The sequence below is a fragment of the Myotis nattereri genome (assembly GCF_964212035.1).
Source record: "Myotis nattereri genome assembly, chromosome: 6".
Lineage (NCBI taxonomy): Eukaryota > Metazoa > Chordata > Mammalia > Chiroptera > Vespertilionidae > Myotis > Myotis nattereri.
In genome coordinates, this window is record NC_138081.1 from 79,223,388 (window position 1) to 79,347,271 (window position 123,884).

Sequence of the window (123,884 nt, forward strand, 5' to 3'; positions counted from 1 at the left end):
CCCGCCACCCCCCTCCCCAACTCAACATTGCCAGAACTAGTTTTGCTATCCAGAGAGTAAGACACACTTGAATTAACAAGTTAAATTTTTTTCAAAGGGATTATAATAATATACATTTGAAATGTAATTCAGGTATAAACATTTTGAAAATAGGAAGAGAAATGGTAAATTAGGTAAAATATACATTTGAACATAGGATCAAATATATATTTTGAAAATAAGGAGAGTCACATTAAATACAAAGGAGATTCAGAAAGAAGGCAAGTCACAGAACAATGTTGAGGATGGAAATCGGTAAGATATTTTTATTTTTATTTAACTTGAGTTGTGAGACTCTGTAAGAAATAAATGGCAACTCAGCTGGCCTGGTTCAGTGGTTGAGCATTGACCTATGAACCAGGAGGTCACCACTAGATTCCTGGTCAGGGCACATGCCTGAGTTGTGGGCTCGATCCCCAATAGGGGGCATGCAGGAGGCAGCCTATCAATAATTCTCATCATTGACGTTTCTATCTCTCTCCTCTTCTCCCTTCCTCTCTGAAATCAATAAAAAAAAATTTTTTAAAAGAAACAAATGGCCTATAGTAGGTTATAATAGGAAATTGAATGCCTTGTGTTTTTTCTCCTCAATCATATAAAGTTAAACTTACAAAGACATTTCATACAAATAAATGCTTGATAAACAAACAAACAAAAAATGCAACAAAAAGATTCATTTTGGTTATTTTTACACTTTCTTCAGAATAGGCATGTTTGAACCTTATACATATTGAAGTGGTAAAATGTATCAAAATTTCATTTTAGTAAATTATCATGTGTCTTCCCAGGCAAGGGGATGTGGACGCTGTGGGCCACAATGTTTAGGCCTTTGTCTGACTGTCCACAAGAAAGCAATTGGCTTCCCAGCCTGGAGCAGCGGCTGCCACAACAACAGAATGGGCCACCCTGGTCTCTAGCAGCTGCTGTATTGTAAACACAAGTGAAGTCACCCCAAGTGGAGACAAAAAGGACTTTACGGATTCACTCAGGCATGCTCTCCTGCTCTGGGGAGTAAGCCATGACTGGGCCTGGCTGGGAAACAGCTGCTGCTGGCAGACCTATCAGGCGAGTCGCTGAGACATGGAGGTGCTCTTTCTGAGCAAAGGCTTAAAGCCAATGGTATCTCTAACAGGCTCTGACACAAGCAATTGTAGGTGCCTTGTTGCGATGTGACTCTATTACATGGAGAAATTAAATGATGGCAAATAGTAAAATGATACTAGGTATCACTTTAGGGGTGTTTACAAGATGCTCTGTGATCACTTCTCTTTACTGTTCACAAACCGGCAACAGCTAGAAAGCTGTGCCCCCACCACCCACAGGCAGAAGGCAGGTCTCATCAACTCTATTTACTGGTGAGGAGATGAAAAGTTTTCACTAGGTTCACAATGTTCAGTTGTACCAAGGAACCACATTTTTAAACCAATTCCTTGTGGATGGAGTGGGCTATTAGGTTGTTTCTAATCTCATTACTTCAATGATACAATGAATACCTCCGCATGTACCACATTTCTCACATGTGTGACTACATTTGTAGGAAATGCTGGATTGTCACTTATTTTAGTTTCTAAGGGTCCTGGCAAATGGCCCTCTACTTAGGATAAATGAGTTTACTCTCCCACAAGCAATGCAGGAGTGCTTCTGTCCCTATTCCCATTGGTAACATGTTTTCAGGAGGTGACTCTTGGTGGGCTCCTGGATGGGGGCTGGCCACCAGAAAGACCAAGCGCTGATTACAGGCTTGAAATGTTCAGCCTGTGAGATAATAGTTAATATAATTTGTGGTCTCTGCCCCTGGCTGCTGGCACGGGGCTCCTAAAACACTTGTAAATTCCTAAGTGATAAGAGCACTGGGAGCACCTCTTACTTTAATGAGGTGACTCTAGGTGGGCTCCTGCATGGCTCCTGGGTCGGGGCTGGTCACCAGAAAGACCAAACCATCATTTGAAGCTTGGAATTTCCAGCCCTGCCCTCCCCACTTCACCAAAGAAAGGAGAGGGGCTCCAAGTGGAGTTAAAAATGGATCCTGCCTACATGTGGATGCCTCCATACAAAATCCTACTAGGAAGGGGTTTGAAGAGCTTCCAGGTTGGTCAACACATCCATGTACTGGGAGGGTGACACACCCAACTCATGGAGACAGAAGCTCCTCCATTCAGGACCCTCCCAGACCTCCCCCCGTGTCTCTCTTCATCTGGCTGTGAAGACGTACAAGAAAGACCATCACGGATGCTGGTATTATGTTTCTGCAAGGCAAGTGATGCCAATGACGCTGGGAGTCACCGGCAGCTAGGAAGAGGCAAAGAAGGAGCCTCCTCTAGCCTTCAGAGAGAGCGTGGCTCTACTGACACCAACACCTGGGTTTTGAACTTCCAGCTTCCCAGAACTGTGAGAGAATAAATTCCTGTTGTTTTAAGCCTCCTGGTTTATGGTACTTTGTTAAAGCAGCCTTAATAAATGAATACAGTTGTTTAGATGCTGTATCTTTGCTTCTGAGCATGAAAACTCACATAATCAGCCCTAGACAGTTTGGCTTAGTGGATAGAGCATTGGCCTGCAGACCGAAGGGTCTGGGGTTCAATTCCAGTCAAGGGCACATACCTTGGTTGCAGGCTCCTCCCCAACCCAGGCTCTGGTCAGGGCTCATGAAGAAGGCAACCAGTCGATATGTTTCTCTCACATCAATATTTCTCTCTGTCTTTCCCTCTCTCTTTCACTCCCCCTAAAAATCAATGGAAAAATATCCTCGGATGAGGATTAAAAAAAACACACACAAAACTCACATAATCAGAAAATGTCTGGCACCATTCATTCATGCTCTTCAATTTTAGTTGGATCCTTAACATCATTCAGTTGTACTTGTTTTTAACTATAACTGTGCTAATCTTTGTCAACTTTCTTCAAACCATGTCCAAAGGCCACCATTGCTCAGTGCCATGTATAAACAGTAACTCTAATTGGCATTCTGACTTGTGTTTGCAGTGGTCCGTTTTTATCTGCTGTGGTCTCTCTGGTTTATGTAGGGACCATTCACTTACTTTGCCAGTAAATTAATTGGGGACACGAAAGGGACCACCACCCAGGAGTCCTTTAGGTCCTTTGCAGCAGCACAAATTTCTGCCATTTCTGCTGGGCTGTGAAATTGTTTTAATATTAGTATTTTATCTGGAGGAAGGCAGTTCTAGAGCTTCTACTTGGCCTTCCCATTATGGGATAGCTCTTCCCACACAGGCCAAGGAATCCAAATGAACATCTGACAACTACCACGTGTATCCACTTCAATTATACATTCAGGGATCTGAACACTCTTTTAATCCATGAGTCCCCATGAGCCAGACATGAGCCAAGACTCCATTCATTGCTTGGCCAAAATAGGACCTTACTCTACTAGAGAAACCCGAATGAGACTTCAGATCCTTGACTATCAAAGTCAAGTCAGACTTAGGTTCAGCAGTTCTCAGAATGTCTGGGTATAAATAGCTCCTTTCCCAGAGTATGCTCACCTAGTAGATGGCTCTAGATTCCTTTGGGAAAGAATCATCAATACATCCATTTACTGTGATGTTACAATGGTCCATCCTCACGGGGACCCAGCCTCTCCTTTAGTCAATATCTTCTGGGTCTGAAAACTGCTACAGTTCTGTAAAGTAGGCTAGGGATGGTGACATCTTATTGGGCTCTGTGCCCTCACCCTCCTATTTAATCATTCTTTGTTGTTTTTTGAAGTTTACATTGAACAATACCCTTGTTGCCTGCCCAGCTACCTTGCCCTAGGGACATCATGCTCCATTAACCATATTCATACTCTTGGTGTCCCATTGCCAATCCTACCACACTGTTCATTGTGATAATTGCACCCACTTGCTTCAAAGAATTAAATGCCATCATCTGGCTTCATTTTTCTGTGGCTTTCAGGGAGCCCAGTTCTATAAAGCCATTCCCATTCTTAGAAAAGAATGGCCTCCAGAAAAAAATTGCATTGAGTTCTACACAACACTGGTGCACCCTCAGCAGTGCATTCTTTATAGATTTAGTTAAATGCATTATTCTGGTCTCTCCCACAGCAGATGGGCTTTCTGGCTTTACAGAGTATATTCACTTTATCATGCCCACATCTATGAGCCTTTGATTCCTTGCTCAACCTTTTCTCACGGACTTCCAGAATTTCTACTTAAGTGAATGTGAGCCATCATTTCCCCAAAGTCTCCAGAGCCAGCCTAAGTCTAGTAATGTATTAGCACCCTCTTCAGTGGACCCTGCCAGTTTAAATCCTTTGTCAAGAGAGAGGGTTCCTGTATCAATAAACTCTTATTTTACTACATTCATATTATATATTTTATGCCACCTGATTTGGCTCACTCCCAAGAGTTCTCTTAGAAACCACCAATATATGTTAGCATATAGTGTAACTAAAGGCCCGGTGCACAAAATTTGTGCACTGGAGGGGGGATCCCTCAGCCCGGCCTGTGCCCTCTTGCAGTCTGGGAGCCCTTGGGGGATGTCCGACTGAGAGCTCGGGGAGCAGGCCTAAGCTGTCAGTCAGACATCCTTAGCACTGCCGTGGAGGTGGGAGAAGCTCACGCCACCACTGCTGCACTCACCAGCTGTGAGCCCGGCTCTGGCTGAGCGGCACTCCCCCTGTGGGAGCACACTGACCACCAGGGGGCAGCTCCTGCATTGAGCATCTGCCCCCTGGTTGTCAGTGCACATCATTGCGACTGGTCGTTCTGCCATTCAGTTGATTTGCATATTAGCTTTTTATTATATAGGATGTCCCTTTTCTCCTCTATGAAGCCCAGCAGTTCCCCAGCTAGATATCATTTCCCCTAGTTATTGGTCTGGCTGGCAGGTGTGGGATAGGAGGGGTGGTTATATCCTGAGGGAGGCATGTGTTTTTCTTTGCTAGGCCTCAGCATCATCTACAAGGTGAGAATACTAGTCTTTTAAAAGGAAGAATGAGTCCATTCTGCTTCTTTGGAGCCCTGCTTTCCATCTGAGAACAGGTAGTTTTTGAAGAATAGTAAGATAAATTCCTCTGAGAGAAGAGTCATGGACCCAAAGTAGAATACAGACACAGCATATTAAAAGTTGTTGCCTAATTCTTCTGGTCATCTCTGGGAAGAATGTGAAACTATATTTTTGACCCTTTCAAGAAACTACAAGGAAGTTATTTCTGAGTCAGGATGCTTAATTACTGCTTAGATACTTCACATAATTTTCTAGTTTTGTTTTCTTTATATCATTCCTAGGATGTTTTGAAGACATCCTAAGTATTTATGTGTCTATCTGTTTATATGGACTCTTAGGACGATCACAACACCTATTAAAAAATAGTTGTTTCACGCTAGCCGATTTGGCTCAGTGGATAGAGCATCTGCCTGCAGACTGAAGGGTCCCAGATTCATTTCCAGTCAACATGCTAACATGCTTAGGTTGTGGGCTCGATCCCCAGTAGGGGGTGTGCAGGAGGCAGCCGATCAATGATTCTCTCTCATCATTGATGTTTCTATCTCTCCCTCCCTCTCCCTTCCTCTCTGAAATCAATAAAAATATATTTTAAAAAAATAAAAATAAATGTTTCTCAAACTTCAGCATTTGGAAAATCTATTTCCTAAAATATAATTACTCACACTACTTCCTCCTTTCCTAGCAGATATTTTATTGGGACATTTTTAAAATATGTTTTTATTGATTTTAGAGAGAGAGAGGAAGGGCAAGGGAGAGAGACACAGAACAGTGATGAGAGAGAAACATCATCGATCAGCTGCCTCCTGCAGGCTTCCTACTGGGGATCAAGCCTGCAACCCAGGCATGTGCCCTGACCAGGCATTGAACCCATTCATGGGCCTATGCTGAGGCATACCAGCCAGGATATTGGGAGAGTTTTGTTTGAAAAGTGGGTGACTAGAAGAGGAGGGGGTGGCAGGAAGGAAGTACATGCTTAGGTTGTACCAATATCGGTGAGTGTCAACTGGACTGTACCCAATGTAATTTATTTAGAGATTGAGGGGGGAGATCTGTGGCTATTTGTAAATAAAGGTAGTTGAAGAAATATTTTGTGGTGAGAAAAGCTCTGGATTCAGTACACCTTTGCTAAAGTCCTAGTTTCTCTATTTAATAGTTGGATCACCTTAGCCAAGTCACTTAACTTCTTTCCCCTTTGGTTTCCACATTTTAAAAGTGAAGATAATAATGCTATGAGATGTGCCAATCTCAAAAAAAAAAAAAGCTGTTAAAATGTTAATTAATATTATGGACATGAATGCCTTTGTAAATTTTTCAAGTCCCATTTGGGTTGTGGCAATGTTCCTGTTGTAATTACTATGGAATAGTTGTAAACGGAAGGCAAACTGTTTATTCCTACAGTGTGAATTTGCCACTATGGGGTGGTGCTTTGTTTCCTTTAAAATTCCTAGGATTTTTATTTTTTAAGTGTTTCAAACTAAATATGTATTGGTAAAAATAACCTATAAACATTGTATGTTTAAATGAATGTTCATTTTCATTTCCTACCATGACTTTTGAAAAAGATATATATATATTTTTTTACCCTAGAAAAAATAATCTGCAGGTCTTACCACAGAAAAGGCAAACAGGCTTTTCTTAATTGCTCCAAAGGATATTATTTGTATAAATTTGTAGATATGTCTGAGGATCAAAAGTAAATTTCTAAGTATGAAAAGTTCTATACAAGATGACCCTTTATTTCAAAGTAAAATTTGAGTTTAAAAAGAAAAAAATCAGTGTCTTTTTTATATATGTTGAGGTAAACAGATCTAACCTTTCTTTCCTTCCCTCAGCCGTAATGATCTTCATTCCTAAAGAAATCACATAAGATTTGTTTGCTGATGAACATTTTTTCGACCCTATCCTGGCCTATTGCCACTTCTTTTGAGTCTGTTATTCCAAGGTGGCATCAGATAACAAGCAGCATTCATGTATCCTATATAATAAAAGGGTAATATGCAAATTGACCCTAACAGCAGAACCACTGGGAATGACTGGTCACTATGACACACACTGACCAGCATGGGGCAGACGCTCAATGCAGGAGCTGCCCCCTGGTGGTCAGTGCATTCCCACAGGGGGAGCTCTGCTCAGCCACAAGCCAGGCTGATGGCTGCCAGTACAGCGGTGGTGGTGGGAGCTCTCCCGCCTCCTCAGCAGTGTTAAGGATGTCTGACTACAACTTAGGCCTGCTCCCCGCTGGCAAGTGGGCATCCCCCAAGGGCTCCTGGGCTACCAGAGGGATGTCTGACTGCCAACATAAGCCCAATCCCTCGGGGAGTGGGCCTAAGCCGGCAGGTGGTCATTCCCCAAGGGGTCCCAGACTGTGAGAGGACACAGGCTCGGCTGAGGGACCCCCCTGAGTGCACAAATTTTTGTGCACCAGGCCTCTAGTCCTTTCATAAGAAAGGTTCTAGGAAAACCAAGATGGCGGCATAGGTAAACACTGGAGATTGCTGCCTCGCACAACCACTTCAAAAATACAACTAAAAGACAGAACTGACATCACCCAGAACCACAGGAAGGCTGACTGAGGGGAAATTCTACAACTAGAAGGAAAGAGAAAAGCATACCGAGACTCAGAGGAGGCGCAGTGCGGAAGTAAAATACTAAGGTGCGGAGGTGCGTGCGGAGCAGGCTGGCAGCTGAGGGCACGGTTGTCTGTTTCAATCAGAAGGGAGTCTCAGACTCTGACCTCCAGATCCGGGCGAGTCTCTAGGGACCCAGACTCAAACGAGAGAAGTGGGACTGTCTGGCATCAGTCAGAACTCGAGGTCAGCTTTCTCTCCGAGGTTTGCAGCAGTTGCTGGGACACAGAGGCAGAGCCTCTGGGGATGGGACTGAGAGCAGCCATAACTGCTCGCTCCGCCCACCCTGTTGATCCCCTGGGACCCGCCCTGCCCAAGCCCTTCGAAGAGGCATTTGCCAGATAGCCTCAGGCAAAGGCTAGATTAGCACCTCCCTAGAGGACAGAAGTTCTCCCACTGCAGACACAGCTGATTCTCACAGCCAGTTGGCCTGGAGGTCAAATCCCCCCCAGTGTTACCTACAACAATCAAGGCTTAACTACAACAAGACTACGCACAAAGACCACTAGGGGGTTCACCAAGAAAGCATAAAAAATGTGGAGACAAAGAAATAGGACACAAATGTCAGAAATGGAGGCTATAGAGTTCAAAACCACACTTTTAAAGTCTCTCAAGAACTGTCTAGAAGCCGCCGATAAATTTAGTAAGGCCCTCGAAAAGACTGGTGAGACTGCCGATAAATATAGTGAGATCCTCAAGAAATCCAATGAGACCCTCAATGGTGTGATAAAGAACCAACTAGAAATTAAACATACACGGACTGAAATAAAGAATATTATACAGACTCCCAACAGCAGACCAGAGGAGCACAAGAATCAAGTCAAAGATTTGAAATGCAAAGAAGCAAAAAACACCCAACCGGAAAAGAAAAAAGAAAAGAGATTCCAAAAATACGAAGATAGTGTAAGGAGCCTCTGGGACAGCTTCAAGTGTACCAACAACAGAATTATAGGGGTGCCAGAAGATGAGAGAAAGCAAGATATTGAAAACCTATTTGAAGAAATAGTGACAGAAAACTTCCCCTACCTGGTCAAAGAAATAGACTTACAAGTCCAGGAAGTGCAGAGAACCCCAAACAAAAGGAATCCAAAGAGGACCACACCAAGACACATCATAATTAAAATGCCAAGAGTAAAAGACAAAGAGAGACTCTTAAAAGCAGCAAGAGAAAGAAACTCAGTTACCTACAAGGGAATACCCATACAACTGTCAGCTGATTTCTCAACAGAAACTTTGCAGGCCAGAAAGGAGTGGTAAGAAATATTCAAAGTGATGAATAGCAAGAACCTACAACCAAGATTACTTTATCCAGCAAAGCTATCATTCAGAATTGAAGGTCAGATAAAGAGCTTCACAGATAAGAAAAAGCTAAAGGACTTCATCACCATCAAACCAGGATTATATGAAATGCTGAAAGGTATCCTTTAAGAAGAGGAAGAAGAAGAAAAAGGTAAAGATACAAATTATGAACAACAAATACGCATCTATCAACAAGTGAATCTAAGAATCAAGTGAATAAATAATCTGATGAACAGAATGAACTGGTGATTATAACAAAATCAGGGACATAGAAAGGTAATGGAATAACTATTCTTGGGGGGGAAAGGGGTGTGGGAGATGCGGGAAGAGACTGGACAAAAAATCGTGCACCTATGGATGAGGACAGTGGGTGGGGAGTGAGGGCAGAGGGTGGGGTGGGAACTGGGTGGAGAGGAGTTATGGGGGGAAAAAAGAGGAACAAATGTAATAATCTGAACAATAATTTTTAATTTAAAAAAAAGAGAAAGGTTCTAGATAGTCAGTCCTTGATCCTCTATCCCCACCCTTAATATCTCCTGTTTCTTTCCTTCCAGAGATATGTTATTGTTATATGATATACATAACATAATTAGATACAATAATAGAAAATTGTATCATTACAATTTCACGTGAAGTGAAGGTTTTGCGGATTTTAGATTACTCTTTGACTCAAAGTAGAAAGAAGTCCTTGAAAGATATCATCCTGTTAAAGAAACAGCACTTTAAAATGACTCTCCTGCATAATAACAAGCTTACAATGGGAAATAATTAAGTTCATAAAAAATAACTACATGGATTGAATAGTATCCCATGTTTTTAAATTGTTCGCCAGTATTACGACCAATCTGTCCACAAGTTTTAAATTTGGGAATCATCCAGTTTATTCCAAAAATATCAGGCAAACTGGAAGGGGAGAAAGAAAATAATGTTTATCATGTTGAATTATTTCAGTTGGCTGTTCCCTTAATCAAAGCACTGGGATAACTGCCAAATCCATTCCCTTGGGTGGCATGCCACACACTCCTCGTAGAACCAACATACCAGGAGTGTTTATAAAGGTGAGCCCTCTGCTCAGCAGGGAACTGGGAATTCCAGTGGTTCTATACACCTTACCCTCAAACCCCATGGGGACTAGGACCCCTGATGAAATCCCCCATATTTTCAGATCAAAGGGTATATTAGATTTTCAGGGAGGCATGTGTGTTTCAGAGGGGAAAAAAACAGCCCCCAAAAATCAATATTATGAAGCAATTTTATATTTGGAAAACCAAACAAAAATGCTTATTTTGAAATTTGTTCTTGTTCTTCATTTGGTTTCCTAGGGGGAAGATGGATTTTGAAACATTGAATGATGTTCATACTTTTTCATCCTTTCTGCTCCTATGAGAATTTGCCTGATTTTCATGCCAGAGCCAGGACCTGTACTGAGAGTCGATGTCAGCAAGACCACCAGCTTCCCAGGGTGCAAAGGAGAGAAATCCAGCCCCAGTCAGCTCCCTGGCCCAGGGCACAGAGGCCCTGTGTTTGTCCCACCCTTTTTTCCCTCGATCAGCTTTCCTGCAGAAACTGTAAACCCAAAGGCCTGGGGCCCCACGTGAAGCTGAAGCCATGTGCCTAGGCAGGGGTGGGCAAACTTTTTGACTCGAGGGCCACAATGGGTTCTTAAACTGGACCGGAGGGCCGGAACAAAAGCATGGATGGAGTGTTTGTGTGAACTAATATAAATTCAAAGTAAACATCATTACATAAAAGGGTACGGTCTTTTTTTTTTTTTTTAGTTTTATTCATTTCAAACGGGCCGGATCCTGCCCACGGGCCGTAGTTTGCCCACGGCTGGGCTAGGGTGTGAGCTGATGGAGCTCTAGATGGGAGTTTGGATACCAGGAGGTGGGCATTCCAGGCAGAGCAGTTCTCTTCCTTCCCAGTCTCCTGAGAGAAAAGTAGGAAGGAAGAGAGAGGGGGGAAGCCAATTCCCATTTATCAATACGAGCTTACTTAAGTGTTTTGCTAAGTAACCATAGTAAAATACATCGAAACCAGACTTCATTACTGCAACCGGAAAGAATTTGTCATGATTAATTGCTTCAGAGTCTTCAACTCCTAAAATATAGCTCTGCTACTGAGAATGTACTAAGAGTTCTCAGAAAACCTGGGGACAAAGATAAAATCACATATGCTGGAAATATCAGGAAATATTAATGCATATATATAATTGTGTAATCTTGATTATTTCTTATGGAGAAATAAAGATGGAAGTCAGTTTACCACACAGAGGAACCAACAGGAATTGACAAAAAGGATGATGAATTGGATAGATTTCTATACCTAAGATTTACTGAATATTCCCACTTCTTCTCAATCAATGTTGAGTCCAGAGGAGTAAAGTCTAAAGATTTTGTGGTCTCTATGTTCTCTAATAAAAAACAAACAAACAGCCGAAACCGGTTTGGATCAGTGGATGGAGCGTTGGTCTGTGGACTGAAGGGTCCCAGGTTCGGTTCCGGTCAAGGGCATGTGCCTGGGTTGCGGGCACATCCCCAGTGGGAGATGTGCAGGAGGCAGCTGATCGATGTTTCTCTGTCATCGATGTTTCTAACTCTCTGTCTCTCTCCCTTCCTCTCTGTGGAAAATCAATAAAATATATATTTTTTTAAAAAAGCACCTATTGCACATAGATTAATCTTTTGCGAGTCCTGAGGATCCCCAGCCTCCAGAAGCACAGATCTGGTATCAGATAAGAGTGGCCGAATCTCTTCTATGCGCTCACCAGCATAGACTCTGATGTCAGAAACCGAAGCCTCCAGATTCCAGCCAGCATCCCCCATCACCCAGCAGATGCTGAAAGGACATGATTACTACATTAGGAATGCCTTTGATCGGTGTAGTGCTTTATTTACCTCTATAGACAGTCCCTGACTTACGATAGTTCCGCTTACTTTTGACTACGGTGGTGCTAAAGCAATATACTTCGAATTTTGAATTTTGATCTTTCCTTGGGCTGGCTATATGAGGTACGATACTCTTTTGAGATGCTGGGCAGTAGCAGTGAGCCACAGTTCCCAGTCAGCCATGCCATCAAGAGGGTAAGCAGCTGATACTCTATAATGCATTGTGTGGCCCGCACTTTTGGGACATTGTGTTTCATGTGGTAAGTTCTATGGTGAAAAGTAAGCAGAGAAGAGGAGAAAGTGTATTAGGGAAAGGTGGTTGCAATTTTAATCATGGTGGCCAGGAAAGGCCTCACTGAGAAGGTGACATTGGACTAAAGACCTGAAGGAGGTGAGAGATATCTGGGGGAAGAATGTTACAGAAAGAGGGACTCAGCAAGTGCAGCTCTAAGGTGGGAGCTTGTTGGAGGGATGCCCAGGAGGCCCATCTGGCTGGAGCCCAGTTAGTGAAGGATGATCAGAGCAGATGAGGTCAAAGAGGTAAAGAGGTGGGGCCTGGAGGTGAGAGGCAACACCGACCACCCCCAAATCCCGTTTCTACAATACCTCATCTGTATATTGTATTGTGTGTTTACCACCCTAAAGGAAACATTTCTGGATCAGGCTTCTATCCCTTTAAGAACCATGCTTATCTTCGAATTCATCATAGTTTATAGAGGCCATCCTAAACAGCCATGTTCACAAAGAAAGGAATCCTTTCAGAAAGACCTCAGAGAATATATGAAAAGGTTCTTTGAAAGTCATCACATTTTGCAACTGACTTTAATGCACTGCTGCCAGCTGCAGTGATCTGTTTAAGTAGATTCATGGCTTTTTTAAAATTTTTATTTAATAGTTGATTTTTTCTTACTATTCTCAAGTAACCTGAACATTCTGAGCTTCCTGGTGTTCCTTTTACGAGGAAACTGACAGCATGAGAAGAAGCATTCTTTTTCCCTGGTAATGTTCCCAGCAGATGTCGGCCCATCTGAGGTTCTGTGGTTAAAGGGCATAAATTTAAGAACAACTCAAGAAAACAGACATCCAAAACATCACCTCATGAGTGGTAGTGCTGTGTTAAATACTATGGTTTGGGGTTTGGGAGTAGAAAGAAGTACTTTTACTAAAGTAACTGCCTAGCTGACTCTACTCGAGGGCGAGGGAGGGGTGGTCACATTCCCCAACTCAAAGAATTCTGGTCATAAACTCAGTCCAATCTGCCCTTCTGCTGCCTCTGAAACCAGAATCAAATCCTTAACTCCTCCCACGCTGTTCTTAGCTCACATTGACTTTTATCAAATACTTATTACATGCCAGCACTTACGGACACAGTGAGATTTAATCCTCACAGTAACCACTTGAAGTGGGTACTATTTTTATTCTCCTTTTACCAAGGCAGAGACGGGGGCTTAGAAATTCTGCTGAAACAATTGTCTGCTAAGTGGTAACTCAGGCCCAGAGCTGTGAATCTTTATTATTAGACTAAAATGTGTCTTCCAGACACACTCCTTCCATGCAGTGTAGGTCCATGGGCTCCTGAATTTAATCTAAAGTATTCTAATGGAAAGGAAAATCCTGGGTAGGAAATGAGTTAGTGGCACCTAGGAGCTCTAACCACTAACAACAAAAGGATCCCTCTGGCAGAACATGTTGGCAATTGCCAGGTGGCAGGTGGTTTGGGGGAATGGGTGAAAAAGGTGAAGGGATTAAGAAGTATAAATTGGTAATTACAGAATAGGCACAGGGATGTAAAGTACCGCACAAGGAATATAGTTAATCTTATATAATAAAGAGGTAATATGCAAATTGACCATCATGCCCTGGCACAAGATGGCCACCCCCATGTGGTCAAAGATGGCTGCCACAAGATGGCTGGCAGGGGAGGGCAGTTGTAGGCAACCAGGCCAGTAGGGGAGGTCGTTTAGGAGTGACCAGGATGGCAGGGGAGGGCAGTTGTGGGTGACCAAGTCAGCAGGGAAAGGCAGTTAGGGATGACCAGGCCGGCAGGGGAGGTCAGTTGGGGGTGATCGGACCAACGGGGGAGCAGTTAGGCGTCAATCAGGCTGGCAGGGGAGTGGTTAGGGGGTGATCAGGCTGGCAGGCAGAAGCAGTTAGGGGCAATCAGGCAGGCAGGCAGGCGAGCAGTTGAGAGCCAGCAGTCCTGGATTGTGAGAGGGATGTCCAACTGCTGGTTTAGGCCTGATCCCACAAGAATTGGGCCTAAACCAGCAGTCAGACAACCCCCGAGGGGTCCCAGATTGGAGAGGATACAGGCTGGGCTGAGGAACAACCCCTCCAGTGCACAAATTTCATGTACGGGGCCTCTCATAATTTTATAATAATTATGTATAGGTGAGATGGGTGCTAAACTTATTGAGGTGATCACTTTGTAAGTTGTATAAATGTCTAATGACTGGGTAGTACACCTGAAACCAATATAATATTGTAAATCAACTGTAACTGAAAAATAAAAATTTTTTTAGAAAGAACCTTCTGGCAGGAGAGACAGTATCAGGTGTGACATCAGCTATTCTGGCTGATTCGTGCACAGCCATGGCCTTGGCCTTAGCCGGGAAGAAGAGCTGGAGGGTAGCCGCACATGCACTGAGGAAAGAATCCAGTCTTTTTCTGTCCTTTTACATTTTTATCTTTATAGATTTCTGGGCTTGGAAATCTGCCAGCAAAGCCTGAGAACAGCCTTAGGAGACCTGTTGGCAACTCCCTGAGGAGTTGTTAGCCAAAAGCGTTAATCCTTGCCTCATCTTGAGACTTGTCTGCTGGGAGTAACTCAAAGGTATTCTTTCAACCAAGATCATTAGTTGAGCAAGGGAGTCATTGTGGCTTAAGCGTTGACCTTTGATTACTAGGTCGAGATAAGGACTGTTCTCTCCTTTTTCCCCCCTCTTGAGACCTTAGATAGTGAAGTACTTTTGACCTTGTGCATAGAGATCCTCTTTCCCACTGAGAATAACATGGGGAGAAAGAGGTGAGAGGCGGCAAGCAGCTAAATGTCCATTGCACCACTTCTCAGCATTCATGTTTACAGCATCAGCCTTCACTTAGCCCACAGGCAAGTGGTTCTCACCAGCAGTCAGGAAGAACCATGGCATTTCTAAGGCCAGCCTTGGCCCTGAAGGGGTTTGGCCATGCCAACCCAAAATATTGGTTATTTGAAGCTAAAGGCACTGGAGAAATAGGGGATGCAGGAAGGGCTCTCTGACCTCTCCCTTCATACCTAAAAACAGACCATAAAACCTCCCATGAGAAAGGTGCCCTCCATGCACCAGGGAGAGAACATTCTTATCACCAGAGACTTGTGTACAAACAAACCTATTAAAACAACCCCTAACTTCCACTAGTTTCCCCCAAGCATTGTCTCCTCACTGTCTCAGTTTGCTGCCCCCAGCCCAACCTCCTTTGTCTTAGTACCTCCTCCCAACCTACCATTCTTTGTTTAAAAAGATATATAAGCTGTGGGGCTTCTTCTGCTCATTGTTTTCCTTTTGAAGACTCCCATGTACGCATAAAAATATCAAACAAAATGTGGATGCTTTTCTCCTGTTAATCTGTCTTTTGTCAGTTTAATTCCTAGGCTCAGCCACAGAACCTAAGAGGTGAAAGGAAGTTGATCTTTCCCTCAAGCCCTCTTGGGATGCATAGAAACTGTTTTTTTCTTCCCAAATAACTGATGACATAAACTAGCCAAAGTGATGACAAGTCCCTTCAAAATATTTTCTCCCTTTTTGTCCTTATGCATTCTATTTATGATCATTGAAGAAAATTTAGACATACAGATAAACAAAAAGAAAATAGGTAAAATTAAAACCACTCAAAATACCACTACTCTCCCCCTGGCAATGGGCAAGGAGACACCTGATTGGTGGTATTGCTCTTATATCAGTCAGGGGTAAAGCAGATGTACAGTCCTTAGTTCATCCTAGCTTGATGCCTGTGTCGGTGGCCAGAGCTGTTTCATGCCTGAGGCACATAAAAAGAGAGAAAAAAAATACCACTACTCAGAGATAATTGCTATTAATAATTTCGTACAGATTCTTCCAAGGTTTTTCTATTCAAAGACAAACATATAAAACTTTCATCTTTTTTTTTTTTTAAAAAGGGGGAGGATCAAATTCTACACACAGTATTGTAACTTGCTTCTTGCTTAACAATAAGCCATGAATAATTTTTTATCTAAAAATTTCTCTTACCACCCTAGATATTGAAATGTATTAGCACCCCAACATTTATTAATCAGTTTGGTATTGTTGACCAGATAGGTAGTGCCTTTTCACCATCGCACTTAGCAACAACATTATGGAATCATACAAACATGTTTAAGCACTTGCCATTTTTACCTCAAAATAAATTGCCAAAGCTGAAGCCAGCAGTTTATTAAGGTTTCTGAGACACCACTGTCTTCCAGAAAGCTTATCTCACACTGACTTCATAAGCAATGTTTGCAAGTATCATAAAGCCTTCAGCATAGCAAACCAAGGAGCCCCAAAATAACCCCAGAGCTTTGTCGGGAGCCACCCCCTAGCTCTCACACATCACTAAAATAATGTAAACGATTGTCACTCAGTTGTCCCCATCCCAAACGTGTAAAATGAGACAGGAGCAGAGTTAGATTATTATCCCGGAACAACGCAGAGTCCCAGGGGCCTTGCAGTGAGAAAACAGAGCCAGCATTTGGTGTAAAACTCGTCTGCAGTAGCTGGCGAAAGCTCAGAGGTACAGAGTTTACTTACTAATCCAATACGTAGACAGCACTTATTGTGCACCAGTCACTCTAAGTGCTGTATAAATCTCAAAGTATTTAATTCTCACACTAACCCTACAAAAAGGCAGATACCACTTTCATACTTATTTTACATATGGAGAGTAAGTAACTTGGAATTAGTTCTAGAGCTTGTGCGTCTAACCCTGTTGCCTATCAGGGAATATCTCTGATCCAGCTTTGAACACCCCCAACTGCTCCCACATATGTAGGATAGTAAACACTCAATTTTCCAATCAAGCAGGAAGCACCATTCAACTGGTATTGTCACAGGAAAAAAGAACGAAAACTGAACTTTATGCACAAAAAGTCATACTTAAGATAATTTAAATGATTTTAGATAACAATATGTTCCCTGTACCTGATTTAGCCCAGGTTTCATTTGCCATTTATTAATTTTAACTATTTCTTTTCTTGGGCACATTCAACTTTTCCTTTAGTAAATTGGGTCATTTAAGGCCTTCTACTTTCTTCCTTTTTTTAATATACATATATTTTTTTAATTGATTTCAGAGAAGAAGGGAGAGGAAAGATAGATAGAAACATCAGTGATGAGACAGAATCATTGATTGGCTGCCTCCTGCACGCCCACACTGGGGATCAAGCCTGCAACCTGAGCATGTGCCCTGACCAGGAATTGAACCATGACCTTCTGGTTTGATGCTCAACCACTGAGCTACGCCGGCTGGGCAAGGCCTTCTACTTTACAAAGCTCTGTGACATATACCATTGAATTTCCCAAACAACAAATTTTGGAGGTAATGAAGTTTAGAAAAGCTAAATGGTTTGTTTATGGTTTATGGTCACTTGGGTGTATAGATTAGAGAGGCAGGACATGAACATGTATCTTCTACTTCTCCACTCTCATCATATCTCCTGGTCTCTATGAGCTAGCAACAGGCATCGAAACCAAGCAGAAATGTAAAGAAGTGCACTGATATATTAAAATACATAGTGGTTAGATTGATAGGTAAATGTCTACACATACCCATACACTATAATATTTCATAGATTTTGAATGCAACCATCTGGTGAACTCACCTTCCAGAACTCAAGACCACCTGACCAATTGATTGATTAGCTCACCTCCAGTCAGCTTCCTCTTCCATACAACACAGCACTGATCCTTAAATTTCACCACATCTCATGCTCTTTGGCTTCTTTTCTCTCTGCAGTTGACAGAGAAAGTTAAGGCCATCTTTTATTCGTTTATTCATGTGTTCACTCATATGGGTGAATTTACCCTAGCACCTTCTACCAACTTACATAAATACCCTTAGTCTCTCTCAACATATACACACACACAAGCATGTGTGCATGCATGTACACACCTACACCCTGCAATCTTGCATTCCCGCTGGCTTCTATAGTATACAGCTGATATCTCAAATTTTCTCTGATTTATTAAAATATTATGTTAAGATGTCTCCAGCATACACAGGGCCCCATATACTAACCACCTAGCTTTGATGAACCATAATAGTTTACCTCAATTTTTCCCTTTTATTAGAGTAATACAACATTATGAGTACCATAGAAGCTCTTGGATACCTCTCTTTAACCCTTTTTCTTTCTCTCCCTCACTGAAGGTAGCCATTGACATGACTATGTCATATATGGTTTACATTTTTTATTATTTATACATGTATGAACTATTTAATCCTTTGTACTTTTAAAAATTTTCTTTAAATGGAACACTGGAATATCATTCTCAGACTTTTCTTGTTATTTGAACATTGCTTCTCAGGTTTACTCCTGATGATATTGTGGCGGACAGTCAGATAGGCATGAGCAGAGCAAGGACGATGGGCCAGGTACAGAAGGTCACCAGGGCAAGAAAGCCCGGGTGCCTAGCCTTGTGCAAAACTGGAAAAACAAGCACCTTGTCCCCCGGGTAACCTTTTCTCCTGCAGCATACTGCTGGTCATATGGCTCTCAGACCCTCCCCTGACCACTCCTTCTCTGGCATGTCGCTAGTCATATGGATCAGACCCCCTCAGAGGGGGAACAAACAAGGAGTCTGGAGAATAGCCCTGAAGCATTAAGCCCCCAGGACAATGAGGTTCTGACCTGCATCAAATATATCTAGGCATCAGTTATGTTTCAGCTTCAGGCACAGAAAAGCAGAAAAACCAGACAAGGGACATCTTGGCTGATGTCAGGAGCAGCTGCATTGACAAATGGCCCTGGCCCTGTGCCAACCAATCAGTAGAGACCACAGCCCTGAAAGGACACACCTGGAAAGCTGATGAATAGTCTGTTGGATTCTCCCCTGAGACCTACAGGTAACACACTGAAGACAAGAACTCATTGTGGTTCTGTATGGAGCACCCCTGTGCCTTTCCCTACCCCATTCCCCCAGGCATGTTTTCTTTCTAGTAAGCTCCTAGGGCTCTTCTTCTGCCTCTGTAACTTGTTTCCTGAGCCCATTTCTTCTATGGCTTACCTCTACCTCTGTGACTTTCTAAATATATTTTATCTTATAGTTTGAATCTCATCTCTGAATTCTTTTTTTGCCAAAATTCAAGTACGGAGGTTGCTAAACCAAGGTCTCTGGACATCTAACACTGGTGCCATTTCACCACCAACAATACATGCAGTCATAATTGTAACTGCATTTGGTAGTATGCCATGGTATGTACATGCTATAATTTGTTTATACAGTTACCTTTTTATGTAGGCTATTTCTAATTTTTTTTTAATTCCAGGATTGTATGTCCTGCTCCTTCACAGAAACTAAGCCCCTCATCCCAGAATGCTAAACTCCCCGGGGCTATAACAGCACAAGCTCACACACTCAACACTCAGGTGTTGAGCTCCCTCTCAATGTGTAGACCATGAGACTATCTCTCACTTTTTGCAATTTAACTTTTTGCAATTCAACACATTTAAAGCATGTTTTATTATCTTTTATCCAGTACTAGAGACCTGGTGCATGAAATTCTTGCACTGGAGAGGCGGGCAGCCTCAGCCTGGCCTGCGACCTTTCACAGTCTGGGAACCCTCACAGGATGTCCAACTGACGGCCAGCAGTCGGACATCCTAAGTGCTGATGAGAGAGAATCATTGATCAGCTGCCTCCTGCACTTGCCAGCCATGAGCCCAGCTTCTGGCTGAGCAGTGCTCCCCCTGTGGGAGCGCACTGACCACCAGGGGGCAGCTCCTGTGTTGAGTGTCTGCCCCCTAGTGGTCAGTTTGTATCACAGTGACTGTTTGTTCTGCTGTTCGGTCAATTTGCATATTAGCCTTTTATTATATAGGATATTTAGGTGTTACTTAGCAAGGACGTTTTCAGGTTAGCTGGTCCTTCTTATCATCTGAAATGGGAAGTCACTACCTTTCTTTCTCAACTTCCCTTTTCTTTGGTGGCATCACATTCTATCGCTTCTCTTCCTCTTTGCTCCTCTTCCGTTCCTTGCCCTTTAAATATCAGAGTTATCATAGGTCTGTCTTGTCTCCTTTCTTACCCTAATGTGCACTTCCTGTGTGGTCATTATCAGACAACAATGTGCCAATGACTCAGAAATCAGCAACCCAGAATTCTGTACCCAGAATTTTGACTTTCAGATCTGTAATTCCAATGACATGCTGTATAAGTTCATCTGAATGGGCCACTGACATTTTAAATTCAGCATTTAAAAACCTAATTCTTTCCTTTCCTCAAATCTGCTTTTTCTTTTGTGCCTCTGAGAGGCAGGCAGTTGATCTACTCCACACAGAAACTTAAAGTCACTCTCGACGCCTCCCTTTCTATCAGCCTCCACATCCTGTTATCCCTCCAGAGCAATCAACTATTACATTGCTTCTCTTCTGCTCAGTCCTCCACTCTCCTTCCTTTTCAGGCCTGTGTCATCTGTTTTTAAGCAATAGCCCAGACAGAAAGAGAGATGACAAAACCCTGAAAAGTTAGTTCCCCCAAATGGGTGAAAATACCAAGGATATGCATTCAGGTAGGAAACACGAATATGTAAAATACACATTCTATTCTTTAATTCCTGCTCTTGCTCTTGATTTCTCTTCTTTGGCACCCACTTTCCAGGACATCCGCTTAAACATCCTGGAATAGTGAATCACCATGCGTAAGGAAACCCAAGAGTATTGGTTTCTTGGAAATCTAGCAGGTGACTCATATTTCATATACTTTGCCTTTAACAATTTCATTTGGGACAACATTTTCACTTACTCCAAATATATAATGTCTGTTAAGAAATTTAAACATGATAAACTAGTACATGGCTTGTTAAGTCTGGAAAGTGTTACATACTTTTTGTAGCCTATTTTCACTTCAGCATACACTCATCTACATTCATTTCTGAAACCATAATTATTATCAATAATTGTATTAATTATGGGAATGCTAAGTATTTTTAACAAATATACCAAAAATACATAATGACCAAACACAACAATTTTATTTGGGATGGCTCAGCATTTTTTCCAATGATCCTAATACTTTCATATTTGAAAACAGGCCAAGTGTGAGAATGTGTTCTACTGTATTCCAATCAATGAACACAGAACTCTTAGTACATTAGATATTCCTGAATTTTTTCCTCAGTAGACTAAGAGGTTTGGCTTTGGTCTGGGTTTCTTTATATTCCTGAAATATCCTTATGAAACTCTTCAACTGAGGCCAGTATCTGGTGAGTGCTGTAACATAAGTGACAATGGAGCTTACCTATGTAATTTGTCATTAGCTGTGGATAAATAAGAGGACTGCTCTCTGGAGAAGTCCCAAAGGCAATATAGCCAAATATTTCCACACGTGTAAAATATCACTTACCTCATAGTGTAAAAAGAGGTTTAATGAAATGGTATATGTAGAGCACCTAGCAAGTACTTGGATACAGGAGATAGATAAATCAACATGCTGACTATACACTTATATAGGCAGCACTAGAAGGCTATGTACCCAGATATTAGCAGTGATTTTTCTCTGCTTGGTAGTACTTTGAGTGTTATTTCTTTTGCCTATCTGCATTTTCTGTTTATAGTGAACATTTATAGCTTTATAACAAGAAAAATTAAGAAGTGGTTTATAATTTTAAAGATAGTATTTTATATTCAGTGCAAGTATGTATTAACTCATCTCTCTTTACACCCCAAATTTCCCTGTTAACTGAATAGTCCAAATTACCCATTTGAAAAATGGGTCCTATTTTTCCATTAGGAGTTTACCGTGTGTTTAAATTTTTGCTAGTGACATCCAGATATCACCCTAAAGCATAGATGAGAGAAAATGCTTTCCGCCTAAGTAAGTAATCATCTTTTTGCTTCAACATTGTAATTTGGAGGGAAAATACTAATGGCAAATAATACGATCATCGGAGCGGCATTTTCCTTAAGAGTTGGATCGCTACCCGAAAGTCTAGGTAACCCAGATGTGCCTGAAATTCCACCCTGGGTGGCTTCTGTTCCACCCTGTGCCTACTCTGAGCCAAACTCAGCTTTTGCCACATTCCCAAAGTCTAACACTACACTGTATTCTTGAGTAATAACCAATTTTACCAAAGACTTCTAGAAGAAATGAGGAAAAGAAATTATATCACATATAACCCAGAAAAACTTAATAAAAGCGAATCTTCCCAGTTTGCCCCACAGTTTCTTCTCTTGCCTGCCAATCAAAAAAATGTTTTCTTATATTCTTAACTTACAAATCCCGTCTTTGGCTTGAATTCTTCAGTTACCAAAAAGATACCCAGCCAGGTCGCCAACAATACTCCTCACAAACAACAGCCATCACCACCACAATAAAAAACAGATCAATAACTAGTGTCAGTCAAGTCTGGCCTGTGAGTGTTTTATGCTTCATCTCAAGCTGCTTATCAAAAGATTCACCATACAAACAGATATATGTATGGTGGTGGTGGTGGTGGTGGTGGTGGTGGTGGTGGTGGTGAAATTCTTCAGCTAAAAGAATATTATTCTCACCAGATAGATAAATATACAGTGTAGTCCTATATCCTTAAACACATTTGGATAAATATAAAGTATTGTGACATGGCCCCTTTCAATTCTGCTCTCAACCTGCCTTTGCCCTGAGCTTTGGCTTCTGATGAAAATGAGCTGGGCAGCTGTGGAGCCCCCCCGTGACAGGACTGGAGCTCTTTGACTTGGAGTGCAAGAGTCTCTCTGCTCTTTCTTCTCATAAAGCACATTGCCATGGCTTCTGAGAGCACATGGAGTCTTAAGTATTTTATTAAGGAAATTTTTTTGAAAACTTAAAAAGACAATGTTTATACTTTTGTATAACACATTTGACTGATCAAGATGAATTTTCATTGGAAATACATAGAAAACATTGCTTTCCTTTAATAGTGTGTTTCCTATTATATAGAAAACTATAACATGAGAGTAAGAAGACTTACCTTGAGAGCTGTCATAAATCCAAATTCAAGCCTTTTTCCAACTATTTACCCCATCACTCAGCAACCATTTAGTAATTGCCCAGTTACTCTTTCCAAGTATGTGGGCTCTGGCTTGTAAAGTCAGAGTGGGGAAAGAGGAAAAGCCAGCCTACAAAGTTTCCATCAAATAAGTCTACACTCCAGACATGGCTTGAGTCACTCACTCTGACTCTACTTGGTTATTAAAATTATATGGAAACTTTTTCTACCCATTGGCACTGCTGAAACCTCCACACAGCTGGTTTCCAGTCTAATGTGTTTTTCTCTTACTGCTTTTTGGAACATAAGAGAGTTTAATTCTTCCACTTTCATCCTTGCTGAGTAGGGATTTCAAAATTTGTGCTTGCATATTATCTAGGTTATTCCCATTTTAAAAGAAAGACACAATTTTAGATTTTATGTGACTTCTTCATTTGCCATGTCTTCTCAAAACCTAAGTCACCCACCCTGTCTGAGGTGGCCACTTCCACAGTTGTCCTAGACGTACCTAATGAATACATGTTCCCCGCAGCAGATCTATTGGTCCTGGACCGCCCCAGGTTCTCCTTCTCCTGATCCTTCCCCCGCTATCAGCATCCTATCCTCAAAGTTTTACCAACAGGTCTCAGGCAACTATCCTCTCATGAAATCCCAGAAAAAGAATTGAGTGAATCAGAAGAAAGATTAAAATTAAACAGGATTTGTTCTCACTCAGATTTAAATATATGGCAGGATAGATCGTGTTATTGCATCCTTACATCTGAAGTCTCTCTAAGCATAGTTCAGTAGAACTGAAACTCTTAGTGCTTTTATAATAAAGCTTAAATTGGAACAGATAAGTTTACTTAGTATTTGCTAAGCTCCTTCTCAATGAGGCACATTGATAGTTACTGGTATAAGGGAGAATAAGACAAGATTCCTTTCCTCAAATTGCTCACAGGCATCTACATGAATGTGGTACAATATATGCACCAAAATTACTTTTAAGAGCAATGATGTCGACAGAAGTTCTGAAGTTAAGGTACAAAACAAACAAACAAAAGAATCCATTAGCTATTTTTTTAACTAGGTCTCTTGCCAACAATGTAACTGAATCCATAATATGTCTTATAATAGTACACCCATAGTTGTTCAAAAAATTATATTTTAAAAATTGTGAATTATTTTATAGTTTCAATAAAATACATTCTTTCTCTGTAATCTAATTTTTAAGACTAGTCTAAATTCTTTTCACATTGAGGTATAAGCTCATGGTAATTTTCAGAGCAAGTAACATTATAAAAGGAGCACTTATCACTTTTTTAAAAATTCTTTATTAGTTAAGCTATTACAAATGTGTCCTCATCCCCCCCCATTAAACCCCCATCCTCCCCCCCCATTCATGCTCTCATTCCCCTGTACTTATCACTTTTCTAAATATGTTTTATGTGTTATATCACTTACTCCTTACAACAGCTATTAAACTATCTAATTTTACCCCTGAACATGAACCACACAAAGTTTATGCAATATGATACAAGAGCCCTGTCTTTAACCACTGTGCTGCACTTCCTCTTCCTTGTGTTTTTCCTAAAGCACTTGGCAGGCCCTTCTGGGTATTAGTTTGTACAAATTGGCTCCATTCCTCCGCATTTACAAAAGTGTATTCTTTAGAACACTAGAACTATATGCACAGGTTGCTGGTACCTTTTGTTTTTAATTAAATTCAAAGTATTTTTTTAAAACAAAAAAGTATTCTTGGAGCCTTTTCAAAGAACAAATGATGCTTAGAACTTTTCAAACATATAAACTTTTTGTAATTAAACATCCCAGGTCTATTAGTCAAGGTTCTCCAGAGAAACAAAACAAATATCTTATTGTATATGTATACATTATATACTTACTATATATGTATATGCTATATATAGGCTCCTTCCATAAGGGAGGAGCCAATATGTAGTTCAAGTCCAAAGACGTGATGTTGCAGATGAAATCTGAAGGAAGTCTGCTGGAAAATACCCCCTTGCTTGGGATGGTCAGCCTTCCATTCTATTTAGATCTCCAACTGATCAGATGAGGCCCACCTGCATTATAGAGGGCAATCTGTCTTTCTCAAAGTCCACCAATTTAAATCTAAATTTTATTCAAAACACCTTCACAGAAGCATCCAGAAGAGGTCCAGCCAAGTTAACACATAAAATTAATGATCACACCCGGAGATTAGGATCCCACAAACTCACTTTAGGAAATACTGCTTTAGCTGGATTATAGGCAATTGAAACTCTTGTCTCCCTAAATATCTTGATTAACTGATAGTAATAGACTGTAATTGTGGGACGATAGAATGAGTGAGCACTGGACATGGCGTAAAAGAAAAAGTATATTATCCTGGCTCAGCACTCTAGTAACTTTGTGGTTTAATAAATAATTCAAACTCCATTGTCAGGTTTGCTATATGTGAGCTGAGAATAATCAAACCTGTATCAAAAATTGTAGAGTTAAATAAGGAGACATGTGAAAGTGTTTGATACATAAATTGAAAAAAGTATTTCACAAAGCAATCATAACTCCAAAATACGACAATGCCAAAGTATATCTCTGGCAGTCAACACGCTTTGCATTATTTTAATATTACCAAAATGGGGTATAAGTTAAACCATATAAAACGGACAATGGTTAACAGTTTTTGAGTTATAAGAATGGCAATTTCATATGGCTTATCCTAATATTATAATTTGACTAGAAGGTAACTTGCAGAGTTATATTTGGGATTATTGCTAACAAACTTGTTATTGCCAGCTAGAACTTGATATGCCCCATTTATCATTTGTCTCTGACTACACAGAAAAATTATTTTGGGACAGGATGACCCAGAGTACCTGTGAAACACAACAATAACAGAAAAATATTGATCATTTATTTGAGCTGAAAATTTTTAAAAATCTCTTTTATCTAGTTTTTTTATTCTTAAGGTGGATTCCAGGAAATGGTTATGAGAGCTATGAAAAGAAAATAATTTTTTTTCTAACAACCATGCTGGTTTCCTACTGGTCTTTGAACACACCAGGCATGTGCCTTGATACCTTCCATGTACCTGCTTGGTTAACATCTCGTCTCTTCCAAGTCTGCTCAGATCTCATCTTCTCACGGAGGCCTAACTTCTCTTTAATAAATAGTCAAAATATGTTGCTGATTGACTAGGAAAAGATAGTTGGGTTCAGATTCAAAGGGACAGCAAGAAAGAAAGACATGTAGTATCAAAGCAATTAATTAAAGATTTCGTTTTAAATTTCTGTTCTTAATTTGTGGAAAACGCTGCTTAAATGCTATAAGAGGCTGAAGTCAGAATCTGAAGTGATAGTTGATGAAATCTCTGCAGAATGAACCCATTTTCTGAAATGAGATCCCGAGAGAAATGGAGGCTATGAATCTATTGCCAAGGCCAGTTCATCTGAGCCACTGTGGCCAATCTATTTCTCTGTGTGGTTTTTTTGTTTTTGTTTAATTCAGTATTCCAGAGTAACGGGATTAGACATGCCATGGTTCCGTTTTTTTTCACCTTAAATTGCTAATGTGGTCATAACTTATAAAAATATTCTTGGACCTAACCAATGAATAGAGAAGGCAATATCTCAGGCCAAATTTAAAGATCGGGGCAACCACAAACCATGATGGAGGATGCTACTAATGTGACTAACTCATCTGGCAGGAAATATAGGACTCAGTACTCCAAATCACAGGGCAAAGATCAACCAGACACAATCCACAAATTTAAGTCACGGAAATTGTCCGAAGCGAAGCAGAAACAATTGCCTGGTTAATTCAAAGAGGATGCTTTCAATGATATGATGAAGAGAGGGCAGTGGTACCATGTTACAGCCTCTGTGGTACATATTCTGTATCTGGTAACTTACTGAATCTCCACAACAACTCTGTGAGGTAGGTGCTAAATGAGTCCCCTTCCACAGATGAGGAAACTGAGTGGTGGAGGTAAGAAACTTGTTCCAGTTTTCACAGCTTAAAAGCCAGGATGTAAACCCTGGTGTCTGTAACTTAGGAACTCATGCTCTTATCAATTTACTCTCACCCTTATCACATTCAAATGAGAAAAAAATGATTCATTAGGATACTATTATATGCAAACTTTACAGATATCACATTAAATAGACAAGACACTGCTAATTATTAGGCAAAACTTCTTAATCTCAAGAAATATGAAAAAAAAAAAACGTTTAAGGTCTTTCTTTGTTCATCCTTGCAGGGGTGGGGAACCTTTTTTCTGTCCGGGGCCATTTGGATATTTATAACGTGATTTGAGGGCCATACAAAATTACCAACTTAAAAATTAGCCTGCTATATTCGGTCAAACATTTAATTAACTCACCCCTACTGCCTTGGCAGGGCCAGACCAAACTATTTTGTGGGTCTTATGGGCCCATGGGCTAGATGTTCTCCACCCTTGCCTTAAAGATATAGAGCCTTATCTATAATAATAAAAGCATAATATGCTAATTAGACCAGACATCCTTCCAGACATCCTTCCAGATAACCTTCTGGACAAAGCAGGGGCTGCGAGGGAAGCCCGGGTCCCGGGTGCCTGCCAGTGGCCAGAGGGATGCCAGTGCTGGCAGCCAGGGAAAGGAAGGCCTACTCTTGCATGAACTTCATGCATTGGGTCTCTAGTTCTTTAAAAAAGTGAACTTTAAGAGATGGATTAGCTGGCCTCTCCAGATTTCTTCTAGACCTGTGACTCTTTAACTTACACATTTAGAAACATAACATCTTAGGATAACTGAACCAGCCCAGCTCTAAGTCCAGTGTCACACCTTACTAGATGTCATCAGCTACGTTGACACTGCAGATCTGGAACAAGTCAGAACAGCACGAATTCTCTGTCACTGGAAGGCTGAGGTTTGTTCCTGTCTGGAAGTTTGTCCAAGCGTGAATCCACTGATTGAGGGAGTGATTGTGGTCTGCCAAGGGTGCTGTGTAAAAAGGAAGTCGTGTCTTCCAATAGCCTTGTTTGTGTTTTTGAAAACTGTTTCAGTTTATGTCCTGTTTCCATTCCCATGCCCAGCCCTCCCAAAGTAAACAGATGACAAGTCGTGGTGGTGGGGTAGCGGTGATGCAGGGGCGGGGATGGAGGTGGAGGAAGGAAGGAGATTTCCCCAGGGCAAGAGGATTTTCAAAGAACTCAAATGCAATTTGGAAATAAACTTTAGTGCCAAAACCAGATGAGACTTATAGCATCAAGATCAGTCCAATCTAAAAGGAGAAATAAAGACTTCATGGACATTCTTATATGAAAGTCCAGCTAGCTTAGTGGCTAAAGAGGAATCATTGGCACATTAATCAGTGCACCTCCTTATTCCGCTCATCCCCATCTATCTACTTCTACTCACTCAGAAAACTCATTTGTTTCTGATATTTTCTAAAGCAGACACTGAGCTGTCTTAATTCCAACTATGGTACTAAATACCCTGAACATTTACTTTTTTTAAAAAAAGAAACAAGTGAATTGAGAAAATAAATTTCCAGAATTTTAACTAAGTCTGCAAAATAAGCCAACATTTAGAATTTCCCTTCTTTCTAAGTCTGCTCCCAAGACCTTAGTTGACCTCACTTTGATTGGAAAGTTCTCTTTCTACAAACAAGAATTAATTGTAATCCTTGATTCAGTAACATTGGGACTCACAAAAATGTCCCTCTTTATATGCCTGTGTACCAAAATACACATAACTAAAAATTGGAATAATATGTGGTCTCTCTACTTAAAAGCAAGAAACACTGTTATAGTAAATTATCATGTATATAAAAAACACTTGTCAAAAATTTAATTGATCAATATTTCAATGTCAGCAGAATAAAAAGTAAAGATATTACATGAGATGGCATAGTTCTATTGTCCTTGAGGACTTGAATTAGAAAAATAGCACTGTTTCTTTACTATGTTTAAAGACAATGAATGAATAACTTTGAGCCCAAGGACTAACAAACTCAGACATTTTTTTAAATGTCTGTCTATGAAAAGTCCAAGGTCAAAGGGTTTATACAAAGGAAAAGAAACACCCGTGTAACGAGCACATTGGTCAAGATACAGAAAGACACACAGAGAAGTAGGGGAATGTTTCCTGGGGGTTCTAGCTTTCATTTGAACAGAATGCCACTCCCTGCTATGGGAAAGCAAGACTGAGGGGCCAGGCGTCCAATCGTGGGGGCTTTGTATGCCTTGCTGAGGACTGCTAATGGCTCTCCGTCTACAGGTTTTAAACAAATGTATTTGAATGTAATGGTAGCTGGACAGTATCGAGCATTTAATATGCATTCATCAAGACGACTCCGTGAGTTTGCTCCACTGAGTAAGCAGCATAAACCACAAAACTCAACAAGAGTTTTAAGTTATCTACTAACAGATATCCTCTCCATGAGCAGCTGAGGTAAAGACGTTATGAGGTCCCTAAATGGATGCACTGGTGTTTTACAGCGCAAAACTGGGCCCCAGAGTGGAGACCACAGGGGTGAAGAGACAACATTTTTTTTTTTTTTACTTTTAATATTGTCCTTCTTATCTCTTAACTACTCTTTCAATTTTTGTTTTCGTGTACATCTGGACTATTTTTCAGATATATTTTCCATTACAAAAATGTTCCATTTAGTTCTATCTACTTTGCTGCTAAAGTCTTCATCAACATAGTTACCCAGGCCTCATCTTACTACACTGACTACACTGCTTATGACACAACATTCATTAAATCTTTGTTAAATAAACCAGTGAATAGAAGTAAAACCTTGTGGGTGGTTCTTATAGGAACCACTATTAACTACTAATATCCTTTAGCAAAGAACTTTTTCTCTAACTGAACAAACAGCCTCACTAGGTAAACTAGAAACAAAAAACTCAAATATATTATTAGCAATTACATAAGATTTTTTAAGACAAATAACTAGTTAAAATTATTAGTCACAATAGTTTTTTAATTACCTGTGGCCTTCATGTATGAAATCATTCTCTCTCTAGTCTTCAATGTCATAAATATTTAGGCTTTTCCATCTGTCCCTCCCCACTCATTTGGCCTAATTCCTAAATCACAATGATCTCTCTCAGTGCAGCCGCCATGTTTTTTAGAGAGAAACCCCACTGTCAGGCCCGGTGCACAAAAATTTGTGCACTCGTGGGGGGGGGGGGGTCCCTCAGCCGGGCCTGTGCCCTCTTGCAGTTTGGGACCCCTCAGGAGATAATGACCTGCTGGCTTAGGCCTGCTCCCGGGTGGCAGAGGGCAGGCCCAATCCCTAGGTGCAGCCCCTGGTCGGGCTCAGAGCAGGGCCCATTGGGGAGTTGGGGCGCCGCCTCCTGTCATGCACAGAGCAGGGCGGATTGAGAGGTTGCGATGCCACCCTCAGGCAGGCTCAGGGTAGGGCCGATTGGGGGGTTGGGGCACCGTCCCCTGTCACACTCAAGGCAGGGTCGATGGGGAGGTTATAGCTCTACCCCATCACACACAGAGCAGGGCCCGTGTGTGTGTGTGTGTGTGTGGGGGGGGGGTGTTGGGGCATTGCACCCTGTCACACACAGAGCAGGGCCGATCAGGGGGTTGGGGTGCCGCACCCTGTCACACACAGAGCTGCAGGGTGATCAGGGGGTTGGGGAGCTCCCCCCATCAGGCACAGAGCAGGGCTGATCAGGGGGTTGGGGCACCTTTCCCTGTCACGAACAGAGCAGGGTGGATAGGAAGGTTGTGGCCCCACCCCCTGTCACACACAGAGCCGCAGAGCGATCAGGGGGTTTGGGCGCTGCCCCCTGTCACGCTGATCCTGGTGCCAGAAGGCCTCTCGGCTCCGCTGATCCCAGTGCTGGGAGGCCTCGCAGCTCCGCTGATCCCGGTGCTGAAAGTCATATTACCCTTTTACTATATAGGATAGAGGCCTGGTGCATGTGTGGGGGCCAGCTGGTTTGCCCTGAAGGGTGTCCTGGATCAGGGTGGGGGTTCCCACTGGGGTGCCTGGCCAGCCTGGGTGAGGGGCTGATGGCTGTTTGCAGCTGGTCACACACCCTTCAGGGTGGGGGTCCCCACTGGGGTGCCTGACCAGTCTGGGTGAGGGGCTGAGGGCTGTTTTCAGGCTGGCGGGTGACTGAAGCTCCCAACTGCTCCTTTTTTTTTTTTTTTTAATTCTGGGCCAGCTTTAGCTCTGGCTCCAGCTCTGAGGCCTCTGCTGCTGAAAGCAGGTATCTGGTTTGTTTGGGTTCTATAATCGAAACACTGTTTCAACTCTAGCTCTGGGATCCCGGCTGGCTGAAAGCAGGTTTCTGGGGTTTTGTTTAGCTTCTATATTTATAACAATTGTTTCAAACTGCAAGCTCAGAGGCCGGCAAGGCAGGCGGGGAATGTTGGAGTCCTCCATCACTGAAGCAAGCAAGCCTCATGTTAGCTTCAAGCTGCCTGGCTGCCGGCTGCCATCTTGGCTGGCAGTTAATTTGCATATCTTGCTGATTAGCCAATGGGAAGGGTAGCGGACGTATGCTAATTACCATGTTTCTCTTTTATTAGATAGGATATTTCATTGATTTCAGAGAGGAAGGGAGAGGGAGAGAGAGAGATAGAAACAGCAATGATAAGAGAGACTCATTGATTGGCTGCCTCCTGCATGCTCCTACTGGGGATGGAGCCTCTAACCCAGGCATGTGCCCTGACTGGGAATTGAAGCATGACTTCCTGGTTCATAGGTCAATGCTCAACCACTAAGCACACCAGCCAGGCTAAAGTAGCTATCTCTTTTTTTCTCCCCCCACAAAAATAAATGTAGGCAGCTCAGCCAGCATGGCTCAGTGGGCTTGGGTTCGATTCTGATCAAGGACAGGTATCTCCGTAGCAGGCTGGATTCCTGGCCCTAGTCGGGGTATGCAGGAGGCAACCAATTGACATCTCTCGGTCACATTGATGTTTCTCTCTTGGTCTCTTCCCCTCCCTTCCACTCTCTCTAAAAACATCAATGGAAAAATGCCCTTGGGTGAGGATTAAAAAAAATTAATGAACATCTAGTGCTTCCAGTTATGAAGCACTGAGGACACTTTATCACTGAGGTAGTGCTCCTGCCAAAAATACCACACAGAGATCAAATCATGAGGAAATGTCAAACAGACCCAGATCAAAGGGCAGTCTACAGATAAATCCCTTGCCCTCTTCAAAAATGTCAACGTATTTGTTAAAAGCTAAGAAATTGTAGTGCATTATAAAAGATCAAAGAGAAAAAATACTTAATGCTATGAATGATTCTGTTTTAGATCCCAGAATGAAAATTGTAAAGGACATTAATGAAAATATGAGACAATTTTGAATTAGAGCTATATATTAAATAATAGTATAGTATCAAGATTGAACTTCCTGACTGTGGTTTTGTGAATTATGTCCTTGATCTTAGGAAATACACACTGATGTACTGGGGAGGGGAAGGGGGGTAAATAGGCATTATGACTACAATGTATTCTAGGAAACTTTAGGGGAAGGATAAAGATACACATAAAGATACATACCGAGAGTGTTAATAATTAATGAAGCTGGGTGAATGTTATACAAGAGTTCTTTATCCTATTCTTGCAAACTTCCTGTATCTTTGAAATTGAAATTGTTTCTAAATAAATATTTTTAAATTCAACTAACTTTATTGTTAACACTTTCAAATTTAAAAAATAAAACAAGCTCATTATAAAAATAGGTTACATACTAAAAATTAAAAAAGTAGCAGTTACAAATCTGTAATTCCATGACCTGTTGGAATTGGTGTCCTTCTTTCAGAATAATTTCACACATAAATATTTCTTTTTAGGGGGTTAGTGAGTATACAAAAGGAAAATAGAATATCACAATATCTGTGAAAAATCTAATTTTAATTTTTCTGACTGAAATTTATATTTCTTGGTTGAGTAACAATCTAAAAGTGATTTAGAAAATGATTTAGTCACTTTTAGAGAAACTCAGAAGCAATGAGGACACCCAGTTAGACTCAGTTCAGGTTTATGAATGTCCTCCACTTGTCTCCCCACACTGGGGCCTACATTCTGGGTGATTTTATCTAGTGTCAGGCCTCAGTCGGGCAGCGGAACATTGTTTAGAGGGATTTTATCTATCTCCACATTTTACTATATAGCTAAAATAGTTTTCAGTTTGTGTCCTGTCTTTCAGACTGTCTGTATTGCATATTTTTCACTGCATATATTTTAAAACTAAATCTTACAAGTAAAGAAAACCTTTTTCTCTTTCTTTTTTTTTAAATACCAATGGTCCGGCCCATGTTGCTCAGTGGCTGAGTGTCATGTCGACCTATGAACAGGGAGGTCACAATTTGATTCCTGATCAGGGCACATGCCCAGTTGTGGGCTAGATCCCTAGTGGGGGGCATGTAGGAAGCAGCTAATCAATGGTTCTCTCTCATTGATGTCTCTCTCTCTCTCTCTCTCTCTCTCTCTCTCTCTCTCTCTCTCCTTTCCTCTCTGAAATCACTATATATATATATATATATATATATATATATATATATATATATATTATTGTTTAAAGTATTACATATGTCTCCTTTCCCCCTGATTGACACCCCCAATAAAAATATATTTTAAAAAATAAAGTAACACATTTTCCAAAAGAAGTATAAGGAAAAGAGAACAATGAAAATAATAAAATATGGCTTACAGAGGAATTAGGGAAAAATAGAAAACTTTATTTTATGATTCCTCAACAGAAAAAATCATTTACATATTGTCAACATTGTTTTATATATTAAGTTAAACAATGGTTTCAAATGTGGGTAAATACGTCTTTAGCTGCAAGATTTCAGAGACAGGCTGTGCTTTTCCTTGATAGAAATCTAGCCCAGTAAGAAGTTCCACATCTCGAACCCGGACAACATGAGCTTTCAACCTTTCTTCAATCCAAACAGCTTCTGGTTTATGTTCCTAAAAAGGAGAAACAAAAGACCATTTTTCATGGGGCATATTTTTTAATTAATAGAAAGATCTCTCATTACTTAGAAGTTGTGCTTTTTCCTGTGATTTTTGTTTTGGTTTTTAAACATTTTGGTGTAATTGACATACAATATTCTATTAGTTTCAGGTGTACAACATAATTTGATATTTGTTCCTGTGGTTGTGATTGCCTTAAATCTTAATTTGATACAGCTAAACTTTGTATATTAAAATAAAAAGATCTACAGTACAAAGTATATTACAGCAAATACAGACCACCACAAAGTCATCAAACTTAGCCATTTTATATCCACTTCGGATGTACACTTTAAAAAATGAAATATTACAGATAGTTAAGTCCCCAATGAAGTTAATATTACAGGTGAACTTAAGTCTACTCTGAACTTATTATTTTGTGAGTCATTGTGAAGCCAGTAGGTGCATATCAATATACATTATATACTACTGATTTATGGGTTTTCAAATTTATATAAGTAATATAAGTGGTATTTGATAATTACTTTTTCATTCAACATTGTTTGTAATCTATTCATAATGATATATCTATATCTAGTTAAATCATCTGTTTTCAGCTGTGTTTTGTAAAAGCACAGTTTATTTATTTCTTATTGCCATATTAATAGTATTTGGGGCATTATAAATGCCCAATAATAATGCTGTAATAAGTGACTTGGCACATGCCTCCTGAGTTCAAGAACATGAGTTTCTAGCATATACAAATAAAATTTCTGGGTCAGAGAGTCCATGAAACTTTAACTTTACCATATATAAGCCTAGCACAAAGTGTTTATAGCAATTTGCACTTCCATTGGCAGTAGGTGATACCTCTGTTTCCCATCATCCTCCCCAAACTATGGTGTGAAATAGTGTTTTATCCCTGCGCTATTGCAGGTTGGTATCTTTTCAGTTATTTACTGGCCATTTGACTTTTTTTTTTTTTAAATATATTTTATTGATTTTTTACAGAGAGGAAGGGAGAGAGATAGAGAGTTAGAAACATCGATGAGAGAGAAACATCGATCAGCTGCCTCCTGCACATCTCCCACTGGGGATGTGCCCGCAACCCAGGTACATGCCCTTGACCGGAATCGAACCTGGGACCTTTCAGTCCGCAGGCCGATGCTCTATCCACTGAGCCAAACCGGTTTCGGCCCATTTGACTTTTAATAGGTTTTTTACTATGCAAAAGTAAGTTCAGTAATTTAGAGTCATGGATTTCTATGAAATCCCAAATTCTTTATTTATTCATTTTCTAATATTCATATCATATTGGTAATTTTCAGTTAAAATTTTTCAAGTTAGAAAGCCTTAAATTTTGTGTAATTAGATGAGTGTGTCTTGATAACTCTCACTTGTCTTTAGCACAGTGGCATACTTGTTTTTTAAATATGCATGCTCAAAATAGGCAGCTATTATTTGAGCCAGAGGAAGTGTAAGAGGAAATTACTCTTTGTTTCTAACCAGTAAAGCATTTCTCTGTGTGAGATTCATAATATGTTAATTTTTTAAAATAAATATGCAGTATACCAATTAAAGTTCCTATTTCCAATGGGATTCTAATTCATTCTTTTTTTTCCTGCCTTTACTATTTTACATTTCAGTAGCATTTAATATTTTTTATTACTATTTTTTTTCTTTGCTTTTTTTTTGTTTTGTTTTTTGTTTGTTAATCCTCACCCAAGGATATTTGATTTTTAGAGAGAGTAACATGGAGAGAGAGAAACAGAGAGAAACGTCATTTTAGAGAGATACATCAATTGGTTGCCTTCTGCATGCACCCCACCAGGACTGGGGAACCTGCAACCAAGGTATGTGACCTTGGCCAGAATTGAACCGGGACTCTTCAATCTGCAGGCTGATGCTCTATCCCCTGAGCCTAACCAGCTAGGGTGATTGCTTTTTTCGTAAAGTTTTCTCCCACTGAGTTTACATTATCTCTCTCCTGGTTCATTTGGTACCCATCCAACTAAATGTTTAGTGAACATCTGACAGTTTGCCCTCTTTTAAAATTGCAATTAAATGGTCTTAAAATATAACACAAAGCTTTACCTTGCAGGGGTGATACTCAAGCTCTTTGATACCAGAGAGTTCAATAGCACCAACCAATTTGAAGAGACCCAGCTATAGGCACTGCTCTAGTTGCACCAATATGTCCCAACAGAAAGCAGCCTTGAATGTACACAAATTTTATAAGCTGTATTTAAATCATACTTTTGATTACATAAAAAATATCCTATATAATAAAAGGGTAATATGCAAATCAACCGAACAGCAGAACTAGTTGCTATGATGCACACTGACCAGCGGGGGGGCGGGGGGGTGGCCAGACACTCAACGCAGGAACTGTCCCCAGCCCACAGGCCCCAATAGCCCCACAGGGAATGGGGAACTAAGGGTGGGTGGTGGCGGATGTGGGCAGTGCCAGGTCAAGGCCCCCACCCTGCCAGTCACCCCACACACAGAGGGCAACTGGCGGCGGGGGATGGGGCCGGTGAGCGGGTGGGAATGGCCAACCTCTTTGTCCGACCCCCAAGCTGGCAGGTTCCGATTGCCCGATGGTGAACAGGGAACTGGAAGAATGGGGGGGAGGGGGGGGGGCGAGGACTGGCAGTGGGGGGCGGGGCCAGCTGCCAGCAGCTGGGGAAGATGGCCTTGATTGCACGCCAGGCCTAGGGATCATAACCATGCATGAATTTCGTGCACTGGGCCTCTAGTTTATATATATTTGATTATATGTGTGTTAGAACTGTTACATAAATAGAAGTATTTTATATCCCCAAATACAATTTGCTTGTTAGTTTTTTGAGGCAATATTAGTTTCAGTATTTTTCTCCCCTAACCACTCTCTTATACTCTCTCCTTAACCACTTATAGTCGGGTTATTACTTCTAACACACTAACAAAACTGCCTTGTCAAAGAAGATCTAATTGAGTATATATATATTTTTTAGATCTTTCAATTATAGATGATCACATCAAACTTCTGAAAATTCCTCCTTTTATTTCCATAACTCTAACTACTTGTTTGATGACTTACTTGTTTGTGTTTGTTTGTTTCTTTTATATTTGAGGTAGAGATTTCCTCAACCAATCTAGATCTTTTCCATTCTAGAAGTATAGATATTTCCCTCAATTTGATTTTATTTAACTCCCATTGTTTAATACCAAATCTATCTCTACAATGCTGATATTTCTTCCAAGGACTATACTTATATTGTTTAATATCTGCTGAATAACTTACAATAATCATAGTCACTTGGTCTTGTGGCAACATTTTCATTTATTTGAGAGGAATTTAATAATACATAATTGAAGGGAAAAGAAAAGGGATAAGGAGGGCAGAAAAGATGGTAGGGATAAGGGAAGAAAGAAAATAAAGCAATATGAATCTAGTTCCCTAGATCAAGTGTGAAGTGGGATTATAAGCTATCATTTCTACATCTGTCCATTCCCTTAAACCTCTGATAGTGGGAACACCTCCCCAGATTAAGTGGTTAGAATGTTTAAAAGTGCATACTTTTCATACAACATGCTCCTTAAAGCAAGCCAACTATTTCATTGTGTGCTTATAGCACAATCACCTATTCTAATGCCAGAGGAAGTATTGGCTGATTTGGACTTATTACTGGTACAGTTTGCATATGTGCTGTACTTTTGCGGCGATTTGATTATACAGGGTTTTTACCTATATACAATTTTACTTCATGCTGACTTTAGAATGTTAACTTCATAACTAGAAGTGATTTCTTGTTAATGGCACAATTAGCTTATTATTTATTAAGAAATCTTAGGATTTTATATGAAATATCTAATTTAATCCTCAACAGTTTCATAAGGGAGCTTATTTTTTTAATACAGTTGAGGAAAATGACATTCAGTTATTTACCCAAAGAGGCCAAGTCAATAACTGAACCCAGGATTTTCAATTCTAAAACTTGTTCACTTTATTCTATCCTACTCCTCATATATCCTCTTAGACTTCCAATCTGAAGACCATCAAGAACAAATTCATCCTTCCCAAAACAAATTCATCCTTCCCAAAACAACTGGTCTTATATATATCCTGGCCAGTCATGCCTCAATTTCAGGCAGTTTTGACTCTCATCTTGCCTTTCTCTTCCCTCATACCCAATTCACAGCCACATCTTATTAACTTCACAATTTCTCTTACAATAATAACTTAGTGTAAGTTCACTTGGTACTCATCATGCCTCATAAGTATCTTTATAGATTTTATATCCTTATTACTATAATGCAACTTCCTCAACATTTTGGAAAATGTCCAATTCATTAGTGATGATGTCCTACACAATAGAGAGGACGTCCTATTAATATGAGCTCACTTCTACTTTGGATGATCAGGGAAAGTTTTGATCATTTGTACTTTACCTTGGAGTATAAGTAAAAAATTTTAGAAGATGGGTAATAAAAGGGCATTCTAGAGGAGAGAAGAGCATGAGCAATGATGTTGAGGTAGGGAAACCCAAGATGCATTAAAGTTAAGGACTTTGTTTGGCCCAGAACTTGGGTCAGCAAGGGTCAACTGAAGGTAAATGTATACAGGTTGGGAGATTTGTGTTTGTTTATTCATTTATTTGAGGTAGATAGAGTTGGGTATAAGAAAGTATGGTACGTGATGATAAAAAACTAAATTTTAAGTAAGTTGGTAGTGGTGCACAGAGGTGAAGAAAAGGAGGGAGAACAAAAGACAATGAAGCCACTTCAGATTGATTTTCAGAAGGTGATAAGGGCCTAGACCAGGGATAGCAAAGAGTTCCTTTTTTGCACACCCATTCTAATCAGTCCATAATGGCTAACTAGAACCCCTGTGATAAACAACAATCTATTCCTCCTTCAGGGATAAAGGGGACCACCCTCTTTCTATCAGTCACCCATGTCTGCCACTGGGAGAGGAAGTGAAGACTGATGGCTTACTCTTCTATCAACTAAATAAAACTCTGACAAGAAAAAAGGAAGAGATTCTAGACTAGACTCTATCTAGTCTATATATAGACTATATCTCCCGGGAGCGTCATGTTTGGAAACTCTTTCTCACTCTAGGACTATGATTGACCCAATGTGTAGCCTCTAACCTTTGCCTTCTATCTTTAGTCAGGAAAAGGCCACTCAAAACACTCAAGTTCAAATTCTATCTTCAAGGTCTTGTCAAAATGTCACCTGCCCTATCAGGAAGTATTTTTCCTTTGAAATATTATAGCAATTTGGTCAGTAGCACTGTGTGCCACCGATCTCTTCTTCTATCTAACTAGGCTTCTAAGTGCTAGGCAATGAGCTCTTTTGATAGAATTCATGTCTGATGTATCTGTGTGTCTCCCGTAGTACATAGGCTAGTGAAGACAGTTATGTGGGGAACACCTGAAAGAACAGAGATGAATCCTAATCTGGCCTAGAACCTAAGCTTTAATTTCCAGTCTCTACCAACCTCTGAGATTGTCCATGTGAATGCCTGTTTCTACAAACTGGACATGCCTGAACTTAATTATTCTATCTTCCTGCCCAAATAGTTCTCATTCCTAATTCCCCTCTTTCTTTTTCATAATTATCTACATTTGCAATCTCTGATTCATCTTTAAGTCTCTCTTGCCTTCCCTTTGGCTCTTGCATCCAGTAAAATAGCAAATCCTCTCCATTCTCCACTCCCTTCTTGAAAGATTCTTCCTAATCCTTTCAGTCTGTTCAAGTTCTGCCCATCCTTCAGGGCCAATCCCTACTCTCGCCACATTTTATGTTACCCTTAATGATCACTCCAGCCAAATGTGTTTTGAATTTGAAACACTACATCCTTATTTGGCAATTAATTCTAACTTTGTGACATCTCTTATTTTTTAATTTGAAAAAGAATTCTATTATCAACTGGCCCATTTACATGTCTATATTTCATTTATATTTATTTATATTTCATTTATGTATCTCATTTACATATCTAAGTTATTTGTGAACTTCTTAAGGGAGGAAACATTGTATTCCTCCTTTGTGCATTCTAAAAAGTTTCTATTACAATACTGTGCACTTAATAGGTGCTCAGTATAATTGTTGAATAACTGCAGTAAAACAGAACTATCAGGATACATATTTTTTCTACAAAGAACAAATACGCAACTTAACAAAAGGAAGATAAACAATCCAATCAAAAATGGGCAAAGGACCTAATTAGACACTTTTCGAAAGTGGACATACTGAAGGCCAAGAGACATATGAAAACATGCTTGAAGTCACTAATCATCCAAGAGATACTAATCTAAACAACAATGAGGTACCATCTCACACCTGTCAGATGGCTATCATCAACAAATCAACAAACGACAAGTGCTGGTGGGGATGTGTAGAAAAAGGAACCCTTATGCACAGTGGATGGGAATGCAGACTGATGTGGCCACTGTGGAAAACAGTATGGAATTTCCTCAAAAAGTTAAAAATGGAACTCCCATTTGACCCAGTAATCCCACTTCTAGGAATACATGCCAAGAAATCAGAAACACCAATCAGAAAAGACATATGCACCCCTATGCTCATAGCAGCACAATTTACCATAGCTAAGATTTGGAAACAGCCTAAGTGCCCATCAGCAGATGAGTGGATTAGAAAACTGTAGTACATCTACACTTACCAGTTGTGGAACATAGGCAAGTTATTTAATTTTTCTGTGCTTCAGTTTCCTCATCTGTAAATGGGGGCTAATGGAATCTAACAAAGGATGTTTTGTGGACTAAATGAAATATATGTGAGTGCTTAGAAAACACCTAGCAGGTAGCAAAGTGCTATCCAACTGTCTGCAGAATTATGAAATAGTGTAATATACAATGGATAAACACTGAAATAAGGACAAGGCAAACAAAACACCAGTGGGTTTTGGCCCGATCCCTACAGACCACCCAGAGGGACCCCACCCGTGCACGAATTTGTGCACCGGGCCTCTAATTTATACATAATTTGCCTTGATCCAGAAAGATTTTTACGGTGGACTAATACATGATATTTGAAAAGGAATGTTACTTGAACTAAGTTATTTTGTATATTTATATTTTTATATATGTATATTTAATTTCAGATCTCATGTTTCAAGTTGATGAAGTTTTTATATTTACACATTCATTCAAGAAACATTAATCTAGTGCCAACTTTGGGACAGAACCTTCAAGTTTGTGTTCAGAATCAAAATATTAATAAGACACCCCCCCTTCCCTTATTAATGAGTGTGAATAAAGTGTAAGTACATAAAATATGCATATATAAACACATGTTCATGTAGGCACATACATGTTTAAGTTGTAATTAATTACATAAAGACCAATAGTCTAAGAAAAAGTTTTTAAGTTAGATATTTTTCATACACCTCCACCCAGAAACATCTAACAGAATATACTGTAGTCAGAGCCACTTTTATGAGAGTCCAGATGAGCTCTGGCTGATTGTTTCCTTAGGTCCCAGGGACTCTCCTGCTGCATACTCACCGGGCAGCTCTCCACGTTAGTAGGTCGGTGAGGGATGACAAAGGATAGTACGTCCAGCCACCCAGGGCAGGTGTCGGGGGTGTAGCTCTTATTTTTACAACTAGTCAGCACCACAAAGTAGTGTGTTGGGATGGGAACACTGCTGTTGACATATCTAAAAACATAATTGAAAAGATTTGATGTCATACATTTACTTCTAAAGATTATAAACGCCTTGATATATTTTTTAAAGAAATGCCAAAGTAAAAAGAAAGTAAATGACTAGAAAGTACAAAAGCATACCATGTACTTTTGGGTGGCAATGAGAAGAACAGAGATCTATTGAAGTCCAAGCTTGGTTATTTTGCCTTTATGGGGAAACATTAAACTACAAAGAAAAGTAGAGCATGATATCATGCCTCCTGTGTTTCCTAGTTTTGTTGACTTTGTACTTCATAGTGACATTGTCTAAAAGCAGAGGCTGAGAAAGAAGCCCGGAATAGACTCCAACTCTAGCTATGCACTCCCACTGGATGTCTGGATGTGTTCTAATCCTCTAGCATTCCATGCCTTACTGAGTTTCCTCAACTTCACAGTGTAGACATGGGGATAAATCCACACAACTGATATGACATTCCTTCATTTTCAGATAACAAACATGAAAGTGCTTTTGAAAGTTTTAAGTGCAAAATACAGTTAAGCTAGTATGAGTCCTCTAAAAGCAATATGAGCTGGTGTAAGTAGTAACATATGATTGTGACTGAGAATTTCTGCATGGACTCAGCACTACCCTGGCTTTGTATTCTGGCTTTACCACTCACCAGTTGTGGAACATAGGCAAGTTATTTAATTTTTCTGTGCTTCAGTTTCCTCATCTCTAAATTGGGGCTAATGGAATCTAACAAAGGATGTTTTGTGGACTAAATGAAATATATGTGTGCTTAGAAAACACCTAGCGGGTAGCAAAGTGCTATCCAACTGTCTGCAGAATTATGAAATAGTGTAATAAACAATGGATAAACACTGAAATAAGGACAAGGCAAACAAAACACCAACGGGCCACATACTGAGTAGTCATATATGTTACTTTATCAGAAGGTACAGGTAGAAATCATTGCTTTACTTACATGATCTAGGCTTAGACAATACAATTTTTTAGTTTGGCCTTTTATACATTTTGATAATAAAGAGAAATAATGGATGAAACTTTTAAATCTCTCTATTCCTCTGCGCTGCATTCAAAGGTAATTCTTAGCAACCTATTATGACCAGGTTTAGTACAAAAATGAGGTGAAGTAGGACTAGCTTTCAACATGAAGCCTCCACCCTCTCCTGGAAGATACTTTTATGAGTCATCTACTATTGGACAATATTATGAATTGTCACTACTTGTTTTTTTGTTTTGTTTGTTATTGCTGGACTGGTTCTATATTTATCAGCAGTACAGTGTCTTCCCCATCTCAACCTTTACAAAATTACACTTATTCCTTTACCCATTAGTTCAGAATTTTTCCAAATATAAATTTTGCTAAACTTTTCCTAGACTTCATTATTTCTTTGCTCATTAGTTTAAATTTTTGCCATAAAAAATTTTTGCTAAATATTTAGATAGACTAGTTAAAAACAGTCAACAATGACGTTTTTATGTAAATATACTATGTAATATTTAGAATACTGAGCTTTTATTTAAAATATTGAGACTTCCTTTCATGATGCTCAATTGCTAAATCAAAAAGTCCACTTGGTTTCAAATTACTTACTCTGTAATTTCACTTGGATCATCAAAATGACCATCATAATTATAATCAAATACTGGTCCACTAACAACATTTACTCCATTTCTTTCCTTGGCATGTTCTAGAAGAAGAACACTGTGGAAGTAATCCCATATTTCTAAAAATAAAAAAATAAGGTGTTAAAAATATCTACCTCTATTGAACATGCAAATATTTTCTATTATAGACATGTACTTTAAATAGCATCAAGTTCTGCTTCAATAATTATCAGTGCTAATTGGATAATTCTGCAAAATAATCCATGCAACAAAAATAAACAGCCACACCTGGCTGGTGCAGCTCAGTGGTTGTCACGGTTCATCTCTGGGTCAGAGCGTATGCCTGGGTTGCAGACTCGGTCTCCAGTAGGGGGCATGCAGGAGGCAGCAGCTGATCAATGATTCTCTCTCATCATTGATGTTTCTATATCTCTACCTCTCCCTTCCTCTCTGAAACCAATGAAAGTATATTAAAATGAATAAATACATAAATAGCCACATTGATAAAAAGCCTTTTGTTGTGAATGTAGTACAGTCTTGAATTACTATAAAATATGTCTCTAAATTTCTCCTCAGGGCTGAGTTGCTTTGGAGACAGTGAATATTAAAAAAAAAAAAAAGGTCAGAATACACATACTGCCTTATGACTCTAAGAATAAATATAAATACCTTTTATTTACTTATGGTGAGTGTCAGTAAAATGTTGTCTTGTGAATAGTTCTTCACAGTTAAGTTAGGATAAAAAAAATTATCAAAATTCTGCCCCAGCTGGTTTGGGTCAGTGGATAGAGCATCGGACTGTGGACTGAAGGGTCCCAGGTTCGATTCTAATCAAGGGCACATGCCGGGGTGTCAGACTGGATCCCCAATGTGGGGCATGCAGGAGGCAGCCAATCAATGATTCTCTCTCACCATTGATGTTTCTATCTCTCTCTCCCTCTTCCTTCCTCTTTGAAATTAATAAAAATATACTTTTTAAAAATTTATCAAAATTTTAACAGGTCACCTAGGTGAAGTAAGTTAAAAAGAAACTATGTCAGAGAGCCTCTTGATCCTATATTTAAAACATTAAAATGAGATGACTCAGTATCAGGAACAAATTTCAATAAAAGATGTTTAGTTTGTAACATTAAAGAGCCACTTCAATATTTTTAAGTTAATAATCTAAACATATACTTACTTTGGAATGCTTCATACATAGGGACCAAATTACTTGTAATTAAGGCATCATATTGACTATCAGAAGTTCTATTGTATGCTGCAAAAAAAAAATTAATTGTATTAAATCTAGCTACAAGAGAAAATATGACATACTACATAATAGGCAAATGACTATTACATACTAATGTAAATTAGTAGTACTAACAAAAATGCTGAGTACTCTCCGATAGGGGCCATCACTAATACATGCAGTTTTAGGCACTTGATACCAACCTTCCTGTATCTGCGTATCTGATGGGTAGGAAAATAGAATCTTTGTAGATGCAATCAAGTTAAGGGTCTCAAGATGAAGTTATCCTGGATTTAGAGGGGACTCTAAATCCAGTGACTCAAATCCTTATAAAGAGGGAAAGGTTGAGAAGAGGGGAGACTCAAGGAGAAGGCCATGTGAAGCCAAGGTAGAGATCAGAGGGATGCAACTACAAGCCAAGCAACACCTGAAGCGCCTGGAAGCTGGAAGAGGTAAAGAATTCTCCTCTCTCTCTCTAGTCTCTCCTTCAGGGGGCACATGGCCCTGCTGACACCATGACTTTGGACCTCTGGCCTCCAGAACTGTGACAGAAGGCATTTCGGTTGTATCAAGGCCACCAAGTCTCTTACCGCAGCTCTAGCAAACTAGTATAATGCCAATATGAATGCGTAGTTATTGAATGTGCACAAAAACAATAATGCTATTCTAAAGAACTCTTCCCAAATAAAATTTTCTTTAAAAGTGAGTTTTAACTCAGTGAAGACTGCAGATGACACTCCAAAGGGTTGGCTTTGAGGACTCATGGACTCATGCTGAGGACGCCAGCATGGTGAGAGCTGGGTGTGTGCTCTGGAGTCCCCCTCCCTGCCTGCCAGCTGAACCACTGAGCTAAGTGCTATGTGCCTCTGTTTCATTTGTCTCATGGCATCTATCCATGGAAGTACTGTGAGGGCTAAAGAAAATGCAAGCCTATACATACATGTGTATTACAATACAGTGGGGCCTTGACTTACGAGTATCCCGACTAACGAGTTTTTTGAGATACCAGCTGTCTCTCGGCAGACTTTTGCATTGAGTTGACAGAGTAATTTGAGTTAATGAGCTCCTTAACGAGCTCCTTAAGGAGTTCAGTATTGGAACGAATTAAACTCGTAAGTCAAGGCCCACTGTACTTTTTATATTTAAACTACCTTTGAGTCTGAAGTAAAACTGAAATGAAAGACCAGTGGATGGGTACCAAAGAACAAGGAAAATATAAGTTGTTGGTTGACTTCACGTGCTATTCACAGTCCTAAGATCCCCTATAAGGCTCTTCTACTTTTAAACTAAGCCCTGAAAGTTGGGAGGGCGATATAGCATTACCCCCATTTTCAGAGAGGAAACAAACAAACAAACCCACAAGAATTAGCTTATTGTGGCATTTTTAACAGAATTTATAGTGAAGAGTTAGAAGAAAGTTTCACTTTATCCTTAATATTTTTAAGACAAACTGTGTAGTTATAATTTCATTCCCTTGTTGAAGCAAATATATAGGTATCAACCAGCATCCCATGGCTTAACAGATACAAATTTATATGCCAATTTAAAAACACTTATCAATAAATTGCTCAAGTCTTTTAAGGTTTATCCTAGGGTTTGCATAAATTCAGTAGCTCTAATTGTCTCTAGATATTTTAATAAGATATATCAATTTACTTATCCTAATTCTGCGTTAAAAGTTTACATTGTAATGCTACTTGCTGTCATTAACCCTTTTCCCTCCAACTATGAATTTCAAAATCTTAAAATTATAGATCTCTACATTGATCTCTTTGGCCATGGCTTCCAGAAAAATGAAGCCAGCCTTAGCCGGTTTGGCTCAGTGGACAGAGCATTGGCCTGCAGACTGAAGGGTTCTGGGTTCGATTTCAGTCAAGGACACACACCTAGGTTGCAGGCTCAATCCCTCGCCCTGGTCAGGGTGTGTGCGGTAGGCAACCAATCCATGTGTCTCTCTCACCTCAATGTTTCTCTCTCTGTCTCTTCCTCTCCTTTTCACTCCCTCTAAAAAAAAAAAAAAAAAAAATATCCTCGGGTGAGGATTAACAACAACAACAAAAAAGAAAAGTGAAGCCAAATATCAGGAGTAAACCCATTGCCAGAAGCTGAAATGGTTGAAAATCTCATAGGTGAATTAATTAAAATAACATTTCCTGCTGAGCAGGGAAGAGAGGTGAGTTTTAGAAAAATCACACTGGTTTTTGCATGTTCCCAAAAGAGATGCTTTCTAAAAAAACAAACAAATAACAACAAAAACTTCAAGTTCATTCTGCTGCTTAATCCACAGTTTGAAAGTGTTGGCTATACAGCATGAGTGAGTGAGAGGCCTGAATTCCAGCCGGATTTCTTTTCAGGGGCACAGCTGCATCCTCGATACAGTCCTTAGCTTGGGCAGCAGCCAGAAAAAACGTTTTTTCAGACGCTTGTTTCCCTCTCCAAAGAATCTTCAGTTTTAAAATTAAACTTAAACCTGCCGAACTTTCTGAACATCTGGGCCAGATTAGAGCTCATGTGTGGTTCCCGCTGCAAAATTTATTAGTCTTTATTATAGCTGTTACCCTGCTTCGGGCCAGTCCACAACCACTGGAAGCCTCCTGGGCAGCTGCTTCAGCCCAAGCAGATAGTTTTGCTGGCGAGTATATGTTTAAGGCACAAGCCCACATCCAGCTGATGAGGGCTTTCTAAGCTGCTGCTCTAAAAAAGAGTTATACTAACCCGGAGGATAGAGGAAGCCGTGGGTGATATTCTTGTGTGGTAAATAGAAGGAACATTTTTGGCTCTCAGAAGGAGCAACCCTGACATCAGCCCGCAGACAGTCTGGGACAGTGGGAGGAAGAGGTGATGTGTCTCCCTGTTGAAAGAGAGAAAAGAAAAAAAAAATTACGCCCACAGTTGTGGCTCACCCATCACCTTATATGGTTTGTAACTTCCCTAGAATGTTTTTCATTTAACCTTTTTCCTATTTTCTTAGTGAATCAGGTCTACGCAAGCAATGAAAATGGATGTCTTCAGCAATGTTTTCTTCTGTGGTTCCCTTCTGGCTAGGGACACCAGGAGGGCAAATCAAATACACCTTGGAAAGGAATACTTGTGGTGTAAAACCTGAATTGAGAGCAGAGGAATAATGGGAGGTACTGCTAAAAAACAAAATCCTTTTCAGGATATAACTTCAGGGGGGTGATATATGTTGTACTTGCAAATAAAAATTGAAAATAAAATCTAAACTTTAAGAAAATACATATTGAACTAAGATATTATTCTTCTATTGGGCAAGAATATCTATGAACCTAAGATTAATCCACAGAAGCTGTAAGTGGTCTAAACTTACTTATTTGGGGATTTCAATAAATTTTAGTTATGCTTTGTTCATCATGAAATATAAAAATTTTTAAAATAATTTTCTTTGTAACTCTAATACCATAATGTATTCCACTAGTAAGCATCTTATAAATGTGTTAACACCAATATTTAAGGTAACATAGTATAAAGTTATTATTATATTTTGATTAGCATATAATCATGAGTAAGTAAACACTTTTCTATTCATTTATTTTTTCCAGAGATTTTTGACTTATATGCCCTCAAATGCCTACAATGTATGTATTTCTTAACAAACTTTATAATTTATAAAAATAATTTTAAATTACGATATCCTTCTTCTATTTACTGCTTTGCACTAAAAGCAAAAATTAGCTCTGGAGTCTAAAATTCAGTAATCATTTTGTCAAACATTCACAATGAATACCTTAAGCTTACACAATGTTATAAGTCAATTATATCTCAATAAAGCTGAGAGAGAAAAAAACAGATCAATTCACAAAGGAAAAGGCAACATACATTGTGTGCTATAATCATAGACAGAAAATACCATGAGGAGATATAGAATAGGTAGGACATGAAGATAAGCCTGGGGAAAGCCAAACAAAGAATGGACCTCCTAACATGGTGCAGTTGGAAAACACGATATGGCCCTGGCCACTGTGGCTTAGTTCATTGAGCATCATCCCATGTCACGGGTTCAATTCCCGGTCAGGGTACATGCCCAGGTTGTGGGCTCCATTCTCAGTAGGGGGCATCCAGGATGCAATAGATCAATGTTTCTTTCTCCCCTTTCTTCCCTTTTTCTCTCTAAAATCAATGAAAACATATTTTTTTAAAAACCACCATAGTGGAGTGAGTAGACTTCTCAACTTGATTGAATATACTTTTCTTTGCTCCCTTCTGAAATCCTCTTAAAAGGACAGTAATGATAAAGATGTGTAACAGATGACAAGAAACTTTCAGATAAATATATTTGTTTACAATTGTAACCTGACTTAGACCAGTAAACACCTACAAATAAACGTCTATGGTTGAGGAAAGCACAAAGAAGTAGGTTCCTACTACAGAACCCCAAGGTAGAACTTGATGTCTCTTTAAGACAAGGGATGTGTATAGGGATGTAAAGAAGAGGACAGGTTGAAAGTCGGTAGAACAGGCTAAACAGAATCTTCACTCACAGGAGAGGCTGAACCAAAGGAGTAATCAGACTAAAGGACACCCCAGAGAGCAGGTGCACCATCCTAAATGCAATGGAATTAAATAAAAATCTAAATACTAAATGATAAGATTCCCCCAGTCTCACTGTCCCTATGTAGCCTGCCAATCCTACACCATGGGTCAGATTAAAAGTGTCCCTTTTTGTCCCTATCCAGTTTGACTCAGTGGCTAGAGCATTGGCCTGTGGACTAAAGGGTCCCAGGTTCAATTCTGGCCAAGGGCATATGCCTGGGTTGTGGGCTTGATCCCACCCCCCCGCCACCAGTAGGGGGCATGCAGAAGGCAGTCAATCAATGATTCTTTCTCATCATTGATGTTTCTATCTCTCTACCTCTCTCCATCTCTCTCCCTTCCTGAAATCAATAAAAAATATATATTTTTTTAAAAGTATCCCCTTTTGGAAAACACACCATCCTAAAAGGCAGATTAGATACTGACAATTGGGAGTTCTTGACACATAGTCTGATTTTTATCCTGATCAACCTATAGCAAAGCCTATCAGCTGGCAAGCCCAGCTATGCAGCTTAGTGCCTCACCATCCTACCTAATAAAGAGGGGATATGCAAATTGACCATCACACCATCACAAAGATGGCAGCACCCACAGTGGAGGCGTTGTTTCTGTAACACAAGATGGCTGCGCCCACAGCAGAGGCTGAGTTCCTGTAACAAGCCTTAATGAACAATCATCAGGGACCTGAGGCTGTGTGGCACTGGGCCAGGGCAGGGACCTGGGGCTGCGCCCCCACCCCCGCCCGGTGGGGCTTGACAGGGGACCTCAGGCTGCTCCCCCCGCCCCGGCACCAGGTCAGGGGACCTGAGGCTGTGCCCCCCACATGGCAGGGCTTGATGGGGGACCTGAGGCTACACCCCCTCCCCCCAGTGGGGCTTGACAAGGATGGGGCTGGCCGGGTCTGGATCTCACCCAATGGGGGGGGGAGGGGTGCCGGTTGGGTCTGGGTCTCGCACGATTTTGAGGTGCCATGGGTGGGTTGGGACTTGACTCTGGGTCCCGCAACACGCCCCAGACTCTAACAGGAGAAAAATTTTCATATACATTTTACTAATTTTCTTTCATCTCTGACACTTCTATTATGGAGATAGGGCAAATAGCAATATTAAAATATTTCCTCTAATTAATCCCCTTTTAATGTGCATGAATTTTGTGCACTGGGCCACTAGTTAAAATATGAGCTGATAGCCAGGGACCACCAGACATTTTGTGGGGGTGGCTAGCTCCTCAGAGAGGTTAGAGTATTTATAGCATCCACATAGAAGAAGCAGAAAGCAATAGAAAAGTTTAGAGATCACAGAAAGAGCACTTGGAATTTAAAACTATGACAGCAGAAATAAAATATTCAATAAGATCTATAAGATTAAGTTGCTAATGTCTCTCAAAAAGTTGAATTAAAAATGAGAAATAGAAAAAAGTAGGGAACATGTAAAAACATTAGATCAGTCCAGAAAATCCACTGTCCTACTAATTTTGAAAAAGGAATTATTTCTGAAATTCTAAAGCTAAACCATCAATTAAGCATATAGATAGAGTAAGAACCTTTTGGGACACACAAAGTCTCAACAATGTATCTTCTCTTCTTCTTTTCTCAGGAAGCTGCTGAGTGAAATAATCCACCAAAACAAGAAGTAAACCAAGAAATATGAAGATATTTGTGTTAGAGGCAGTGGATTAACTCTCACCATTTATTTCACTCTCCTGGTGGCAGACACCAAAAAGCTAAAACCATTTGTTTATATTCTTTCAAAAAAAAATCCATCACAGCAAACAGTTCTGAATGGCTAAGTTTCTTTGGTTGGCATAAATGGAGACACAAAGATGTTGTGAAATGGGAGAACCAGGACTATTGATCGTTGACTGAGTTAGCCCCACAGACTCCAGAACATTGTGAGTTGATGTTTCCTACCACACATCTTTATCGTTTTACTCTAACACTTCGTATGATTAAGTTTTATTTGAAGAAATGCACAATACAGAAATGCATCCATTGATGCATTTTCCATAATGTGAGGAAAATGAAATGGCTGTCTTTAACAGTTAAAATTATGAAAATGTTAAGGAAGGAAGTTGATTATAATTTTCCATGAGACTGCAGCTGTGAAAGTTGGACTCAAAATGTTTACTATTTTCTCAAAGTGGCATAGATTTTGGATTGGGGGAAATGGACTAGGATGGTATTGGCCAGAAAGTACTGAAAAAGGGTTACATGTTCTGTGCTAACTGAAAATCTTACATACCAGACTTAAACTCCTAAATATAATAAGTGCATCAAGACTAAGAAAGACAGGATGTGGCCTCCTTTGCAAAGGTAAGCTTAGGTAACAGGCAGCCCTCTAGAAGGATGGAGAGGAGGTAAGGTCACTTCAATTCTGAGTCTTGGGCTACCCACAACTCCCCCCCCCCTCCCCCGCCACACACACACATAAACAGCTCCAATTTTGCCATCTTCTCAGAATTCCTTAAAGTTTTTTAAGCCAGGAGCCGAAACCGGTTTGGCTCAGTGGATAGAGCGTCGGCCTGCGGACTGAAAGGTCCCGGGTTCGATTCCGGTCAAGGGCATGTACCTGGGTTGTGGGCACTTCCCCAGTCGGGGATGTGCAGGAGGCAGCTGATCGATGTTTCTCTCTCATCGATGTTTCTAACTCTCTATCTCTCTCTCTCTTCCTCTCTGTAAAAAATCAATAAAATATATTAAAAAAAAAAAGTTTTTTAAGCCAGGGGATAGAAAGTCAAGAAAACAATAAATAGAACTTAATACTCGGGTAAAATCTGACCTCTCTCAAAATTCTTTAAGAGAAGCTGATAAGTATATACAAGAAATCCAGATGCTTTCATTTCTAATCTGGCATGGGAATCAAATAAAACTTGAATAGAGAATAAAAATATTTCTATTGAAGGTATAGACTCTCTTTACCTATAGACTGAATGTAAAAGCTAAAAGTAATTGAAGATTAGGTAGTTATGATCATGCCTTATGGTAGGATAATAAAACTATATACATTTTTAATTATTTTTCTGGTCATGTAATGTGACTTTTTTTTTTTTTTTTTACAGGGACAGTATTTCTTATGGTTAAAAATAAAAACATTTACAATACACAATAATGTCCCTCATTTTTAAAGAGACATTACATAAACATAATTGGGTTACAACTTATAATATTGCAACTAACAAGCTTTAGAAACAAAAAAGGCTTTTGAAAAACTTCAATGATATGGGAGATAAATACATTTATAGATAAAGAGAGATAGGGAGAGATTTTTCAAAGTCTTCTAGATTTTCTTCTCTGAAAAAGCCCTTTGATTTCATATTAAATTTATCAAGTATAGTCATGGGGAAAAAGAGGAGGATAAAACGGTGATGGAAGGAAAGTTGACTTGGGATGGTGAACACACAATACAATATACAGATGATGTATTATAGAATTGTACCCCTGAAGCATATGCTATTAACCAATATAACCTTAATAAATTCAATCAAAAAAGGAAAGTTTAGAAAATTGTAAAATATAGATTCTAAATAATAATCATAATCCTTGCTCTTATTTTCAAATTTTCACCTAGCAACAGAAAAAAAACAGTTCACATCTTCCAAGTTGGCCCAGAAGCAAGACCCACCCACATACAGTCTGACCAATCTTAATGGCTTTGAAGCATTTGAGAACTATGATTTCAAATCACAACTATTCCCCCAGAACTCTTTGGAGATAACAACAACAATTAGAAAAACCCACCCAAACCACAGAAAAACAAAAGCTCCATAAAACTTAATGGCACCAGCCAAGTGGGCCCATGCTCCAAAAAGTGCTTATTTAAAGTCTGATTTTTCAAACACAGAGCTGATTTACAACATTTTTAGGTGAATCTCAAAACATCCTTGTATGTAATTTTCTTGAGCCACAACATACTAACAGAGTAATTTCTGAATTAGAAAGCAGAAAATTGCTAGAATTCCATCCTGTCACATGTAGGGAGAAATACACAGCAGTTCTGTGGGATCAGTGAAAGGACAGGAACTTTTGGTAACAAAGAAGCTACTTTTAAAACAATAACAAAAGAGAATTGTACTAAACTCCCAGTCTGAGTCCACTTAAAACCTCTCCGCCCTTGGTTTCCGCCAAAACTCATAGAAATTTAGGAATGCAAGACAGCAGGGGAACGTATTAAAAACATGAACATTCCACATAATCCCTGATACCTGGACTTTTCAAAATAGAGAACTGAATATTAAGACTGCCCTTGAATATACTGCTCCTCTCAAAAACAGAAACAAATAGATACTATTTTAAGGAATAAATAACTTCATATTGTTATTTCTTAGTATGTTTCACAGTGTGCTGAAGAAAATCACAAGCAACTGAGCATGGTGCATATTAAGAAAGTGATGCTGCCCTTGTGGGGGACAAAGAAACTTTCCTTCACCTCTCTAGGTTCTTTCAGCTGGTCTAGTAATTAAATCTACATGAGATAGATTCACAAGAGAAAATAACCAAATTTAATTGCATCTTTATGGGAACCCCTCGTATATGAGAAGCTCAGAGCCAGAAAGGAAAAATGAGGTTATATATGGCATTCTGAGTTAAGGATGAGGTAAGGCACCTTGGGGCTCCAGAGAGGAAGGTCATTCGCAGGATGTTAAGAGCGGCTGTTCAGTAATTAGAAGTTTGCCCTGCTCTATAGGTAGGTCATAAAAAGTTCTGGTGATAACTCTTAATATGGACAAGGCCCCCAATTTAAGTTCTTTAAGGGAGAGCTAAAAGTTTCTCATGAGCTTGCAGGGTCCCTTTGCCTTCACATCAAAATAATTCACATGCCAACGTGGTCTATCTCGGGAAGGCCTGTCCTAAACCCCTTCACCATTAACCACACACATGGACTCAGGTAACTGTAAAATATTTGCCCACATTGGGAATCAACATCAGTGCTCTTCTACCACTGACCACAATTAAGCCATTGTCAGCAGCACAATTGGTGTTCAGAACACACAAAGCTCTAATTAGTAGTGGAAAGCCATGCTTATTTTCTCCAAAAATCTTGAATTGGAACAAGAGTAAATAAATCAGATACAACCAATCACTTCCCTTCCATAAAAGAAGTAGAACATCTGTACCCTTAGCAAGAATAGTAATGGGTTGAGGTTTGTCATCTGAATCCTTGGATTAAATTTTTTTCTTCCCTAACCGGTTTGGCTCAGTGGATAGAGCGTTGGCCTGCGGACTGAAGGGTCCCAGGTTCGATTCCAGTCAAGGGCATGTAACTAGGTTGCGGGCACATCCCCAGTAGGGGGCGTGCAAGAGGCAGCTGAATTGATGTTTCTCTCTCATCGATGTTTCTAACTCTGTATTCCTCTCCCTCTCCCTTCCTCTCTGTAAAAAATCAATAAAATATATATTTTTTAAAAAGTTAAAAATATGTAAACTTAAAGGATAAATAAAAAAATACTTTTTTCTATAAAAACAGTTTCCTGGTTATTTCCTTACCCTTCTGGTTAAAAGCACTGCTTTGTCTTTAAGCTTTTAAAAATACTGGTTGGGCCGAAACCGGTTTGGCTCGGTGGATAGAGCGTCGGCCTGCGGACTGAAAGGTCCCAGGTTCGATTCCGGTCAAGGGCATGTACCTGGGTTGCGGGCACATCCCCAGTGGGGGATGTGCAGGAGGCGGCTGATCGATGTTTCTCTCTCATCGATGTTTCTGACTCTCTGTCTCTCTCCTTTCCTCTCTGTAAAAAATCAATAAAATATATTAAAAAAAAAAATACTGGTTGGGATCAATTCATCCAATGCATTTATTCCTTAAGCATTTACTGGGTCAACTCCAATGTGTTGGGGGATATCCTATATAATAAAAGCCTAATACGCAAATCGACCGAACAGCGGAACAACCGGTGGAACGACCGGTCGCTATGACACGCATTGACCATGAGGGGGCAGATGCTCAATGCAAAAGCTTCCTCCAGCCTGCAGGGCCCAGGCCAGCCAAGGCAGGTGCCAGCAGGAGCCCCCTGATCACCCTACCAGTTGCCCAGCCGAGGGAGGCGACCAACAGCGGCGGCAAGGGGTGGGGCTGGCCAGTGAGTGGGTGGCGGTGGGGGGGGGGGGGAGCTGGCTGGCAAGCGGCGCCAGGCCGGCCAAGGCGGGTGCCAATAGAGGGCCCGCCCAATCGCCCTGCTGGTCGCCCCACAGATCGGCCCTGATCGCCAGCCAAGCCTAGGGACCCTACCTGTGCATAAATTTCGTGCACTGGGCCTCTAGTATTAAATAAAACTATCCCTGCTCTGAAGGATTGTTTCAACTGATTTTTGACAGACTTTGACTTTTGCTTTAATTTACATTTCTGATTGCTAATGAGGTTTACTTTTTTGTCTCATATCCTTTGCTCATTTATTAACTAAGATACTTATTCTCTTATTTATTGGTAGAAATTTATTAGCTATTCTAGAGCCTACTTATTATTCTGGATCCTCATCTTGTTTCTTATATGCAGTGCAAATATATTGTCCCCTTCATAACTTTGTCTTTTTGTAACACATTAATATAGTCAAATTAATCCATTTCCTTTGTATTTTGTTCTTTGCCCTAAGAACTCCTTCTCTATCTTAAGGTTATAAAGATATGCACAAAAGAAAATATAGATTTGCTGTTCACATTTAGGTCTATAAATCTAGCAGCAATTTAATTTTGTATATGGTGTGAGGTAGAGATCTAGTATTTTCTTTCTTGTGGTAGTAAAATGTCCCTGTCATTTATTGAAAATGAGTTTTCCAAATAGAGAAGAAGGAAGAGGGTTTAAAAAACTGGATTCTCAACCTTTCTGGAGAGATCTGAGAGAGAGAACACCTGTACATGTAACTCTAGTATGACATACTAGAATGTGGGATCCTTCAGGGAAGAATCACCTCTTATTCACACTGTGCTACTTGTAGTACACAGCAGATAGCAGATTATCTGTTAAATAATCAAATAAATACAAAGGCTTTTATAATCTAGTTACCATCCCTTCTAGGTACACCCACCATATACAGGGTGGGGAAAAGTAGGTTTATAGTCATGAGTATGCAAAACACAGTTTATTCTTATATTATTATTATTTGTTAATGATTGCATTATTTTCCAAACAAACAAATATAAACCTACTTTTTCCCCACCCTGTACTTAGAATACATGAAATGAATAGTGTGCCTCTGTACTTCCTGTTGCTTCTCTTTGAAATCTTTTCTACCTGCCTTACCAATTGGAAATTATAAACAATTTTTCCAGTCAAAGCACAATGTGTTCCTCTTTTGCACCCACACAGTACCTATAAATACCTTTAAACAATACCTGGGGCATTTTCTTACAAAACACAGGCCAGTGAAATCCCTTTGGGATCTCTACCAAAAATCAAAATTTAAGTCTTAAGATATTAGAGAACTACATATTTTTCCCAGCTTGTGTGGATCAAGGGACACAGGAACTCACAGGTTTGGGGATTGTATATGAGCTCCACATGGGCATTCGGGTAGCTTTTCCAAATCCACTGACATATTCCTTGTGATAAAGGAGACAGTGCTCCTTGTTCTTCTGCAGAACCTTGGGCCTCCCATATGGCAAGTTTAGTTTCTCTGTTGCTGTTACTAAAATAAAAACAACAAATAAAAATGTTTGTGAAATTAGCAAATGCTTCTTTCTATGCATAATAACTACCATTCTCAGATGACTTATTTATTATGTGCCAGGTACTCTGATAAATATTTTATATCTTTAACCTCTTTTTTGAAAATATTTTACATCTTTAACCTCTTTTTGAAAATGTTTTTATTGATTTTTAGAGAGAGAGGAAGGGAAAGGGATAGAGAGATAGAAACATTGATGAGAGAGAAATATTGATTGGCTGCCTCCTGCATGCCTGCTCCCTACTGGGGATCGAGTTTACAACCCAGGCATGTAATCTGACTGGGAATCAAACCAGTGACCTTTTGGTTCATGTGTCTATGCTCAACCACTGAGCCACACCAGCTGGGCTTTAATCTCTTTTAATATTTATAACAATCCTATGAGGATTATTATTCTATTCTACAGATAACAAAACTAAGATTTAGATATGTAATTTAGCCACGCAGCTAACAGCTCACAGGACATATTTAAAGAGATAAAACCTCAAAAGTACAAACTTTATGACAAAGAGGATCTACTTTAATAATTGTCATAGGAAAGATATTGGAATTGTATGATAGGTATATCCTAATATATTTAGTTTTACTTATTTGTTATTATAATCTAAAATTATATCAATTGTTGATATTTTAAAAACCTACGGGGTATTTGTGCTGTGGAATAACACTCAACAGGTTATAAGATTATCAAACAACCAGCATACTTACTGAACTCTTACTGTGTGCCAGGCACTATTCTAAGGGCACACATATATTAACTCATTTAATCTTCAAAACAACTCTATAAAGTAGGTATCTCCATTTTATAATTGATGAAACAGGCCTACAAGAACTCTTAAAAGATATTAGGTAATAATAACATTGCTCTAGGCCAGGCACTGTTCTAAATTCTTTCAATGGATTAACTCTTTTAATATAACTACATGAGGTGAATACCATTGTTATAGATGAGGAGATGGAGGCACAGCAAGGTTACATGATTTGGCCCAGGTTGCTACTGTTGTTAATAGTTCTGGGTTTGTTTGTTTTTCCTCTTTACATTGGCAATAAAATCTTTATGAACAAAAGTCCCTGTGAGCTTATTTTTGAAGGATTCCAAAAAGGTAATATTGTATTTTGTGAGGTCAAAATACCAAAGACTGAACATGTATTCTATTCACTTACCTGCATCTTGAGGGAGATTTAGCCTTTGATTCACCCATTCTACATCAGAATTCTGTAAGATAATGTGGTAGAGGGAAAAGTCAGTCAAGATAGTAACACATATTTTAGAAGGTAGTCAAAATTATTTCTGCAGTAATCACATGAATGCTTTACTATTGAACAAAGAAGCCAGACTAACTTGAATTTAAAGACTAATTCTGCCACTTAGAAATATAGTACTATTCCTTGGAATACTTTTGTGTGGGAGTTTGAGTAGCAAAGAGCTTTACAGAGAAGAACTTGGCCTTGCAGTTAGGTAGACCAAGCTTCTGTGACCTTGGATAATTTATCTAACTTCTCTGAGCCCTCTTTATCTTTAAAATGGGGACTGAAGTGTCTGCTTTGTAATGTTTTATGATTATTACTAGAGGCCTTGTGCACGAAATCATGCCCTGGAAGGGGGGGGGGGGGCAGAGATTCCCTCAACCTGGCCTGTGCTCTCTTGCAGTCTGGGAGTCCTCAGGGGATTTCCAACTGATGGGGAGCTGGCCTAAGTGATCAGTTGGAAATCCTTAGCACTGCGCTCGCCAGGTGTGAGCCCAGCTTTTGGCTGAGCGGTGCTCCCCCTGTGGGAGCACACTGACCACCAGGGGGCAGCTCCTGGGTTGAACGTCTGCACCCTGGAGGTCAATGCGCATCATAGCATCCGGTCATTCCACAGTTTGGTCAATTTGCATACTAGCCTTTTATTATATAGGATTATTTTAAGTGAAATTCCATTGAGGTTATCTGAAGTAGTAGGTAAGAAGCCCACACTTGTATTCTGATCTTAGCTGTGTGTTTGCTTTTTATTGGGAAGCTTGACTGGACTTTTGGCCCTTGAAGCCTCTTTTTATTGGTTATTTGTGTATTTATTTACTTATGTGGTGTAATGTTATTTTGAGGATTAGAGAATGTAAAGTCTTTGCTGACTCCTAGCTACAAACTCTTACCTGAGGCAGCAGGTGGTTTATTTAGCTCTACAACCACATTTTGAACTTTGCCCCTTGACATTCGTTTTAGCTTCATAGTCTCCTAATAACTGGGCTCCCACTCCATTCTGAAATCTTAGCCCCGCCCATGGGCTCTAATTCTCACAGATAGGCTTGATCCTTGCATTTTAACCTCCTGTACTGACTCTGAGCAGTTGGGGCTCCTTCCTTGAACTGGAATCTCCCTTTGCTGAAAGTCTCCTGGGATCTAAAGTTTTGCCCCTGAACTCAGCAAGTCACCCAGCCCACTAAAATGAAATTCCCAGTGCCGTTTGTCAGCCAGCCTCCAAGTACTGCCCGAAGGACAGCTCTCACTGTTACCTCCCATTTTGAATGCTAGGCGTTTGGCTGAGTAAACTCCACAGCACCTACCCCAGATTACCATCCCTGTGCCCTCCCTGCTCTTTCTGCTCTAAATAACCATCCAGGACCATCTGATTCTTACAATATAAGAAGAGAGATGATTTAGGAGGGAAATCAAGAGAGCTTCAAGATTCTACTGTTTTAAATGGTTAGGGACAGTTAGCTCACAAGAGAATTAACAGTTTCCAAATAGTGCTTTCCAGTTTACGAAGCAAATTCACGTACTTAATCTTGTGGTGTATCTCTCATTTCCAGATGAACCCATGTAGATTTATCTAGTCAATATCCGGGCTAGAACACAAACCTGGTTGACAGCTCCCTTCCCTGCTCATAGATTAGCTTGCCCCCTTTACATTCTTACAGATACATAAAGTTATTACTCACGTTTGGTAATGCTGCGCATGAACAATCAAGAGTGTCTGTGGGCAGTGGAACAGTAAAGCCACAAACTGACAACTTGGACACTTCTGCTGCATGGGATGGCTCATAAAAAGGCACCTTCAGAAGATGGTTTAAACTACCGTGGGTACCGTTGTTTGGTGCTGGCTGAATGTGTAGAAGATCTGTTTTGAAAAAGAAGTTCAAAGTAGGTTTAGGTGGGAAGGCAACAGCATCTGTGTGGGAGACGGAAGAACACAAGCATCCACTGTCCGCTTCCTTTAATAAATTCTGCTGTGATGCAGCCGCAAGCTGCATATGCCACTCGGTTTCCTGACTTTCGTCCCCCAGAGTTTCCGCCGCCTAGTCTTTCTAGAGAATAGGAACCGTTGCTGTGGATGGGCTGCGGGAACTTTCCGGAATGTTTCCGTTTCTCCAAAGAAAAGCATCACTGCTACAATGATCACTTTGTTCCTTATTTTGTGCTAGAAAACCAGGGTATGGTTTTCTAGCACAAAAATCTATACTTTTGGCAAAACAAGTTTAAAGAAGTTAAGTGATCTTCTAGTATGCTTACTTAATTATGTGAAAATTCTCTAAGGACAGGTACTTTTTAAAAGCTTTTAACTCTAATGTTCTCTAATTTTTTCCTATACAAGCAAAATACACAAATATTTTTACAAACATAGCTTTAACGTGGCTCCTGCTAAGAATGACCAAACAAATCTCTCCACAAGCTGGAAGCCCACCTGGTTCCCTCGGACCCTCCCCACACAGGGCCAGCAGCCCTGACCACACACTCAGCATGGGACCCAAAATTTAAATTGCTAAGGCAATGGCACATTATATTTAAATGGATATGCTTTGGTTTCTAAGTCATATTCAATTGCCATAGGCCTTGGTAAGATTAAGAATGGCATAGTGTCGCCCAGCCGGCGTGGCTCAGTGGTTGAGCATCTACCTATGAACCAGGAGGTCATGGTTTGATTCCCAGTCAGGGCACATGCCCCAATCACGGCTTCGTTCCCCAGTGTGGGATGTATGGGCAGCCGATCAATGATTCTCTCTCATCATTGATGTTTCTATTTCTCTTTCTCCCTTCCTCTCTGAAATCAATGAAAGTATATATATTTTTTAAAAAGAATGGCATTATGAGCATATTTATTTCTGAATTCTTAAAGCTAACTTATTGCCTTAACTACATAAATATTTTGTTAATACAATGACCTGAGGTAAGCATGTAATCAGGAATGTAGGTTAGATTCCCTAAAACTAATTATAAGTGTCTATCCAAATAGGACTTTCTTACTTTCCTTTTATGTCAGAAACATTCTCTCTGTAATTATAAGAAAATACTTATGTTTCTAAGTGTATTTTTCCTGCTTTGAAAAGTTAAAAGAGTCATTTTATTCATCTAAGTTTTATTCAATTTTCATCTAGTGCCTAACTAACAGGAAAGCTGGTCTCCTGAGATCTAATGTTTACCATTACAAGAAAAAAAAGAAAGAATTCACTCGTAGGATGAATAGCTCTGAATAATAAATAATTCTTCCTCATTTTTTCTCCTTTCTGTCTACATAATGCACAGCCTCCACCTCTGGGATTCAATTTAGCACTAATTTCAAAATACATTTAAATTATAGCCACATTTTTCTATTGAATTTATGTAGATGTACTTACCACACATTAGGTTATAGACTTCGATATTGTCAAATGGTTCAACTTCAGTCTTCTCTTTAAAACTGGGTCCATGTGCCAAAAAGATAGCCTAGGTGGCAATAATTCTATTATTACAAGATGCAATTTAAACTCAAAAACAGATGTTGGAAGTGACACAATTGTCTTTTTGTGATAGCTCTCCTGCTTGTATATACACCTCCATAAGTGTTTCTTTTCAGATTTAAAAATTACTTTTAGCCGAAACCGGTTTGGCTCAGTGGATAGAGCGTTGGCCTGTGGACTGAAAGGTCCCAGGTTCGATTCCGGTCAAGGGCATGTACCTGGGTTGTGGGCATATCCCCAGTAGGAGATGTGCAGGAGGCAGCTGATCGATGTTTCTCTCTCATCGATGTTTCTAACTCTCTATCTCTCTCCCTTCCTCTCTGTAAAATATCAATAAAATATATTTATAAAAAAATAAAAATTACTTTTATATCATTTCCACCTGGAAGTTGTGCCAACCCCAATAAAATATAATCCATACTGTGCAAACTTTTTCTAAAGCTACCTGTTTCCATAGCACCTCATATGTCAACAGACCAGGAGAATATAAGCTACATTGGACAACCAAAACCAGCCCAATTCTACAACATCTGGACAATATAAATTAGAAATTCATCATATGCCATTAGATACTCTTTTCATAGTCCTTTCCTATCATTGCTCAAATATGTTAATACTTGACAAAAATGTTGAAGTTTCTGAGGATTACATTTTTTTTGCACAACTTGTACTAACCCACTGATTTCTCAAATATCTATCCCTTTTATTTTTAGGGTGAAATGATCTATTTTTTTTGTTAAGTAATGTTAACTTCGTTATTTATAACAGACCTAATTGCTTTAGATTGCAAATAACTAGAATAAAAGTATCAAGCATATATGAACAATTATTTTCTGGTCACAGGAATATATATAATTTTCTAAGATAATCAGCAAAGAATTGGAAGTATAGATTTTTCTTGAATTAACTTATTTATCAAATGGTTCCCTAAATAATAGAGAAGCACTCTGTCTTCAGAGGTTTTAAAAAAATATTTACCAAAACATATAACTCATCATGACAATGTGAAGAGGCAGTATATTCATAAAGAGCCTAACACATTTTTCTCTATTTGGAAAGGAGTGTAGGAGTGTAGGAGTGTGTGTGTGTGTGTGTGTGTGTGTGTGTGTGTATTACAAATGGAACTAGATAAGACAATAGTTTACACACATCAAGTTTTACCTATGGGGGAATCCTGGCTACACTTACTCCTGGACTCCTCTGAGTAGTTTCTTTCCCGGGCTTCTAGAACACCACATGCTCCTGGTTTTCTTCCTTCCTCACTGATTCTACTTCCAGGCCTCTTGCTAGTAATTCTTTTTCTCTCAAGCTCTTCAAGTAAAAGTGTGTAGGGCTCAGTTCTTGGTCCTTCTCTCTGCCTACACTTAATCTCTGAGGATCTTATCTAGTCACATCTCTATACATAGTTTACATACCTAGAATTCACATTTTCATCTCTGGATAGACTTTCTCTTTAATAACCTACATAATATCTCCATTTAGATGTCTAAGGCATATTTTGAACTAAACATGTCCAACTGAACTCTCACCTCTTCTCCTCCAATCAGCTGCAGCCACGGTCTAACAGCCTTGCAATAGTCTATGAAGGCCCTCCCGCCCCCAACACATCAGACTCATTCCCACCTAACCGCCTTTGCACTGCACTTTCCACTGCCTGGGACACCTGTCCCCTGAAAGTTTATTTCTTTCTTTCACCTTTTTAAAGTCTCTGTTCAAGTGTCAACTCAATAAATCTTATCTTATCCACCTTATTTTCAGCTGCATATTGCCCCCATGGCATCATGAAACACCTCCAATTTTAACCTACTCTGCTTTATATTTTATTTCCAGTAGCACTTATCCCCTAACATACCAAATCATATATTCCTTTATTATGCCAATTATCTAGAAAGAAAGCTTTTGAGGGCAGGGATCTTCGTCTGTTTTGGTTTTGTTTACAGAGGTAGTCAGGAGTCCTGAACATTGGCTATCACAAAGTAGGTGCTCAATTAATATTTGTGACCAAAAACAAAAACAAACGAACAGACAGCAAGTTACCTCCATGGCCTTAAACTTATTGTCAAAACCATGATTGCCTCCTCCACAGGATGAACTTGATTTACTCCTATAAAGAAATAATATTATTAACACTCTGATAATGTATTGATATGATCTTATTGCAAACTTGGCTTCAGTAGATTTTTATGTAGCTTCTGCATTTATATGAGTAAATTTTTCTGTCAACAACAGCATAAATATAGTTTTTTTTATGCTCAAATTCATAACCCCAGAGGAACAAACAGAATAATAGAAGAGAAGGAAGGAGAATTCCAGGGTCTACAAAAAGAAGTCAAAAGCATTTGCCCCTTTAACATTGACAAAGGATAATAAAAAAGGGTTAAAAATAAGAATTTGTCTTCATACTTACCTGTACATTAACACATTAATACCTGTGTTATTAAGAATAGTTTTATTAATATGTTACTTTGTTTTAGAAATACATTTTTGGAACTGGAAAAAATCTTTTTTTTTTTTTTAATCCTCACCCAAGGATATTTTTTCATAAATATTTAGAGAGTGGACCAGAGAGGAAAAGACAGAGAAATATTGATGTGAGAGAAACACATCGATTGGTTGCCTCCTGCATGTGCCCTAACCAGGGTCAGGGCCGGGGAGGAGCCTGAAATGGAGGTACGTGCCCTTGACCAGAACTGAACCCGGGACCCTTCGGTCTACAGGCTGACGCTCTATCCAGTGACCAAACCAGCTAGGGCTGGAAAAAATATTGAACCACTTCAAAACTACAACTAAAAGACAAAACAGACATCATCCAGAACCACAGGAAAGCTGGCTGAGTGGAAATTCTACAACTAGAAGGAAAGAGAAAAGCACACTGAGTCTCAGAGGATATGTGGAAGTAAAGTGCAGAGGTATGGAGGCACACACAGAAAGGGCTGGCAACGGAGGACACCAGTGTCTTTTTCAATTGGGAGGGAGTCTCACGCTCCCGACTGCTCTGAACTCCAGTTCCAGGCAAGCCTCTGGAGACCCAGAATCATATGGGGAGAAACTGAACTCGAGGGCGGCTTTCTCTCAGAGGTGCTTGCAGCGATTACTGCGGGATACTGAGACGGGACACTGAGACCCGGGGGCCTCTTAGGGCAGGGCTGAGGATCAGCCATAGCCTTTTGCTATACCCTATTGATTCCCTGAGACCCTGCCCCACCCAAGCTGCTAGCAGAGACTTTTGCATATGAATGGACTGGCTCTTTCAGATCTAAAATTACCTAACAAACTGCAGCTGGGTCAGAGAGACTCAGAACATCCAAAAGAAGGCCCAAGGCCCCACAGCAGCTTGCATTGCTTCACAGCTTGCATGGGCCTCATCTGGGCACCTCCAAAACAAAACAAGGAAGAGGAATCTGCAGATCTCTCTGCAGTTCCTGCTGGGTAGTCTCAGGCAGAGGCTAAATTAGCACCTCCTTAGAGATCCAAGAGCCAGTGTACCCAGTGGTCAGAGTGGGACCATCCAGGTTACAACTCCTCGGATACATAAGGGACACACTCAGGGGGCAGACTTAGTGAGCACCAAAGCCCCACTGAAGCAAGTCTTGCCCCATAAGGGTGTCTTCAGCACAGAAGTTCTCCCACTGTAGACACAGCTGATTCTCACAGCCAATTGGCCTGGAGGTCAATTCCTCCCAGTTATACCAACAACAATCAAGGCTTAACTACAACAAGACTATGCACAAAGCCCACAAAGGGGTGCACCAAGAGTGTCCACCTCAGGTAATTGGGGAGGCTGAGCCACTGGGCCCTATAGGACACCTAGCACACAAAGCCACTCTATCAACACAGGGAAGCATAAAAAATGCAGAGACAAAGAAACAGATCACAAATGACAGAAATGGAGGAAAGCAAATGACTGGATATAGAGTTCAAAACTATGGCTATAAGGTTTTTCAAGAATTTTCTAGAAACCACCAATAAATTTAGTGAGACCCTCAAGGATATGAAAAAGGACCAACTAGAAATTAAGCATACACTGACTGAAATAAAGAATAATATACAGAGATCCAACAGCAGACAAGAGGATTCCAAGAATCAAGTCAAAGATTTGAAATATGAAGAAGCAAAAAACACCCAACCGGAAAAGAAAAAAGAATCCAAAAATATGAAGATAGTGTAAGGAGCTTCTGGGACAACTTCAAGCGTACCAACATCCAAATTATAGGGGTGCCAGAAGAAGAGAGAGAGCAAGATATTGAAAACCTATTTGACGAAATAATGACAGAAAACTTCCCCTACCTGGTGAAAGAAATAGACTTACAAGTCCAGGAAGTGCAGAGAACCCCAAACAAAAGGAATCCAAAGAGGACCACACCAAGACACATCATAATTAAAATGCCAAGAGCAAAAGACAAAGAGAGAATCCTAAAAGCAGCGAGAGAAAGAAAATCAGTTACCTACAAGGGAGTACCCATACGACTGTCAGCTGATTTCTCAACAGAAACTTTGCAGGCCAGAAGGGAGTGGCAACAAATATTCAAAGTGATGAATGCCAAGAACCTACAACCAAGATTACTTTATCCAGCAAGTAATTGAAGGTCAGATAAAGAGCTTCACAGATAAGAAAAAGCTAAAGGAGTTCATCACCACCAAACCAGGATTATATGAAATGCTGAAAGGTATCCTTAAAAAGAGGAAGAAGAAGAAAAAGGTAAAGATACAAATTATGAACAACAAATACGCATCTATCAACAAGTGAGTCTAAAATCAAGTGAATAAATAATCTGATGAACAGAGTAAACTGGTGAATATAATAGAATCAGGGGCACAGAAAGGGAGTGGACTGACAATTCTTGGGGGGTAATGGGGTGTGGGGGTGTGGGAAGAGACTGGACAAAAATCGTACACCTATGGATGAGGATAGTGGGGGCGGTAAGGGCAGAGGGTCGGGTGGGAACTGGGTGGAGGGGAGCTATGGGGGGAAAAAGAGGAACAACTGTAATAATCTGAATAATAAAGATTTATTTAAAAAATATTGATTCCTATTTTGTGGCAGAGATGTTTAAGAAAATAATATAAAAATATGAGTAAAGAATACTCAAGGCAAGTTAATTATAACACTTGGTAAGGACAAGCCAATATATTTTGTAAATTCAGAATTTATTTTTAACTTTTGGGATTTTCTTCCATAAACTATTGCTCTATTACTTGAATGACTATTCAAATTCAATTTGTTTCTTTGCCTAATTTTTTATATTTTAATCTTTGAATTGAGCAGTATCAGTAATTTTATTTAAGTTAGTATTTATATTGAAAATGATATAGCAATCAATGAACATCGATTTTTTTTTAAGCAACAATTTTTTGCTGGTTCAAATTAGAACTCTAAAGGGGAGGGCGGGTGAAAGAAATACTTAAAAGATTTCTCTCATAGCCCTAGCTGGTTTGGCTCAGTGGATAGAGTGATGGCTTGCGGACTGAAGGGTCCTGGGTTTGATTCTGGTCAAGGGCACATGCCCGGATTGCAGGCTCAGTCCCCAGTGGGGGGCGTGCAGGAGGCAGCTGGTCAGTGGTTCTCTCACATCATTGATGTTTCTGTATTTTTCTCCTTCTCCCTTTCTCTCTGAAATCAATAAAAATATATTTAAAAAAAGGATTTCTCTCATTTGCTTTCCCACTCCTCACCTCCCATTCCCCAGACTAACACACACACACACACACACACACAATGTTTTTGTTTGGTTTTAAATTGTAGGATCAGCTGAGAGCAGGACTTTAATTTGTAACTTTAAAAAAATAAACTTTTAAAAAGTCATAAGTAACTCACTCAGCTTAAATAAAAATAAATCATAAGATAAAAAAATAAATCACAACACTGAGCAGGCCACACTCAATTTTACCCAATAGAGAAAAGAAAGACGTTAACTAATACCCGGAATGGGGAGGCAAGAGGAGTCTTATTTATAAGACGTTTAAATTTGATTACCCTAAAGTGCCATATCATGTCCTTAACTTAGTTAATTCCAATAAAATTGTTGGTCTAAGGCAGTGGTTCTCAACCTTCTGGCCCTTTAAATACAGTTCCTCATGTTGTGACCCAACCATAAAATTATTTTCGTTGCTACTTCACAACTGTAATGTTGCTACTGTTATGAATCGTAATGTAAATATCTGATATGCAGGATGGTCTTAGGCTACCTCTGTGAAAGGGTCGTTCGACTGCCAAAGCGGCCGCGACCCACAGGCTGAGAACCGCTGGTGTAAGGTAAAAGCTGTTTAAAAACTATTTTTATCCTTATTGCATAAATATTTGGCCCCCAAAAATTACTGACTAGTAATAATTAAGGTTTTAATTCTCTGTGGGAAGCTAGACTATTCATTAGTGAAAGAAAAGGTCTTTTGAACCAAGTCATTGGTAAAATTTTCTAAAAGTGATCCTTTACTTAGCTATTTTCAGAAAAATCTGTATAGAGTAATCTTAATATTACTCTTAACCCAACTCAATTAGAAAACTTTAGTAAGTATTGCAAATCTTTATTCAGAACCAAAAGATAAAAAATATTGTTTGAGCTGAGTCAGCATGACTCAGTGGTTGAGCATTGTCCTATGGACACGGTTCGATTCCCAGTCAGGGCACATGCCCAGGTTGTGGGCTCGATCCCCATGTGGGACGTGCAGGAGGCAGCCAATCAATGATTATCTCCCATCATTGATGTTTCTATCTCTCTCTCCCTCTCCCTTCCTCTCTGAAATCTATAAAAATATATATATATTTTTAAAAAAATATTGCTTTAAAAAGCCCCATTTCCTATTGCAAGTGAAAACTTTAAAAACTTGTTCATCTAACTATTCTGCTTATTTTTCCAACCATTAATTTGGCTCTGGAAATGACATCTGGGAAAATGGAAGCTGTCATTTGGAAAAGATGAGTTGATTTTATGTGTCATAATTTAGCTCAACTTCCAAGTACTATCTAAAATCTTTTGGAACAAATTCTTTTTAATTTTCTTCATGTCTAATTAATAAAGTCGAGATCAAGGCCAAGTCTCCACCACAGCTGGGTAATGACACAAATAGGAAACGAGCAAGACTTCTTTCACGGTACCCAGTTGCCAAGTCCTATCTCTCCCCATAGTATCTTGCACATTTTCCCTTTCACTTCTGCTGACACCCTGCTAAGCTAGATCCCTCATTAACTCTCATCTGAACAAATTTCCTAATTGGTTGTGTGACTCAGAATCTTCCTATAAACACACACACACACACACACACACACACACACCTAATCCTATTTAACGCTATTTATCACTGCTGCAAATGGATTGTGTTTTAATGAATACAAATGTGGGACAGGCCCAAACCGGTTTGGCTTAGTGGATAGAGCATCGGCCTGCGGACTCAAGGGTCCTGGGTTCGATTCCGGTCAAGGGCGTGTACTTGGGTTGCGGGCACATCCCCGTGGGAGATGTGCAGGAGGCAGCTGATCGATGTTTCTCTCTCATCGATGTTTCTAACTCTCTATTTCTGTCCCTTCCTCTCTGTAAAAAAATCAATAAAATACATTTTAAAAAAATGTGGGACAGAATATGATGAACTAGTACTACCTAGTAAGTTAGGAGTTCACTAAAATTACTTTTCTGATAATGAGTTACCATTGTTGCCCCACTGCCCCACAGCCTGTCTTGGGGCTGTGATACACTGAAGCATGGATCCCTACACCTCTTCCCAACTGGTCTCCCTACCACTCACTTGACCATTCTCCTCCATAGGTTGCTGCCGTGAGCTTTCTGAAATGTAAGTCCCACAATATTCACCTCCAGTCACCTGGTATTTACCAGTGGTCTCTTTCTTCCGGGTCAAAGTCGCACTCCTCAGTCATGTCAGATAAGGTCCTTCATGCAGAAGGCAGCTTCATTCCACCCAGTGCCCTAGCGACACAGGACTACTTGCAATCGCTGAAGTCTAGTTCTTTCTGCCATTTCTTGCCCCCTGGGCTGCTGCTGAGCATTTAGAGAAAGAAGCACCTCTGAGAAGACAAGGCCTGGCAGTGCTCAGAGCTTGGCAAGCAGATAGATGCCTTCCAGCAAAGGGAAATATTTCTTTCCTCCTCCAGCTCCAGCCCATGTCAGGGCTTGGTGAGCTGCTTGCACCCATCTTCTTGGCTGAGTGCCTCTTGCAATGCACAGACTGCACCACTGCACAGGGCGGAACCGCTGTGTGTGGCAACATTCAGACTAACTCACTCCAAGTCTTCAAAACACAGAGCAGGAATCACGCTTCCAGGAAGCATTCTCTGGCTCTCTCTGGCCACACCAGTGCCATGGGCTTCATCCTAGTGCAGCAGTTGTTACACCTGATTACAGCTGTGGTCGCCCTCTCCACCTGGGCTAAGACCTTTAGTGTGGGAACTGTGTCCTATTTCCATTTCTTAGAAAGGTACCTGGGACAGATTGTGGGAAGTTGCCTATTGTCTTCTCTAGCAGAGAGGTGTGGACAAGGAGCCCGGAATGCTGGTGAACCTTGAAGCCCTGGCAAAGGTCAGGGCTATGCACCCACTGTTTAGTTGAGACAATGGTAGCTGAAGCAACTTCCCCACCAGATAGTCATGCAAATCCTTACTGATAAGATAGTCTGTCTGTTACCGGAACATGCCTGCCTAAGGACTATGGGTGTATCCCAAACTCAATAAAATGATAACAAGGCCTGAACACAAGCGGAGTCCATCCTCCTGGGATGGGCTCTCACCTGGCCCCCCAATTTCCAAATTATTGTTTCTTGTCTTGTCTCTTTCATTTGTGTGCGGCCCCTCTTCCAGATCCTGAACCCTGAACCACGCGGGACATGGGGAAACATATATATACATCTACACAACAGATTTGTCAGCTTCTAGTAAATATAAGGCTTATTTCCAACAAATATTCCCAACAAACAGTTATTCATGTTTCTCTGGAAGGGTACTTTCACAATACTTCAACTACAGTTTCAAATAATTGGGTTTTCCCAAATTAATAAAACATAACACATGTAGGGTAAAATAAGTATGATGATGAGAAGGAGGAGGATGATGAATGAAATAGATTACACTGAAATGATGAGATTTGCAATAATTTTGAAATGGGAGTCTAATCTAGTTACCAAATTTTGAACACTGTAACTAAAGATGCTTACTTTAACTTAGAAAACCCGTAGTCTGAGACTCAGGTGTTAAGCATTGGAAACAGACTGACCCCCAGGACTTCTTCAGACAAGACTCCCGGGTTGTTCTGGTTTGGGCTGCACTCAGCATTTTTTATAATCTAAGTTGGTTTAATTGGTGTACTAATAGCAAGAGGATAATAAAACCAGGCTCATTTTGGGTTACAGGTGAGAAACACGAAGTCGTGGGATACTAATTTGTCCAAGTTCTCACAAGAAGCTAGGTGCAGAGCCTGGTCTTGAACTCTCCTGCTGCAGTTTTTATTTTACATCACGCTGCTAGCTATTAAATGGACAAAGCTCAGCCCTAACTGGTTTGGCTCAGTGGATAGAGCGTCGGCCTGCGGACTGAAGAGCCTCAGGTTCGATTCCAGGCAAGGGCATGTACCTTGGTTGCAGGCACATCCCCAGTAGTGGGTGTGCAGGAGGCAGCTGATCAATGTTTCTCTCTCATCGATGTTTCTAACCCTCTATCCCTCTCCCTTCCTCTCTGTAAAAAAATGAGTATTTTTTAAAAAATAAAATAAATGGACAAAACTCATCATTTGAGACTGGGTATTCATGCATGAAACCCAGAAGTATTCTGGTGGCTGGACTCTCCTTCTATAACCCATAGGTCATGCTGTGGGATGGATGGGCCCTTTCTCATTTGGTCTCCTAACTCTTTGATCTCATACTCCTAACCAGGGGTCCTCAAACTTTTTAAACAGGGGGCCAGTTCACTGTCCCTCAGACCGTTGGAGGGCCGGACTATAGTTTTAAAAAAAAACTATGAACAAATTCCTATGCACACAGCGGTGGCAAAAACACCCGGCGGGCCAGATAAATGTTTTTGGCGGGCCGCATGTGGCCCGCGGGCCGTAGTTTGGGGACCCCTGCTCCTAACGATAACAATTTGGAGAACTTACCCACATTTGGACATGTATTTATTTATATAGAACATACATACACTACTAGTAATCCTATATATTTAATATTAGTAAAGCTTAGCTTTGTTCACATATGTTATCCTTCTTTTAGACTCTAAAATTTAGAGAATGCTGTTCTGAGCCGCGGTATAGCCCACTGAGGCACACAAAGGTTAAGATAGTCTAACATCAAGAAGAGCCTGGTGCCATCTAGTGACCAGGTGTGAAACTGCACTCTCTGGCCTAGCAATGAACCTGCTTGGTTTTCTAGAACCTTATAAAATAGAGTAGGCTGTCCGGCTGGCATGGCTCAGTGGTTGAACGTCCACCGGTGAACCAGGAAGTCACGGTTCAATTCCCAGTCAGGGCGCATGCCTGGGTTGCGGGCTCGGTCCCCAGTAGGGGGCATGCAGGAGGCAGCCGATCAATGATTCTCTCTCATCATTGATGTTTCTCTCTTTCTCTTCCTCTCCCTTCCTCTCTGAAGTCAATAAAAATGTATTTTAAAAAATTAGGCTAGGCCAAATCTCCAGTTCTTCGTCCTGCACACAGTTATATTAGAACCCAACTCCCTCCTCTCCCTTCCTCTCCTCTTTCTTTGTTAAACATCTTTCAGCCACAGTATTCTCACTGTCCCCTGCATGTCCCCTGGCTTTATGTAGCATACAACAAATAAGATAGTCCAGAACACATAATATGACCCCGATTCTCTTTATATCCACTTACACACCTGGCAAAAAAATGCTAGAATAAAATTTTTAAGTAGGAAACATTAAACTACCAGAAAGTGTGTATCTTTTGTTTACTGGCTGATGATCAGTCTTCTCCATTTGACAAAGAGAGCGGGAATCATTTCTGTATCTCAAATGCCCAGAACAGGGTCTGGCACAAGCAAGTGTCAGTAACATCTTGTTAAATCAATGAATCGGTTATTTGGGAATGCAATGATTTTTATTTTCTGTAAACACACATATTTTGCAAAGGCTCAATGATCAACATGAATTACAATGATAACTAGAAAAAGAAATGCAACAGCCAATCATTGGCTTGCCTTTACAGCCATAAACATGTTCTTTTACAAAAACCACAAAGATGACAAATATCTTAAAAAGCCAGCCTGGAAGACAACTGATATCTTTATATCTGCTGCCTAAAGTAGACCATGATTGCGGGGGTGGGGGGTAGAATGTATTGGTACTGACAATCTCTGGAACACTCAATGAACCATCTCAGCCTCCTTTCTCATTCTCATCTATATCATGAAGATTAGGAAGCTAAAATCAGCAACCTAATAACACTCACTTCAAATACAGAAGTTCTGGGTAGCATATAAAAAGGTCAAGAAAATGTCATGCTCAAAAAAAATGTATGTGATCACAATAACAGGGTAAGGTCAAGTAACTTCATAATGAAAGATAGTTGTTAAAAGTATTATAAGTGAAGGGACACACAAACCTCGCAGCCAGCCACTGGCGATCCATCAAAAGATGAGCTTTGTCAATTCTGACATTGTTGGCAAAGTGTAGTCGTTTTGGCAAGTTGGGAGTCAAATAAGGTTTGAAATGCTGATCAGGTTTTCGGCACTGAAAAACAGATAAAAAAAATTTTAATTTTGTTTTTCTATGCCAGTTTATATTCAAAACCACTTTGTATTGGTTTCAGGCATACAGCATAGTGGTTAGACTATCATCTACTTTACAAAGTGATTTTCCCCTACCCTCCGATATCTCAAGTACCTACCTGGCACCATACATGTTATTGAAATATTATTGACTATATTCCCTATGCTGTACTTCACATCCCCACGACTATTTTGTAACTACCAATTCGTAATTCTTAATCCCTTCGCCTTTTTTCACTCAGCCCCCAAACCCCCTGCTATCTGGCAATCATCAGTCTGTTCTCTGTATCTATGAGTCTATTTCTATTTTTGTTCGTGTATTTATTTTTTTCTTTAGATCCCACATATAAGTGAAATCATGTGGTGTTTGTCTGCCTCTAACTGACTTATTTCGCTTAGTGTAATACTCCCTAGTGCCAACCATGTTGTGCAAATGGTAAGATTTCACTCCTTTTTATGGTGGAGTAACATTCCATTATGTAGGGTGTCCCAAAAAAATGTATACAAACTTTTTTCTAATAGTTGAATTGATGTTTCTTTCTTTTCAGATTTAATCTATTGGAATTAATAATTATTCAAAGTGAGTATACATTTGTTGGGCTGCCGCCTTTTTGTCCATTATATTACACCACCTTTTTCTTCGTTCATCTATTGATGGGCACTTGGGTTGCTTCCAAGTCTTCTTCAGGGTCTTATCTGAAGAAGTCCTGGGTTCAGTCCATTGTAAATAATGCTGCAATGAACATAGGGTGCATATATTCTCCCATTTTAGTGTTTTGGGTGGAATTGCTGGGTCATAGGGCAGTTTCATTTTTAATTTTTGGGGGAACCTCCATACAGTTTTCCATAGTAGTTGCACCAATCCATTCCCATCAACAGTGCATGAGGGTTCCCTTTTCTCCACATCCTTGCCAACACTTCTTTGTTGCAGATAAATTATTTCTTCATGTCACATAAACTGTGAAAGCTAATTCAACAATTTCACTTCAACAATGTATTAAGCACTTTTTAAAAACAAGATTTGCTGACTAGTGTGGTTCAGTGGTTGAGCATCAACCCATGAATCAGGAGGTCACAGTTCAATTCCCGGTCAGGGCACATGCCGGTGTTTTGGGCTTGGTCCCCAATAGGGGGACATGCAGGAGGCAGCTGATCGATGATTCTCTCTCAGCATTAACGTTTCTCTCTCTCTCTTCCTCTCCCTTCTTCTCTCTGAAATCAATGACAACATATTTAAAAATACACAAGAAGAGTCAAGCTTAGCTAATACAATAGGAATATTAAAACTATTATCAATGTGGTCTCATTCCCTAATTATTATTTCTATTATTGCAACAATATTTAGATTACAATTAAAAATGTGATGTAAATTATATTGTTTGATATTCAAAGTTTTATATATATCTTTATCTTTACACACCATAAACTTCCCTTCCTTTTTTGAGATAAAATAAAAGTCTAGATTTACAATGGTATTTTTGAGCCTAAATTACATATGAAAAATATATACTACACTAGTAGAATAAGTAAAAATTTTAAAAATTACTTTAATTGCACCAAAAATCCCTTCACAATTGACTCATTTACACTTTAAATCGCCCACATTTGCTTACTTTTCAAATCAACTCAGTAGGTTTTGAGATCTAGTAGTCTCCCTATTTGCAAAATATTCTGAATTTCTCACAAATTAGAAAGTAATGTTGTTTCTTTAATTACTGCTGCGGTATCTAGCATATTTTAAAAGTATGTAAAAATCAAACTGGTATCTATGTAAAAAAAATGAGGTAATGAGAAATAGACTATGAAGGAACTTTTTCTCCCATATGACCTTTTTAAGAAGAAAAAAAATAATTCAGATAAAGAATATAGGTATGGGAACTCATACAACTTAACAAAAGAAAGGTAAACAACCCAATCAAAAAATGGGCAATGGACCTAAATAGATACTTTTCGAGAGAGGACATAGGAAGGCCAAGAGACATATGAAAACATGCTCAAAGTCGCTAATCATCTGAGAGATGCAAATCAAAATGACAAGGCTGTACCACCTCACACCTGTCAGAATGGTTATCATCAACAAATCAACAAATGACAAGTGCTGGCGAGGATTCAAAGATAAAGGAACCCTTGTGAGCTGCTGGTGGAAATGCAGACTGGTGCAGCCACTGTGGAGAACAGTATGGAGTTTCCTCAAAAAAGTAAAAATGGAACTCCCATTTGACCCAGTGATCCCACTTCTAGGAATATATCCCAAGAAAATAGAAACACCAATCAGAAAGAATATATGCACCCCTATGTTCATAGCAGCACAATTTACCATAGCTAAGATTTGGAAACAGCCTAAGTGCCCATCAGCAGATGAATGGATTATAAAACTGTGGTACATCTACACAATGGAATACTACGCTGTGGTATAAAAGAAGGAGTTCTTACCATTTGCAATAGCATGGATGGAACTGGAGAGCATTATGCTAAGTAAATAAGCCAGTCAGAGAAAGATAAATATCACATGATCTCACTCATTTGTGGAATATAATGAACAACATAAACTGATGAATAAAACCAGATCCAGAGACAGAGAAGCATCGATCAGACCGTCAAACCTCAGAGGGAAGGTAGGGGAGGGTGGGGGTAAAGGGGAGATCAACCAAAGGACTTATATGCACTCATATAAGCCTAACCAATGGACACAGACACCGGGGAGGGGGGCACTGGGGGAATAAGGACACATATGTAATACTTTAATCAATAAAAAAATAAAATAAAAAGAATTATAGGTATGGATGAAAAAGGAGTTCTACAGAAAGTCACCTCACAGGGTGATCTGATCATAAGGGGTGCTATAATAAATCATAAATTCCTAACTGGGTAGGTCATGATGGTAGTCACTCCCCAGGCATATAAATTCTTTAGCGAAAGGTGTTTCAAGCAAGCCCTGTCCATTGTTCTTGTGCATCTCGCTTAACACACCTTTCAAATAAACAAAACTACCCTCAAGAGAACACATAACCTTGTTAACTATCCTGTGATCCAATCTCTGCTTTGCTTTCTCCCACCTTTTTGCAATCATCCTTATTTCCCTCCTTAATTTCAAATCATAAAAGAAACTGTCAACCCTGCTATTCTCCGAGGCACTTGAGAGTTTGCTTTTTGGCAACTGTTGTCATTTTTGGATGTTTCTACACGTTTGGATGTTTCTTACGCAGGCATGAGGAAATGATTTTTTTCTACTTTCTTATATTCTCATTTATTTTAAGCCTTAATAATCTCATAAATATTTCAAGTCTGTGTCACTATTATCTCAAGCTCAAATTATATAATAAAAACAAGGCACTATGAACAACAACAACAAAAAACAATTTTAGAAGAAGTACAGAAAGTAGGAAAACAAAGTATGTTATAGAATGAAGGGGGGGAGAGAAAAAAATTATTGCACAGATGTTTCTGCCATTTTTTTTCTTGCTTACTTTGCTATCTTTTCTAGGTTTATTTTTCTGCTTTTCCATTTATTATTACTTCCTCCTCAGCCAGTATTTTTGTAACTTCCAGGCAAACATATGTTGGCAGCTGCTGAGTGTGCAGCTTCCTCAGTTACAAGGGACTAGAATGTGCTCATAAGGACCACAGATAATTTGACAAGTCACACTTTCCTAGCTGGGCGAGTATGTAGCCAGAGTAAATCCAGAGAAAATTTGAGGTACACTGCTAACCCATGAAGAAGTACATTATTACCTTTTGCACTTGAGAATTTCAGATGAAGACACTAGAGTTGGGATGAAATTTTGGTTATTTTATCCTAAGAAAAAAGTTGATACTGTTGTCTGTCATGCAGAATGTAGTGGAATTCACTGAGTTGCCAGTTTGTATTTGGTTATGTTTGTCCAATATAAACTCAATATAGGCCCTGAAACAGCAGTACTGGGAATATTGCACTATCACAAGAAATATTTTCCTGGAAATAATGGACTACTTTGTGTAATGGTGGTCCATTTTTTCAGGTCTAGTCCATATCTGTCACGCCATGTAATGGATTTCCAAAGCCTATGGCATCCAATCTCCTGTATCAGTGGGATTACTTGAATTTTTCCCTTCCTCATCTCACCAACAAAACTTTAGCTATACAGATCATGAGGTGAGGGATAAAAGGGAAAACAATATATGGATTTAGAGAATACAAACTCTCAACTGCTCATGCAATAATCAGCATGAACATGCTGCATGTATGCCCATCACCAGTAGGGGGTGAGAGAGCCTTGCATGCTTACTCAAGATCAGAATATTCGAAGGTGTCGGAGAAAAGGGGAGTGATTAACGTTCTAAAGCAGCGGTTCTCAACCTGTGGGTCGCGACCCCTTTGGCTGTCGAACGACCCTTTCACAGGGGTCGCCTAAGACCATCGGAAAGCACATATATAATTACATATTGGGTTTTTTTTAATATATTTTATTGATTTTTTACAGAGAAGAAGGGAGAGGGATAGAGAGGTAGAAACATCGATGAGACAGAAACATCGATCAGCTGCCTCCTGCACACTCCCCAGTGGGGATGTGCCCGCAACCAAGGTACATGCCCTTGACCGGAATCGAACCTGGGGCCCTTGAGTCCGCAGGCCGACGCTCTACCCACTGAGCCAAACCGGTTCGGCTGTTTTTGTGATTAATCACTATGCTTTAATTATGTTCAATTTGTAACAATGAAATTGGGGGTCACCACAACATGAGGAACTGTATTAAAGGGTCGCGGCATTAGGAAGGTTGAGAACCACTGCTCTAAAGGATTTCCGCTCTAGTGGTCATTCCTACTTCAAACTTGTAATGGGTCCCAGGTGATAGTAAGGTTATTCTTCACCTCGTGTATCCATAATCATTCACATTTCAACCTAACAGTTTGTACTCTAATTGCATATCACCTATACTTTAAAAATAATTAGCCCCACCCCAAGCAATGGTAAACTCATGAATATAGTAGTTGGAATACATGGATATAGTAGACATATATTTATTAATAGACTTTAAATACAGAACTACTAAAACTACCACACAAGACTATCTTCAGGGCTTTCCAAGTATCATGAACTCTACCTTGAAAAATTCAGATTGCTTTAATTTCTCTGGAATTTGCCCTGCTTATTTTCTTACAATCTGGGATGTGGGAACCAACAAAAAGCAGTTGCAATTGCACTTAAAAGGCAGAGATGATTTTTCTGACCAGTACAAAATGATCTGTAGGATTCTATGATTCACTATGTTCTGATATTAAGTCCCCCACAAAAAAATAAAATAAAATGTGGAAGGCAATGTTGCCTGAAGCTCACTAGCCTGGCCGCTTGGAATGAAACATCAGCCCATTCGGTGAAAGCTAGGAGTCAGTGCCATGTTACCCCAAACTAATTTCCTGTAGTGGTGTCAACTCCAAAAGGAAAACAACCAAAATAAAAGCAACTGATATGCATGTAAAGTAATGTTGACAGAAGTTTTGGACTCAGAAATATGGAATATAAATTTCCTAACACCCAGATTAAGGACATTACATTAACTTCAATATATGTGTTAGGAGACTGTATACTTACACTGAGGTTCCTAATAATTTCTTCAGAATCAACTGTTTCAAAAGAAAAAACATAATTCACATTACAATGGATTCTTAATAACTGCACAAAATGTGACCGACTCAGATGAATTTGACACAAACATTTATTAATGACTATGATTTGGTAAAAGTAAATAAAAAATTACTTCAAGAAAATAATTATTTTAGCATCTAAGAATGGAGTAGATATATTATTGTAACCTAAAAATATTGGGTATTACCACAGTCTTTATAGACTGAACAAATTTCTCATTTGCTTCTCTGTGGTCTTCCCAAGAAGTCAGAAGAGCGGGCCTGGTAATCCCTACATCCTCAGAATAGGGGGCTAAGATTACTCAGTTTTACTCCCCCCCGCCCCCCATAGGCATCTTTATACTTACAGCTGTAGAAGTCGTTAGGTATATTACGAGTTCTGATGCGGGGAGAAGGCCCTTGATACATGTAGAAGTTTACTTGGGAAAAGTAATCCGTCATATATTCCACCTGGTCACAGTAAGTCTGAGCCATTCCTGAAATTAAATATATATATATATTGATCCTGTCAAGTAGGAGACATTTTATGTTAAAGATCTCAAACCAAGTTTTACTGAGAACCTCTACAGATTACCCTATTACTGTACTCTAAATGGCAGACCCTGAGCCCTAGCCAATTTGGCTCAGTGGATAGAGTGTTGTCCTGCAGACTGAAGGGTCCCAGGTTTGATTCTGGTCAAAGGCACATGCCCCAGTTGCAAGCTCGATCCCCAGTAGGGGGCATGTAGGAGGCAGCCGATCAATGATTCTCTCATCATTGATGTTTCTACCTCTCTCTCCCTCTCCCTTTCTCTCTGAAATCAATAAAAATATATATTTTTTAAAAAATAAATGGCAGACTCTGAATGTCCTGGCAGATGAAGAGAAGGGTTTATAAGAGGAGACTGCACAGGAACTATAAATAGATCATTTGTTTGATGTGGATCAATTAAAGTAATTTCAAAGAAAATCCTCTGTAGGAATCGAATTAGATTTTACAATATCTGACTTGTCCCTGAGGTAACATGATATATTTTAAAATAAAAAAGTAACATGCATTTTTAAAAAACAATACATGAAGAGAATAAGGGCTAGAGAATGTTCACGTTTCATAAGTGTATTATTTAAATTTATATAAGTAGCATGTCCTCTAAAAACAATTTGGTAGTTAAACCATTGCATCTGAAGATTCTTCCAACTACATCTAAATTTTTTAAATATTTTATTCTTTACATTTATTTTTATCTAATTTTATTAGACTATCTCCTTTAATTTTAAAATAATAGGCCAAAGTGTTAGGGCATCTTTTTAGAGAATTTAAAAATAAATTACTACTATGTTTCATATGATCTTAATGTTCTAAAAGATAAACAAAAGTTCTGCAGACGTGCTCCTTTTCCTGCCTCGCCCATCCTGGCTCCTTCATGGCCTTTGGAGGACACACTGAGTACCCTCCTAGAGAAGACGGCGCTGACCAGCCCAGTTGAAAAAGGTCCATTTCTGCCGTCTGTACTTTCACGTACACCATCTCTAATACAGTACTCAGCATTAAGTAAGCACTTGAAAAGCATCTGTTAAATGGCCGAGTACTTTACAATTGGGTGAGTGGCAGAGGGTGTGGCAGCTGTTCCTTGTCATTTAACACTCAGGTTCACCGAAGTGAAGAGTGGGCCTCAAGTAGACAAATATGAAGGGACAAGGACTTTATAGAATTGTATTTACGTAACTAAAAAAAGAAAACAAACAAAAACCCACAGGGCAAGGTAAAACTAGCCAACATAGGCAATCTATTTGGACAAATCACCCACCAATAAGAAGCCCCCCCAAAAAACACTTTTTTAATGAATGAATAACAATCTAACCACATCCATTAAGTACTACTAACTCCATTTTTACCAAAAAAAATAAGTGTATGAACGGATTTTCACAAGAATGTTAGAATAATTAAACTAGAAGTTTAAACTTTCAGTCCTCTATTCATCGAAGCCTATCTAAAACCCATTCTTGGCTTATTCAACAGTTTCCAGGTCTTAGACAATTTAAAATATCACTACTCTTTTTGTAAGATATAATCAATGATAAACATAATATTTTTAAAAAGCATACCATGGTCAGCCAAAAGGATTATATTGACACAATTGTCTAAGTTCCGCTGTTTTAGACCTTCCATCAACATTCCAAAAGCGTTATCTACTAACTGTAAGGCTTTAATTACCTAAGGGGCGGGAAAAAAGAAATTTAGATTATCTTCATGAATTAAGGTTTAACAAACCAAATCATTATCTAATCACGTGAAAACTAAACACATTTTCTTCTCTGAAATTGCTGGTATTTTAAATAGGACATCAGAGACCAGTGCCTGGTTTACCACGTTTACCAAATATCAATTCCCTAAGTTTCTATAGACAAAAATGTAAACTGTGTTCCTACAAAGGAAGATAAACTACTGTCCAGTAAACATCTGAGAAAAATGTTCAGCCTCAACAACCATGACTCAACTGCAGACGTTTTGATGACAGTGCCCAGTACTGGGGAGTGGAAACGTCTATGGGAACCTAAATGAGTACACACATTCTGGAAGATCTTGTAACAATAAGACCATGTGTAATCAGAAAGGTAAAAGGGGGCATGTCCTGTAACTTAATAACTCCACGTCTGGGCACTTGTCCTAAATAATCATTTAGAGTAGAAATAGAGATTTACACACAAAGATAGTCATCACATTACTTATTTAAATACAAAAATAAATAAATTATACCACAGCTTTAAGAATACATACTCGGCAGCCATTACAAAATAATTTTAAAGCACAATGGCCTAGGAAAATCTTGCACTACAATGTCAAACATAGAAAATTCAAACCAAATTGTACACATACACACTAATACATATTGCATAATCCTGATTTTATTTTTAAATATATATAGTTAGCATTTCTTAGTAAGCACACACACAAACAGAAAATTAAAAAGAAATATATCAAGGTATTATTAACAGTGGTTGTTTCTGAATAGTGAATTGGACTATTTTATTGCCCATATTCTTTTGTGTTTTTAAATTTTTCTACACTTTATCAATATAGCACATTGAAATGACAAGTTTTAAATGAATAACTTTCTATCTTTTTTTTTTTTTTTTTTCAGTGAATAAGCAAGTGTAATAGCCATGGATGGGGGGAGAGGGAATGTTTAATCTCTCTTGGTACTATTATAACAATGATTGCCTTTTTTTTTCTTTTTTAAGAAAGAATTCTACTAGCCAATTTCTATTAAGAGCTTTAGTGCATTATCTCATGAAATCCTCATAGCAAACATTCATGGCTGGTATTACTGGAACTTCTAGTTGTAGAGACCAGGAAATCAGAGGCTTAAAGAAGTTAATAACATGCTCATGGCCCTACCTTTAATAAGAGACAGAGAAGCACTTGAACTCAAACCATCCTTATCTACTGCTAAATCCATCAACTCGAGATGTTTTCCTGACCCTCATTCTTAGGGTGACCTTACACTCTGGTTTGCCAGTGAGAGTCAGTTTCTACCTACTGTCATGGCATAATTATGTCCCCTTTCACAGTCACCCTACTCACTCCTCCCTACTACACAAAGAGCCCGTCCAACCCATCCTCTCCCAGCACCAGGCATTCTGCTACTGTTAAACTCTCCAAGGTTTTGAAATCATCTGTGCATATGACCACCTCCGGAGTGGTGTGTGCTCCTGCAGGGAAGGGACTGTGCAACCTAGCTCATCACAGGCTTCTAAGGAAGCAGAGTCTTTGTAAAGTACACGTGCCATAGATGGCACATTTTACCGACCAGGAAGTGACCGGATGCCAGCCCCAACTCTAGCCCAGACAAAGGGGTTAGCTGCTGTTACTATTCTTACCATTATTGTATTTGTCTAGCCATCTGTCCTTTTGTCTGTCTGTCCATTTGCTTATCCTATGTGATTCTCTGGTGTGCACAGCTCCACCCTTGATCAGGTTGTTTGTGAACTTTTTTCCTGTTGTTATTCAGAGGAGAACTTTCTAACCAGCCCCAGCCCTCACCCTCCCCAACTAGTTTAGAAGCTCCTCAAATTCCTCTCAGGGCACCCTGATCTTTTCCTTTGCAGTATTTTTCATAATTATATACTTAAGACGTATTTGAGTGCTAAACTAAAGCATTGATTAAAAATAAGATATGGCCGAAACCGGTTTGGCTCAGTGGATAGAGCGTCAGCCTGCAGACTGAAAGATCCCAGGTTCGATTCCGGTCAAGGGCATGTACCTTGGTTGCGGGCACATCCCCCGTGGGAGATGTGCAGGAGGCAGCTGATCGATGTTTCTCTCTCTCATCGATGTTTCTAACTCTCTATCTCTCTCCCTTCCTCTCTGTAAAAAATCAATAAAATATATTAAAAAAATAAAATAAAAAATAAAAATAAGATATGGTGCCTTTTATTGTCAATTCTGGGGGTCAGAGAAATGTAGATTATAGCATACTCTCTCAAGGGATTAAGCATATCAAAAATGAATAACAATTCAACTAGAAAAAGAGAAATGGTGAATATGCTTTAGATAGTTACTGAGCCTTCACTGTAACAATCACCTGATTAAGTGTTTAATTCTGTGCCACAGTTTCGAGTGGAACAGAGTTTCGAGTGGGATACCATTGTAGCATAGAATTAAACACTTAATCAGGTTATGAAGCAACTGAAGGGTTAAAGTGGTAAGAATGGGCTGGGTCTTCTATTAGAACTCATTTTGGTTTAATGGGAAGAAAGAGAAAAGGCATTTCTGATAAATAGTAGTCATGCTGCCAGAATAAATATGCTTGCGTTCCAATGGAGAACGATTCAGGATAATTGTTACATGAGTTTCCATGGGGTGGGGAAATGCCTTTTCATCTTTATATCAGTGGATTTTAGAAAAGACATAACTTTTTTTTTTAAGTAACATTGAAGACTTAGATTTCTGTTGTCAGAGCATAACAGAATGGTTAGATAATGAAAAAACTAATGTTAAGAAGTCTACTTTAGTTATAATGGAAATCCAGGAGGGGAATAATTCTGCCTGAGACAATAGCATATTAAATCCAATTAAAAGGAGCTTATAAAGGGAGCTGGGCAAGAATAGGCAGCTGGGTATCCCACATGGACTTGCAGGTGACTTAGCTTGAAATGGGTCACAGCAACATTAGATGGGCAGCCCTAGCTGGTTTGGCTCAGTGGATAGAGCGTCAGCCTGCAGACTGAAGGATCTGGGTTCAATTCCAGTCAAGAGCACATGCCCAGGTTGTGAGCTTGATCCCCAGTGAGGAGGCATGCAGGAGGCAGCGGATCAATGTTTCTCTCCCATCATGGATGTTTCTATTTCTCTCTCCCTCTCCCCTCCTTTCTGAAATCAATAAAAATATATTCAAAAAATAAAAATCATATTAGATTGGCACATGCAATATCTAGCCTTGATGTTTTCATTATATGAAATAACAGTGCTACATCTAAGCATTCAATAAGTGTTTACTAAATGAGCCAAAATGTGGTTAATAAGATAGATATCCTTTCTAGACATTTAACTATTGTATGTTTAATAAGGCAGATAGCCTTTTCAGACTTTTAACTATTTTTATCTCCACATGTACATACATCAAATACCTTTATTTGCTTTGACTGGGAATTAAAGAATACCATTTTATTTTGTAGGTTAGGGCTAGATGATATGACATTTATATGTTGTATTTTTTAAAAAAAAACTTACTCCACCACTGACTGGTCCAAAACTATGTCCTGCAGAATCAGGCTGTTCCACGTATAGTGTATAAAAACTGGGTCTAAGGGTAAAATTGAAACAGAGGAAGACATTATTGACTTGGAATAAACTTATAGGTTGGATCTGGGAAGGTGGTAAATCTAGAACTTTGTGGCAGTTTTCTTCTCTTTTTCTCTGGCCTCTTTCCATTCCTCCAGGTCCAGAGGTCCACCTCAGCAGGGAGACTCTCCAAATAGGAATGAAATAAGACCTTCTAGATGCAAGCATGGGTCTGACTTAGTAACAAAATCTGCCTTGTTCTTTCTATTAAGAGTTGTCTTGTGCCTGTGGGCTGAAGGGTCCTGGGTTTGATTCTGGTCAAGGGCACATGCCCAGGTTGCAGGTTCAATCCCCAGAAGATGTGCAGGAGGCAGCCGGTCAATGATTCTCTCTCATCATTGATGTTTCTCTCTCTTTCTCTCTCCCGTCCTCTCTGAAATCAATAAAAATATATTTTTTTAAAAAGGAAAAAAAGTGCCAATTAAGAAAAATGTCTTTTTCAAAAGTGGCCATTTAAAGTAAAGAGATAATTTCATTTTATACCCACAAGTATCCCGTTGTGCCAGCACGTCCCTGATGTTACCTTTCAGCTTTGGGCAGGTCCAGCCATTTTAACAATGTAGAGATCCTCTGTTCATATGGGACACTACTGCAAAGTAGAGTAAATAATTGTTTTTAAGTAAGCAAATCAAGAATAATCCCATTAGATTCTTACTCAGAAAGGCAGGTTGATATTTTTTGGATATCCATTTGTGTCCAAATATGATCAAAATACTGAAAGGGGTTCAGTATTACTTAAAGGGATTCCTGTTTTCAATACCCATATATACAGTTGCCTCTCTATAAATCAAATATAGTTTTCCTCCTTTCTCATCTTTGTCTCTTTCAATTTTCCCCCAACTAAAATAAAAGACCGATAATGATTAGTCATTCATTTAATTTGTTTATTTTTATTTATTTCATTCACTTGTGCATTTAGAGATGAAGCTCCTATTGCCAAACACTATTTGTTCCTTTTGAACAGAATTTATTAGTGAGCAAACCAAAGACGCTTTTCTTCCTAGAGATTACATTCTCTTGGAGGAAGTCAAATAATAAACAAGAAATCTAATACATAAGATACATGGTTTACTAAAACTAAACTTCTATGAAAAATGAGAGAGATGAGCAGAGAAAGTGACCCTGAGAAAGTGGGGTGGGGTGGTTTGGAGTTTAAAATCTTAGTGTGATCAGGCCAAGACAAATTGAGAAGGTAATTTTTTGAGGAATGGCCTTAAGGAGGTGAGGGAAGACACTACGCAGGTACAAGAGGTGAGATTACTTCACATAGAGAACCGCCAGCGCAGACCCAACAGCAGAAGCAAGCCTGGTGTGTGGAGGCCCACTAAGAAGGTCAGCGTGGCTCAGGCACAGGGAGTGCCCAGGGAAGTAGTGAGAGAGGAGGTTTGAGAGGTGGGGTGAGGGACAGTGGGGTTCATACCAGGTAGGGCCTTGTAGGATTTTACACTGAGTGACACAGGGGGCCATTGCATTGTGGGGTACAAAGGAGTGTCTTAATTGAACCTGTTTGAGGTTTTTTTGTAAGTAATCATTCTGGCTGGTAGATTGGGAATAACTTATAGGGGACACGAATAGAAGCAGGGAGACGTATAAAGATGCTACCATTGCCCAGCTGGGGTGGCTCAGTGGTTGAGCATCGACCTATGAATAGGAGGTCCTGGTTCGATCCCTGGTCAGGGCACATGCCCAGGTTGTGGGCTCTATCCCTGGTGGGGGGAAGGGGTGTGTGTAGGGGGCAGCCAATCAATGATTCTCTCTCATCATTGATGTTTCTCTCCCTCTCCTTTTCTCTCTGAAATCAATACAAATATATTTTAAAATAAAAGGGCTAGCAAAGTAATACAGGCAAAAGATGATGACAGCTCAAACCAGAGTGTTTATGTTGGAGGTAATTAAAAGTTCTCAGACAGCACATATTTTGAATTAGAGCTACAAGCATTTACTGCCAGACTGGATGAGGGATGTAAGAGAAGGAATCAATGATCACTTCAAGATTTTGGGCCCCCACACTGAAAGAATAGAATTAGCATCAAGATTAAAACCACAAAAGGGAAAAAAAAACCCTAATCATTCTTGTGGAGATGGGGTTATATCTGCAAGTGTTTCACTACCTGTTGTAAGGCGCATACATGGTAGGAAAGGAGCCATTTATAGCCACGTCTGATCCTGGCCAAAAGTAGGTACCAGCTTTTACGCCTTGATACATTGCTGTCAGCCAGATCTATAAGAAGAGAAATGTTAGGAAGTCAAGGGAATAAATCAGTTTAGGTAGAAATGGTGCCACTTATTAGAAACTAAATGATATTAACAGTTTCAAATTACATTTAATTATTAAAGTATATTTAAACTATTAAAAATTTTCTTTGTAGCAGTTAAAAAAAAAACATAATTATCCAGGAATCCACCTGAAAGATAAAAAAAAAAAAATGTAGTAAAGTGGTAAGGAAGAAGATATTTTTTTTAATTGGTAAATTATAATTTATCTTTCCCTTTTAAAGAATTATAAAACAGAATGAGGGGGGAAATTAACAGATAATCTTTCCAAGTAACTTCCAAATTGATACAGCATGCAAGATTCAACAGGATCTTGTTGAATAATCATAAATATTTAAAAGGTTGTAAACAGTTGTTAAATACCTTCCCACCCCCAGTCCTTAGGATTAGAAAACTAATGTGAAACTCAAAGTGGAGAGAGAAGGGGGGTCTCCTGTCACAATGGGAAATGGAAGTTACTTTGGTGCCCCAGGCAGATGCTACATACTGGTTGCCCTTGCCACCAAGCTGGGTTATCTTTCTCCTTCGAAGAAAGTGAAAAATTCTTGTTCAGGTTTACGTCATACATATTATTGTCAATGATGCCATGTGATTCCGGGTATAAGCCCTAAAATAATAATTTCAAAAAAAGATTTAAGATAAACTAATACATTAATAAAGCATATATTTAAATTGCAATAGCATAAAATCTATAACTCATATCTTGGAAAAATATCATATACATCTCAACATAAACCCCTGAATATGAATTCAAATACATATATATATATATATATATATATATATATATATATATATACACACTAGATATGGTTTACCTAGTTCTACCATACAGCAGTAAATGAATGATATTAGGTAGGTGGTATGTGTTGAGGGTGTTAATATAACCCTTGTGAGATTAATAGCTATTTGTTGCCCTAACTGTGTTTGCTCAGTGGGTAGAGCATCGGCCTGCGGACTGAAGGGTCCCAGGTTCGATTCCGGTCAAGGGCATATGCCTGAGTTGCAGACTCGATCCCCAGTGGGGGGCGTGCAGGAAACAGCCGGTCAATGATTCTCTCTCATCATTGATGTTTCCATCTCTCTCTCCCTCTCCCTTCTTCTCTAAAATCAATAAAAATATATTTTTTAAAAAAATAAAAGATAATAGCTATTTGTTAATTCAGGTTTCCCATATCACAATAAGGATTAGCCACTGGTTATGTTGACAATAATGTCAAGAAATTTACTACATCGAATTTCTTAGCCAAATAGGTGAAAATGTGTCACCAGCAAATTAAAAGAGAGCCTTCCAAGTCTCTATCCATCTTCCTTTCATCCACCCATCAATCCAATCATTCCTTCAATCCAATTACAAATATTCATTCAATCACTCCATACATTTTCTTTCTTTTTTTTTTCACATAATATTAAATTAATTTAAGGTGTAAAATATAGTGCTTAGACATTTTTATAACTTACAAAGTGTTCACCCCAGTCAATCTAGTATATGGTTTGTATTCTTAAACCCTCGCCCTAAGCGTTGAACACACATTTTCTATGATATCCCATGCAGTCGTAATAACTTTCAGATATTTCAGAACATAATATTAAATTAGTTTAAGGCAGCCCATCAATGATTCTCTCTCATCATTGATGTTTCTATCTCTCTCTCCCTCTCCCTTCCTCTCTGAAATCAATAAAAATATATTTAAAAAAATAAAACACTGAATAAGATTTAAAAAAAAAAAAAGACTGAATGCAAAGTAGTAAAGACACAGTTATGACTTTGGCAATAAAGACTGAGGCCGAGGTCTCCTTAAGAAGTCTTCTAAATCTATAAATGTTAAATAACTTAATTTTCCTTTGAGTTCATTTTGATCATTTCACCTATATCTTTTTATACATTGAAGAGAATTTATTTACTTTATCTAAAGAGATATAGCCAGAATCAATTGATTTATAAAACAGTTTTATCAAGTTACATATAATGAAAAGATCTTTCCCCATATCAAAGTGGCTGTCCTCATTCATAGCCTGTCATTCCCAGCAGACCTTCAGATAAGTGGAGGCTCATCAAGAGATCAGAGGACAATGTTATTTCTCACACCCAAGAGGCTACCTGGCTTATGATAAAGGTGAGCTAACCTAATGCCTGGACACTCATTCATAGTTATCACCTCACAGCACTGGATTGGTCTCACACTGACCCTTCCTATCCCAAACTAAGCCATGAACTATCGCCATATGTGCTGGTAAAATATGTGCCATGGGGATCCTCCATGCAATTCCTGCCTAAGCATGTCTGGTGGTGTGGTCAGTTGCATGTCAGTCTTCCACTAGGCCAAGAACTTACCGTGACAATGGTGTAATGATTTGGAAAGGTCTTGGTTGGATAGACAGATCTCAGGTATTTGGAATGAATTCCACATGTTTCTGCAACAAAGTATAGTGAGAAATTAAGAAGTTTTTCGGATAACTAAAAATCTGAACATAAGTTTCCCAAAATGGATTGAAGATAGAAAGGGTTTTAAATTCTGACACGTAGAATTTCTCAATTCCAAGGAATCTCAATTTTTAGGAGAGGAGTGAGATAAGTCAAGGATCCGCAAATAATTTTTCTGTCAAGAGCCAGATAATAAATAGGTTAGGCTTTGCAAGTCCTTATGATCTCCATTGCAACAGCTCAAATTGTGCTCTTGAGATCCAAAAGCATCCATGGACAATACTTAAGCAAAAAAAGCATGGTTGTGTTCCAGTAAAACTTTATTTATGGTCATTGACATTTGAATTTCACATAATTTTTTCGTGTCACAAAATGTTCTCTTTTTTCCTAACTATTAAGAATGAAAAACAATTCTTAGCATTTACCAGGTCATACAAAAATGGGGAGGGTAGGCTGGATTTGGCCCATGGACCACAGCTTGCTAACCCCTGAGCTAAACATACCCTAAATGATACACAGCCAGCTTTGTTTTTGCTGCTCCCGTCTTCCTGACCCAGGCCATTACATTAGAATTTTTATATAACATTTGCATCTCAGCTAATAGTTCTTACATGTAAAGTATCCAATAGAACCAAAGTCAACAAAAACAGTAGGAATTTGATTTGTATAAACACATAAGCCCATGTCATGTAGTAATGTTTACAAAATGAGCTAACTTTGCTGCTTGTTATTTCCAGTAGTTTTCATTTGGTGAGCTAAGCTTCCTGTAATCTGTTTTCCACAAAGCATGGCATTAATTTTGCTTTCAATTGTTCTGTTGTTTTCTGTCTGTGCAAGCATTCTGTGCAAGGACGTCAGAAGCATTAGAGCATTGCCATTTCCTCTGCAGCAGTGAAACACAAGAAGTTTTTCATCCTAAAATCCTAGCCACTAATTCTCAAAGAGAGCTTCACCATTATAGTTCCCTTTAGGCTAACATTAAACGTGGAAATGATGGTTGTCCAGAAAGTAACAAACTTTGCAGCTTGAAATAACGAATGTTTTCTCAAACATGTTTGGAGTTAATCCCCTTCCCAGCCTCAAGTCCAGTGTTTCCAGTATGATCCAGGAATTTTCTCCTTTAGAACCTTCTTGGGATCCATATCAAGTCTATTGAATGGGACTTTGGTGGGATGAGGGACTGGGTAGAAAGTGAAGAAAAGGGAGCTCAGAAAAAGTCTACATTTTTAACAAGCACCCCAAGTGGTTCTGGTGTACTTAAGTTTGAGGCCTGCTGTAAAAACTGACTCAGAAGGTATAATTTAAAGAGAGAGAGAGAGAGAGAGAGAGAGAGAGAGAGAGAGAGAGAGAAAGAGAGAGAGAGAGAGAGATTAAAAGACTTTTTAAAAGTCAGTAACTCCAATAAATAAATATTGTCCTCAATCAGGGAAAGACAATTTTAATATTGTTAAGAAGTCATACAAGGAAATGAAATAAAATATAATCCACTTATGATTAAAAGAATTTAAGTGGTGGGAAAATCCTACAATAAACAGAGATACAGTCAGTTTCTGTTCTTATTTCCTTGAAACATGAATGACACTGTAAAGTTCTTAATACCCCAAGGCAGAGTATAAATAAAATACAAACTAAACTACTGGTAATGTGAAAACATGACACCTCCCTAGTTCAAATGTCTCAAACAGGACACACCTGCTAATGATCTATAGCCTCAGAGGAGCTATTATGGAACAACTCACAGAAAACAAGATCTCCTACCATTTTTTCTTCTGGATGTTAGGGACCTAACGTGTGACTGAATAGAATAATTCTGAAAGAACACATGATAAATCAATGAGTGTAGTTGCTTCTGCAGAGAAAAATAGGAATATCAAGAAGAATAAGAGTGTTTTGTTGGTGGTGGTTGGCTGGTTGATTTTTACTGTACACCCTTTAATGCATATACTTTGCATAGTTTACTCCTTAAGAAAACATTTTTTAAGTACCAATCAAAAATTTGAAAATATAAGTGGGGTAAACATATATCCATAATAACTATGAACTATAAGAAGGAACAGAAGGCTAAATGGATGAGTAGGTGAAATAGCTGAAGACGGTACAGATACAGCAAAAGTAGTACTAGGAAGGAAGTTTATAGTAATAAACACCTGCATTAAAAAAGAAATTTCAAATAGCCTAATTTTGCACATCAAAAAAACAGAAAAGAAAAACAAACAAAACCTAAGTTAGCAGAAGAAAAAAACACAATAAAGATTATAGCAGAGCCCTGGCCAGTTTGTTCAGTGGATAGAGCACCGACCTGCAGACCAAAGGGTCCTGGGTTCAGTTCTGGCCAAGGGCATGTACCTTGGTTGCGGGTTCCTCTCCTATCCAAGCTCTGGTCAGGACTCATGCAGGAGGCAGCCAAACTATGTGTTTCTCTCACATCAATATTTCTCTCTGTCTTTCTCTCTCTCTTCCACTCTCTAAAAATCAATGAAAAAATATCCTCAGGTAAGAATTTTAAAAAATAAAAGATTATAGCAGAAAAAAATGAATTACAACATAAAGGAAAAATGGATTTTTAAAAAAAGTGGTATAAATGTAAAATGAAATTTTATTCAGCTTTAAAAACAGAAGAAAATCTAATCCTACCATATATGAAACTTGAGGACATATACGTAATATAAGCCTGTCACAGAAAGGCAAATACTTCATGATATCACATAGATGAAGTATCTAAAAGTCCAACTCAGCCCTAGCTGGTTTGGCTCAGTGGACAGAGCGGTGACCTGTGGTCTGAAGGGTCCTGGGTTCGGTTCCGGTCAAGGGCACATGCCTAGGTTGTGGGCTCAATGCCCAATGGGGGCGTGCATGAGGCAGCCAATCAATGATTTTCTCTCATCATTGATGTTTCTATCTCTCTCCCTCTCCCTTCCTCTCTGAAATCAATAAAAATATATTTTTTTAAAAAAAGAGTCCAACTCATAGAAGCAAAGAATAGAATAATTGTTGGCAGAGGCTGGAGGGAAGAATAATTGAAGAGTTGCTAATCAGTAAGTATAACACTTCAGTTACATGAGATGAATCAATTCTAGAAATCTGCTATACAACATTATTCTTATACATAACTATATTGCATTAGATAATTAAAATCTGTTAAGTGGGTGAATCTCATAATAAGTGTTCTAAACACAATAAAAATTTTAAAACAAGAGGAGGCAGACAGCAAATAGCATCTGCTGTGGAGAATTTAAGTGTTCTACTGTTCATGAATGCCAACCTTGCTAACTCTAATCTTCAAAACTCTGCATATATGCCCTAACCAGTTTGGCTCAGTGGATAGAGCATCCGCCTGCAGACTGAAAGGTCCCAGGTTCGATTTCAGTCAAGGGCATGTACCTTAGTTGAGAGCATATCCCCAGTAGGGGCTGTGCAGGAGGCAGCTGATCGATATTTCTCTCTCATCGATGTTTCTAAATCTCTATCCCTCTCCCTTCCTCTCTGTAAAAAATCAATAAAATATATTTAAAAAAAACAAAACTCTGCATATGTTACCAGCCAGACCTACTCGTTACTACTACTCTTGTTCTATCCCTGCTTTCCTACCTAACTTTCCAGAAAGTCTGACATCCAGCTCAAGCCAAATCACTTCTACCAGTATTTCACCTGTTATTTCCTGATCTTGGGCCTGGCCCTTTGTTCCACTCACACTGAGACAAAACAATGACCTCGCCTTCTTCCTTCTTGGGAGTTGAGTGCCAAGAGTCCCCTTGGTAGACAGCGATATGATTCACTGAGCTGTGGTATTAGTTCATTCTACAACCACTATAGCCCTATCCAATTGAGGCAGCTTAAAGGGACACTAGAGATGGGGTTCTAGACTTCCTTAAAGTGATGCCTGCTGTCATGTACCTGACCTGAAGCCTACCATTCTGGGAAGTCCTAATTCTAACGCTTTAACCATATCTGCTCTTAATTGGGCCTCCTGGAAACTAAAAGCCCATTTTGCCTTGGTTGGCCTAGTTAGTAATGTTTTCACACAAGATGTTGTCTTGATGACTTAAAAAAATATTTTAAACTTTTTGGGAAAACTCTCAATGGCCCAATATTTCATTGGCATTATTTGCAATTCTCAATGGCATGAGAAAATAGATAATTCCACGTTAAGGGCCTCCGTTCAACCTGGCTAGTTAAACTCACTTTAGGACGCAGAATTTTCTATCTAGATATCAAGGGAAATTCGGATAAGGAAATAGAAACTGAGAGGTTTCAACGAACTTTCCAGGCCAAGGTAATTCAGCAACTTATGACAAGTACTGCATTTTGAGCCAAGTCTATCGGAGTCCCAAACTCTTAATCTCTTTGCTAAAGATCTGGCTCAGAGTGAGAAGCTCAAGAGATAAAATGCCTTGTACTGTAGGGGAAGTAGTTTATCTGTCTACCACCATGGGATTTTACAGCTGGAAGTAATAGTAGAAATCATTACATCTAATACTCACATTTTACAAATGAGGAAACTGAGACTCAGAAGCGGTAACTGACTTACTCAGGGTCAAATATAAATTTTTTAATTTGGAGACTAATAAAAACTGGAAACCAAGAAAATTATCATAAAATTTTAAGAATTTGGGGATAAAAAATAATAATAAAGGTGATGAGGGGCCCTAACCAGATTGGCTTGGTGGATAGAGCGTCCGCCTGCAGACTGAAGGGTCCCAGGTTTGATTCCAATCAAGGGCTTGTACCTTAGTTGTGGGCACATCCCCAGTAGAGGGTGTGCAGGAGGCAGCTGATCGATGTTTCTCACTCATCGATGTTTCTAACTCTCTATTCCTCTCCCTTCCTCTCTGTGGAAAATCAATAAAATACATTTTTTTTTAAAAAAAAAAAGGTGATGAGGGGAGGCCTGCTAGAATGGGGAAGGAATATAGGGCAGTGAAGAGTATAGACCCTGGAGCTAATCCTTTGATATTTTTAAAAAATATATATATTGTTATTACTTTCAAAGAGGAAGGGAAAGGGAGAGATAGAGACATCAATGATGAGAGAGAATCATTGATCCACTGCCTCCTGCATGCCCCCTACTGGAGATCAAGCCTGTAACCTGGGCATGTGCCCTGACCAGGAACCATGACCTCCTGGTTCATAGGTCAACATTCAACCACTGAGCCAAGCCGGACAGGCCCTTTGATACTTCTTAACACTGTGTCCTTGACATTCAATTTCTTTTTTCTATTAACTTTATAAAACTGTATGAAGGTCAAGTACCCTAACACAGAAGTACAATATCATAATAAAGATGATAAAAATGATTATAGTGATAAGTTAAAATCATCCAATGTGCACTACAGATATATTCTCAGATAGGAAGTGACCATTTTACAGATGAAGAGAAGACAGTACCCATAGGTAAGGCAAACGTGTGGGTGATCTCACAACTAGTAAATGGTAGAGCCAGGTTCCAGGTACTTTGATTGAACTGGACATAGATAATGGACCATTCACTACTGGAGTATTGGTATGTGCTGACTCTGTCCAGTCTACTCGGACTTCTTCAGGATCATGTCTCTGCTAAGACCCAGAACCTAGGTCTGACAAAAGATATATTCAAATACAAAACAAGCCCAGCCAGTGTGGCTCAGTGGTTGAGTGTCGATCTATGAACCAGGAGGTCATGGTTCAATTCCTGGCCTGGGCACATGCTCAGATTTCACAGGGCGCATGCAGGATGCAGCTGATCAATGATTCTCTCTCATCACTGATGTTTCTATCTTTCTCTCTCCCTTCCTCTCTGAAACCAATAAAACTATATTTAAAAATACAAAAAACAAATCAAAATAAACAAAGAGACAAACATGCTACAAAAAGAGAGAGGAGCCAATAAGTATGAAAAAAAGATATGATGTAATAAAGTCATCAGGATCTTGAGAGGAATCAGACTAAGACAACCGACTAACGTTAAGGTAAGAAAGAGGTGCACCACCTAGAGATTGACTAACTAGGTGTCCTTATCATTTGCATGCCTCTGGCTTTAGAAGACTTACTCATTTTATCAATATTAGGCATCAGAGTACTCCATGTCTGTAAATATTCTGCTCTAAATCCATCCATGGAAAACAAAATAACTGGTGGCAGATCAAATCTAAAAATGGAAAACAAGAAATTAGATCATTATTATGATTGTTAAAAAAAATACTCTTCTGTTCTCTAAATTAAAAAGTTCTTAAGGAAAAAATAGTTCTAGGTCAAGTTTCCCTTTCTATTTTTTAAAATTGTTATTTCCCTTAATTATTAGTATTTCAGGTATTTTAGTAATCTAAAAAAAATAGACAACATTTTTTAAAAACAAGTATTGCATAAATTATCCGGGACTTTCAATTTGAGATCTACTACCCTTTGAGTTCTAGAGTTAACATAAGTTTGACCAGCTTTCTTTATTTCCATTTACTCCTTGGCATTGGCTAACTATGACACCCAGGTATACCATGGGTGAATTTTCTCTAACCCTGAAAATTTATGACAAGGTACTGTGCTATGGAGAAAGGAAAAGGATTTGGGCCTCAGAAAGACTTAAGTTCAATTTTCAACTTCATTCTTTACTACGTACTTAACTCTAAGCAGTTACCTAATCTCTCAAAACTTTATCCCAACCCACTCACCCAATATGTTAGAATCATTATAGCATAGCACATTAGTACATTGAGTCACCTTAAGTATATTTAGCATTTTTACAATAGTAGATATACATGGAGCTAATTAAATGTAGTTTTACTATACTGGTTACCAGCATGCAAGCAAGCAAAGTATTAATAGCACATGACCAGAAAAGGGGATCTATATTGCTGACCTTTCATGGTCCTGGCTTTGGATAAGGAGACAAAAGCAATGATTACTGAATCCAATGTTCACACTCAAAAATTAGAGAAGTTACAATTATTCTACCATCTTTTGATTATAATTATGATATGAAATTTAAGAACTGTAAGCTTTTGAGATGTTTTATTATTCTAAAGTTCTACATTTTGTCTTTCCACGTATCTAGTGCCCATCTAGTAGATGAGTGGATAAAAAAGCTGTGGTATATTTACACAGTGGAATACTATGCAGCTGTGAAAAAGATCTCTTACTCTTTGAGACAGCAGGCAGGGACCTGGAGAGTGTTATGCTAAGCAAAATAAGACAGTCAGAGAAAGACAAGTATTATATGATCTCACTTATATGTGGAATCTAACAAACAAAATAAACTGACGAATAAAATAGATCCAGAGACATGGAAGCATGGATCAAACTTTCAAATCTCAGAGGGGAGAGGGCAAGAAGAAATTAAACAAAGAACTTATATGCATATGTGCATAACCCATGGACACAGACAATAGAGGGGTGAAGGCCTGGGGGTGGGGGTGGGAGCAGGATAGAGGGGGTCAGTGGAGGGAAAAGGAGGGACATCTGTAATACTTCCTTTTTTAAAATATATTTTTATTGATTTCAGAGAGGAAGGGAGAGAGAGTTAGAAACATCAGTAATGAGAGAGAATCATCAATCGGCTGCCTCTTGCACACCCCCTACTAGGAATCGAGCCCACAACCCAGGCATGCGCCCTTGACTGGAATCGAACCTGGGACCCTTCAGGCCACAGGCCTATCCACAGAGCCAAACAGCTAGGGCAACATCTGTAATACTTTCAACAATAAAGATAAATTAAAATAAATACAGTTCTACATTTTGACTATTCTAATATCACAGGATATTAATATTAACCTCAAAAGCATTACAATCTCTTTTTAGACCAGTATTTAAGCTAAAACTATAGCAGATAACTTTTGGATTAGAGCCAGAGACAGTCTTTTTTTTGCGTTCAATATATTTTTAGTTTAAAATCTTTACTTGTATTCCATATACAGACACATTTTAGACGTACAGTTTATAATTTTTTCCTAACTGAGCTCCACTGTGTAGTCATCACGCAGAACGAGACACAATATTACCAGCACCCTGGGACCCTCCCTTGTGTTCTCTTAGAGTCACAAACCCCACCCCACCAAGGGTGATCAGAATCTTGAATTCCAACAGCATATTTTAGTTGTGCCCATTTTTATAATTATGTACAAACACAATCATTTAGTTTGTATTTTGGTATGTCCGGCTTCTTTTACTTAACCATTTCATACCCCCCACCAAAAGGAAAACAATTTTATCCTGTAGGTGAGAGAGAGGGCCTCAATATTCTTATAAGGAATATTCAGAATGCTGATAGCAGCTAAAAATAAAATAATTTCAGCCCTAGCCAATTTGGTTCAGTGAATAGAGTGTCAGCCTGCGGACTGAAGGGTCCCGGGTTCAATTTCGGTCAAGGGAAACTTGGTTGCATGCCAGAAGCCGGTCCATCCTTGCTGCTTGACACAGTCGCTGCAGGAAAGAAACATCTGCACAGCATATGTTTCAAGGGACCTGGCGTATATAGCATACTGTTCTTAATATGTTTTCTCCCCTTAGCGCTGTGTGTTTTAACCAAGGTCACCTCTCCGAGAAAGGTTGTTTCCCCAGGTAGGAATTTTTCCCTGAAGTCAGGGAGGGGATGCCTCTCCTAGAAAGGTTGTTTCCCCAGGTAGGAATTTTTCCCTGAAGTCAGGGAGGGGATGAAACTCCTTAACTAAGTGCCAGGCGGGTAGTTAATCACTTTAACTACAAACAATCATGCTTAAGCTACATAATCTTTACTCCCTGGAATGGAGATAAGAAACGCCCTAACCTTTGTAATAGAAATTGATAGGATTAAAATCAACTGGTATAAATATGGATGTAACAAAACAATAAGCAGCAGAACCTCTCTGGAGATCGAGACCAGAACTTGGCTGGAGATCCTGGCTAGGCTGCTGATCAACTGAACGCTGTCTCCGTGTCCTTCCTTCTTCGCCGACTCCGTCTACGCCTTTGGGGATCCCTGGACCTGCTGGGGCTGGACCCCAGCAGTTGCAGGTTCAATCCCAGCCCTGGTAGGAGCATGTGCAGGAGGCAACCAATTGATGTGTCTTTCTCACATCGATGTTTCTCTCTCTCTGTCTCTCCTCTTCCCTTCCACTCTCGTTAAAAATCAATGGAAAAATATCCTCAGGTGAGGATTAACAACAAAAAAAGAAAAAAATGTACACACACAAAAATAACAACAAAAATGGGGAGAGGGTTGTAGAGGTGGAAAAGTATAGGTACAGGGAGATAAATGATGATGAAAAAAATAACATATATATTTAAAAAAAAACACAAGAAAACATAGTATGATTCCATTTATATGAAAGTTAAGAATAGGAATCTATAGTGATAGAAATCAGAACATGAGGCATTTTTCTGGGGTGATGGAAATAGTCTGCATATTGGAAATATTCCATACTGTGGGTTACACTAGTTTCTGAACTTCCAAATCTCATTATACTGTACACATAGTGTGAACATTTCAATGTCTATGAATTATATCTCAAAAGTCAAAAATGGAAAATTGGGACTGTTTGAACTATAATGTAAAGAAAATTCATTAAGAAATTAAAGAGGTGTATTGCAATTTGCATTGGAAAATACTTATTTTTATCATAATGCTAATTTTTTTAAAAAATGTGTTTATCAATATCCTATCACAATAACCTTGCAGCTTCAGAACAGGACCAAACATCTATGAGATCAAGATGTTGATTTAGCTGAAACCGGTTTGGCTCAGTGGATAGAGCGTTGGCCTGCGGACTGAGAGGTCCCAGGTTCGATTCCGGTCAAGGGCATGTACCTGGGTTGCGGGCATATCCCCAGTAGGAGATGTGCAGGAGGCAGCTGATCGATGATTCTCTCTCATCGATGTTTCTAACTCTCTATCTCTCTCCCTTCCTCTCTGTAAAAAATCAATAAAATATATTAAAAAAAAAAGATGTTGATTTAATTATATGAATAGAAAAGGAGCTATGTAATAAGCCTGACAAGCTATGGGGGAGCAGCCACACAGGATGCTCTGATCACTGATTCCTAACTGGGCAGGTCTTATCAGGTAGTCACATTCCAGACATAGAGCTTCCTTAGCAAAGGTCAGTCTTTACCTTGAGTGAACCCTGTCCACTGTTCTTAACCATCCAGGATAAATGCCTTTGAAATGTCCGAGTAATTTTCTGTCCTAGATCCCTAGCGGCACAACCGCAGGCCCCACAGCACAAGACAACTGAGCCTTTTTCCTGCATACCATCACTATGTGCTGTAAATGTTAATTTTTAACTACCCTGCACCCACCAATGTAAAAAAAAAAGAAGTAGGTGTCTAATAAATAAATAAATATTTTTAAAGTGTGTGTTTCTCCATTTTGCTATTTATCCAAACCTTCCGCCTCTTTAATCTACCTCTGGTGGATTTCATGTAACTCTCCTTACATCTTCTCCTTTGATTCTAATATATAAAAACCATAGGCTCAGTGCACAAATTCGTGCACAGGTGGGGTCCAGTCAGCTGGCCTAGCCCAATTGGGGTGGGTCAGGGCTGGGCCTGTCGGGAAGAGGAGATGGCAGGAAGGTGGCCGGCCAGCCCTCCCCGATCAGGGCCCGATCAGGGCCAGGCCAGCTGGGGTAAGGGGCCGCAGGCAATTGGTTAGCGGGCCCCGCCGATTAGGGTTGGGGTGCCGATTGGGGGCCAGTGTCCTAGGGGAGGGGCCATGGGTGGGTGGCCAGCCGGCCCTGCCCCTAATAGGGGTGGGGGGTCTGATCTGGGGTGGGGCTGGGTGGGGGGAGGGGCTGCAGGAGGTTGGCCAGCCAGCCCATGATCACCGGTTCGCTGGCCACAGTGGGAGTCATAGCAACCAGTCATTAGGTCAGTGATGGCGAACCTTTTGAGCTCGGTATGCCAGCATTTTGAAAAACCCTAACTTAACTCTGGTGCTGCGTCACATATGGAAATTTTTTGATATTTGAAACCATAGTAAAACAAAGACATATTTTTGATATTTATTTTATATATTTAAATTCCATTTAACAAAGAAAAATCAACCAAAAAATGAGTTCGCATGTCAACTCTGACACGCATGTCATAGGTTCGCCATCACTGCATTAGGTCGTTATAGCCGTTATGGTAGCTAGCTTCTTATACGTATAGACTAGAGGCCCGATGCACGAAATTCATGCAAGAGTAGGCCTTCCTTCCCCAAGCTGCTGGCATTGGCTTTCCTGTGGCACCAGGGACCCAGGCTTCCCTCGTAGCCCTGGCTTTGTCCGGAAGGTCGTGGGGGAGGATGTTGGGTCTAATTAGCATATTATGCTTTTATTATTATAGCATAATATATATGCTGTTATTATATTATTATTAAGCTGCAAAGCTGCCATTCTCCAGAGTATTTTCTCCATCCATTGAGATTTTGCTCCCCAGCATGTCCTCAAACTTTTGGCTCAAATAAACTTACAAAACTTTTCTATAGACGGTTCATTATTTTGTTGACAATTCTCACACGAATTCTACTGAACTTGAGTTTGAGTCATAAGAAATCCAACCTTATGTTAACTTTTTTGTTTTGAAATGTAAACAGAGCAGAGGAAATTCCATCCTGCCTCTCAGTTACATTCCCACATGCCACCTGTTAAAGAGGAAGAAAATGTCCCTTCATTCTCACCCTTCTGGACACTGAGCCGTCGGGGCTGTGCCACACTTCTCTTTCACCCATGGGGTTGCTCCTGAAAAGCATAAGATAAAACTCTTTAGATTGCTGCCCTACAACAAGAAAAGAGAAACAAATGTTCAATGGACATGATCTTTCCAAACTACAATTTGTGTTACTCCAATGAGTAAATTCTTCCAGAACATGTTAAGTGCTGTTTCATATGTTGGCAAGGTCAGTGCCTCTGGTGATTTGTTCTGATCAGTAATCTACACTAACTGAATATCAGGAAGCTCATCTTTACTAAGAAAAACAAAGGGAATTCCTTGAGCTTTAGAAAAGGGACAATTCCTTTTTCTTTTATTACTAATGGTTTTACCCTCAAAAACAATATTTTTCCATTAGAAAAAAAAGTTTAATAAATATAGATATACAGTCTAAAAAAAAAGAAAAGAAATCATTAAAAAGAGAAATAGCCAATGATAATAATTGATATAAAAATAGGGGGAAATTGAACAAATTTCAAAGGTCTTAACTTAAAAATTCTTATTCCATAGATGTTTCTGTTTATAGAACATTCCAGCTAGTTAATAAAGTATAAATGATAGAATATGAATGTCATCATTTGCATACTCTAATGGATCTAGGCAATGATCATCAATAGCTAACATCTCCCCAAAAAGAGATAAGCAGACAAGATGTGCCTCTTTTTTTTTAAATACATTTTATTGATTTTTTACAGAGAGGAAGGGAGAGGGATAGAGAGTTAGAAACATCGATGAGAGTAAAACATCAATCAGCTGCCTCCTGCACACCCCCTACTATGGTTTGAGCCCACAACCAAGGTACATGCCCTTGACTGGAATCGAACCCAGGACCTTTTAGTCCATGAGCCAATGCTCTATCCACTAAGCAAAATCGGTTAGGGTGACAAGATGTGCCTCTTGATGGAAGTTACACACCATCTATGAAATATGATTGCAAAATAAATAAATTGCACCAGAATCTGAACCATCCTCAGGTTCTAACTGCCAATTTGCAGGGGATATAGGGGATGATATGATACCTATCACAGGGGATGCAATATGCAACACCCAGATAGAAAACTCTGCAAGACAAATGACCCAATTTCTCCAAAATGTAAATTGCAAGGGGAAAAAAAAGGGAGAACCTAGTTTTAAAGAATATATCAGCCTGTTACTATGTATGGAATGTATTTAGATCATACCTCAGACAAGCTTTTAAATAAATATTATGAGACAATCAGAAAATATTGAACACAATGGATATTTGATGGCAAATTATCATCAACTATATTTTAGATATGTTAATGATATTGCAATTTTGTTAAATTCTCGTTGTTTTTAGATACACACTGAAAATATTTATAGATGAATTATATTAACTCAAGAATTTGCTTCAAAATAATCTAAAATTTTGGGAAAGGGGTTGGGGGAAATAAAAAGTATATTTTGTTAAGAGAAACAATTCAACCCTGCCCAGTACGGCTCAGTTGATTGAGCATTGTTCCATGTCACCAGTTTGATTCCTAGTCAGAGCAACATGCTCAGGTTTCAGACTTGATCCCAGTAGGGGGCCTGCAGGAGGCTGGCAGCCGATCAATATTTCTCTCCCTCTCTCTTCCTCTCTCTAAAAATCAATAAAAACAGCCCTAGCAAGTTTGGCTCAGTGGATAGAGCATCAGCCTGGGGACTGAAAGGTCCCAGGTTCAATTCAGGTCAAGGGCACATGCCAGGGTTGTGGGCTCGATCCCCAGATTGGCTGCAAGAGGCAGCCAATCAATGATTCTCTCTCATCATTGATGTTTCTATCTCTCTCTCCCTCTCCCTTCCTCTCTGAAATCAATAAAAATATATTAAAAATAATAATAATAAATAAATAAAAATCAATAAAAACATTTTAAAAATAAAAATAATCCAAAACTTGAAAATAGGCAAAAGGAGGACTGATCAGTAAATTTCATTTCAATATCACACTGGAAATTATCTAAAAAGCCCACACATGGGTTATCCAATTACCTAGGACAGTGGTCGGCAAACTGTGGCTCGCAAGCCACATGCGGCTCTTTGGCCCTTGAGTGTGGCTCTTCCACAAAATACCGACTTCTGTGCATGGGCCACGAAGTTTCAATCGCACTGTACGTGCACGCCTGCACATGGTATTTGTTTGATAGCAAATAAATTATTCTATAGCCCTAGCTGGTTTGGCTCAGTGGATAGTGTTGGCCTGTGGACCAAAGGGTCCCAGGTTCAATTCCCATCAAGGGCATCTACCTTGGTTACAGGCTCCTCCCCAGCCCAGGCCCTGGTCCGGGGCTCATACAAGAGGCAACCAATCGATATATTTCTCTCACATCGATGTTTCTCTCTGTCTTTCCCTCTCTCTTCCACTCTCCCTAAAAATAAATGGAAAAATCCTCAGGGGAGGATTAACAAAATTTCTTTTTTAATTGTTCTGTAGAAATGCAAATCATTTCTGTTCCATCAAAAGTTATAGTTTTACTCATTTTATTCCAACATTCTTTCAGTCTCACATATACTTAGCCTCTTTTTGAGCCAGCTTAACATCCTAGTTGGTTATCTCATTAATGCTTTAATAAATCTTTGACATGTTCACTTTTTCTCATGAGATTCATGTTTTTATCTTTTTTCAAATTATACTGTGTCATTGAGACAAGATTGGCCAGGAGTGGATCATTGCTGAAGCTAAGTGATTAACATATGGGAAAACATCATACCATTCTCTCCTTTGTATGTTAGACATTTATCATAAAGTTCTTTAAAATTTTAAACATAAAAAGTGACCAGCTGGTTTCATGCACAAAAAATTATTAAAATCCCCTTAAATAATTTTCTGAAGGTATAATTTTGTCAAGGTTAACTTAACATCTTTAAATATAATGTGCTCATTCTTAGAGTGAGAAAACATTTACTTTTGTTTAAAAAATAAACTAAAATGATTAACTGGTAGTAATGGTAAATTTCAACACTGCTCAATTATTGGTAATGATAAACTTTAACACTGCTTCTAACAATCACTTTTGTTTCTGTGAAATTGTGTAATATGCAGTGAACTCAGTGGAGAAATTTTCCACATGATCTGAGGATTAATCTTAAGATAATACTTAAGACTTACAAACCTGGGTTTGAAGACAGGAGAATACAGAGGTGACAGACAATATGGTCAGTGAACTTATTAGAGAAATAAGTAAACTAGAAACTATATCTGCCTTCATAAATTTAGAGAAAGTTTTAATGATACAATATCCACTACATCAAACACTCTATCAAAATATCAAACAATTATTATTTAAAAACAGAGTTCCCATTTTAGGTTTATATTTTCCTTTCTGATTGCCCTTTTTAGCTGATTTTCAATTATATTTTATGTAAAAACTATTAGTACAAAAATCTGTATTCTATTAAGGTATTATATAGTTAATGTTTCTACTTCAAAATTTTCCTATTTAAAAAAATCAGACTTCAAATTATCTCATTTTTGCTTGAAAATATCAAAGTGTAAGTTAGCCCAGTTCAGTATGGTGTTATGAAAAAAGGGGTTTATGGCTTGAAGCAATTTCTTGCTATGTTTATATGGGCATTTTTGTAAATCCCATCGATTTTCAAAGGGATTGGTGATTTAAGAAAAAAATTGAAATTAGTTATAGAGTGGCAAGCAGGTGAAATCAGGAGTTGAATAACCTGGAGTCAACTGAAGCCAAGTTGAATAATCTTGGCTTCAGTTAATTCCTAAGAGTCCGAAATAATTTAACAACTCAGGACACAGTTGTTTCAATAATAACTGGTTTACTCTACCTGGTTGGCTCAGTGGATAGACCTTTGGCCTGTGGACTGGAGGGTCCCAGGTTTGATTCCAGTCAAGGGCACATGCCTGATTGTGGGCTCGATCCCCAGTAGGGTGTGTGCAGGAGGCAGCCAATCAATGATTCTCTCTCGACATTGATGTTTCTATTTCTATCTCCCTCTCCCTTCCCCTCTGAAATCAATAAAAATGTATTTAAAAAAATAATAATAACTGATTTAACAAACTGATAATTGGGTCAAGTCACCTCTTTCATGATGTCTTATCCATTGGATCTGCCATATAATGTCTCAAACCACACATATGTCTAGCTTAGTCATTGGACTGAAAAAAAACCTTGCGTTACAAACAAATATAAAACTGGAAGCTTTCTCTTCTTTCCTATAATGTCTATGCTATGTAGTGTACAAAAAACATTTTTTTCCCACAGTGGACACATTTTGTCTTCTTTTCTATATGGAGTACTTCCTTGACTTGTTTTAATTTCTGTAGCCTAGGCCAGCTCTGGGGTCACTAATCTCACAGAGGAAAATGGGTCAGCAAACTCTGCTCACCTTGGCAGACACTCTTGTAGTCAGCACAGCAGTCCTTCCTCTGCAAACAGTCATCTGAGCAAGAGCAAAGGCTGGATTCCAGTCTGCTCTCCCCACAACGAAATTTATTGCACGTCCATATTCGAGCTGTAAAATTACACAATTTGGTTCTGAGCATTTAACTTATTGTAAGTACTCAATACCAAAATTATAAATTCTCTGATTTTCTCCCTGTATTACTACTCAGTCAAATTCTTGGTTTATCAGCATTCATCAATGAAAATACATAATAACCCTGGCTGGTATGGCTCAGTGGTTGAGCATCGACCTATGAACCAGGAGGTCATGGTTCGATCCCTGGTCAGGGCACATGCCTGGGTTGCAGGCTCAAAACCCAGTGGAGGGTGTACAGGAGGCAGCTGATCAATGATTCTCTCTCATAATTAATGTTTCTATCTCTCTTTCCCTCTCTTTCTTCTCTGAAATCAATTTTTTTTTAAAAAAAAAAAAAAGAGGAAATTACATAATACATATGAGGGGCATACCACATTTCTTCATTTGGTATGGTTGGCAGATAGAACTCAAGCTTTATAAGCTGCAGCTCTGCTCCATTTGCAGATACATCTCTGAGTTTGGAGAAACTCTTAACAGAAGTAACAGGAACACAGTCAAATCCATAAGAACACTAGAAGCCCAGCACATGAAATCTCACAGTCCACCCCCTCCTCCTGCCCGCTGCCCCGCCCCGCTCTCAGCCCTACCCACCCACACTGGTCTTTGGTCATTTCAGCGTTAGGGCCACAGGCCTTTTATAATATAGATAGGCAAGTCAGGGAACCTCCCAGCTGAGAGTGACAGAAATAGTAGACCAGCTTTCCACTGTGCTGCTGGTGCTCTCCCAGGCTAAGCACTTACGTATGAGATATAGTTTAAATAAATCCCAGTGCTAAAATCAACAAGGCTGGACCGAAGCTGCTTCCTAGTGACACCTGCTAGGAAACAGTGACTAAAATCAACGTCAGGCCTGTGCTTAGAAAAATGTGTTGAATAGGTGAGTGCTGTGTGCTTCCTTAAGCATTGCGTTCTCCATTCCCCATTATTTAGAAAGAAATGATTTTTGGAGATTCAGTGAAGGGAATACAAATCTTACCTATGCTAAGTTATTCCTCCCCCTCTTGGCCTTTTCAGAAGGCATAATAGAAGGCGTTCCACTGTTCTAATCTTCCCTCTCCTTGAACCACTAGACCCCCACTCCCCACCTTCCCTGATTTCTTAGAAAATTAAACAATGCAGACTTCCTCTTCCACCTTGAGAACAGTGTTTCTCAAGTTGTATTCTATGGAAGGAACCCTGGCATCAGCATTGCCAAGGGCCCCAACCTTCCTAGTAACTCTTATGCACCCTGAGATTTGAGAATGACTACAAATGAAACTAAACAAGATAACAAACTTTAAGTCACAGCAAAACTCCACTGAAAGTTATGTAATTTTATAGCATGTCATCTGCTGACAACGGCTATTCCTCAACCTCCATTAACTAAAGTGTGGACTCTGTATCCCTGTAAAAGGGGAAAGGACAACGATAGACCTTGTGTACAAGGTGTTATGGGTTGAATTGTGTCCATTGCCCCAAAAAATGAAAGTTCTAACCCCCATGACTATGAATGTGATCTTACTTAAAAAAGGGTCTTTGCAGATAATCAAGTTAAAACGAGATCATTAGGGTGGGCCCTAATCTAGTATGACTGGTATTCCCAGGAAAAGGAGAAATTAGGACACAGAAACACACAGAGGGGGACTGAGGAAATTCAAGGAAAATGCCATGTGAAGATAAAGGCAGAGTTTTGAGTTTTCCTGTCCCAGCCTAAGGCTTCCAAAGATTGCCAGCTACTCTCAGAAGCTAGAACAGGGTCATGGAATGGGTTCTCCCACTCAACCTCCAAAAGGAACCAACCCCGTCAACACCTAGATCTTAGACTTCTAGCCTCCAGAGCTCTGAGAAAATGAATTTCTGTTGTTTAATCCACCCGGTTCCCGGCACTTTGTTATGGAAGTCCTAGCAAACTAATATACAATAGCCGAATATTTGGACATGCTAATGATAGCACAACCAACATGATAATAAATGTATGCGGGGAATTCATACTTGATTCCACACAGGTGTCCGCAAAATCCCAGCAGCAGTCGCCTCGGTCTTTACATCCCACATCGCACCGGCAGCCATCCAGAGCTCTGTATGAAGAATCAAAGCATTTCTTCCTGCAGCTGCCTGTAGAGCGAAGAAAACAAGGAGACCAATACGTGGAAGGTATTCACTCTCTCATAGCTAGATGGTGGAAACACACAGAAGTACCTCGCACAGACTAGGACAGACAGACAAACAGATAGTTTTTATTGTATGATCTGTCAGTTCAGTGATAAGTAATGAATAATTTTTCCCCAGTACCCCATTGAGGTTCCAAACTCAGAGACACCTGGTACCTTTTGTTAAGGGTAGAAGGGACAAGCAGAAGCTAAAACACAGTGGAACTGATTGAAAGTGTGGGTATGGAACAGTAACTACATCCATCTTACCTCCCACTACAGAATAGAAGGCTCATAATCTGGAGTAATTTAGGAGGAATAGAGACAGTATACATAGAGGATGGCTATGATGGGAAGAGATGAACAAGCCCTATTCTTCAATGCCAGACAGACAGTTACCAGACATTTGAGCACAGCAGAATAACACCCACCACAAAAGACAAAGACCACGCAGGGCCCTCGGCCGTCCCAGATCTGTCTCTTGCTTCAACCGTGTTTAGACGGAACAGACCCAGGGATGCCCCTTCTCCCAGCCTCCGGTTGCTCTCCTGCATCTTATTCAGAACCACCTTCAGAACCACTTCCGGCACCAGCCAACACACCGGGGTTTTTTTTTCTACCTTAACTCCTTATTGCCGAACAACCATGAGCTCCCTAATTCGTCAGAATTAGTCCACCGAGGGGGAGGCTGCGGTCAACTGCTTGGCCAGCCTGCCTCTGTGGGCCTCCACACCTACCTCTCTCTGGGCTTCTATTTCCACCAATAACGTGGCTCTCAAGGGCATGGGCTGCTTCTTTCATGAGTTGATGAAGAAGAAGCCGAGGGCGCTGAGCGTCTCTTAAAGATGCAAAACCAGTGCGGTGGCCGCATTCTCTTGCTGAAGCCTCCCCAAGAGGCAAAACTCACGGCGCCATGGAGGCCGCCCTGGCCTTGGAGAGGAACCTGAACCAGGCCCTTTTGGAGCTGCAGGCCCTGGGTTCTGCCCCCTCAGCTCTGGGATTTCCTGCAGAACCACTTCCGGGGTGAGGAGGTGAAACTCATCAAGAAGATGAGCAACCCTTCACTCACCTCCTCAGGCTACTGGCCCCCAGGCTGGGTGGGGCGAGTATCTCTTCAAAAGGTTCACCCCCAAGCACCACTAGGAGCCTTTGGAGCCCAGAGGCCTTGGAGGGGCCCCTCTGCATCCCCCTGGTGTCTGGCTTTTACCTGAGCCTCTCCCTGAAACACTAGCCATTCTTTTAACCACCCTGAAGCACTCTCCCATGCATTGGACCAAATGAAACAATAAAGCTTTTTGCAGCAAAAACAACAACAACAACAACAACAAACAAAAAGACAAAGATCAAAACAAACAAGAATAAAAAAGAAAAGTTTGGTTGGAAAAGGCAACAACACACACATATACACACACATGCACAGCTAATATTGAGATCCTCAGAAAAGAAAATATTACATCCATGAAATAAGAAAGAAAGCGACAATTTTAAAAGGAGAGATAACATTCAGACTGCTCTTGGGACTAAAAATATAAGGGCAGAGATTTTAAAAAATCCAATAGAAAAGTGTGGCAGGCAGAATTATGTTTCCTAAAAAGAGTCTATGCCTTAATTCCTGAGACCATGAATGTGTTGCCTTACATGGCAAAGGGATTTTGCAGATATAATTAAGGCTACTATTTAGTAGACCTTAAAACAAGGAACACCAATCGGCGTGGATCAGTAGTTGATTGTCGACCTATGAACCAGGAGGTCACGATTCCATTCCTGGTCAGGATTGTGGGCTTGATCCCCAGTAGGGTACGTGCAGGAGGCAGCCAATTGATGATTCCCTATCATCATTGTTGTTTCTATATCTCTCTCCCTCTCCCTGCCTCTCTGAAATCAATAAAAAATATATTTTTTAAAGAAAACAAGGAGTGCCAAAAAGTGAAAACAAAGAATATGGAGATGATGTTATTAAAGAATCATATTATAAAGTTTCCCAGAACCAAAAAGCATAAATTATTACCTTAAAATTGCCCACCAAATCTCCCAGGGCAAAACTCATACCAAGGGATCAATGGGAATAAAGAAATCTTGGAAGCTCCTAGAGAGAGTTAATGAGCAAATTCATAAAGGATCACAAGTCAGAATGGTATCAAATTTCTTAAAAGCAACACTGTAAGCTAGAAGACAGGCAAGTAATGTCTTTAAATTTCCAGAGGGGATTTATATTCATCTTAGAATTCAATATCTAACCAAACTACCAAGTGCTAGGTTAGGATGATGAAAATGTCTTTAGATTACCCAAAACTCAAGTTATATGTTGCACACATTCTATTTTATAAAGCTAATGAAGGATATTCTTTAGCAAAATGAGGCAGTAAAAGAGAGAAAAAAAAGAGAGAGAAAAATCTAAAAATACAAGGTCTAACACAATGGAGAGGCTATGGAGACACCAATCATAATACACCAAACAAACCAAGAGAACAACCAACACTAATTAGAGCAGCAGGATAGAGAAATAAAAATTAAAATAAAAGATATCACTCTATATCCAACTTTACACTGCCAAAAATGAGAGAGCTAGATAATTTCAAGGACCGATAGGGACATGTGGTGAAGGTAAGGTAGGCTAGAAAGCAATCTTCTGGGACTTCTTACCCAAGTTAATGCAAAGAAATTCAGTTCCTGAGTATAAGCCAAAGAAAACCTCATACAGGTCTAAGAGAACCTGCAGAATTTATGTAGAATTAAGGTATTAAAATCAACCAGAATTTCCAGCACTCGGAGAGGGCATAGGTCAAATGGCATGTTGGATACAAGTCAAAAAGGACTACATAGTAAATAGACAGACACATATGAATAGATGCACTCATAGAAATTTAGATGAATCTTTAAAAATGTTCAATAAAAAAGTAAGAAAAAAGTTTATGTATCATTTACATAAAAGGCCTTTACATTTTTACATTCACTCTCCTCCTTTGAAAAGTGTTCCATACTTGGCTTCCAGGATACAACAGTTATGTGCCTTTCCTCCCACATTCTTGGCCACTTTCTTCCTAGTTCTCTGTGCTTTTCTTTTCCCGCTCATCTCCTCAATCCTTTGAGGTTAGTGTTCCCCCATCACATTGTTTTAAATTCCACATATGATGTTGATAATCACCACACTGTATGTCCATCTAAGACTTCCCTTCTAAAGCCAGCCTCATATATCCAACTACCTACCTGGACATCTAGTAGGTACTTCAAATGTAACATATCCAAAACTGAGCTCCTAATTATCCTACTTATTCTAAAGTTTTCCCCAACTAATTATGAAAATGCCATATTTTCAAATGTTCATGACAAAAACCTTAACTTCATTCTTGAGTCCTCTCTTTCTCATTCTATATCCAGTCTGTCAATAAAATCTATCTACCACAAGATCTAGAAACAGCCCAAGGCCCATTGGTAGATGAGTGGATAAAAAAGCTGTGGTACATTTACACAATGGTATACTATGCAGCTTTGTAACAGCACAGATGAACCTGGAGATGATTATGCTAAGCAAAATAAGGCAGTCAGAGAAAGACAAATACTGTATGATATAACTTATATGTGGAATGTAATGAGCAAAATAAACTGCCAAACAAAATAAAACCAGAGGCATGGATACATGGAACAGATTGGCAGATGTCAGAGGGGAAGGGGTAGGGAAGGACTGGATAAAGAAAGGTGAAGAGATTAGCCAAAGAATATATATGCATAGCCCTTGGACTCAGACAACACTGTGGTAAAGGCCAGGGGAGGATGGGGTGGAGGCTGGGTAGAGGTAGGCAAAGAGGGAGAAAATGGGGAACATCTGTAATAGTGTCAACAATTTAAAAAAAAAAGATATTCAAAATCCAACTATATCTCACCAGTTACAATGCTACTATTATCCTAGTCCAAGACATAAAGCTTGTCTGTATTATTGCAATTATTTCCTAATAGGTCTCTACTTCTCATAGATTCACTCTGCCACTTACAAATGATATAACAGCCTAAGTAATCATGTTGAAAAGCAAGCCACATCATGTCATTCTCTGCTCAAAACCTCCAATCACTAGCCATTACACTCAGAATGAAAGCTGAAGACCATACTTTGACCTTCCAAACCCTGTTTGACCTGGCTCCTCTTTGGTTGATCTCATTTATGCCTACACTTCCTCTAGTCCTCTTAGTTCTAGCTCAATGTTCTTGTCATTCTTGAAATGCACTTGCCAGGCAAGGTACTGCTTTGTCTTTGCACTTATTTTCTCTTGCCTGGAATGTTCTTTTACAAAATATCTTGGTTCTCCTTTAGCTCTTTGCTTAAAAGTTATTTCACACACATGCCCCACCCCAGCCTAACTCAAAAATAACTCATATTTCCCTTTAAAGCTTTGTTTTATTCCTTAGCACTTTCCCTAATCATATTACATATTTTTGCATATTTGTATTTTATTGTCTTCCATGCTAGAATGTAAACTCTCTGAAGAATTATTGTTTTCTTTACCACTGTATTAGCATTACCTTAATTTGAATAGCACCTAGCACATAGTCAGTGCTCAATCATTAAAGAATAAGTAAAAAGTATGAACAAACTCAAACTAGAAAAACTACTTTAAAAATTCACACTAGCCCTAGCTGGTTTGGCTCAGTGGCTAGAGTTTCGGCCTGCGGCCTGAAGAGTCCTGGGCTTAATTCCAGTCAAGGGCACATGCCCAGGTTGCTAGATCCTCAATAAGGGGCATGCAAGAGGCAACCTATCAATGATTCTCTCTCATCATTGATGTTTCTCTCTCTCTCCCTCTCCCTTCCTGTCTGAAATCAATAAAATATATATTTTTTAAAAAACCTCACACTAGAAAAATATATTGCCCATAAAAAGTGTGTTAATTGGAGCATAAAATGGTTAAAATTGTCCAGGGTTGAGGATTAGGAGAGAGAGTGGTGCAAGAATGAGAGCTGAGCATGGGAGGGACGCTGACCAAGAGGAGCTTGAGTTACATACCAATGCCCTGAGTGGGAGGGGGAAGGGAGTGATGCCACATAAGGGCTGATAGACTGAGGTAAGAGGAAATGAATATGAAACAATAACTCTGGGAAGCTGGCCAGTAGGTGTACTAAAAGGAGGAAGAGAGTCAAAGAGCTGGAGATTTTGTTCAGAGATTAGTATATATATACCTCTTGCCATTAGATTGCACTTTGTGGCATAAAATAACCAAGAAATGATGCCCACCTTTGTGCTCTAACATCAGAATAATACTGCTGAAATGGCCTGCCAGTGTTTGTTAGATCTAAGACTGGCACTGTAGTACAGAAACAAAATAGCCAAGAGACCAAGAAAAGACAGTAATTTTGCAGGTAATGTCCACCTCTCCAGTTCCATGTGTTGCCATGATACCCCAGGGCTACTACGTGTTTGTTAATTCTTAAATGAAAACACAACTGGAAAATCGTCATCTAACCTCACCAAGAGTCTCCCTCATGAAGAAGCGATAAAACTTTCCCCACTGGAGTCAAAATAGAAGTTAATCAATCAAATTAAAAGCAAGATAAATTATCTAACATTTAACTTCATCTTTCCCCTTAGTAAAAGTACCAAAACAATACACAAGACTGTGGAAAGCACTTTTTATACAGTCACTTGTAAATTACTTATTTCTGTTCATACTAATGAGATATGGCAAGAGATGTGAGGGGTTTTGATATTTTTGGAAATGTACCTCCTACTTTTTCTTTGCTTCTTAAGAAAAAATATTGTGAAGCTTTTATTTCAGGAATGTGGCACTGCCTAACCCAAAAAATCATGAGATTTCAGGGGTCAAGCAGTTCTCATGTGACATCAAGATTCAGGAAAAGTGGTAGGAGGTGCTGGGAAAAGCACAGCAAAGATTATTAGATATTAATATCAAAGTCCTCTACAAAGATAAGGAAACATCAGATGAAACACAGGAATGATATGACTCTCAAAGAGGCAGAGGGATGAGGGCAAAGTGTCAAGTCCAGCAATGACAGGGAATAAGCTAACAGAGGGGTGGGAGTGGAGAATAAGGAGAAGCTAGGAAAGTGCTACCTGTAGCAGAGAGGAGACCCAGGGGAAGAGGGCACACGTTTTAACAAGTGAAGGTGAGGAGAAAGAGGAAATAATGCTGAGGGCTGTACCTTGCTCATCTAGTTGTCTGAGCCCAAGCTTCAGGCCTAATCCAAGTGTCACAATCACCAGCAAAGCGAGAAGAACCTATTACAGAAAAATGAAAAGTGACCTTTACAATTAAAAAATATATATGCAAAGGTCCAGATAACCGCCTCCCTCAGTGAATTTGAAGGGCACACAGTGTTCTGGTTATGCATGATACCAGATCCAACCCTGACATAATTTTATTTAAGGCCTGATAATAAGAAAGGTTTGGGAAGAATTTAAAAATGGCATTTATTACAGATCTTTAAATGTAAGTACATTAGTCCCAGTTGGCTTCATCCCAAATTGAGTAAAACGCATGAAACCAAAGGAGCCATTTACCTTTGCCCATTTTTCTTTCTTAACTCGATACCTACTTGAAGACCATTTACCTAAAAACCTTCCAAAACTGTGAAATTGTTAACTACCTCATTCCTATGTGCAGGTCTTTCCCCCGACTCTGTCCATCAGAGGACAATGAGAATATTTAACACATGTAAAAATAGTGTCCAAATAATTAGCTGGCATATAATCTGCTTTGCTCTTCAGCTCAAACAAAAATGATTTAGGGTAACTTGGAAGATGTATGACCAGAGATTGTGTATAACATTCATTATCACTACTGCTGACAAAGTTCTTCAATGTGGTGGACTTTATGTTATGACTAAAGTTAAACTGTTATATAATTAAAGATAATTATATAATTCCCACTCCTCTCTTTCCCCATCCACTAAGTCTAATGGTTAGCATGCTGGATGACAGAGCCTGAATAATGTATCCTATATAATAAAAGGCTAATATGCAAATTGACCAAATGGCAGAACTACCAATTGCTATTGGGTGCACTGACCACCAGGGGGCAGATGCTCAACACAGGAAGAGCCCGGCTCACAGCTGGCAAGCACAGCAGTGGTGGCCGGAGCCTCTCCCCCCCCCCCCCCACCCTGGGGTCCCCCTACCCCAGTGCAAGAATTTCATGCACCTGGCCTCTAGTATCACCATAAAGGCTATGAATACAACAGATGCACAGTTCACATAAGAAAGTTTTTTACAATACAATACACTTTTAAAAAAATCATTCTTATGAAAAAAAAACAACACACATCAAAATTTGCTTAACTAGTGAAGACCTACATAAACTATTGGATTTTTATTTTTGGTTTGAATTCTAAAAATCAACTGAAAAATTAATATATCTAATATTTACAATAGAAGTGAATTCAACAATTAGGAAAATATGTTAAAATATAATGAAAACAATTCTCATATGAAGTCTCCAAGTTCATCCAAGGGTCAGTAACCTTATGGCAGGTGTTCTATCAGTGCAAAGGATCGAACAGAAACAATCATTAAATATCATTAGCACCCTAATTGGTTGGACTCAGTGGATAGAGCAGCCATGGGCAAACTACGGCCCGCAGGCTGGGTCTGGCCCGTTTGAAATGAATAAAACTATTGAAAAAAAAAGACCGTACCCTTTTATGTAATGATGTTTACTTTGAATTTATATTAGTTCACACAAACACTCCATCCATGCTTTTGTTCCGGCCCTCTGGTCCAGTTTAAGAACCCATTGTGGCCCTCGAGTCTAAAAGTTTGCCCACCCCTGGGATAGAGCATCAGCCTGGGGACTGAAGGGTCCCAGGTTTGATTTTGGTCAAGGGCACATGCCTGGGTTGTGTGCTCAATCCCCAGTGAGGAGTGTGTAGGAGGCAGCCAATCAATGATTCTCTCTCATTATTGATGTTTCTATCTCCCTCTCTCCCTCTCTCTTCCTCTCTGATATATCCTATCTAATAATAGACAAACATGGTAATTAACCATAACTTCGCTACCCTTCCCATTGGCTAATCAGGGCGATATGCAAATTAACTGCCAACTAAGATGGTGGTTAACTGCCAACCAAGATGGTGGTTAATTTGCATATGTAGGCACAATGCTGGGAGGTGAAAGGGGAAGAAGCCACCTGCCACTCAGTGATCGGAAACCCAAGTGGCAGCTAAGAGCCCGGTGGCAGGGCAAAAGTGGCCCTCGGGCTCAAATGGAAGGAGGCAATGGTGGGGCCCCGCCCCCTGTGTGGCCAGGCCACCTTGCTGGGCTCAGGCAGAAAGCAGCGAAGGGGGAGTCCCCGCCCCGTGTGCAGCCGGCTCCTTGTGCGGCCAGGCCATCCTTGCTGGGCTCAGGCTGAACAAGGGGATGGCAGGGGGCCCCGCCCCGTGTGCAGCCCACTCCATGTGCAGCCCTTCCTGAGTGCAGCCCCAGCCATCTGTGCGGGGCTCAGAGGGAACATGGCGATGGTGGCGGCCCTGCCCCCTGTGTGCCCAGGCCATGGGCGTTGGGCTCAGGAGGCTCCACCAGCAAAGAGGGACTGTGGATTGGGAATGGGCACAAGGCAGACCTCCTGGTCCCTCCCGCTCAGCCGGCAGGCTCCTATCAATCTTCAGTTTCTACTGAAAGGAATGTGGCGCCTCCACTATGCAGCCTCCCAGGACTCGCAGGCTCTGGAGTGGAGACTTCAACAAGGACTTCAGCGCCTGCTCAGGGAAATAACCACCACCTCCCTATACACAGCTGCTTCTGTGTCTGCCAGAAACTGCGCATGCTCCTCCCTGTGAGATGGGCGGGGCTGGAGCCTGAGTGAGGGGTTCCACCAGAGCATAGCAGCTGGACCAGTGCAGGGGTGGAGGGAGGGAGGGCGGGGAAGGAGCAAGGGGGAAGCCCTGGTTCCCTGCTCCTCCTCCCACAGGCATGGCCCTGGCTTCTGTTATGATAAAAGGAGGTGTGTTTTTCTAACTCTGTCTGGGTAAAGGAAACAAGTGTCTGTGGACTTCTGATCTTATTCTCAGAGTGGCCAGTTAATCCCTCTGGATGCATCATATCCAACCTCCAAAGGATCCGAGGGGCTGGATCAACCTTCGTTCCATAGTTGAGGAAACTGACCAATAAACACATGTGTCTCATGCCTCAGTGTTAACTGCTGCAGAAATCTCTGGGTAATGACTCAGATTCTATATCTAAGGGTATATTTTCTTCTGTTTTCATGTTTAATTCAGCCCTAAGAATCAAATAATACAATAAAGAGTAAAATGACTTCAGAGGGCTCAGCATTGTATTCCCAGGGCCTTTGGTCCCACACAAACCACAGAGCTCAGTTATCCTGAGATGAAAGGAAAGGAAAGAGAAACATGAAAGGTTTCCCAGCTCAGTCACAGAGACATCTCATAACCACATATTAAGGACACGGCATTAACTTAGAGGTGGAAAGGACACAAATGGAATAGAAGATGGAGCCACTTGGAGTGAGCAGGCCAGCAGGGGGGGCAGTTGGGGGCAAGCAGGCCAGCAGGGGGTGGGGGCAGTTAGGGGCAAGCAGCCCGGCAGGGCGGGTAGTTGGGGTGAGCACACTGGTACAGGGGGCAGTTGGAGCTGATCAGACTGGTGGTGGTGGGGGGGCGGCATTTGGGGGCAAGCAGGCTGGCAGGCAGAGTGGTTAGGGGCAATCAGGCAGCAGGCAGGTGAGTGGTTAGGAGCCAGCAGTCCCAGATTGTGAGAGGGATGTCCGACTGCCAGTTTAGGCCCTATCCCTGTAAGCCAGCAGTAGGACATCCTTCCAGGGGTCCCAGATTGGAGGGGGTGCAGGCCAGGCTGAGGGACATTCCCCCCAGCCCCCGAGTGCACAAATTTTTGTGTACCAGGCCACTAGTATATATATAATTAGCATTTAGTCCCTTGCTATGATGCTCAAAGCCACCAGTGACCGAGATGAGGAATACTGCAAAGAAACAAAACACTGGGAAACTTTCCTATGGTAAACCTCATCCATCATAGATTTACAAGTAACATATTTCCGTGTACATCTTATCTGTAGTAGTTGGCAATTCAAACTAGCTGGTATGAACAACACCTAACTGAATCTGCACTTGCTCTATATATTTATAGCTTGCTCTCTGCATTGCTCTGTAAGCTCCTCGAGAGTAAGGAGGTTCATTTTTAATCTCATGTAATTATTTACTCTAATTATGTAATTCTGAGTAAGCTTCTTGATATTGAAGAGTGTGTGTATCTTAAACATCTTATGCTATCTACAAAGTGGAGCAGGGATTCCAAAAATTACCGAGAATCCAACATTTGGCTTTACCTTGGTTGAATAAAGAGTGCTGGAAACAGTAGATACCCTAAAAAACTTTTCATGAAACACGTTGAAATTTGGAAACATTAGGGTACATTTGAAACTGTGATTATGAAGTATTGAGCTTTTATTATATGTACTAGTAAACCACTAGAAGGATACAAAGGGGTGTAAATGATGCGTAAGTTTTGTTCCCAAGGAGTTCATAATCTCCTGAATGTATAAGATATGATAAATATAATGAACAGCATGAGAGCTAAAAAGAGTTGCTCTGAAGTTCCCAAAAGGATAATGAATAAAGTATCTTGAGGATTAACTTCATTATAATCCCTGGGTTCAACGCTTTCACACATTGTTTTATTTATTCCTAGCGACAATGCTTGAGTGACAGAGAATGGTGGTGATATTAACTAAAGTAAGGAACTTAGGTGAAAACAGCAGCTGGGTAGATGTGGGAAAATTATGCAGTTGGTTTTGGCTTAGGAATGAGGACCCAGCCAGCAGGCAGTTGAAATTGTGTGACAGAAACTCAGGAAGAGATCAGAGCAACTCTTAAAAGGATGAAAGAAGATGAAATTGTCTAAAGATCCTTAGGTAGGATTTGACTGTTTACATTGAGAAGAGTTCAATCAAGATAAGAAGAAAAGTCAATAAAATGGGAATTTTAATGCCACCATGGAAACAAAAGGAAAGAATAACTTGAAATAAGAATTAACACTCAGCCCTAGCTGGTTTGGTTCAAAGGATAGAGCTTTGGCCTGCTGGCTGAAGGGTCGCAGGTTCGATTTGGGTCAAGGGCACATGCCCGGGTTGCAGGCTCCTTCCCCAGTAGGGGGCTCAAAGGAGGCACAGGATCAATGATTCTCTCTCATCAATAAAAATATATATTTAAAACAAAAGAAAACACTCAGCAACATCTATGTACTGTTGTTATAAAGGCTAAAGAGCAGGACAGGGGAGGAGTGACTTTGGAGGGGTAACTTCAGTACAGAAAAAGCAAAACTAGAGAACAGGGAATGGTTGAGCCAAGGCAATAGACAGAACTCCCCTTTTCCTGAAAGTGTGATGGAAAAAAGGAAAGAGAGTGTAATAAAATCAAGAAAAGCTTTTTCTTTTCCTTTTTTCAACAAAGAATGTAAGATACAGTAATTTTAACTTCTCACTTTCTGGTCTTAAAATATTCATGCAATAAAAATGCAACTTGGGAAGTAATTGTACTGTATTCATGCTAAAAGAAACATTGGAAATTGTTCTGCCACAGATCACCCCTTTTTAGGTTGATCAAATATTCATTTGTTGTTGCTCAAATTTTTTACTTGTTAAATATGATTAAAAATATTAACTGCCTTAGAGCTCTCTTAAAACTGAACATAATTACTTAAAACTTTACATTTAAATAGTAACACAAACAAATAAATAGGGAGTATACATTTAACATTTGACCCAAAGCTACAATAAAGTAAAATAAAAGTAAGAAACAAACTGTACTTACAATACAGATTATTTTATATTTCTTAACAGTGCTCTTCTTAACAGTTTCTTCCATTGATAAAGTCAGCAGAGAATCCAGATTTTTAGCTGTGTTAACCTGTTTTAGCAGAAACAGATTACTCCTCCCTTTTTCTAGTCTGGCAAAGAGAACTGTGTGAGCTATGAGTGACTGACTTTTAACTGCTTGGGAAGATTGCAGCCTGTTAGTGATTGGACAATCAAGAGAGAAGGAAAAAGTTGTGATAACAATAGTGTTGCGATAAGGAAGTTTATTTCCGGTACATTTCAGATAACTGTGCATTCTCTCTTTTTTTTTTGTACTAAAAACACAAAACAAAAGGCCTCCTTACAGAAATTCCGGAGAGCTTCAATACTGACATAAATTTTATGTCATGGTTGAAAACTAACATTAAAAATGTGCTCTAACCATAGTAGGAATTCCAACTCTGCTACACCTATGTAGAGTACTTAATTTATGTCTTGCATTTTACAATGGTCCCAATTTGGCATGTTTTATGCACATTATCTCATGTGCCTTTCAAACTTAATATCCCTTACAAACATTGTATCCTTATTTTGTAGATAAATAAAGTAAGGCTCTGATTGTTTAAATTATGTAGCTTATATATCCCAAATCAAATATTTACTGGATGCCTGAGGGGAACTGGAATGCAAGTCTTTTAACTCCCCAGATCCAAGTCCATTTTTACTAACGAGTTAAACAAACTACTTTATTATTTCTATAGATACATGCACTTATGATGAAAGAAGCTAAATTACTAGCAGCACAGCAAAAGAGAGTTCCAGTACAGGGCGGGTGTTAAGTTCTTACAGTTTGACCCGAAGGCAGCAATTCTTAAAGTGTGATTCCAAGGAACATTAGTCCTATGCCACACTCCGTGGTCAAAGAGAGCTTGAGAACCCTTTTTTTAAAGTGAAGAATAGAAAAATACTGTAGGCTTCGGTACATTCTTTGGAAAACACTATTTTAAACTATTCTGACTCTAAAAGGAGTGAAAAAATTAAGACTCTACCCTAATATACGGTGATGTACAAATCTTAAGGATATTTCTAAAAATCATGTCTAAATTCCTTTACCTGTAACTGGAGTTTTTTCTGTGATTTCTCCCTTAGGGGAAAATCTGCAGCCTAGAGCCATGTTTCCTTTTATGACTGTGAGGGTTTGTGCTATTCTTTCCCCTTCACTTCCTCGGTCCAGAATTCCTCCACTCACTGCACCTACAGGCCTAACCAGCGGAAGCATCTGCATGAGTTACCGCAGCAGAAGGAATTACTCTTAAAGTTAGAAGATTTTATAAATATAATCTAATTCAGGGTCTTGCAAACTTCTTTTCTTGCACACAATGGACTATCAGGACTTAAAAATCACAAATCTTGAGTGTTGACCCAGGAACCAAAAGGTCACTGGTTTGATTCCCCGTTAGGGCACTTAAAAAAAAAAGATTCCTCCATATAAAAATCACAAATAAAAACATATTTGAACACCTTTGGCTAGTGGTTCTCTACACTGGGTAAATTTGGAAGCACCCAAAGTAGTTTCTTTTTTCTTTTTTTAAATACATTAAATAACTTTTTTAAGTTCTGAAGTCCAGCCTCCACTGCAACTGAATTGGAATTTTCTGGGATTTTGCGTAAGGCAGCAGTATCCTGTATAATAAACAGCTAATATGCAAATTGTCCTCTCAACTGGGAGGACAATTCAACCAACCAATTCAACCAACCGGGAGTTCAACCAGGGAGCAGGGCAGCCGGCCAACCACCTGTGGCCCCTCCCCCCACATCGGCCCCAGTCAGGGCCGGCTGGCTGGACCCCACCCGTGCATGAATTCGTCGTGCACTGAGCCTCTAGTTTTTTTAATATTCCTCCAAGTGATTTCATATGTAGTCAGGTCAGTCTGAACACTTTGCTTGTGAACTTTACAGGTAAGATTAGAGGATCCCAGGGGCACTTGGTCACTTGCCCAAGATCACCTTGGTTAGTGGTATCTCAGAAGTGAGATTTCACCAGGTCTTCAGGCTTCCACTTCAGGGTATTCTGTTATTATTGTTGCGGTTGTGTCATTACTAATTGTTTTAAAGAAAGATCAAGCTTACATTACATTTTGAAAATTAGGAGATTACTAACATTTATGGCTTTTGCTTAGTCATCTGACATATGCCTTCAATTTTTCTGTGTTTCTGGGTTCTAATTGCCCATTTGCATTTATGACAATCTATCTAGTCTGCCTTGACTCTGGTTCCCAGTGCTCCTACTTTTATCTTCCGTTGTGCAATGGTTAATTTTGTGTGTGGACTTGGCTAGGGCCGAGTAACCAGTCATTTAATCAAGCACGTATTTTGTAGATGTGGTGACATCTACAATAAGTAAAGGCAATTATCCTCAATAATTTGGATAGGCCTTATTCAATCAGTTGCAGGCATTAACAACAATAACAGACTGGCCAGTGTGGCTTTGTGGTTGAGGGTCAACCTATTAACCAGAAGATCAGAGTTCAATTCCCAGTCAGGGCACATGCCTGGGTTACCAGCTCAGTCCCCAGTAGGGAGCATGCAGGAGGCAGACAATCAATGATTCTCTCTCATCATTGATGCCTCTCTCTCTCTCTCTCTCTCTCTCTCTCTCTCTCTCTCTCTCTCTCCCTCCCTGAAATCAATAGATGCCGGGGTCCAGCCCCAGCGGTCCAGGGGTTCCCAAAGGTGTGGACAGAGTCGGAAAAGAATGATTTACACGGAGACAGCGCTCATAGCTCTCTAGCTCTCTTCACTCTCTTCACTCTCGGTGGATCTTCCTGTACCTGGCTGAGCCACAGAGAAAGATCGGAGGCAAGCTGAGCCTTTATTTTATAGTCAGAGGTAAACAAGGTAGTGGTTACCATAGTTACACTGTTCTTGTGAGTTTCACTTGTTTACACTGTTCTTGTGAGTTTCACTGGTTTTTGTTCTTGCTGCACTTCCCTCAGCCCATTAGCTTCCCAGATAAGATCTAGGGAGCGTTATAACCTCAAGCCTAATTATGCTAAGAGGACTGTGCCCTCTAAGCTGGGACTTGTTTGTGACTTTGCCAACAGGTCAGACCGAGGCTTAACCCTATATTGGCTCCCCACAATAGAAAACACATTTAATAGAACAATGGGTTTACCAGAGAAAAAGAAATTCTGCCTCAAGACAACAGCATGAGCCTGCCAACCTGCCTTGTCCTGTGGGTTTGGGACTTGCCAACCCAGCCACCACCATCAAGTAAGCCAATTCTTCTCCTTCTCTTGCTTTCATTTCTATCTCTATCTCTATCTCTGTTTCTCCTGGTTCTCTTTTTCTGGAAAACCCTGACTAATATACTCCTTGTATGGCTTATCACATTTTTCCCTTTCTTTTTTTTTTTTTTTTTTTTTTTAAGACTTTGCCTCTTTCTAACCTCTTCACCTTATTTGGACTTCCAGGATCTATTCTCTTGGTTTCTCACTGGCTTCTTGCTTTTCCACTTCATGCCTTGATATTTCCTGTAGTAACTTGTATACCTGGACTCCAGAATGCTTGTTATCTGATACTGTAGCAGCACTTGGAGATGTTGCTGTCACTGAATTCTATGCCAGCTCTGTTTACCAGGGTACCACTGACTCTGGCTCTATATTTTTACTATATAATTTATTACCTCCCACACAGCCAGAACATCCCTCATCCCGACTGAGCTCAGAGGACACACACATACACAAACAAACCAACAACACTAAATCACTAAATGAGAAAGTCATAGGACCTCTGATAAAATCTTATCTCTGCATCATACAAGCTAATTGACTCAATAATAAATTCTTTATTTCTAAAGTAATCTCAGATTATCTATTAATAATACAGAAATAACTTAGTTTTTCAAGTCCTGATATAAGTAAATCTCAGAGAACCTACATAAGGTACAGTAGAGATATTGGTATTGCCAGTCTCTAGTCATATTTTCTGTTATGGCAATTCCCCTATATGAACCCTACACTCCAACCACTTTTGAGTCTATCAAGTCTTAGAAACTTACTCCTAACAGATCACCTGAGCATTGGACACCAGCCAAATCCACGCCCTCCATGCAACTTAGACTTTGAAATAGACTGCCTGTGTCACCTGGATCTGAACCTACACTTTCTAAGTTACTTAAGTCTTGGAAGCCTCACAATTCTTTTTCCCTTAACTTTAGAACAATCTGCACCTTCTGGATTCTGACACCTTCACTCTGCATTTTTTAATGTTTAATGGCCTAGAAAACCTGTGCTCTGAAAGACAGCTACTGTTACCTTACATCCCCCCACCAATCATAAATATTTTTCATATTCTACCATGTTCCTGTGTCCACTGAATTCAAGAAACTTTTCTAAAAGCATTGAAAATTCACTCATTACTGTCTGAGAAAAGCCCCAGGGGCTGTCAACATCTGTTTCCTTAAGTCTCATAAACCTGCCCTTCCTAGTTTGAGCATTAGAGCTAGGTGGGAGTTGGACAAGCCAAACTAGGAACGTTCAGAGGAACTAGACACACTGAGGGTGGTGGTGGAGGTGAGGCAGAGACTAGGCTCAGGTCCAGCAGCAGGAAGGAGTCCATCAAAGCACGGAGATCTCAAATAACATAGGAGGG

General features: G+C 39.7%; 1 protein-coding gene across 1 annotated transcript; it reads right to left on the reverse strand.

Annotated features, from left to right (window-relative positions):
* Positions 1 to 33,693: 33,693 nt before the first annotated feature.
* On the reverse strand, positions 33,694 to 119,316 carry ENPP3 (ectonucleotide pyrophosphatase/phosphodiesterase 3). Its single transcript, XM_081094050.1, has 25 exons — positions 119,248 to 119,316; positions 113,611 to 113,686; positions 107,303 to 107,425; positions 105,179 to 105,304; positions 100,797 to 100,857; positions 95,218 to 95,315; positions 89,102 to 89,181; positions 87,254 to 87,373; positions 86,604 to 86,713; positions 85,016 to 85,081; positions 84,382 to 84,454; positions 80,754 to 80,862; positions 79,016 to 79,144; positions 78,616 to 78,647; positions 72,881 to 73,008; positions 63,372 to 63,438; positions 61,233 to 61,320; positions 59,559 to 59,737; positions 57,802 to 57,853; positions 56,444 to 56,598; positions 47,149 to 47,284; positions 44,383 to 44,460; positions 43,189 to 43,321; positions 41,450 to 41,603; positions 33,694 to 33,947 (listed from the first exon to the last, which is right to left on the reverse strand). The coding sequence occupies exons 1-25, from the start codon at positions 119,299 to 119,301 to the stop codon at positions 33,777 to 33,779; spliced, it is 2,598 nt and encodes an 865-aa protein (XP_080950176.1). The 5' UTR covers positions 119,302 to 119,316; the 3' UTR covers positions 33,694 to 33,776.
* Between the last annotated feature and the right edge of the window lie 4,568 nt (positions 119,317 to 123,884).

Excerpts from the sequence above, each read along its gene's own strand:
- ENPP3 (XM_081094050.1), bottom strand. The coding sequence starts at position 119,301 with ATGGAAGAAACTGTTAAGAAGAGCACTGTTAAGAAATATAAAATAATC. Across the intron at positions 100,858-105,178 it reads CTACAAGAGTGTCTGCCAAG|GAGCAACCCCATGGGTGAAA; the intron begins GTGAGCAGAGTT and ends TATGCTTTTCAG. Across the intron at positions 73,009-78,615 it reads AAATTATTAGGAACCTCAGT|TGCCGAAAACCTGATCAGCA; the intron begins GTAAGTATACAG and ends TCTGTTTTTCAG.